The following is a 144179-nucleotide window of genomic DNA, read 5'->3' as shown; positions in this document are numbered from 1 at the left end:
AGACAGGGATGCGTTACCAGTTGATAAGCAGGAAGCAGCCTTGAAGAGATCAAAGCGGCTTTCCGAACATTGCCTTTGCTGAAATCCAAACCCAAAGAAAACAAAACCAATTCATTTCTTTTAGAATGGCTTCCTGAGTTCCATTACTTTCCTTGTCTGCTTCTTATTAGATAAACTACCTGTAGTCTATTGGATATAATTGGATTTATTTGGAGCTCTGGGCATTTATAGAAAATCTGCATTCAGTATGGTCCGATCAAATAGAGAAAGAGTCTTTATATGGTAAATAGGAGAAGAGGAATTTCTGTAATATAACCAAGAAATCTGGGATGCTGACTTCTGCTTGGTTACTCTGTGAAGCTGGTCACATGTGTACATGTTCTGCTGTTTTCAGAAAGCCATAACCAGGGAGCTGGCTGCACACTCAGGAGACAGGATGCTGTTAAAGAGCCAATCGCAGGAAAAGCACTGAATTTCAAGTGACCTCAAAATTCTCGCCTCTGTTACTACAGTGGCCAGGAGGCAATTTCTTCCCAATTTTCTATTTCCTCGGGAAACATGGGGTCGGATGATATGCTTTCTCTGTGACTCGTCTCTTTGTAAATATATGTGGATTGTTCCTCAACACTGGCAGGAAGTGGAATTGAGTCTGCACAGTGAGAGCAGATTCAATCATTTCAGGTGCCTAAAGACCAATGCTGCAGGCCTCTGGGAAAATATAGCACATCCGATTAGCCTCCGGGTTGAATTTATACTCCTGGTGGGTTCTCCTGCACTGCTCTGCTTAGTAGTGAACTCTCATTGCATTCCACGTGCTTGGCCAGAAATCACTCTTTGAAGAAATAAAGTATCATGACACTGGTAGGATGTATTGTTCAAATCATTCTAGAAGACTTAACTGTAGCTAATTAACAGAACTTCTGCAAGGGTGGTATAAAGTCTCTCTTCCTTAACTGTGGACATTTGTTTTCTTTAATTAAATGCCCATATTACATTACTTTTGTGGTAGTAATATTACATGATTGGTGTACGTGGGGGTGAGGCTCCTCTAAGACCTTAAACTGGAAGATCTCACTGCAGGATGTGACGGATTACCCAACTCTGAGTTTCCTTTTTATAGTGGGTCCATTTTTTTTTTTTTTTTAGGGATGTTGAAGTCTTAGGATTTCTGAATGACCTCTTCTAGCATTTTGCCACGTGCATGTCCAGTTTTGTTCTTAGTTCCAGACCACCCATTTATATCCTTCCCCTGTGGCATATGTGAGTTAACCTCTGATAGGCACTCCACCAGGGCTATAAATTTCCTTAAGTTAGCCAGAGCCAGTTTCTTCTGGCTTTCATCAGAGGACTCACTCTTGCTGTTCTGCTGCATTGATTCCTTCTAATGCTTCTTAGTTTGACGTCTCACTTTCCTGACCCTGTAATTCACCAGCACATTGTTGTCCCTTAACACAGAGCTGACTTCAGTTGATTTTTGATCAAGGTGCTGCCTTCCTGTTAGTAGATAGTAGCTATAAAAACCAAGTAATTCTGTTTGATCATCAGAATATTTTCAGGACTTAGAGACAATTTCTTTCATGGTCTGTGAACAAAAAGATGCTCGCAGGAGAAAATTTTGCAATAGAAAAACTGTCGGTTGTGACCAACTCTGCCAACCCTTCTGTGTGTGTCATTAGCAGGTCACGCAAACTCACCAAAGCTCAGTTTCTTCAGTCAAAAGAAAGTACATTAATGTCAGCATTTGATTAGGGGTGAGAGTAAGTGGTTTCTTTTCAACTGCTTCCCTCTCTGTTTCCTGCCTCTGTATCTTTCCCTTTATTTTTTTCTTTTTTATATTTTAAGTCTTCACTATTTATGCTTTGTCTTGGTCTTTTGTTTTCCACAGTGCTGTTTTTATTCTATCTCTGCATTATTTTTATTGAGTACAATATCTTCCACATAATGATCATAATATGTTCTCTGTTTATGCCTAGAGTCATTTCTTCCTTATTCTTGTGAAATACTCTGTGTATTGCTTGGGGAGTTATCTCTACACCACGGTACAATGGACAGATGGTCAATCCAGGTGCTCTGAATTCTTCCCCAAAAGGGATTGGGTGAGGGTCCGCGACAGGCCTGTCGAATGTTTTCTCCTTACTTGGAGAGGTGAAACACTGAAATCCTATCATAGGTTCTTCCCATCTGCAGCGCCCTCAAGGAACAATCCATTTGGTCTTTCATCTAGATGCCTAGAGCTTTCCTGGAGCTCTTCTCTCTTGATACTTGGTTCTTCAATTTTTCTTTTATTTCAGCAAACTACACAGATCTTCTCAATAAATCCTCCTTTTTATTTAAGTTAGATATATTTATATAGCTCCCTTCAAAAATCTCTAAATAATCCACTCATCTTTTCTCCTGAAAGATGTTTCACCTATTTCAGCTGCCCCTGCCCAACCCCAGTGCATATCAGAAAATGTATACACAGGGGCTTGATATGCAGAACAAAAGGTTGTAGCCAGTGGTGTCCAGCACTCAGTTGGTGTGAGATCCTAGATGCCTCACTTCTCCTCCAACAACAATGTGCTCTTGTTGTGTCTAGAGTAATGAAGAGAGTATATTTAGGGGGATCCTGTCACTGTTAAGTGCTCTTCCAGGAGGTAAGGTACCAGAGATGGGGTCCTCGGGGCTCTTAGTGTATGAACATCTCTTACCTGATTTCTCTATTACACAGATTTACTTTTTCACAAAAGTAGATAGTAATAATTTTAGGGTGCTTCCCAGATGTGTCACCCCATTTATCTTGTACTGAAGCTTCATTTGTGGACTCTATTCTTGTACTTTTTTCTCACCCTACCCCCATACCTCTAGCATTTATTTTCTTTCAACCCAGGAAAAATTCCAAGGATTCTGGGACCATGGAAGCCCTCACTGAAATGAAAACCCATGAGATCTTTGTCTTGACATCCACCTTTTCTTTTGGGTATCAGCACAAACTCCATTCAACTAGCTTCTCACTGGTAAGACTGGCTATCTCAGTGTATGGTGACATAGATTTTAGTTACTTTCACTTTCAATTTCACTGAAATGTATTATATATCTATACACCTGTAAGAATATGTATTTGTCACAGAGAATTTAAATGCATTACAGATCAAAAGATCAGGTTGATCTGGGAAACTTTTCCTCTACAAACTCAAGAATTCTTTATCTCTATTTTTCCCTTTCCCCATTTAAGGGAAATGATATTCTCTGGTGCAAAAGAATGAAATGGCATCTTTTTTTGGGTGACAAGCATCTAAAAAACTTATGTTAGCCTATTGCACATAAGCAATAATGTGACTGCTCTATAAGCTCATTGCCTGAAATGGTCTAAGAAAATTGAACAATAAATATATCATGGTGATGGCATTACCATCGCATCAGGATTTTATCTATCTGGGAAAACTGTTAACAGCACTGTGCTTAGGACGCAAGTTCAAAAGAATTTGCCTAGAAAAGACCCAGAGCTTTAAGTATTCTCTCCGAAATGTGTCCTGCTAAAACAGATTGCAACAGTCATTTGTCTGGCTATTAGTTTAGAGCATTGGTTGCACCATCATTGCAGCGAGAAAAAGCTTGCAATCCACAGGCTCCTTCTACCAGCCACTGGTGGGCATTAATACATTACTCTCCAGGAAACAAATCACTGTTTTGGGTTTTTTCCCCTCTCTTAAAAAGCTTACAGTGTGATGGGCTATAACCTCTAATAGATACAATACATCTTCTCTGAAGAACTTACAAGGAAATCAATGGTTTGTTTTATACCCACTGTCTTCTCAAATTCCTTCCTATGTTAGTTAGCCTTCCCTGGGTTGGGTAACTTAAGAACAACCACACTTCATAATAAAATGTTGTCACATAAACATGGACTTGGGCTAGAAACTTTGGTGGGGCTTTCTTATTTATAGCATTAATTGTAATCTTAGCTTAAAGTAAGCTGGAAGAACATCTAAAAAAGGAAAGAAAAAGAAACAATAAAAATGATAAAGTATGCATCCACAAATGATGTGGAGGCACAGTAATAATGAAGAACTTTGTAACTGTTCAAACAGCCTACCTTGTGGGAAGGGCTGCTTTTACAACATTCCGAGTAAGTTCTTTCTCAAAATAAAAAGTGTAGCAGAGGACAAACATTCCTGAACTTGAAGCTAGATGGCACAGATGTGAGCATGGAATCAATGTTTAGGGCAGTTGGACCTGAATACAGTACTTAGCCTCTTTGAGCCTGCATTGTCTTCTATGAATAATAGAAGTTACTATTAGAATAGAACTTTAGAAGTTACTATTTAGAAGTTACTATTAGAATAGAATTTCTATCAGAATAGAAATTATTGGATTTATTCATATAAATCCAGTAATTAACTACAGGATTTTGAAGATTGCATTTATGTGTGCAAAGTGGCTGATCTAATACCTGCAATGTACTTGATATTCAATAAATGTTAGTTTCATTTTTTCCCAGTGAGACTGAATGCTTAGTTACTTCTCAAGGTATCACCAACTGGCGCTTAGCATCCATTCCCGCCATTTCTGAGTACTCAGCCTAGATTGCTGAATATGGGAGGCTGGAATCTACTTTTTCTACAGTCTCCTGGAGCTCAGGGTCCAGAGGCAAGTTAAATCTCATTTATTCAATGCACTTATGTAAGTGCAGAAAGGCAAAACAGTAGGGAGGGGATATTCCTACAGCTTTGCAGTATTTATTTCTAGGAAGCGAAGGTGTGGAGGAATAAGTGTCCACCTTCCAGCTTCACGGTGTAGAGAAACGGGTGTGGTGGCTGCAGAAAAGGGCTGTGAGCTCCTCATCCATGTGGAGGTGCTGGCATTGGCAGTGGCTTCCTGATCATGGCTTCCTGGTCTTGATCTCAGCCATTGCAGTCTGTGCTGAATTCTGTTGCAGTGGGCTCCTGTCTACCCTCCTTACTCATTTGAGAAAAATACCTACCTTAGTGGCCAAGTTTATAAGCAGCTATTTTTCCATTTTAAATACCTTTCTCTGCAAAAACACCTGTGGAGATTTCTGTTTGCTAATCCCTGATAAAGACATAAAAAGAGTGGCCTTAAGTGCACAATTTTAAGAAGAATAAAATTGTCTAAAGTTTAAAAATAAGGGGAATTTAAGCTTAAGACATTGCCTCTTAAAGGTTTGGAAATTGTATAGATTAGCATGAAGAAAATCTTTTGAGGTAATTGCAAACTTGTGATTACATTGTGTTATAGACAAACTTACAAAGAATATTATAGAATGATTAATTTACAAAAATACTATAGGATGATTAATTTACAAAAATTATTTGTATGGTAAATAGTATTTGAAGAAGCTGGTTTCATGGCTGACTGCGAGCTGCAGCTTACACGAGAGTCTCCTAGAGCTTTCTACTGAGCCAATACCACAATTGCTAAGTTGAACCATCCTTGACTCTGGGATCATCTATATAAAACTTGTTCTTATTATTTAAATCTCTTTAATAGGTAATTGGATTTAGAATAAAAAGTATTGTGTTAAGACATTGATACTCTACTCTTAACAGATTTGACATGTACTCTTGCAATATGTATCATAGGTCAGGTCAAGTAAGTGAGGTGAGGGCTATGTTAACCAGTTCGATGTAAGCATTCCAAAATGTATATAAAACCAGCACATTGTATCCCATAAATGCATTAATGTACACAGTTATGATTTAATAAACAATTATCAAGAGAAAAAAAGAACATAGAGAAGTTTATGTTGGAATAAAGAATTAGGGAGAGCCCTTATATAAAATATGGAGAAAAAAAGTTATGTTATTCACAATAGAGAACCACAGTAAATGGGTAATGTTACAAAGAGACTAATTTGATTAAAGGTAAGAAAGACTTTCTAATGCCCTGTAGTGAAAAGGCTGCCTTTGGAAGAGATAAACATATTATTTAAATAGTGAAAAAACACCCATTTTCCAGGTATAAATTACAGGAGATTCTTAAAAAGCTGAATTAGGTCATGGTCTCTTTCCATTTTGATATCCTATGATTCTATGATCATTAATATTGTGACCATGTCTTTTTCTTTCCTTTTTTTTCTTTCTAATTAATTATTTTTTATTAAATCATAACTTTGTACATTGATGCATTTATGGGGTTCATGGTACTGCTTCAATGGTGCTGCTTCAATGTTTACATTGAACTAAGTAACACATCCATCATTTCTTAAGAGTTTTGAAATGTACCATTGCATCATGCACATTAGGTGAGGTCTCCCCAAATACCTTCCCTCCTCCCATGTTCCCCCTCCCCTCCCTTCTCTCTCCTCTTCCCTTCTACTTTCTGGACTATAGTTATGTTTTGCCATTTGTGAGTGTGTAGGTGATTATATATTGATTTCATAGTAGTACTGAGTACATTGGATACTTTTTTCCCATTCTTGAAGTACTTTACTAAGAAGAATATGTTCCAGCTCCATCCAGGTAAACATAAAAGATGTGAAATCTCTATCTTTTTTATGGCTGCATAGTTTATGTCCATGGTGTACATAAACCATAATTTGTTAATCCATTCATGGGTCGATGGGCACTTGGGCTGTTTCCATGTCTTGGCTATTATGAATTGGGCTGCTATAAACATCTGGTGTAAATGTTTTTGTTGTGAAATAATTTTTGATCATCTGGGTATATACCTAGTAGAGGAATTGCAGGATTGAATGGTAGATCTACTTTTAGTTCCTTGAGTGTTCCCCAAACTTCATTCCAAAAAGGTCGTATTAGCTTGCATTCCCACAAGCAGTGTTGAAGCGTTCCCGTCTCTCCGCATCCACACCAACATCTGTAGTTTTGGGATTTTGTGATGTGGGCTAATCTTACTGGAGATAGATAATATCTCAAAGTGGTTTTGATTTGCATTTCTCTGATGATTAAGGATAATGAGCATTATTTCATGTGTTTGTAGGCCAGGTGCCTGTCTTCATCAGAGAAGTTTCTGTTCAAGTCTCTTGCCCACATAGAAATGGGGTTATTTATTCTTTTCTTATTGATTAGTTTGAGTTCTCTGTAGAATCTAGTTATCAGACCTTTGTTAGAAGCATAACCTGCAAAAATCTTCTCCCATTTTGAAGGTTGTCTGTTTGCTTTACTTACTGTGCTCTTGGCTGTGCAAAAGCTTTTTAGTTCAATCAGGTCTCAGTAATGGATTTTCGATGTTGCTTCAATTGCTCGGGGGGTCCTCCCCATAAAATATTCTCCCAGGCCAATTTCTTCAAGTGTTTTCCCTGTACTTTCTTCTAGTATTTTTATAGTTTTATGTCTTCAGTTTAAATCTTTTATCCAGTGAGAATCAATTTTTGTTAATGGTGAAAGGTAGGGATCCAGTTTCAGTCTTCTATAGGTTGCCAGCCAGTTCACCCAGCACCATTTGTTAAATAGGGAGTTTCTCTCCCACTGAATATTTTTGATAGGTTTGTCGAAGATCAAATGATGATAAACAGCTGGGTTCATCTCTTTGTTCTCTATTCTGTTCCATAAATCTACCACTCTGTTTTTATACCAGTACCATGCTGTTTTGATCACTATAGATTTGTAGTATAGCCTGAAGCCTGGTAATGTGATATCTCCTGATTTGTTCTTATTTCTGAGTAATGTCTTTGCTATCTGGGTTTTTTTCTCATTCCATATAAAATGAAGTACTATTTTTTTAAGTTCTTTAAAGTATGACAGTGGTGCTTTAATAGGGATTGCATTAAATCTGTAGATTGCTTTGGGTAGTATGGACATTTTAACAATGTTGATTCTATCCAGCCATGAGCATGGTATGTTTTTCCATTTATTAACATCTTCAGCTATTTCTTTTCTCAGAGTTTCATAGTTCTCTTTATAGAGCTCTTTCACATCCTTTGTTAGGTAAATTCCCAGATATTTCATCTTCTTTGGCACTATTGTAACAGGAATAGAGTCCTTGATTGGTTTTTCAGCTTGACTATTGTTGGCGTATATAAAAGCTACCGACTTGTAAGTATTGATTCTGTATCATGAGATGCTGCTGTATTCCATGATCACTTCTAAGAGTTTTGAAGTTGAGTCCCTGGGATTTCCCAGGTATAGGATCATGTCATCAGTGAAGAGTGAGAATTTGATCTCCTCTGACCCTATTTGGATACACTTGATCACCTTCTCTTACCAGATTGTGATAGCTAAGACTTCCATTACTATGTTGAATAGCAGTGGAGACAGTGGGCATCCTTGCCTTGTTCCTGATCTGAGTGAAATATTTTCAATTTTACACCATTCAATATGATATGGGCTGTGGGTTTGCTATAAATGGCCTCTATCCGTTTAAGAAATGTGCTTTCTTTGGTAGTGCCCGTGGCTCAAAGGAGTAGGGTGACGGCCCCATATGCTGGAGGTGGCAGGTTAAAACCCAGCCCTGGCCAAAAACTGCAAAAAAAAAAAACAAAAAAAAGAAAGAAAAGAAAAAAGAAAGAAAGAAAGAAATGTCCCTTCTATGCCTATTTTCTTAAGAATTCTGATCATGAAAGGATGCTGGATATTATCAAAGGCTTTTTCTGCATCAATTGAGAGATCATATGGTGGTTGTTTTTTTATTTTATTGATGTGATATATTATATTTATAGATTTATGTATGTTGATTTATGTATGTATTCCCTGTAACCCTGGAATAAAACCAACTTGATCATAATGTATAATTTTTTTGATGTGTTGTTGAATCCTGTTTGCTAAGATCGTATTGAATATTTTTGCATCGATATTCATTAATGATATTGGTCTATGATTTTCTTTCTTTGTTGGATCCTTTCCTGGTTGGGGTATCAGGGTGATATTTGCTTGATAGAATGTGTTGGGAAGTATTCCTTCTTTTTCTCTGCTTTGGAAAACATTTTATAATATAGGTACTAATTCCTCTTGAAAGTTTTGATAGTATTCAGATGTGAAGCCATCTGGTCCTGGACTTTTCTTTTTAGGGATATTTCGTATTGATGATGCTATTTCAGTGGTTGATATAGGTCTATTCAAGATTTCTAATTCTTTCTGGTTGAGTCTAGAAAGTTGGCATGCTTCCAGGTGTTGGTCCAATTCCTTCAGATTTTCATATTTCTGGAAATAGAGATTTTTGTAGTAATCATTGAGGATTTTTTGAATTTCTGAAGTGTCTATTGTTATTTCTCCTTTACCATTTCTGACAGACAATATTAGAGATTTTACTTTTCTATTTCTGGTTAGGTTGGCCAAAAGTTTATCATTTTTGTTAATTTTTTCAAAAAGCCAACTTTTCGTTTCATTGATCTTCTGAATGATCCTTTTGTTTTCAATTCCATTTAATTCTGCCCTAATTTTGGTTATTTCTTTTCTTCTGCTGGGTTTGGAGTTGGAATGTTCTTCCTTTTCCAGTTGCTTGAGATGTTCCATTAAGTTTTTGGCTTCCTCTCTTTTTGTTTTCTTGATGAAGGCTTCCAATGCTATAAATTTCCCCCTTAGGACTGCCTTTGCAGTATCCCATAGGTTTTGATAATTTGTGTCTTCATTATCATTTAGTTCCAAAAAATTTGGGTATTTCCTTCTTAATCTCATCTTAGACCCAGCTATAAGTCAGCCTAAGATTATTTAGCTTCCATGACTGTTTGAGTATGGAGATTGCTCCCATTGCTGTTGAGTTCAATTTTTATTTCATTGGTCCAAGAAGATACAGGAATAATTTCTATACTTTTAAATTTGCTGAGGTTAGACTTATGTCCTAGGATATGATCTATTTCAGGGGATGACCCATGGGCTGATGAGAAGAATGTATATTTAGTTTTATTAGGGTGAAATGTTCTGTAGAAGTCTGTAAAGTCCATTTGTTCTAGGGTCAGGTTTAAGTCTAATATTTCTTTGTTTCTTCTTGGAGGATCTATCTAAAGTTTATTCTTGGAGGATCTATCCAAAACTGCCAAAGGGCTGTTAAAATCTCCAACTATTATAGTGTAGGAAGATATCAAGTTGTTCATATCAATTAGGATCTGCTTTATGAATTGAGGAGCATTCTGATAGGGTGCATAAATGTTAATTATCGAAATCTCTTCATGTTGGGGCTTCCCTTGACAAATATGTAGTCACCATCCTTATTTTTCTTTATCTTTGTTGGTTTAAAGCCAATTGTATCTGCCACTAAAATTGCAACTCTGGCTTTTTTCTGGTTTCCATTTGCCTGTATTATACAAGCCCATCCCTTCACCCTGAGTCTATTTTTATTCTTTAAAGTAAGATGGGATTCTTATATACAGCAGATGTCTGGTCTGAGTTTATGTATCCAGTCAGCCAGCCTGTGCCTCTTTAGAGGACAATTTAAACCGTTCACATTAATTGAGAAAATTGATAAGCCTCGTTTTGTTATGAGTGTCATGATTTTTGGATGTCCAGTGGACAATTTTAATCCATTCACCACTGTGGAAGTTGGATTTTGTTCAAAAAATTTCTAGGTGAGTTTACTTTGGAGATAGAGCATTGCGCTGGTTGTTGTGGAGAATGGGTCTGAGAATATCCAGGAGAGCTGGTTTAGTTATGGCAAATTTCTTCAACATGTCTATGTCATTAAAGTATTTGATTTCTCCATCGCAAATGAAGCTCAGCTTAGCTGGATAGAGAATCCTGGGCTGGAAGTTGTTTTGTTTTAAGAAATTGAAGGTTGATAACCATCTTCTTCTGGCTTGAAATGTTTTGGCTGGGAGGTCTGCAGTTATTCTGATATTTTCCCCTTTATAGGTGATGCTTTTCTTACGTCTGGTTGCTTGCAGAATTTTCTCATTCATCTTAACTTTGGCAAAGTTAATCACAATGTGTCTAGGAGATGCTTTATTTGGATTGAGTCTTGCTGGGGTTCTGAAACTGTCTGCTATCTGAAGTTCTGTATCTCTTGCAATGTTTGGGAAAATATCCTCCAAAATCTCTTGGAGTAGAGCATCTGTACCTTTAGGACCATCCTCTTCTCCTTCAGGAATTCCTATGAGATGAATGGTTGATCTTTTGGAGTGATCCCACAACTCTCTCAGGGAATGATCAGTTTTTACTCTCCATTTGTCTGCCTCTTTGAGTGGGAATGTTCAAAAGCTTTGTCCTCAGTTTCAGAGATCCTTTCTTCTGCCTGGTCAACTCTGCTACTGATGGATTCAACTGTATTTTGGAGCTCCTCAACTAACTTTCTGTTTCCTTGAGCTCTGCTATCTCTTTTCTCATTATGTCCATATTTTTGGTGACTTGGGATTTGAATTCATTAATTTCTTGAGACAACTTTAGAACTACTCTTTGGAATTCAATTCCCATATTTTCTTCCTATTTCTTTCTATTTGTCTTATTTGCAATCCATATTCTGAATTTAGTTTCTGAAATTGCTGTCATTTGTCTACGCATGGCATCTTCAGTTGTATCTCCTTTGTCATTTCTTGGGGGGGGTGGGGGTTGATCTACTCTGGTTATTCATGTTGCCAGAGTTCTTCTGTTGGGTCTGCACCATGTTTATTTTCCACTGTTTGGTTATTAGAACTGGTAGGGTGAGGTTGAATTGGTGTTCCCAAGTAGTAGAAATAGCCCCTTACAAAAGCATTAGGCTTTGTAATTGTGGCTTATCTCCTACAACCTTACAAAGGCCCCTTTCAGAGTTTAGGCTGGAGACTCTGAGGACCTACTTGGTAAGATAGTGCAGGCTAGCTCTGTTTTGATATCAGCCAACCTCTACTCTATCCCAAGAGACTACACTCTTAGATTTAAATCTCGACTGAGAAGAGATACAAACAGCTGCAGCCCAGCCCCCACCCTTCAGTTCTTTTCCACTACAGAAATTCAAAGGTTAACCTCAGAATGTCCCAGAGTGGACAGCCCCAAACACAGGTTCCAACCAAATTGTCTCTGGCAGTGCAAGCCCTGCCCAACAGAGAGGGATTCAAGGACAATTCAAAGCAAAGGGATTCAAAGCACATTCAGAGCCAGGGATCCACACTCCCATCTGCCAGATTCCAAACTAGTGTCTACTTCTCTGTTCACAGGCCCAGCTGAATCCAGGGGCAATGCCCCTGCCCACTGGTCTCAGTCCACACACAGCTGGCCTCTGGATTAGGGTCTGGAGTAGTGCTTGGAGACCAGTTGGAGTCAAGTGACCATGCCCCCACTTTGCCAGTCTCAGTCCACTGTCAGGCAAGCCTCCCTCTGTTTGCAGGCTCTGTTGGAGTTGGGGCACTGGGTCTGCCCTCTGGTCTCAGTCCACACACAGCTCTGCTTGCCAGACCAGTTGGAGTCAGGGGACCATGCTCCGCCTTCCAGTCTCAGTTCACTGCCTGGCAAGCCTCTGTTCACAAGTTCTGTTAGAGTCTGGGGACCTCACTTCTTCTGCAAGTCTTAGTCCTCACCTGGTAAACCTGTGCTCACCAGCCCTGTTGGAGGCAGTGGAGCATGCCCTAGCCCACAGGGCTTGGTTCACACCCAATAAGCCACTGCTTCAGGGTTCTGTTGGAATCAGGACACCACGCCCATGCTTTCAGGTCACACTCCACGCCTATCAAGCCTCTGCTCACAAACCCAGCAGGGACCAGCCCTGTCTGCCAAACTCAGTTCACATGGGGCAACCATTCTCCTGCTGTGGGTGCCATCAGAAATTGGGGTTCTGCACCCCATCCCACCAGACACAGCCCGAACCGAGGGTCAACACTACCACTGGCTGGGCATAGTCATAACCAGGGGACTGCTCCTCCTCCTGCTGAGTGTCCCTTTCTTCCCATACCCTCTTTCTTCCCCACTAGTCACAGATTCCATCCTGATGGTTGGCAGTCCACACTATGTCCAGGTCTCTCAGGACAAGACCAAACACTCTATGCTCTGTAGGGGGCAGAACTTCAGACCACCATGAGAGGGGGAAAGAGTGGACTAGGAGTTTGAACTTGTGGGGAAAAATATCTGTTTAATTATATGCCTGGTGGGGTGGTGTCTAGGTTCATAAGTGGGACCTCCCTGGAGAAAGAGATCTGTAGTTTAGCGACTCTCTCCAGTGAGGTAAAATGAGAGGTCTTTTGTTTCCTGCTCATTTGCAGATAGCCAGCAGTAGGCCTCCTGTTTGGGGGAGGGGTCTACCATCCTCTAGTCAATATTTGTACCTGTAATTTGTTTTCTTGAATGCACTTCCTTGGAGTTACAACATGCCGAACTTCTTTCTTGGCTTAGCTCCCCTTCTTTGGCTTCTTAGAGTTTGATTCTGTCCAGATTTTCTTCCTCTGCTCAGGAGCCTCTGACGAGGGTTGCTACCAATCAGCAATCTTTCCAGAATACCCCCATGCCTTTTTCATTTAAAACTGTTATGTGAAAGAAATGTAAGCTAAACTTTTCAGAAACATGATCATTACATAAATTGAAGCATAGAGTAGCTCAATGTTATTAATACAATTAACACATTGGTTTTGTATACTACTTTCAAGTGTATGGTTATATATAAATATAAATGCACATATATGAATAAACATATGTATATATGAATATATGTATTCACAATGAACAGAAATGATATGTACAAGCTTATTTAGTCATTCATCTAACCATTAATCAAAATATTATTCATGTTATCATCTGACTAATGAGTTAGAATCGTATTTCCTGGAAGACATAACAATATACTGGTGTACTCAGAATTGTTCATTATCTACAGAAATAAAGCAACACAGAAAATTTGATAAATGAGGGCAGAAATGTGTTCCATCTAGATGAATATTAGACCGTCTATAAAAAGATGATTCTAGAATGAACTTCTGAAACCCAAAGGTTTGTTTTTGTGATCTTTACCTTGATGCTTACATATTTCTCTGGTGGAAACTCTGGAATTAATATTATCTTAGTATTTCACTTTATATCAAAAGAAAGTATTTAAAAATATAATTTTCAATTGGATAAATTCTAACATTCTGACTTGCAAGCGGGTCACTCCAGAAACTTTCATTCAGCATCTTCTATGTGCATAACACAATGGTGGACAGACAGCAATGAAGTAATAGACATGGCTAACATATTTTTATTTCTTTCCTACTGATGTTGAGCTTACTGGTAAGCTCAACAATAAGTGGTTCAAAGATTCTAACTTGCTGCTTGACTGTAAGTCTCCCTTTATGTCATGTTTGAACTTATATTTTAATGATAGGAATATAAATTCTAATTCTGAAATAACTGTAATTTGAAGCAATCTTTTTGTGTTATGCTTTAGTTTCTTTAGCAAAAAAAAAAAAAAATGAAAGAAAAATAAGTATTATTAAGACCAACCTCACAAGACAATTGTAAAGATTAAATAACACGTGAAAGTCTTTGAAATCATGGTTTGTTATATGTTTGTGAATCTATTTGAATTATAAAAATAAAGTGGAGTATGAGAAAGAGGAGAAGCTAAAAAAGGTATGTCCATCACTGACTGGATTGATTCTAGAACAAAGATTTCCCTCCTTTGTAAACAAAAGAGCTAGTTTTGATTCTTTTGTCCTTTAGTTGTTGTTATACATTTTCAGTTCCACTCAAGTGTGAGTCCTTAATAACTTTGTAGACCAACTCCTGTCCACAGAATGAGTCAGTGTGCATCAAGCCTTGGTACATAGTAAGGATCCCTTACTGAGCAGATAGGTAGGGACCGAGAATCAGTCCTGCAGCATTGTGCCTCCTACCCAAGATGCCACCACATCAGTTCATTTGAAAAGTCCATTTTGTAGAGTCCATTTTTTAAACTGGACAGATTCTCATGGAAGCATCTACCCTTCCACCTGTCTGAAGATGACACTACTAGAGACCCCCAACTATCAATACCAGCCTAGAACAAGCCTGTTGAATGTCATGATTTGAATGACTGGCCATTTCCCTAAGGTACCAGAATTACATTAATTTTCTATCAAGTTTCTCACTATTTTGAGGGTCTTGAGATCTTAGTCATGCGTGCAGATATTTTATACATTATAAGAATGAGATTGCTTCAGAGCTACCAAGTATAATATAAAATTCTGTAAGTGGAATGCAGAAAGGAGCTTTAAAATTTTTAAGTTGTACAAATAGACCATTATTTTATCTGAATGTGTGTGGTGTGCTTTCTCTGTCTCATACAGAAAGCGGATTGTGGTCAAAATGGATATGGGGTACAGGTTCAGTCTGTGGTGCCATAAATCATGTTGAGAATTTCTGGGAGGCTCTGAGAAACTCCAGATCATTTACTCCCTGTAATTACATTTCATCATATTTGCTTTTGGGTTTGTCCATTAATAGAGTCTCTCGATCTGCTTAACTGCCTCCTTCATAATTAAACAGTCAAGAAAAGCATATGGATAATACTGTGCTGATGGTACACTTTTAAAATTTAGGATGATTTAAAAGGAAATTTTAATCTTCTACTGAGTTTGGCCTCAAATTTCTCTGGTCATAATGGTACTATTTTCACACATATCATGTGTATGGAGGCTGCACATTGCACAATCTTACTTTGCAGCCAAGGAGTCTTAATTAACATTTAAGATCTAGAAGATACATCTCAGTCTTACGTTTTTTCCTTATTCTTGTCCACAAGTAAATAGTTTAAATGAGAGTGCAGAATGGTGATGGGACTTTCTAAAGTCATATAACAAAGCAGTGTTTTAAAATATCTTTTGTTTCATATTCATAATGCAATTTAAATGTCTTCTGGGTCTATGAGAAGTAGACTAAAAGTAGACTGTATAAGTTAGTTTGGTGCTTAACAGCAATGCCAAAATATCAATTGCTTGTATGGTAACAACACACTGGTTTTTTGAGTCAGATTACATGTCAATAATTTCTCCAGCTTTCCTTGCTTTGCTCCATATGTCTTCATACTTTGGGCCCAGTGAGAGTGGACAGCCCACATCTAGCATATAAAGTCAAAAGCTGTGCAGTCACATTTGAAACTTGGACATGGTATATACAAAGTATTTTAACACCTTGACAGCCAAACCAAGTCAAACAGCCAAGCACAATATTAGGAGGGCAGAAAATATCTTCTTCCTACTAGAAGAAGGGAGTGAATATTTAAAAATGACAAAATAATCTATTACATCGGCTCAGATGATATTTGTATTTGTATATATGCTTAAGTGTTCTGCATAATCTTTTAAATCTCCTGTGACCTATGATCTGGCTCCATTGCTTATATTTGAGCAAAACTCTTCTCTTTGCCAGTTATGTAGCTTCTCAGTAATGAAGATCGCTCACTAGCACACAGCAGGGAGAACAACGGAAAGAAGTTGGAATTTCAAAATTCTGAGCTGAACATATGAGTCAGAGCCTCAGCTCTATGAGAATCCAGCTGTTTGACTGTACTTAAGTCACTTCACTTTCTTAGACCCTGGATTTCTGGTGTGTACAATGTGCTAAGAATAACAGAGCCTCCTACAAAAGTTGTTGTGTGACACTTCTGTGGTCCTGCTTAGGAGAGTAAACAAGAGTGTTACCTGCAAAGTACTGTACATGTGTAGGTACTAGTGAGAGCATCTTAATAAGAGGTAGGAAAAGGTAACAAGAGAGTCATGACTAGATCTTAGTGCTGCAAATGGGAAGGGGACATGAGGGGACAGGGAAGTGAACACTGCGCAGGAGAGGAGAATGAAAGTTGCAGATACAGCAAGACCCTGACCATGATCACAGCTCTTCTCTAACTCCACACACACTGAAAATGGAAATGTATGCCTTCATGTTTATGTTATTTAAAAATCTCCAGAGATTCCTCAATTTTCTTCTTCCCCTTGGGCATAAAAATGGCATAGATGACAGGAAACGCAGTAATTAATTATCTGTATGATCTTTGGTCCATCACAGAATACCTCTAAGCGTTACTTTTCTTCTCTGCTGAATGGAGATGATTGGTCTACCTAACAGGTTTTTCTAAGATGATGATTCCAAAAGTGCTTTGAAAAGCATGAGGTCTTACATATGTGAAGTTATTCAATCATCTTGAAGACAAGAGACTCAGGGGTCCATTAAGAACATTTACATCCCCAAAGTTTTGTGATTCAGGTATTATTGGTTTAGGCTTGGAATGGGTGTTACAGACCAAATAGCTCATGTCCTTTATTGCACAGATGAACACAATATTCTTATTTTCATGATCTCACTTCTTGTAATGCAGAGCAGAATATTTAGAATTCTTGCATTTTAGGCTTTTTGATTTTATTTTCATTTTGTCTTAGTGCTTATGAGAAATATTTTGTTGTAATGTTGACAATGGCTTGGTTCATTCTAAATTCAGATTACAACTCACTATAGTTTTCTTTAATCTTCAGTTCAAATCAATGAGTATGTATGAACTCCATGAATGTATGTACAGACCAATGTTTCTTTCTTTCTGTCTCTCTTTCTTTCTTTTTTCCTTCCCTTCCCTTCCCTTCTCCTTCCTTCCTTCCTTCCTTCTTTTTTTTATGAAAGTCTTCTTTTTTTCTCCCTCTGTAGAGTGCTATGGTGTCATAGCTCATAGTAACCTCAAACTCTTGGGCTTAAGTTATTCTCTTGCCTCAGCCTCTCAAGTAGCTTGGACTACCAGTGACTGCCACAGTGCCCAGCTAGTTTTTAGAGATGGAGTGATGTTTTACTGATTTTGTTTAGAAATGTTGTATCTGTAGCAACATCAGAAATGCAATTCAAATATGATTCAACTCCCCAAAACTTAATAAAATTAAAATTGATTTCCTCAATCATACTAGCCATGTTGCAAATGATAGCTAATGGCTATCATTGGTCAGTGTGGTCTAGAGAATAACTAGAAAAAGGAGGGAACTAAACAACCAATTATACTAAGTGTGATAGGGGAGTTAGAAGGCACTTAGGAAGCACAGGGGAAGAGCATATTCTGGGCCCAAATGGGTAATCATTGAAAATATGTTGAATGAATGAATGAAAAGTACATCATCCATCACATTCAAATTTCCACCAGTGCTGATCCACTCAAAACTCAAGGATCTAGAGTTTTGAACATCAGAGAGTGTGTCTGTTACAGTGATTCCTAGGACCTTCTATCTACTCCTGTCCCAATTCCCTCTCTCCTTTAACTGTAAACTTTCTATTCTATTCTTTTTCTCTGAACGTTTGGGATTAATGACTAAACTAAATGCTTGGCATCTGTCATACTCACCTCTGACTCCAGGCTATGTTGGATATAGTGTCTCAAATAATTTATTTCTGGATTCTGCAGGACTAAATTGTGACTCATTGAGAGTGAGGGGGAGAAAGAAAGAGAAGTAGAAGGAGGGGGACAGTGAGACAGAGGAAAATGACAAATGGAGGCCAAATGATAAATCTAGAATGTGAAAGAAAATGTAATGAGTAACTGTAATAATATCTTCTAGGAAATACAACTACATGAAAACATAGGTTTAGCTGTTTATGGTATAAGCAAATGAAGCAGGTGTTTCTTGAAAGCCCTGGCAGATGGGCTATATAGAACAGGAAAACGTCTTGCAATAAATGTGTAAACATCCCAGGAACATGTGAACTCAAAGTTTCAAAGGGACATCGAACTAGTTTAGTGCTGTTGTCATTCTGACAAAGTTTCTCCTTATTGATCAATTACGGTATTTCCTAGGTTTTCATTTCGGTATGCATAAACAGGGCACATATCTGAGTCAACAGAGTAAGCCTCCAAAGTAAGAACTTTCTCAGTTCTCACTCTTGGCAAAGCCCATGTAATGGTGTCAGCTATGTCAGAAACAAGACTGCCCTTCAGCTTCAGGACAGTGAGAAAGAGCTCAGAAATGATCCAAAGGATCCATTTTACAGATGTGATATCTGAAGACCAGAGACATGACAAAGTTAACTCTGTGATCCCTAAATTACCTTAACCTCTCTAATGGTTCTTTCAAATTCAAACTGGTTTCTCTCCTTGTAGCTATTGTAAACTGTATTGAGTTCTTGAATTGACTGTCAACTTGACTATTATTAATATATAGAAATGCTACTGATTTGTGTACATAGATTTTGTAACCCAAGGCTTTGCTAAATTTATTTATCAGTTCTAGGAGGTTTGTGACAGAGTCTTTAAGGTTTTCTAGATACAAAATCATGTCAGCAAACAGGGATATTTTGCCTTCTTTTTCCTGATTTGGATTCTCTTTATTTCTTTCTCTTGCCTGATTGCTCTGCCTAGGACTTTCAGTTGTACCCAGGAATATATTTAAGCAAGTAGGTAAAATATCTCTACATGAAGAATTAATAAATCAGTGATGAAAGAAACCATGGGTGACACAAACAAATGGAAAAAAATCCCACATTTATGGACTGGAAAAATCAGCATTGGTAAAATGTTCTTATTATCCAAAGTGAATACAGAAACAACATAATTCCCATCTGAATACAATGTCATTTTTCATAGATCTAGAAAAGATAATCCTAAACTTCATATGGAAATACAGAAGAGCCCAAATAGCCAAAGCAACTTAAGCAAAAAAACAAAACAAACAAACAAACAAACAAAAAAACCAATCTGAAGGCATCACATTACCTGATTTCAGATTATACCATAATGTTATAGTAACTAAAACAGCATGGTATTGGTATAAAAATCAAAACATAGACCAATGAAACACAATAGAGAACCCAGAAATATAACCACATAGCTAAAACAACTGATTGTCAACAAAACAAAACTGAAGGAGTAGGTTCTATTCAATAAATGGTTCTGGAAAAATTGGATCACACATGGAAAAGAATGAAATTATCTCTCACCATATACAAAAATTAGCTCAAGATAGATTAAAGACTTAAATGTAAGACCTGAAATCATAAAAATTCTAGAATAAAACCTAGAAAAACTCTTCTAGACATTGGTCTAGGCAAAGAATTTATGACAAAGATGTCAAATACAGCAACAAAAAAATAAATAAATGGGAGCTAATTAAATTTTAAAAGTTTCTGCTCAGCAAGGACAATAATCAACACAGTAAACAGACAACCTAAAAAATGGGAGAAAATATTTGCAAACTATACATCTAACAAAAGGATAATACGAAGAATCTACAAAAAACTCAAATAAATCAGCAAGAAAAAAAACAAATAAACCATTAAAATGTGGGCAAACTAAATGAATAGAATTTTTTTAAAAAAGGAAATAGACAAATGAAAACAACAAACACTTGAAAAAATGTTCAATGTCACTAATCATCAGGGAAATATAAATTAAAATTGCCAGTGAAATACCACCCTACATTTTCTAATGGGCATTGTTAACCGAAAAAAAAAATATATAGATGTCAACATAGATTCAGTGAAAAAATAACACATATCTTTGGTGAAGTTAATTTGCTCATACTAATTTTGAAAAGTAGCACAACCCTTGTGGAAAATAGCATGGAGATTCCTCATAGAACTAAAGCAGACCTATCATTCAATTTCACAATCCCACTATTGAGTAACTACAAAAGGAAAATAAGTAACTCTATCAAAAATACACCTATACCTGAATGTTTATCATAGCAAAATTCACAATTGTAAAGATATGGAATCAAGCTAAGTGCCCATCAATTCACGAATGGATAAACAAAATGTGGCACATATATATGCCACAGAGTACTACTCAGCCACAAAAAGAAGTGAAAATTTATCTTTTAAAGTAGAGAACACTATCCTGAGTGAAGTAGCTTAGGAAAACAAAACCAAAATCATTTCTTATAGCCTGCTACCACAAACTTACCAGTCATTCTTTAGGGTCTTGTTGACTTTGATGTTACATGATTATCTGTTAGAATGATAAATTGTTTCCAGGCAGAAAAGCACATCTTTGTTCATCTTCAGAGTGTGAAGATAGTAAGGTTCTAGAATAGGATAATGACCAGTAAGTGTTGATAATGAGAAGGGAGAACACCTAGCTTAACAGGGACTTGCCAGTGATGATTTTTAGTGCACATTTGTTGCACACTTTTGTTGTGTCAGAACAAAAAAACTAGTCAGAGCTAGTTTAATCCTCTCCCAAACCCATCCTTATAGGTCTCATCATTGGCATTTGCAGATACTGAGGTGGAGAAATAGTAAATAACTAGTTCAAGGCCCATGTACAAACAGTAACAGAGCTGCATACAAAACAAAGCAGTCCTCAGATTAAGAGAACACATCCACTGTACTCACCATCTTCTCCAGGAGAACACAGTCACACTGCAACTTACATCAGGAGGAAATCTAGAGATTCAGGAGTAGGGAGTTATGAACTATGAGTCAAAGATTACAAACCACATACCCTTAGAATCACAGGGTCTCATGATTGGAACTTACACTACCACCCAAATTTGCTCTACAATGTTTATTCTAGAGACCACTCAACCCCTTTAACTCCTGAAGGTAAGTCAATGACGAAGAACTCCCTAGCTCCCAAATGTACCTTCTTCATTTGTGCACTTTGACCAAACAGAACGTACATATATGTCATATAATGACCTAAAGTCTGACTCCTTAAGTCTTCTGTCCACTAGTCCCATTATTGCTAGTTTGGGAATATGGAGACTGGAGCTAAGTGTCTTACATTTGGCAACCCTTCATTTAAAAATAATGACTAACCTGCTCTGTCCCTATTTTATCTTATCCATAATCAGTATTTCTGTTTTCTCAAACTTCTTTTTAAAAAAATGATTTTAAGTTCCTTCCTTGGTAGTGAGAGTTTTGAAGACAGAAAGTGTTCCAAAGAAAAAACAAACAAAAAAGCAAAAACACAACACCATAATTCCCATCTGAACACCAATATCATTTTTCACGGATCTAGAAAAGATAATCCTAAACTTCATATGGAAATACAAAAGAGCCCAAATAGCTGAAGCAACTTAAGAAAAAAAAATACATATTTGGGGTTAGGAAGCATAAGAGAATGTGTATTACTCACCATAACTCAAAGATAAAAGCTATGACTAACATTAAACAGTGTCTTGACTGGGGGCTGTTACTGTTAGCATGCATTTTTCCTCTGTGCAATAATGCATGAACACAAGTTCCCCTCATATTGTGAGCTCTAAACCCTAGCACCATTTTCCAGTAGTATTCCACACATGGAATGAGAGAGAATTCCTGCAGGAGGCATGCCTTTTCTTTAGAACATTGATGTTAGTTCTACTTAAAATCCATTAGTAAGAAGGCACATGTGACTAAACCTAATCCCAAAAAAGGCAGGAAGCACTGCTTTGCTGTGGGCTCTGGAAGGTGCAGAAAAGGATTTTGGTGAACTAGCAATCTGCTGCAAGTGCCACATACGATGTTAAGAAATCAGATCTAGACTGGACTATTAGTCTTCCTTTTTTTTGCTGGGCATATGAATATTCATAAGCACTAAATTGTCCTAATCCTCAAGCTCCTTAGATGCATATTGATAATATGCATATGTATTTTCAGAGGTTATTGTAAATTAGTGAACATATCTATTGTTCTTGGTCTTGTCTAGCAAGTTGATTAAGTGCTACATAATATTAATCATTATCATCTCTTCTCGTACTATTACTGCCAGATCCTAGCTCAAATCCCAGCAGATAATGGATCTCAATAAATGTCTGTTGAACTAAACTGAATTAAACTCAACAGCCATTCCCAAGGTCAGTCATAGCCTTATAAGGAAGTACAAGGGAGTAAGTCTGGTCCATGTTCACACTGATGCTAACATGCTTGCAGGCTGCTTTCCTTGTGTTCCCACGCCTCTGTGCTGCATTCATCTGTGTGGCTTTTTATACCTTCTCCAGGGACACACTTTCACTAATTAAGGACTGAAAACAAAAATCAAGGGCTGGATTGAAGAAGTCAGCTGGTCAAATAGGTGCCACTGGTCTCACGTGTGTCCAGCCCCCAGTCACTGGTGGAAGCTGCAACACACATAATACTGGCCCCTTCTGTACTGAGCAGGCTGGTGCATAAGGAAATAAAAAGGGCTTTCCAGTAGCTCTTCTGTCTGATACACAGAAGCCCTATGCAGAATCCACCTGCTGTCTGACACAGAGACCCCCATAAGCTTTGCTGCTTCAAAAGCCACTGCTAAGCCAAATCAGAACAACTCAGCATACTTTGTGGGCAACTTGCTTTCTCTTAAACAAGACTATTAAATAAAAATTATTATTTCTAGGATTAGCAAGAGCCAGAGTGCACAGGCCTCCTGAGGGCTGTGAGGACAAAGGCTGGATTATTCATAACAATCTGTTTCTCTGACTAATATCTTCTCCGCTAATTCTTCTCCCATCTTTCATTGTTGTTCTTGCTAAATTACTCAAACAGTGAATTGGTGGCCAACTTGCCAGGTGAAATGAGGATATGTTAGATAAAGTATGTCTTTCTTCATCTTCAGTCTCTGTGGCACTTTGGTGTGCTGAAGCTGGGTGGCAGGGTGGTCATACCAAAGGACCAGACTGTCTCCGAATGCAGACTGAACATGAAGCTGAAGCTTCTCCAGTTTCAGTTCTTTAAATAACTGTCCACGAGTATTGAACTTCTGTTCAGATGTTCTCTGTGACCCCATCCTTTTTTCTCTTTAGTGCTGAAAAAAAAAATATTCCCTTGGAAAACTTATTAGAACTAATTGTTTAGTACTAGGGGAAATAGCTAAAGCATAAATAGTTATATCAACAGTTCTCTTTTTATCCCAAAGGTTACCAGGGTAAGAATATCAGAATTTCCCTTGGTATTCTCTTCATACATAACAGCCCTTAAAGCTGAGCAGCTCCTCCTCAATTTGGCCTTTGTTTCTACTTCCAGCAATTTTCTTTTATCCTGTCTTTGCTGAGGATGGGAAAGATCTGGACAGCCTGTGACTCTCTTGCGTAAATATTCAATCTGTGTAAGAGTTTTCTCATCTTCCTCTTGTAAGAAAAGAAAAAATGAAAGCTGAGTAGAATCCAGAATGAACAAAACCAAGAGGCCGACTAGAGACAGAGGGGTTGAAAATGCTTCAAAATATCTTTCTTAGCTTCAAGTTTCCTGTAATTTAAAATGTGTGCTCCTGATGGACAAAGGGCTCAGGGTTGGAAATGCACCTGTTTTGTGGGACCAGAACTGCCATTGGAATGTGTGTGTGTGATGATGGTTGTAGGTCCCTCGGGAGGTAGCTATATTCAAAGGGCCATCGTGTGTTCAAAAGAGCAATACTCTCAAGTTCAAGTCTTGAAGGTCTATTTGTGAACCCTTTATCTCAGGGAAAAGTATCACCTTTCTGAGGCTTCATGTTTCCAATTATAAAATGCAGCTCGCAATAATTACTTCCCAGGTTGCCTGTACATATGGAATGTGTTAGTGTATGAAGGGACTGTGTAAGCAGTAATAGAAGGATCTAAATAGTGTAAAATGGTATGTTCAAGGCAAACAATAGGAGAAGCCACCTCACATCAGTGACATCAAGTTTAAATGGGGAGAAACACCCTTGTTCAGAGAAGCCACTCTCTCCCCACCTCCCCACTGGCTGCAGGCTACACGTGGGGCTTGAGTCTACAGTTCAAACCTGTACTGGAAGGTGTGGAGGTAAGTCCTGGGTAGAATGAGTACACCAACAAGTGAAATAGAAACAATGAAGGAAAGGGGCACATTTTTCACCATCTTCCTCATCTTTTAAAGATGTTGATAGTAAAGGTAGTACCCTGAGTCAGAAGCTTCCTTAATCAGAGCTCTGCTGCAGTGTATCAAACAAAAGGAATCATTATTGCATTTGTAAAGGGGTGGGGCTGCTCAACATGCACACATTAGGATCACGGTGAATATTTTTGTCAATGAAGAAGAAACATATAGGTATATACGATGTCAAATGTCTGGACGTCGGGGAAAAAACAAATTCCCTGTCATTACTGATGTGAGGAACACAGGCTATGAGTAGTAACTGATTTTGTCTATTCAAGTGCTCCCACCCTATCTATATTTCATTTGTTGAAATTGATTTTGTATTCTAGTTACAGAATGCTACTACGTCACTTACCCTACAAGGGAGTATGTCTAAAATTTAGTTTCCTGAATTTCATAAAATAGACGTCATTCCTGTTTTATAGGATTTATTTCTAGTGTAAATTACCTGGCTCATTCCAGAGAAAGTTCATAATAAGTGATGGTTACCTATCCCATCTCACAATTCTCTCCCAAACAGTCAAGGATATAAGGTATTTTGTAAGGCAGAGCATGCACAATCATTAGCATGCTGACTTTATCAGCCAAGTTAAACATACAGTGATTTGCTCTATGTCTTTGTTTTCTTTTGGGTAATTTGTAACAACAATACTCCTGATGAAATCTCCTCCAACTCGAGGAATATCGTGCACCTCCTAGACTTTGTGAAGACCATTGACATCTGTAAAATAAATATTACCAGTATATTCAATGATGAAAGATTCTGTATACATCACGATTGTATATGCTGTACCTTGTTGGCGAACGTTCCACATATTCACATCTAAGGATTATTGACCATTTTAACCTTAGGAGTAAGAAAGTTAAAATAAATCTAATAGCACAAGAACTATACGTGAAGCAGAGAAGTCACTGTTTTAAAAGTAACTTGGCACATCACAAGGTCTCAAAGCTGCCGATGCTGGCGTGGATACAGAAAGAAGGGAACACTTTTACACTGCTGGTGGGACTGCAAACTCCTACAACCTTTTTGGAAGGAAGTATGGAGAATCCTCAAAGCACTCAAATTAGACCTACCATTTGACACTGCAAGACCATTCATAGGCATATACTCAAAAGAAAAAAAAAATTCTCTTATAAGAACATTTACACTAGACTATTTATCACAGCTCAATTTACAATCACCAAAATGTGGAAACAACCTAAATGCCCACCAACCCAGTAATGGATTAACAAGCTGTGATATATACATATATACCATGGAATACTATTCAGCCAGTAAAAAAGATGGAGACTTTACATCTTTTGTATTAACTTGGATGGAGGTGGAACCCATTGTTCTTAGTAAAGCATCACAAGAATGGAAAAGCAAGAATCCAATGTAGTCAATTCTGATATGAAGGCAGTAGGTGAGCTAATACAAGAGGTGTGATAGGGGAATGAGAGAGCAAGGAGGAATATGGGGGGTCATTGTGTACAGCACACCTCTTGGGGGTGGGACACAATTATAAGAGGGACTTTAACAAATGCAATCAGTGTAACCTAATTCTTTATACCCTCAATGAATCCTAAACAATGAAAAAAAAGTAACTTGGTGGACTCAGACTCGGGGTACTTATCAATCTGGAGGAATTGTCAAGGAATATGTAATCTGATAGGATCCCTTTAAAATAAATAGCTGGAAACATTTTGATGGAGGGAAAAGGGAGAATTGGCACTGACTGACGTTTGCTGCGTACCAGGGCTCCGCTACATGCTTTCTGCCTCCTCTGTTGCTCCCAGGGATGTGAAGGGGTAGGCAAGGAGATGCCCATTTTGTTAATGAGAAAACCAAGACTTTATGCAGTTAAACAATTTTTTAAAAATCATTGTTAGCAAATAACAGGACTAAGATAAAGACCCATGGTCTACAGCTAATTTATTAAATTAATGTATATTGAGTGAACACTTACACAGTGTGGGGACAATTAATTTTTTAGGTGTTAAAGATTTAGCAATAAATGAAACAAACATAAATTGTAATCCTGGACTTTAGATACAATCCCAAATGATATAAAATGTGTGCTCCTCATAAAAGCCACTAAATTGTTTATATTTTAATTAACCAAATTGACAATAGTCATTATTTATCTCAAGGGAGTTATACAGCAAGATATTTGGGAGGAGGTATTCATACCTTTAAAAAAATATTTGTTTTACTTTATTTTAAAATTTCTAACTTTAATCTTAAAATAATGTTAAACTTACAGAAATGTTGCAGAGTTCCATCTATCCTTCACCTGGATTCTTCAAATGTTATCGTTCTATAACCTGGTAAAATGATCAAAACCAGAAAGTTAATGCAGATATAATAGCATCATCTCATCTGCTGATCTATATAAATTTCACTAATTGTCCAACTAATGTCCTTCTTCTAGTCTAGGATCCAAGCCGTATTCCACATTATTCTTGGATGTCATTTCTTTTTATATTCCTCCAATCTGAAACTTTCTTTCTTGTTTGCACATGACTTGACAGTTTGAAGTCTGAGCTAGTTGTTTTGTAGAATATCCCTTTGGTTTAGGTTTGCATAATTTTCCCTATGTTCAAATTAGGGTTTGCGTTTTTTATTAAAAAAAAAAAAAATCACCACCAAAGCAATATGTGCACTTTGCAGAGCACCGTGGGAGATACATTATGAGGATGTCTATTACTAGAAATTTTATGAGAATGCTTGTGTAACATTGTATCTGATAGGTTTTTCCCCTTGAAAGGTACAAAGTCCTCCTTTGTAGTTAATAACTACTTTGTAAGGAGATATTTTGGGACTGTGCAAATAATCTGTTTCTCGTCATACTTTTACCCATTTATTTTATTATCCATTAAAGGTTCTTCCCTGCAACAATTATTATTGTAGTACTCCCCAAATGGCAATTTTCTATTGCTATTATTCTTTTACATTTATTAATTAGAATTCCACTGTAAGGAAGAGTTTCCCCTTCTCTCATATTTATTTCTTGATTAATTTTTTAAAATGTGTGTCATTATGAATTCATGGACATTTATTTTTATCTGAGAGTTATAAACCATTAAACTGGTTTAAACCCATTATAAACTGTCATATTTACTTTATCACACAGCGTTACCCTGATTAGGCTATTAGAAGTTGCTTCCTATGCTTCATATTGGATCTCCTGGATCCCTGTGATATAAGACCACATCTTTTAAAGCATGTTAGTACTCTGCCATCACATGACAGTGAAGCACTAGTAAGCTGGTTCTCAAAAGAAAAGAAAATTGGAATAGAAAATATGGGTGCCAAGTGTGCTAGTTGCTATTGGGATGGCATTCCATACAGGCTCTTCAGAGATCAAAGTTAGGGAAAAGTTATGTATATATCCTTCCTGTATACAAATTTGTATCCATTTCTGTTTCCATCTGCACATACAGAGGGTGCTGAAAATGTGCACACATGTTAAGAAAGGTAAACATGCATTAAAATTGTAATTCCCAATATATACCAATAACAGTTGTTATCTTTTATCTCGTATTTCTTGTAACAGCAGAAGTGAAACACAACTTGATTGTAATTTTAATACAGTTTTTTCTTTCTTAGAATGTGTATACATTTGGGGGCACCCTCTGTATATTAAAAACTATAATATCATACTGTTACCTATGATTCCAGAGTAGAAATCTAGGCCACTCCCTTTGGTCTCTTTTCTTAACTTCAAAATATTATGGGAGTATAAATGTTTTTTTTACAGGGAGAGTTTTTATAATGCTTAAGTCAGGGCTATTTCCTCAGCCTCTTTTATAAGGTCACCAATATCATTCATGAGGGTTCTGCCCTCCCAACTGAATCACATCCTAAAGGTCCTACCTCTGAATCCCATCACACTGCTGATTCAGTTTCAACACACAATTTTGGAAGGCATATTCAGACCATAACTTTCCACCCCTGGGCTCCAGCGTTCATTACCTCCCCACATGCAAAATACAGTTAGTTATTCATTCCTGCTCAATAGTCATCAAAGTCTTAATCCTTCCAGCAGCAATTCAAAAGTGTGAAGTCCAGAGTCTCATCTAAATCAAATATGTGTGAGACTCAAGGCACAATCCATCTGAAGGCAAATTGCTTTCCAGCATGCTTAACCAGTGAAATCAAGTAAGTTATGTGCTTCTAAAATACAATAGCCCTACAGGCATAAGATAGACATTCCCATTCTGAAGGAGAAAAATAGGAACGATTATAAATGACTTTCACTTTTTCTCCTAGTATTTAAAAAATGCCATGTGCTGGGGCGGCGCCTGTGGCTCAGTGAGTAGGGCGCCGGCCCCATATGCCGAGGGTGGCGGGTTCAGACCCAGCCCCGGCCAAACTGCAACAAAAAAATGGCCGGGCGTTGTGGCGGGTGCCTGTGGTCCCAGCTGCTCGGGAGGCTGAGGCAAGAGAATCGCGTAAGCCCAAGAGTTAGAGGTTGCTGTGAGCCGTGTGATGCCACGGCACTCTACCCAAGGGCAGTACAGTGAGACTCTGTCTCTACAAAAAAAAAAAAAAAAAATGCCATGTGCTTTACAATAAGCCCCGATCAAATCTTTTTTGGAGATGTACAGCAGGTGTTTTCAATCTACCTCAGGATAAACTCTGTAGGCGTCCCTTTGACTGGGAGCATCCTTGCACACCTCTAATACTGCAGTCTTTCATAGAAGGGTTGCTAAGATAGCCATTGTGCTTTTTAGCCTTGCTTCAAGTCAATCTGTTTTCACTGGAGCAGCCAAAGCACTTTGTCGGCACAAACATGTCACTGGCCACTCCTTGCTCAAATTGCTGCAGCCATTCTTGCTTTCCTTGAACTCATCAAGATGCTTCTGCCTTTGGGTCCTTGCATCGCATTCCCTCTGTGTTGTGTGATTTCTCTCCCAGGTGACTATGTTAGCTCTCTCTCTCTCATTTGCCTCTCCTATCTCTCATAAAGGGAAACCTATAGGTCTTGCATGACCATTTTATTTACAATAGTAATGCTACTTCCATGAGGCCACCTTCTCTCCCTTCGTTGTTTCAGTTTTCGTTATGTGGCATCAGTTTTATGTTACTTGTTTGCTTCCTTATACTTCCTAGTTGCTTGTTTGCTTCCTCTCTTTCTTAAGACCTCATAAGCACAGGGTGCTTGCATTTTTCATTGTTAGTTTCTGGGCCCCCCATAATAGCAATCATGCGTTTATATAGACGACATTCAAGAAAGACTTATGCAAAAAAAAAAAAGAATCATTTACTACATTACTTTGTCTGGCTACATTTTCAATAATGTAAGAATCTTCTAGAGAATAATCCACAAAACATTTTATGGAAGGACTACCAATACCAGCTATTTTTTTGCAGTATTTGGCCGGGGCTGGGATTGAACCCGCCACCTCTGGTATATGGGGCCGGTGCCCTACTCCTTCACAGGCACCACCCATCAGCTATTGTAATTCTTAATCAAAGAATACATGGGTTGAAAACAAGCCTTAGGCCGGCCTCCTGCAGGTTGTTACTGGCTTATTCCAAAGAAAGAACTGGAGTCCCTGGACATGAAGACTTGTCTAGTGACCAATAGCCAGTGCAGCCCCTAACAGCAAGTCCAGCTCTTCTCAGTCATGGGTGCACGGTCACATGTAAGTGTCTGTCTGCAAAGGAACTTGGGAGGCAGGGCGGGTCAGTGCCACGTGAAGAGGAGTTTTCAGTGCATTTGTTGGTTGAAAACCAGTATGGTCAAGAAAGGGTTTTAAGCCTATTTCATTAACTTGGCTTTGATCAAACCAGGATTAAAAATTATATCTTTTTTTACTTCACTTGGAAGGCTTAATTTACTTTTGTACAGTTCATAAAACTGTGGCATTAATTCAACAAACTCTTTGTTTTGTGTTTACTTCTGGACTTTGGTCATATAACTTAATTGAGTTGCCACATTTATAAAAAGAGGATAATAATATATCACAGAAAACGCAAAGGGAATTAAGTATTGTATAGTCCTTAGAGCGGTGCTTGGTATATAACATGGGTCATACACTAGAGCCATTATTACAATTATTATTTTTCTTAATGCTTTTATTTTGCTGCTATTTTTATTATTCATGATGAAGAAAAGACTATTTAAATTTCCTTTGCTATTTTTATTGGCTTCGTATCCTTTGGCATAGGGCTAATAAGATCTCCTGATATCTCTTCTGTACCTCTATACAATACAAATATCCCAAGCATTTCAGTACCTGAAGTTAACTTTCCTTCCCTCAAGGACAATTTCCAACCCCCTGGAAAAAGGAATATCTCCTTTCTGAAGTTGGAAGCAGTAGTTTGTCAAGGGACTCACAGGAGGTCCTTGTGGGGCAAAGGCTATTTTGTTCTTCAGGTGCAGAAACCTCACCTCCAGTTATGGGCAAAGAACTTTAATTTCCTCCCCGCTGAGCAGGAAGAAACTTCTTTTAAAGTGAGTGTCCTTGCTTTGTTTCCTATCATTAAAGACTTTTATTCAACTTGGTTCAACTTAAAGGGTTTTCTTGGGATTTTTAAAAACATTTTTATTTTGAGCCCTGTAGGGATATGGTGATGAAGTAGAGTAAGGTCTCTTCCCCCATGAGACTTATAGATCAGTGATTTGTAAAGTCTCTCCTCTTCTGTGATGTATTTCACTTATATAAGCAACACCATGAGAGTAGTTCCACATCCAGTTCCTATATTGAAATTTGAAGTTAAAAAGCTGCCTGAGTGTGGTGACATGTGCCCTTGATCCCAGTACTTTGGGAGGCCACAGACGGAGGATTGCTTGAGGCCAATAGTAGGAGACCAGCTCGGTAATAAAGCAAGACCCTGTCTTTTCAAAAAATAAAAATAAAAAAATTATTTGGCCATGGTGGCATACATCTATACTGCTAGCTACTCGGGAGGCTGAGGCAGGAGGATCATTGTAGCTTAAGACCTTGAGTCTACAGTAAGCTATGATCATGCCACTGTACTCCAGCCTGGGGAACAGAGTAGGGTCCTATTGCAGACAAACTAAAAAAAAGGCCAATATTTGTTGGAACATTATATTGAGAAAAGAAGTTCTGAATACATTCTGTAGAGGACATAGAACAAATGTTTTATTTTAAAATTAGTCAGAATGAGAAATAGGATTGCTTTATCTAATGTATACACAGTTATTTGTTTACTTTTCAGCTGTCTTTATTGGTCATATAAGCCAGGGAGCCAAGTACTTAGAGGGTCATAAAAGGTTTGCAATGATTCAATATGGTTTGTCCAACAGAGACACTTGGATGTCTGTTCTTAGTAACCTGTAAATCTAATACCTGATCAGGCTTGAAATATGTTGCCAAGGAAAAGTAGTGATATTGCCAGGGCTAGAGAAGATGTGGAAAATACAAGAACAAAATCATACACTTTCAAAGTTGTATTCTACCTATCCCAATGCAGTAATTACATCAACAATTTGGACCTCACTGACTCTAGAGCATGCTTGGCAGAGCTATTAGAGAAGAAAGTGTTGGGGACAAGGGAGGGCATTATATATGCTGCTGCCCAAGGTCCTGAAAATTGCTTTTGTTATGGTATGGCTCATTCTAATAATTCTGGTATAACAGTGGCTCATGTTCATTCTTGTCCTGGAAATCTTGATTCAAGCGACAAAAAGGCAAAGATGGTAAATGAAAAGGAAAATAAGGTGAAGAAAAAGAAGAGAGAAAATGGAGGGAAGGAAGAAGAGACATGGCCTTTAAAGAGTGCAGGGAAAAAAATAGAGTCCCCGATTTCTTAAGCATTTTCACTTAATAGAAGTTATCAACAAGGAAAATGTCTTTTACTTTGAGATGTTTGGTATCTTAGTTTTTTCAGGCTTTATAACAAAATGCTTTGGACTTAATGTCTTACAAACAACAGAAATTTATTTCTCACTGTTGTCAAACCTGAAAGTCTGAGACCTAGGGATTGGGACATTTTGCATCTGGTGGCAGCTCACTCCTTCTTAGATGGCAGTCTCCTTTTCACTATAAACTTGCATGGTAAAAGGGGAGGTGCAGGATCTCTCCAGGGTCTCTTTTATAAGGTTACTAATCACATTCCCTTATGAGCTAATCACTTGCCAAAGGTCCTACTTCCTAACACTATCACCTTGGGCATTAGGATTTTAACACATGAATTCTCAGAGAAAATAGATCCCATTTTATTGGATGATGCTAAGGGTTGTGCTTACTAGAAAGCAGGCTCCAAGACAAAGAGTAACATGCAGAATACTCTTAAGTCATGCCCTTGAAATCAACACCTGATAAGAAGGAAAAGATGCAGGGTAACAGAAGAAGGATTCAAACTGCAATGGTCTCTTAAAAGCCTTAGCTGCTCCCACAGGAAATGAAGGAGCCAGGATGACCTTCCAGATTTCTTTTAAATAAATTTGGGCGAAAACTAAATAAAGTTTAGAAAATAATCTCACATTTATCATCACTAAATCTAGGTTGTCCAGAAAAGTTGCATGGCCTTGAGCAAAGCTTTCTAGAACTAAATAAATTTGGGCTAAAATAAAGGTTAGAAAATAATCTCACATTTATCAGTCACTAAATTTAGGTTGTCCTGGAAAGTTGCATGGCCACGAGTAAGACTTTCTACAACTGAGATAATCCATGAAAAGGCCTATTGCTGGGGCTAAGAGTACTTTCCAGACGGAAGGTCTAATTGGTCTATCCAGTGTCCACATGGGGATCATGTGCCATGCTATTCCTCAAGCTATGCTTTTATATAAGCATAAGACCTCCTGACTCAACTGATGGCAGTGGTGTATATCTCTTTTTGTATTCATGTTCTACATCCCATTGAGTCAGTAGCTTTCTCCTCCTAATTCTCCACACTCTATCTTCATACAACTAATCCCTTATACACATTTGGCACTTCCACACCACCTCCAGATTTCCAAACCTTCTCTTTTCCTGATTCACTGTTCTTGACTTCTTCTTTTGGAGATGATAACAATTTTCCAGTCATCTTTAAACTATCTCCTTTCCTTTTTTTGCCAAACCCTCATAGAGCAACTTGGGATAGATCTTATGGACTAAACAAATATCTTTGTATTTATTTTAAATGAGCATAGGGAGAAGAGTACCAAAGAGCAATTTAGGAGAGAAAAGAAATGGGGGGATAAATGTAAAGATATCAAAAGAGGCAACGTAATAATGCCTAGTTTTACAATTTAAGAATAACTGTCTTGGCAGAATAAAAGACAAAGCAAAAAGGAGGTTTTTGCAGGTTGCCCACTGCTCTATCCAATAGAGTCCTTTAAAACAAAACAATCTGATTTGTATCCATCAGTTCACTCCACGGAAGTAGGCTCCAGCATCCTGGCATTCTCCCCCATCTTGTTCCAGAGCTTGGTTACGCCTCATGATAAGATTTCTACTTCTAATCACCTATCTCTTTGCCCCTTATGGTCTTACATCATAATTTGGACAAGTTCATTGGCACCACTTAGTCAGATATAAACTAAAAGAATTTCTCAGGTTTGATCTCCTGGATGTGTACTAGTAAGAGTGTTAGGGGTGCGTGCAGGGAATTTCTTCACTTGTGATTTAAATACTTTCTTGGGCTATGTTTACAAGACAGGTAAGTTACACGAGGGCAGGAACTATTGTTTTGCTCACCATTTTATTGCTGGTGTCTAGTACCAAGGAGATGCTGAGTGTGTCAGGTTGATGGGTGATGCTTCAGATACATGCTGATGAACATCTGCATAATCTGGTCTGTAGTGGGGACCCTGTGCCTCAACCCTTCCCATAAGCAATCACTTACCAAGCCCATATCATTCTGCCTGTAAATGCCAAGAGAAAGCAGCAAGCCCTTCTTCCTATGTTTACAGAGTAAGTGCCATCTGCCAGGACCCTGAGTCCTGGATAAGAAGCAGTTAATACTGAGGAAGGAAGAAAGGAGAAGACAATAGAGGTATGGTCTTCATTTCCAGAGGCATCTGCTTCCCCAGATGAAACATTTGGAAGTTTTTTGAGAGCTTGTGAAGGGAGCTCTGGGCTCTAAACTACAACATGTGAAGTGAGGTTATTTAAATTCTGATCTAACTGTGTGGCCTATCTTCATGCCTGCATTAAAATTGCTCAGGCTTTGACCATCCCACCCCCATCATTTTGTTTGGATTAGCTGAGGGCTCCACTTGTGTGGTACGTTTTGATTTTGTCTGACACAGTGTTCCCATCCCATCCTCCCTCAAGTAGGTCTGGAGGAAAAAATGTACTTAGCTGAGAAGTCACAATCTCTGCTTTTTTATGCTTCCAAGGAAACTTAACAGGAAATGGCTTGGCTTTGCCATATTTAGGATAAAATGGAGTGCAGATTTAGAAAGTTTTCCTCCAGTTTACACAGAAAACTCAATGACAGATGCAAAGAAAGAAGTGATCTCAGAATACAATTCTATGCTTCCAGGCTGTGATGAAAGCTTTCCTTTTGATAGATGAGAGAATTAATTCCTGGTGAGGGAAAAGGTTTTACTTGAAACTGCACAGTGAACTACTGATGATTTAAGAACCCAGACTGGAAACTAATTTCCTTGTTACTATTTGGCCTGAAATAGAAGTTAAGTTAAAACACAGTCTATGGATCCATGAAGTTGTAGGCTTTCATTTTTAAGTCTATGATTCCAGTGACCAAAAATATCATTTCTCAGGTTTGATCTCCTTGATGGATACTAGTGAGAGTATTAGGGGTGGGTGCAGGAAAAAAGGTGGGAAATGTGAGCTGGGACAATCATCACTGAGGAAGTCCTATGGGTTCCATAAAGAGGAAAGCAGTAAAGGTAAGATCATGTTGTTCTAGATTTACAAGATGCTCATAGGATGTTTCTTTCTGCAATCTGGAGGTTACCTTGTTTTCACTGTCTTTAGTGCAAGAAGACCTAGGGCAACAGAGAAATATTAAACACAAATTTATGCTTTTTGTTGTTTTCATTCTAGGGGAACAATGAAACACAGTCCAGAATGGCGAGTAGTGGAAGTATCTACAAGATGAACCAAACTTTATCTAGGACCTTTATGCAGGACACACAGGGCTTGTGCACCAGCTGTGCTGTAGGGAATCTTCTTTAAAGCTGATCAGAAGAAAGTCAGGAAAGTACATTAGCTTTCTCCTCCTTTGGGAGGCAATAGGAGGGGAAGAATAAAGGCAGGGATGAATACAAGGTGAGAGCATTAACTTGTAAGAGTGTTCTAGAAACATTTAAAGTCTGCCCTGATTCACTACCAATGGCCCATTGACAGACCACACATGCAGATTTTGATCCATCTCAGTCCCAGCAGAAATCCCATTATGAAGGAAGCTTCAGCACCTCTCACTGGGAGAGGGGAAAGGCTGGGAATTATGTGGCGCTTCCAAGCACAAGGAAGATCTAGATGGCCAGGGATGACAATATCGTCTGTGTGGTAAAATGGGAGTGTCCTCCCCCCACCCTTTTTGGTATGCTGAGCTACTCTCATTAAGCAGCAATATCCATAGTAACTACTACTTTAGTTCATCTAAACACCCTTCAACATACTAGAAATGAGAATGTGTGAGACATTTTATATGCATCGTGTCTGATCCTAGCAACAATCTTGAGATGCAGATATTATCAAATGGATATTCTATAGAAAAAGACAATGGAGCCTCAAAGAAGTGAAAAATATTTAGCTCAAGATCACATATTCACAAGGCTAAATAGCTGTATAGCTTGATGGTTAAGTACACAGACTCTGCAAACAGAATACCTGGAAACAGGTTCAAGTTATAGCTTTGCTGCTTAGTTGGGGGAAGGTGAGTTGAGATAGGTGTAAGGCCCCAATTGATCTTCAGCTGTGAATGTTCATGGACTTCTTTCACCTCCTCCCCTTGATTAATTTGCTTCTAACTTACAGGTTATGGCAACACAGTGGGACTGTCATTTTGCTGATGAGGTTACAAAAGATTGTGCCTTCCCTCTTACAACTAGGCTGTCTCTACTCTTTGATGAAATAAGTTGCCATGTGAGGGAGGTCCTTGTGGCAGAGAACTGAGGATGACTTCCAGCCAACAGCCAAGGAAAAACTGGGGCTTCAGTCCAATAGCCCATGAAGAACAGAACTCTGCAAACAGCTGTATGAGTTAACATGAAAACAGATGTCCGTCCAGCCTTCCTTCAGATGTAACCCAATTTTCAGAAGACACTTTGATCACTGCCTGTCATGGTTTATGTCTCTGTCCACTAAAATTCATGTTGAAATTTGATACTAAATTTGGGGAATGTGGGGTTTAGTGGGAGGTGTTTGGGTCATGGGGGAAGACTCCTCGTGAATGGCTTTCTACTGTTCTCAAGTAGTGGGTTTTCACTCTTGTAAGAGTAGATTTTATAAAGCCAAGATGGCCCTTGGGTTCTGTCACTTTGCACATGTCCACTTTTCCTTTAACCTCCTTTACCATTTGACACAGCACAGAGTTTTCACCAAAAGCCAGGGCCGTGCCCTGGAACTTCCCAGCCTGCAGAATCATAAGCTGCTATACCTCTTTTTTCTATAAATTATTTTATATCACATATTCTGTTATAGCAATGCAAAATGGTATAAGATACACTTGAGAGAAACTGTGTGAGGCAGAAGACCCAGAGAAGCCATGGTCTGATTCCTGACCCACAGAAAATGTAAGAGAAATAAATATGCATTGTTTTAAACTTTAAATTTTAGGGTAATATTTTATACAACAATTAGATAACCAATACAGGAAACTTGGAAAAATTATTTAACTTCTATTTGCCCAGTTTCTTTACTATTAAAATGGACATAAATAATCACAATCATTTATAGCATTTCTAGGAGGATTGTGTAAGAATACACACACACACACACACACACACACACACACATAGCTTGACACTTGGCAAATCCCATCTAAGTTTAAAAGCAGCCAAGCTGAGATTCAAGAGTCACACCTGAGTCTGGCGGCTACCCAAGCTCTGTGGTAGGCTCTCTTTCACCATGCCTGTCCATGAGAAACCTGCCTTTATCATCGACTTTACAGCTTATTATCTTGTCATATTTTTGTCTCTTGCAGCATTGCTAAATTTACCTTGTTCCTGACTCAGTGTTGTCGTCAATTCCTAAACCCATTCTTGACCTTTGAACCATACAGGAATTGGCTTTTCCATTCTACAGATTGATACCTTTTCTTGGTCTTTGCTTTGTTCTTGGATTCTGGTATCTCGTGCCCACATTAATTCATATTCATTTTCACTGAGCTTAGAACTATAGATATATCCCACTTAATGACATTTTGGTCAATGACAGGCCATGCATAAGATGGTGATCCTGTTTAATTATAATACTGCGTTTTTACTGTACCCTTTTCTGTGTTTAGATATGTTTTAATACATATTTTCTTACTATTGAGCTAAAGTTGCCTGCAGTATTCAGTATAGTGACACACTGTCCAGGTTTGTAGCTTAGCACAGGTGAGGAGGAGGGCAACTCCCTGAGGCTTGCATCAGTACACTCTATGATGTTTGCACAAGGATGAAATCACCTTGCAGTTCTCAGAAGGTATTTCCATAATTTTCCATTACATGGCTATGTATAAGGACCTGGAAGTCATATCTGGAATAGCTGGAAAGAACAATTACTAAAGACAGGGAGATGTGTCTCCTCATTCTAGTTCTTCCTGAAATGAAGTTATTTTACCAGTTTCTACATCTCAGTTTATCATGTGTGGCCTGGGAATTATAACTCTTATCTCATAGAGATACCATAAGCATTAAATAAGAGAATGATAGAATAGTTGTCATTAAGTAGGCACCTGGTAAATGCTAATCTTTCCCTTCTATGCCTCAGCCCTAATGTTCCACATCTTTTGCTGTAAATGCTTTAGGCAGTGGCCATGGGAAGGATTAGAGCATCACTCGCTCTTGGTCATGAACTTGTTTCCCATTCTTCCTGGACCTCTCTCCCAATGGAATTACTATTTCTACTTGGGAAAAAATTAGCCCAGCTTCACAAAATCAGTCTTTTAAACTTCCTGAATATGCATGAGGCTTGTAGAGCAAAATGTCAATCCTGTTTTACAATCCCCACTGCCCTCTCTCCTATTCTCATTTCATCCCTAATGCATGGGGTCCCTCCCCTTCACTTTCATCTTTATTCCAAGTACTTGCTTGTTAAGTTCTTCAAGACATATAAACATATAACTACCAGTGTCCCCGATTTTCTGGTGTAATCAATCCTGTTACCATGTAATTTTTCCCCCATTGCTTCCATGAGTCTCTCTAAGCCTTAGTTGCTTCATCCATAAAATGAGGTTAGAATTCCTATTTTTGGAGCATAATGGTAATGTCTATAATGTCTATAAAATACACACAGGACTCGATTTAGGATTATTATTATCTTAAGTAAAGGTCTATATAAAGCTAAATTATTATTTATCTTTGTAAAGGTTTCACTATGCATACATTGGTAAATTTTTAAAAATCCTATTACTTATTCCCCCTAAATCAGATATTCTTCAGGATGTCAATGATGTTAAGAGGGCAGGTGTGGCCCCTTGAGGGTAGACTAGTGTGAAACTGTGCATGTCAGACCAATCCAGTCTTCAAAGTCAATGGACATTGTAGTAGCTTAGTTCCTTGACCTTGCTGAGTCAATTTCCCCATCTGTACAATTGTGGCAATGCAGACCACCTCGCAAGAATTTTGTGTGCATAAACTATCTGTCATATCCAAGGGAGTCATTATGTTAGCTCTCTTTTCCCAGAAACATGATCTTTTTGACATAATTCATTCTTAATTATTGAAGATAGTACTTGTCTTATTTTGGCTGATGTGGGATTTTATAATGTTAATATTCTTCTCTCGATGAAAGCTGCCTTAGGTCAGCACAATACATGACCTAAAACATGGATAACCCAACCTCCTCACCACCCTGCCTCCTCTTGTCACCCCAGATTTGTTTCACATTGAGAAAAAAAATCTTTCTTCAATATTTAAAAGGCCAAGGCCAAAGGGTCTTCAAAGGAAAGTCAAATCCCTTTATACTTTGCCAGAGAACTTTCCCACAAAGAGGAAATTCTACCAATACTTAGATGACATCATCAAGAAAAGGCCCTTGTTCCCTTAGGGCCCAGCCTCCCTGGAAGATGATAAGGGTTAGCAACAGAGAAACTCTGGGCCACTTGTCGGATTTGGCAAGTGGCAGTCAACAGCTGGTCTGGCCAGTTAATTAGCTCTGCACTCTGCTCCTATCCAGCCTTTACTGGCAAAGGCAGAAGCAAGCGGCTCTGGCCTGCTTTTCTCTTTCTATTAACAAAGCCCAGTGCCATCGGATTACCTTGGCCTCCAGCCAGGCCTGCACGCCCTTTGCCTGCCTGTGAGTTGCCATGGCGATGGTGATGTGCCTTTTGCCAAGACAGCAGCTGGTGGATGGAGAGTTCATTACCTGCCAAGCAGATTCACTACCTTGAAAGTGCAAATCTTTCTTGGAGAAGTAAGAGGGACGAGTATTGGGGTGGGTTTCAGAGTCAGGAAACAAGGAGGGGGAGTTCTTCACACTTTTTGCTCCACATCCCCCCTTTTTAATTTTTGAACAATAGATGATTATCTGCCTTCACTGGTTCAGATTCCCATCTGCTGAGCACATAGGCCCATCTCATGTCTTTTTGCAAAGAGAAGCAACAAACAATTTAGTCTTTGTCTGTGGTGCAAGAAACATGCTGTGTGTCCCCAGCATCCTGAGGCTGGACACAGTGCCATCTATACCACACAGCAGGGCATCAGTGGTTAAAGGTGTCTTAGTTTGTCCTGTGTTGCTATAACGGAGCATCAGAGACTGGGCAATTTATAAAGAAAATAAAAACTTATTTCTTACAAGAGATTACAAAGAGACAAGAGACTGAATCTTGGGTGGTCCTTATGGCCGCATCGTAACACGGCAGAGGATAAAGCATGATGAGAGGACAGGAGTGTGCCACCCCAGGTCCCTCATCCTGGGGACCCTAGTTACCTTATCCTAATTACCTCCCAAAGGCTCTACCTCCAAATACCATCACTATATAAATATAGGGATTAATTTTCCAATACATGAAATTTTGGGAACGTATTCAAGCCATAGCAAAAGGGTTTCTGGCAGAGAAAACAATTTCTGGAAAGACAGAAAGGCAGCCCCCACAGTGGGACCATTGTGAAAACTTAGTAGAAAGCGCAGGATGGATGATAGGTACCTATTATCACCCAGGAGGAGGTACTCAGCCAGGGATTCTGGCTTCTTGACTTTTAGGATACCCCTTTTTAGTCTTAAATTTTATTCAGAAGGCATTTATTAAACACCTACTGTATGCAGACTTGGTATTTATTGCATTTTAAGCATCATTCCCTTTCTATGCTCCACGTGTAGCAATTACTGAGACCATCTAGAGTGGGTGACAAGGGGAATTGAGAAATTGACAAGGGGTATTTCAGGGAGAAAAGGTGGGTTAATCCAGGAACAGAAGAAGAATGGAAGTGGGGAATAATGAGCATTTTGTATATTGTGAGTGAGGGGCCGTGTATGGAAGAGAGGGGAGGAGAGGAAGAGAGTTAAGGAGCAGGCTGTTTCCATAGATTAGAGGAGGACATATCAGAGAAATATGTGCTGAGGAATTTACATGCTGTTCTTCAGGAAGTAGAGAGCTAACAGAGGTTCTCAAGCCCTCCCTAAAGTAACCAGTTATACTTAAAGATTGAAACTCACTGTGTCTGGCAGAATGAAAATGGGGTAGAGATGAGAAGGACCTGAAGCAGGACAATGTGGTGATAATGAAGGGGAAGCAGGTTCAAGACAGGTTTTGGCAATGATTCTACTTTACCGTAATTATAGGTAACACAATGGGAGCCCTCTGTGCCTTTATGATCTCTGTTCTCTCTGTACATCCTTTAGCTTGCACACGAGCCCTGCCACTGTCATCATCATTCCCATGCTGTCTCCATCCTCAAGGCCCACTTTCCAGATGCAAACAATTGACTCTAAGACATTACTGTGATTGCATAGTGGATAGTACTGTGAGGGTTGTATTTTTGTTTCAATTCAGAGCAATCTGATTCCAGATCTTTGGGTCTTAACCATTATATGAAGAATGCTGCCTCCCAAATTCTATTTAGAATGAGCTGAAAGATATTTCTGGAACAGCAAATCTCATGATCTAAGGCAAAGGTTTGTTAGCAAACTTTCTCTGTAAAGGGCCTGAGAGTAAATGTTTTAGACTTTGTGGCCATGCAGTCTATGTTGCAAATACTCTGCCAATGTAGCATGAGAGCACCTGTAGAAATCACTAAAGGATATTTTTCAATAATCTTTTATACATGGGTTCCTACCAATGTTTTGAGACAGACTGTGTTATCATCCATTATTTCACTTTTAAGAGAGACATTTTTTAGGGTCTTTTCTGATTCCCCCATGCAAATTTCAACTTGTTTAGATTATCAGGGTAGCTGGGAGGAGCTCATTTCTTTCCATCTGCGTGTATTGTGTTTCTTGATTTTTGTGTATCTCAAAACTTTAATAGTCAGTAGGCCAATCTGTGATCAAGATCAAAAATGTAGGAAGGAGTTCTCCTTTGGATATAAAAATTGTACACCTAATGTGGTGAATTACAAATTTACTATGTGATAGGGAGGACCCCTATAATCTGAGAGGTAGAAATTCATATCTAGAAAAAAAAAAAACTTTAGAATCCATATAGTCCCAGGGTTCTAAACCTGGGTAGACTGACTGAAAACAGCAATATTAGGGAAGAACTAGGGATGATGGGCTACGGGCCTTATTGCTTAGAGAAAATGGGGTGACCTTTGAAGGAGTCATTATCAGTATACCTTTTGATTTTCTTGTAAAATCAGTAAACTTAACAAATTTTCTTGGTTGAAGTTATATAAAATTGGAATGAAAGCACATGGTGGGGGCCTCTGTGGTAATACAACTGGGTCTATGAATGGCTTTGGAAGACTTGGCCATCTCCTGAGATTATGTGCAGAATTGCTTGGAAATGTACATGTTTGTGATCACACCCCCACCTCACTCCCTACCTGCAGATAAATATAATAGTGTAACTCAGTGGATAAAGATACCCATCCACTCATGCTGAATGCAGGTAAAACTAAGGGCAAATATAGTATTCCCCATACCATGATATCCCCCGTGGTACACAGAGTGTGTTCACTTCTCTTAGGTTGCATGTCTATAAAATGAGGCTAAAATAATGCCAGTGATGTTTTGGGGAAAAGGATGTTGTTCTGAGGATTGAATTAGGTAAATCATTATGATGTAAATTAAATATAAATCATTGTTACAGAACCCTCCCCCGCAACAGGGTAAGAATAAAGGCAGAGTGTAGCCCTGTCAGAGAGAGGATAATGAGGAAAGACTAATGTGAATGCAAAGGTGTGCCACTTCTCCACAGATTGGAGAATGCAGGGACGGGCCCCCAAACTCCTAATCAGAAGTCCTGAGTATGAGATGTGTCTAACTCACTCATTCAGCATCCGCCTACTGGCCACCTCTTCAGTGAAGGCTTAAGTGTACCCCTCTTCATCTTCAGGGAATTGCTCTCTCCTGCTTATGTGTTTCCCTTGCTCCCTTCACCAGACTTCTGTTTTGACTTGTAATCACACATTAGTAAGTGCTTTGGATTACTTCTCTCTGTGTTATTTGAATGTCTTTTAAGGTACAGTCTCTGTCTTACCCATCATTGCATTCTCCTGACCTAGTGCAATATAAACACCTGATTCGTCTTTACCAGTTAAATAAATAAATCCACAAATAAAATTTATGAGAGAGAGGAAGGGCTGTGTTTCAAGGTCAGGGTGAGACCTGAGGAAAAATCAGGACTGTGCTGTCATGAACTCCTCGGCAGTATAATGAAACTACCCCGTGACTCCTACCCCAGCTAGATGTTGAAATGAAGGCTGATGTGAACTCGCGTTCTGCTAAGAATAATACCTACAAGATAGCAATGTTTGGAATAAGCCTGTCTCTGGAAAGGTTCTTAAGCCTTGTAATTTTACTTTTATAGTCAGGGCCCCAGCATGTTTGACTTTTCCAATCCCCTTACTGAGATCCAAGGATGTGTTTATAAAAGCTGTATCTTAAACTCGTTCCTCTGTGAGGTGCAAGTGGGATGTGTACTCCTCTATATAAACTGGCCCCATACAGTGACACTGTGTGCTGCTCCTTGCAGGGTGTCTCTATTTGATACACTGGAAGGGAAAGAAAACAGCATCATATAGGGTTAGTCAGAAATGTTTCGCAGGAACCAAAGCCCTCTAACAACATAAATAATAATAACAATAGTTATTATAATAGTTCAAAGCCTCTGTCATTCAAGAGGCAAGATGCAACAGGAACTTAGCAGGAGAAACTAGATCAGTACTTGAAGAGCAAGAATACAGTTAAGTTGACAAGAGCCAGGGATATTGGAGACAGGGCTGAAAAACCAAAACTAGGTTGAAACATAAAGGTAAAGGAATCAGAACCTATTTCAGATTCAGAAAGGGCTACCAAGGTGTCAAATTTATTGGATTCCAATGTGGTCTGGTTAAGACTATTTAGGCCCAGACAGAGCCCTGTTACCACACATACATAAGGTGATTTTATAATGTGTTGACTTGGCTAAGCTGAACTACATTTCCCAGAATTCTTTTCTAGCATTTTTATGGATAGTGTGAGCCAAAACAGATTCTTGCACAATACTTTAAGGGCATTGGCATGCCTTTGTAGATGACACAGATTGTCACTTATCTGCTGGTTCACTTTCTCAGCACAGGGAAATGGTGGAGATGGCAGCTGCCCCAGCTTCCCCTGGTTTCTTCTTCAGGCTTCTCCATCTCCTGCTCTTGCGTTTCAATTTGTACTTGCTTTTCCTACTTCAATCTATTTTTTAACCCTGACATCTGCCTTATGGGCTTGAAAGATCAAGCATTAGATGCAAAGACAATAGCCTTACAGAAACTGCTTCCCCCAAATTGGGCAAAGTCAAATCCCTTAATAATTCACATATATATTTACATATAAGGGTATGTACATATATGGATAAGGCCAATATACACTTCTTTGACACAATGGAAAATGAAAAGCTCATGCATCTGAAACCAGAAAAATAGATCTGAATTCAAATCTCACTCTTGTCACTCCTTGCTTTTAACTTTCTATACAGTTTTTATCTTGATGACCCTGGAGTTTCTTATCTGTGATATGGGGATAATGCCTAGTTCATATGTTGTAGTAAAGATTAAATAAAAGAAATATTCAAAGCACCTCACTTACATTAGGAGATCTATTATGATTGGTGGGGTACTTCATTCCTTATCAGTGTAGGGTAGCTTCTCTTTCCTCCAGTCCACAGAAACCAGCTTTATTAGAACAAATGTGCAGTCCCTGGTGTGTGCTCCTCAGTTCATTCATGATGAGTGGTCACTGGAAGCTTCCCACTTCCAGAAAGTAATGAAGATGAGGCTGGTTTGACTCATGCTTACTTCCTCCGAAGTGAGTCACTGCAGACCATTTCCTATTCACTGCAGAGGGATAAATGCCTCATTCCGAATGAGCTGAGCACTTGTGGCACAAGTCCTAATCCCCAAACATTTCCATATGATACACTGGCTCTGGATTCCCCAGTTCTGACTCTCCCATCCCTTCTTGCCTGTCATGGTTTTCAGAGAGTTCATGGGCTAAAGTTGCCAAAAAGGAAGATGAAGACTGTGCAAGTCATCTTCATGAGTCTTTGATGAGCCCTTAGATGAGTCTGCCAGTGTCTTCTCAGCATTTAGACCAGCCAACCTCATCAGTGTCCTGACACAGACATATTTTCTTGGCTTAGTGATGGATATCATCTGAGCTAGATTTCTGATGACAAGTCTTTTGATCAATAATTTCTCATTTATTTAACCAGGCAGAAGGTATATAGAATGAGTTCAGGGAATAGTGAGTATCCAACCTTCATGGCATAATTCACTGCAGAGGTGATAAGAAATAAAAGAAAAGCCATTGGGTTGGGAATGAGAATGGAGAAATTCCAGACCACATCTGTGTCATCTACGTGGCTAACAGAGTTGTGGAAAGCCAGGAGGGCTCAGTGTTCTTTCTTTTTTTTTTTTTTTGTAGAGACAGAGTTTCACTGTACCGCCCTCGGGTAGAGTGCCGTGGCCTCACACGGCTCACAGCAACCTCTAACTCTTGGGTTTACGCGATTCTCTTGCCTCAGCCTCCCGAGCAGCTGGGACTACAGGCACCCGCCACAACGCCCGGCTATTTTTTTGTTGCCGTTTGGCCGGGGCTGGGTTTGAACCCGCCACCCTCGGCATATGGGGCCGGCGCCCTACTCACTGAGCTACAGGCGCCATCCTCAGTGTTCTTTCTGTCACTGCCTCAATGATCATTCAGCATGAGTCAGTGAAAAGAGGACTAGATCACCAAGCAATACATATTTTTGAATATTTATTATGCATCAAATACTTCCTAAGATTCTATACAATAAACAAATTGAAAGATATGACCCCTATCTTCAGAGGAAAACTAAGAACTGGATATTTAAATATGATTATATAACATCAAGGCAATAACATAACAGGTGATGAGGCAGAATGTAATGAGTTGTCATGTGATTTATTCAGAAACTATGTGCCGAAAGAAGTAAAATAAATTAAAAGAAAAAGCAAAGAATCATTAACCAACTGGTCTATGAGTTAAGAAGTTATGTTTGTTCTTAATGAAGTATACGATTTGTACAAGCAAAGAAAATCCTGAGGACCGGACAAGGAACTAGGCTCTCTGCCGCAGACTAGACAAATGGATGTCGACAATACTCTAGAATGTCTCAAAACCTCAGTTTTCTTATCTACCATATGGAGTTAATCAGGTTAATCTCAGAGGGGATGAACCTGAGTCTCTAATTAGTTGATGTTCCATGCTGCTTTGAACCCTTCACAAACAAAAGTCACTATAAATCAGTTTTGTTAAACAACAGCAAAGTATCCAGGAGCCTTGACAAGCAGAGTGAGGGGAACCCAAATAAGCACAAACTATAGGGCTTTCTCTCAAAAAGGTTTAACAATTATGTTGAAAAGATGTGGTTTGCAGTTGAGGCACTATTTCAGCAACAGTACTTGAAACAGTGTTGTTTGGATGCATTGAACATATACTAAATTAAAGCAAAATGAAGGCAGATAATATAGCTCAAAGAACCAAGCCAATATAAAAATCAGAGCATTTCAACTCAAATCCTCCTCACTCACTCCTGGGAAGAGTGAAACACTGAAAATTTATGCAAGGAGAAAAAAATGTGTGAAAATTTTCACCACAATCTCTTTTCTCACAAAGGCAAGTACTCAATGTCTTTTTTGCAAGTTTGCAAAATGACAAAAAGACTTGTCGGGCTGTTGGGAACAGATTGTCCCTTTGGCCCGAGTAGAAGGGGCTGAGGAACTGACTGCTGAGTAAGAGACAAGTCTGAAGCACAGACATGATATTTTCATTTCGACTTTAGTGGTTTGAATCGGATGGCTAAGGCTTTTTATAGAATTATTGTTTTGGCTCTGAAATTTGAAAATCTGTTTTCAGTCAAGTGAGATCTTTGTCTATTGCAGGGTGATATTTCAAAAAGAAAAAATGGAACAGTTGACATAGATGCGGGCACATCAGCATCCTTCTCTTCGTGAAGTTTTAACTAAGTGCTCTATAAGGTGTTCAGTGACTAAGGACTCATCCAAAGGAACCAACTTTTGACATGCTGGAGCACTGGCAGGTGTTCCAGGCTCTATCCATGTCCTGGCCAGGTGGCACAAGCAAACCACTATGGACATAGTTGTTCCTGGACTTGGAAGAGTTTTTGTTTTAAAAAGGTCTCCAGACTCATTATCTTATTGATTGTTTTATATTTTTTTATTTGTTTGGTTTTTACTATTTCTTATTTCAGCTCATGCAATCTTCCAACATTTTCCAGGTGTGACTTTCCTACTAGATCACTGTCGAGGAGGTGCCTGGTGCTTGTTTTTCAAACAGTGAGCATGTTGTACCAAGTGTTTTCTAATATGATTTTTGACTTTCCAAAACAATGTTGTGTGTTAAATAAGGCAAGAAATATTGTTATTTAATCAATTGAGGCTGAGAGAGGCAGCAGGTCTTGTCCAAGGGGTATCCTCTGCTCCATCACTTTCTCCCCCTCTCCATGACAATTCACAGATGCCTTTTTAAAACCTAAAGTCCCTGCCTTTCCCTGTTTATCTCCTGATCATTCCAAGATTCATTTCAAGATACTTCTGATCAAAATTAACATCATGATATGAGACCTAGACATACTGTCCTCGATCTTCTCTCACAATCGTCCTGATGATATATAAGGAAAGCCTCTAGGACTGGGAAGCAGGACTCTCAAACTCTTGCAAGAAATTGAAAGGAAAGTTCACTTGTTACAAAACGTTAGCAATTAAACTAAGAATCACAACTTGTGGCTGGTGTATTCTTTTCTATCCCAAATGGGACAGGTCCCTGGTTAAAAGAAGGTGGGGAAATACTTTGCTGTCTCCCCCTCCTAGTGGTAGCTATTTCTTTGTTATGGACCCAGAGTTTTGGTCCATTAGAAAATCATGAGATTATTTCTCTGATGAACAGAACCATCTTATGAAATAGGCAAGACATTGTGTATTATTCAGAACTCTTTCCCAACAATAAAATATACATACACACAGAAACATAGACACATACCACACACTTCCCCATGCGAAGATATACACATTTTGTGTACATATTTTCCCAAATTCTTTCGAGTTCTTTTTCTCTATCATTTAGATTTTAAACTTACAAAACTTTTGGCATATATATTTTAATACATCGTGAGTTTTGGATTTATACTTTTCAGACATGGGATGCTCACTGTCCTTATGCTATTTTTGAAAAGCCCTTTTTCCACATTAATTTGTAATGTCACCTCACCAATTTCTTCATATGTGAGTGTCTATCCCTGGGCAGTGTATTGGTCAATCCTATGTTGTTTTAATTGATGTGTCTTTATTACATTTAATTACATAATTAATGTAATTAAAAATGTTTTGATATATTCTGTGGCTAGTATAGCATCCTTGCTTTTTGGCAGAATTCTCTTAGTAGAACATCTGGGCACTCGCTTCCCCATTCATGTAATATTTTAGCACCTCTCTCCACTACTACTTTTATCACCCATTTCAGTGATCTTCATATTCTTGGAGATGGATCTTATTCAGTAGCCCATCTTCCGTGTCTGATCTCATTCTCCTCACTATGTAAACTTAGCCAATCCCATGGTTATGACTTCAATATGACCATTACTTGCAATTATATCCTCACAAAAGAAAAGAAACTCAGGTTCCAGACTCTTCTTTTCTGACCAATACCTCTTATCTTTTCAGCTCTTTTTCACTTTCTAGTTCTCCCTTTCTGAAAATGTCATCAACTCTCTGGGAACTCTAATCCATGATGGTGGCCAGCAATCCTGCCTATCACTCTTTTCCTCTCTTCAATCTCTTCCAGATCTCTCATCCCTCCATACCCCATTTAGACCCATGTTCTTTCATAATCACATGCTTGCTTCTCTCTTCCTAGAGATCTTACATTAGTTTCTTGTTGGTGCTGTAACAAATAACCAAAAATTTAGTGGCTTAATACAGGCATAACGCAGATTTATTATTTGATGGTTCTGCAGGTCAGAAGTAAAACAAACAAACAACAACAAATGGATCTTATAAGCTAAAATGAGGTGTTAGCAGGACTGTGTTCATCTTTGGAGGTTTTATGGAAGAATTCATTTCCTTGCAATTTCCAGCTTCTAGAGACTTCTACCTATGTCCAGACAGTTATAAAAATAATATATAAGCTATTTTTAACATCATAAGTTAATAAAGGAAGCAAATATATTATCTCAGTATGATGGAGTCACGCTATGTTTGAAATTAAAAAAATTATTTGTTAAGCAGTCAGCTATGCAATATGTTTTATGTGACTACCCAAAAATATGAAACAAGGGAATGCTGGTGTTAACTTTTGTCCCTCCCACACAGGGAATTTGTAAAATATTTGACCAAGGAAGGTATCTTAATCTACTTTTCCATTACCATAACAAAATACAACTTGTTTTTCCATGAGTAACAACAAAAGCATCAAAAGGGATTACGTAGCAAAACTCAGAATGCCCCCTTGATAAAGGTCCCATCTTCAGCTTAGAGTTCCATTGAGCAAGGCAATGGTACATCTGGAGTCATGATATTCTTAAATGGAAGATATGCCTCCTACTTTTGTTTACCTGAAAGGTCTATATTACAAATGTGTGTGTTTTTTTGTTTTGGGGTTTTTTTTTTTGTAGAGACAGTCTCACTTTATTGCCCTTGGTAGAGAGCCATGGCATCACACAGCTCACAGCAACCTCTAACTCCTGGGCTTAGGCGATTCTCTTGCCTCAGCCTCCTGAGCAGCTGGGACTACAGGCACTTGCCACAACGCCCGGCTATATTTTTGCTGCAGTTTGACCAGGGCTGGGTTTGAACCCACCACTCTTGGTATATGGGACCAGTGCCCTACCCACTGAACAACAGGCACTGCCCTACAAATGTGTTTCAATATTTTATACCATCTTTTAAAAATTATTCTTGTCTATAACTACAACACTACAAGAATATATGCCTAAAATCTTTTATTGGAATCTTATCTATAAATGAAGAAAAACTAGCTATAAATGGCAAGAAATGGTGTATTCTTCTGTTGGTAATGTATCTGTAGTCATTTATTATATTTGATCCACCAGCATTTCATTTTTACTTACAATATTTCTTGTTTCAGTGTTTCTTTTTATATCTGCTACCAGGTACCCATTGCTTGAGCTTCTTCACCATTCCCTGTCACCTTAAGAAAGTATATATCCCCTGTTTCCCTTCCCGAAGGAAGATGGTATGACAAATCACTATGTAAAAAAAATCCTGATATGTAAAAAATGTAATCATTGAATATTTACCACATTTTTATAGTGAATGTGGTATACCATGGCTAATCAAGTATACTGGAATTTTAGAAATATGGGATTTAAAATTATATCCCAGTTATATTACTTCAGAGATGTCTCTTCTCTGAGACTCAGTTGTTGTCACTGAGTGAAAAGAAAGGAGAGTATTATCCAACTTTGTTGGTGTCCACTGGGTTTCTGGTTGATGATTCAGAGGCAGCACTGCAGATGAAATGACTGATTTTAAAAGGGATGGCTGGTGCTTGCTCAGGCACAACAGCAATCAGCCATCTTTATTCACTTTCTTATATATCCAAACTCATCAGATAAAAATAATCCAAGAATAAAGAAGACAAAAGGTAAACATTCCTTATCAGCATTAATACAGCAAAGTACGTACAAACCTTTCTAAACTAAGAATATCCTATTTGGAGGTAAATAACAATGGAGATAAACTACAAAGGGCTGGGTTGTCTGTTCTGTTTGCCTACTTCCCTATATGTGAAAGTTATTGTGTAAATAGAGGGGATTAAGTGCAAAGGTCCATTGCCCCAGGCTGTAGATCTGTCTCCAGGTAGGGCTTGGTGAGGGCCCTCCAGCACACTTTCCTTTAAGGCGTGACTGCCTGCATTTTTCAGCAAAACTGCTTATGCGAGATTGGGGAGAATATCCCCTCAAACTCACATCTAGCCCAAGTACTAAAAATGTTCTTTCTCAGGCCTCATACCTCAAGGAGCACAAATGAGACTGATTCACCTTACAAGGGTACAGGTGACTGTGCCCCTTCAAACTTTTAAAATTGTTATGAGGACTTCAGGTAATTAATACACTTGACGAATATTTATTGAACGTCTTTAGGTCTTAAGCACTGCATTATTTAGGGTCTGAATGTACAATAAAAGGACATGTATATTGTGCACATCGGACAGGGTTCTGGTTGGTCTCTGACCTCATGAAGCTCATAAGCTTTGTAAGGGGGAGCACAGGAACAAATAAGCAAACAGCCAATGAAATAATAAATTAAGGATACACTATCTGTATTAAAACTTGAGACATAGGTCTCCTTGACAAATTTTTCTTATAATTTCTGAAATGATTTATCTAAAATTATGTTGAAAGGTATAACAACTTTACCCCATTTATTTATGTCTAATGAATTACCTTAATTAAAACTGAGCATGTATCTATTGGGGTTTCTTTGGCATGATGTGTCAATCATCCAGGCTATAAAATAAGGCAATTCTTAGATCTGGGAGATGGAATGTTCTTTTTTGCTCTTGGGCTTTAAAGAAAGAAGTCAAAAATCATGACCAGATTTCATCACAGGTAGTGACTAACTTGGTCCACTGAGGTAGGGTTCCACAGAATGAAGTTTTAAGAAATTAAACACCATCATTATTTATTACACATATAGGTTCTTTGATCTTACAGAAAGAGAACTGAAGTAAATATTGGTGACAACAGAGGAAGTACTCAATATATATTGTAAGTTGCATGTATGAGGACTCCTTGCTATTCATAAAAATATAATTTTATAAAATAATTTTTGTTATTTTGCATTGCATTTTCCTGTTAGATACTTTGAACATGAACCTTCTCCACTACTCACTGGATTCATCAACCCACAATGACTGAGTTTGTATAATGCTTCAGAGACTTCAGGAGGCTGGAGTTATGGTAAAGAAGGGGTTTATCCTGCTCTCAAGGAGACCAGAGTATGAGGACAGGTAGACACTGAATGAATCATGGCAAGATGATTCGGTTCCCCAATGGGAGTAGAATGCAAGAGTCCTGAACACCTCAGTACATTTACTCCGAAGGGTGTGGCACATTGACATTAGTTTTCTTCTCTGGGATATAAGGATACAAAAACAGTCCTCATAGAACAACTTGCCCATATCTGAACTTTTGATACTGTTATTATGTTTTAACTAATTCCAAAGATCATTGTGATTTCCTTTAGGCTTGTAGTGGTTGGGCCTATTCTTAGTCTAAATCTGTAACAGAGTCTACCCTGCTGTGTTTTTAATATGATGTTGTGCTATAGGCAATTCTCAGTGAAGACTGTTTTTGTTTTCAACCTTTTTGCCAAACCTGGGGAGTAACAAGCAACCCAAGTCACTTTGAAGACATGATGAGCATTCTTGCCAAGTATGCTGTGGTTGTCTAACTACTACGTACCAGTCTGCTAAAGAGACCTTTACAATTAGGGGTCCAGGGATTTAAATACTTTATATATTTCAAAGACTCCTAAATGCATGTCTCTCACCCTCACTTCTCTCCAGAAGTCTAGGATCATATGTCCAGGAGCCTACTGCACATATCCACCTGCTAAGCTAACATACATGTCAAAAATCATATGTTACAAATAAAACTCTTGATTCCTGACCCTGCCAAGTTGTTCCTCCCACAGACTCCCATTACCTAGAGAGAGGTGTGAGCACCCATTCAGTATGTGAAGCCCAAAAACCTGACATAATGTTCGGTTCTTCTTTTTCTTTCTAGCCTTCATGCCATTCATCAGCAAATCTCTCAATTTGTCTCACAAGGTATTTCAAAACTATCTATTTTCATGCATGTCTAATGTAATCACCTTAGTTCAAGACATTGTCAAACCCTAGCCTGGACATCTGGGGGTAGCCTCCCACATGGACTCTCTCTTTCCACACTTGCCCCATTATAGTTCTCCATGCAGCTGCTTGAGTCACCCTTTTAAAACGTAACTAAGATTAATGGTGCTTCTTACATGGTGATTCAATTCTACCAACTTCCCCTAAACTAGGAGATATGAAAATTATCTATTTATGGCTGAGAAATGACTCACGTGGCCAGCAGTGGCTCACGTCTGCAATCCTAGCACTCTAGGAGGCTGAGGCAAGTAGATTGCTAGAGCTCAGGGGTCTGAGACCAGCCTGAGCAAGAGTGAGACCCCCATCTCTAAAAATAGCCAGGCATTGTGGTAGGTGCCTGTAGTCCTAGCTACTTGGGAGGCAAGAGAATCACTTGAGGCCAAGATTTTGAAGTTGCTGTGAGCTATGATGCTCTCTACCAAAGGCGACAAAATGAGACTGACTCTCTCTCTCTCTCTATATATATATATATAGGATACATATATGTGTGTGTATACAATATGTATATGTGTATACAATATATATACACACATATATACAAATAAATAATTATCTATTTGTTGAGAAAAGTCCCTAGCATAAGAGAGGGAATACATTTTAAAATCAAAGAGATCATTCATTATTAACTCCTAAAGTTTTCTACTCAGCAGCTATTTAATTTGAGCAAGTTACCTAACATGTTTAAACCTATTTTCTGAGTCTGGAAAGTAAAATGAAAAATATTACCTACTTTCATTCTTTCTAAAAATATTTGTTGCTGTATCAGGCACTATGGTAAGCATCATTATAAAAAGTAAATACAACACATTTGCATATAGTAAGTGACGAACGTATAATAAGTACTCCACAGCCATGAGTGCTTTGGTTTTCTTTCCCCGCCTAGGGATCCTCTTTCCAGCCATCCTTAAACATCTTCTTATTTTTAATTCAGGGCTATTTTTGCTTTACTATGGTACCTTATGCTGTCACCTATTGCAACAATATCTAGTTATTTTTTAAAGCTGACATTTTCCTTGTCCTACAAAAGATCACTTTGATAGTCTTCTTAATGAAATTTAGGGAAAGGACATAATTATTGTTTCTAAGGTACAACACAGCATTTTTGTAACTACGTTAGGCTATTATTCTCTGAAAAGCCATGTTACACAAAGTTGGCCACTGGTCAGGTCTAAAAAAGAAACAATTAACAGTCCTCATCCTTCTCCCCCTTATTTTGAGTTGCAGAGTGTGAAAGGAAAGAAAGGAGATATCGGAGAGGACAACTGAGATCCACAATAGGGAAGAACTGCCAGGGTCCTGAATAAAATTAGCTGTGACAAGTTTCACTGGTGATCTGTGATCCATTCAGAGCCCAAGATCACGATCACAAAGGAGAGTTTCAGTAGAATCTGGTGCTGGTTCGACAAGCTACCTTTCCACCCAGCCTGTCCAATACATGTGCTACATTTGAGGAACCATGTTTGAGTTCTGTTAAAATGCTGGCTGGAATCCAGGTGACCAGCATAGCAGTGACTTTCAAGGTGTGATTATTAGGTGCTCCATGGCCTGTCTACAGTGGTGATACCAAATGGATTGTGAGAAACCATCCAGCACATGATATAAACTGATCAACTTTGTATTCCCTTCCATATCTCATTAAAATAGAAATGGTAGCTAAGCAAATTCCATAAGATCAAAGATAAAAGGAAAGAATGGCCAGAAATTTCAGCAGGATATACACACCTTCCTGCTAATGTGACATAAAGGGACATGAGAAATATTTTTTTAAAAAAATTCAGATGTGATTGAATTTTAACAAAGTTTCTAGAGCAGGTAATCTTGCTTACTCTATTGAAATAAACAGGTCTGTGGCAAGGGGAGAGTAGGGCTTTGGCCCCACATATCACACACTAGATGTGTTAAGATGCATGAGGAAGTCTCACATTGAGAGGAAAAGTATTCTAAGTATACTTTGAAACTTATAAATAAATGTGTGGTATTTTAGCAAAATACAAGAATTAGGTTTTAATTACAGCAACAGATTATAAACAGCCAGATTACACCTATGACCACAAACAACCAGAATGCAGTCCTGTAACTGGAGTGGACTGAGATTGTAAAAACCACAGCTTCAGCTTGTGCCAACCTAAAGTTAGCTCAGACCAATTCAGTCTTGGCTCCAGAGCACCAGGAAACACCACCTTTGATGAGCAAAATGTCACTGCAATAACTCAAGAAAAGCTAGTTGAAATTCCCTGAAGCATAGAACCAATGGTTTCTTTTTATATTTAGCCCCAGGAACTTATGCCCTCATTCTTCAAAGGGAGCCAAAATTCAGTTCACAGCAGGATAACTCAAAAGAACAGGATTTCCATCATAAACTGAGCCTATTTTCAGAGGCTGTTCATCTCATTCTGAAATGGTTTGATTTCTGTAGTGCACTGAATAAGCAAATACCATTAACTCTCAAACAACATGGGCTGGAACTGCACAAGCATACCTATAAGGGAACTTTCTGCTACTTCTGGCACACCTGAGACAAGTAAGGCCAATCTCTCCTCCCCCTCTATCCCTTCAACATGAAGTCAAGGATAATGAAGACCTTCATGATAATCCACTTCAACTTAATGAATAGCAAATCCACTCTTCATTCCTTATAATTTTCTTAATAAGATTTTCTTTTCTCTAGAAATCTTCATTGATAAATAGATATAACATAAAAAATATGTGTTAATTGACTGTTTATATTACTGGGAAGGCCTTCAGTCAATGGTAGGCTCTTAGCAGTTATGTTCTTGGAGAGTCAAATACTATACAAGGATTTTTGACTGCACAAGATTTCAGGGCTCCTAACCCCACAGGCTGTTCAACAATTAACTGTGCATACAACCATACAGATTGGTAAGAAAAACCTGTATTCACTGATTTAATTTGGAAGGCCTTTTTCTTGAGTTCTTTGGGCATGAAAGAAAGTGAAAATTTGGGCAGCCTGGGGACAATTCTGACTCGATGCCCATAGTCCCATTGGTAAGTAGCTTTCTTTCTTTGGACATTCAAACCTTCACTTGTGAAACAGAGTTGTTATTTTCCATTTTTTTTTTGTTTGTTTGTTTCTGATTGAGATTATTAGAAATTTTACTTTCCTGTTTCTAGCTAATCTGGCCAAAGGTTTATCAATTTTGTTTATCTTTCCAAAGTATGAAATTTTATTTGGTTCATCTTCTGGATGGTTCTTTTGTTCTTGATATTATTTTATTTAATTCTGATCTAATTTTTGTTATTACTTTTCTTCTGCTAGATTTGAGATTGGATTGCTCTTCTTTTTTCCAGTTCCTTGAGATGATTCATTATATTGTTGATTTGCACTCTCTAATATTTTTGGATGTGGACATTTAATGCAATAAATTTCCCTCTTAGGACTGCTTTTGCAGTATCCTACAAGTTTTGATAGCTTGTAGCTTCATTGTCATTTTGTTAAGGAATCTAATGATTTCCTTTTTTATTTCCTCCTTGACCCGGCTATTATTTAGCAAAATGTTGTTTAGTTCCCATAACTTCATGTGAAGATGTGTTTCTGTTAGAATTGACTTATATAATATAAATTAACAAGAAGTCAGTGTTGAAGTGGGCATAAAGGGAAATAGAGACTCTGAATAACCTCACAGGAAATTGAATCCCACAGAGAGAAGTGACCAACAAGAAATTCAAGATGGCAAAGCAAAATAAAGACACTTTTATAAAAGAAAAATAAAGATTTCTAATTACTAAATTTATATTTTTAATTATTTTCATGTAAACCTTTCACTCCCCCAAATCTCTAGTAAAGATGCATATTTATTTAGTTTGAAAGAAATTGATAAATAAATACAAGGGAGTTAAGATGAAAAGGAGAGGAGTAAGAAGCCAGAACTCAGAGCTAATACTACTGAGAGAATGTAAATATGCCACTACCAATAAGTTGCAAGAAGTCTGGGCAGGATACAGGACTCCCTATTGGTCATGAGATATGTAATATGAACCAAGTTACTTAATATTTCTCATTGGAGAGCTGCTATATAACAAATTACCATAAACATGGAGACTAAAACAACTCATAAACCTGTATTTATTGTCTTATCATTTATAGGGGTCAGGAATATAGGCATAACTTAGTTGGATCCTCTGCTTCAAAATGTCTCACATTGAGAGGAAAAGATGAGGCTAAGGGCATTGTTTTCAAGAAATTGTCTCATGTGTTTTGGGAGGCTGGCAGATCTGAAATTTGTAGGGAATAATAGCAGTATGGAAATTCTGCAAGAGTTAAGGTGGCAGTCCTGTGTCCAAATGCAAACAAATAGATTCAAAGGAAACAGATAGAAAATTTAAGCATCTTTTGATGATATAATTAATTTTGAGGCGAATTCCTTCTTTGCTGGGGTGGGAACTTCAGTCTTGCCTCTTAAGATCTTTGACTGACTGGATAAACCCTGTCCACATTATGGAGTATGATCTGATTTACTCTAAGTTTAGCTACTTGAATGTTAATCTTTACTTAAAGACTAATGGATAAAATTACAATCCTATACAATAATAGCTTCACATCAGTATTCTAGGTTTATGTTCAACCAAACAACTGAGCACCATTACCAAGCCAAGTTGATATATAATATTAACCATCATTGGCTGAAATCAAGATATTGGCTAGGACTGGAGTCTCATCTTAATGCTCAAACAGGGAAAGATTTCCTTCTAAGCCCATCAGGTTATTGGCAGGATTCAGTTCTTTGCATGCAGTTGTATTCATGGCTTAAATTCCTTGCTGGCTATTGGCAGGATGTTGTCCTTGGTTCTTTGCTATATGGGCCTGTCCATGCAATATCTTCCTGCAGCAATTTATCAAGGAAGAATCTGTTATCAGGACAGAAATCAAAATCTTAGGTGTCATGCTTAAAAAACAGATATTCTATTGATTAGCAACAAGTGATTACCAAAAGAAGTAAATACACAATAGCAAGAACACCATCAGGTAGGTATTATCTTAGACTTTGCCTATCACGGACCACTTATTACTGTTTCAGGTAAATTATTTTATGGGGAGTTTCATAACCTGTTCATGAGATAGTCAATTCTATTACAATTTTGCACACATACAAACAAAAGTTCAGACAGCTTTCCTATCTAGATTGACATAATGCATTAAGTAAAAAGCAAAACTGATAATCAGGTTGCATCTGTTTGCTACAAAGAGCAGTAACCCTTACTATAATGAAAGAGAGTGGGAAATTTTAAAAAGCATTTCATTAAGTGATTTTGATAATATGCTTTCTTCTATTTCAAAGTTTTCTTGACCCCCTTACTCTAAAACATATTATGGCTTCTTTTTTTGGTTTCACTAGTAATTTCTATTGGAAAGACAATACTCTTTTGGGGGCCAATACCATACTATTTTAAACACTATATCATTGTAATACAGCCTAAGGTCTGGTAGACTGATGTTCCCAGCTTTTATTACTAAGAATTGCCTTGACTATATGGGTTTTTTTCTGGTTCCATACAAAATGAAGAATTATTTTTTCCAAATCTTGAAAGAATGATGATGGTATCTTAATGGGGATTGCATTGAAACTGTAGATTGCTTTGGGAAGTATAGACATTTAACAATGTTGATTCTTTCCAGCTATGAGCATGGTATGTTCTTCCATTTGTTAATATCTTCTGCTATCTATTTTCTGAGGGTTTTGTACACTAACATTGGCCCCAGCTGGGAATTGATTTTTTTTTCCTATCAGTGTTATAAAACAAAATGAAAAAAAACTGTCCTATGGGAGGATCTGCTGTATTTGTTCAACAAGGATTTGGAGACTCTTATTATGTGTTAGACACAAAACTCTGAAATGGAGACATAAAAATGTATAAACTAATTTCTGCTGTATCAGGAGCTCTCAATCTGGTTGGACGCTCAGAATAATGATAATTCGAAGAACTAAATGCAGTAGAACTTGTGTAAGTTGACCACTGAAGAGAGTGTAAAAAAACTAGTCAATATACAGAGGTGGTCAGCATAAGGAACTTCCATTGAGTACATATGATGCACGACCTAATGAAAATTAAGTCAACTTAAGAATTGCTTAATATAGGGAGAGATCAACTGTGGAGGTTCTACTGTATCATGGTAATGGTCAACACTACCAGATTTATGAGTCATCCGTATGGCTTAGGAGTTTTGAAAAGACTTAGAAAGACACAAATTTGAAGCAATATCTAAAACAGTGGTTTTCAAGCTATGGGTCATAGCCCCTTTGGGGGTCAAATGACCCTTTCACAGGGGCCACCTAAATACATCCTACATATCAGATATTTACATTATGATTCATAACAGTAGCAAAATTACAGTTATGAAGTAGCAATGAAAATAATTTTATGGTTGGGGGTCACCACAACATGAGGAACTGTATTAAAGGGTCACAGCATTAGGAAGGTTGAGAACCACTGATCTAAAAGATGAGTAAGAATTTGCCAAGTGAAAAAGTTGTGAGAATAGTTCAACAGAAAGATGAGAAGGGAAGATGGCGGTGAAATAGAGGCATTTCATTAAATGAGTAAATGAGGCATTTCCCTCACTAAAGGCAGAAGAAAAAATACATGCAAAGGCACAGAGAAATGAGAAAGTTTAATATTTTAAAATAACTTGAGATGGTTATAGTAGGGGTATTTTATAGAAAATCAACAGAGGAGAGTAGCCATGCAGACTGGAATAAGATTGTAAAGACCCCTACTACCCACATGCCAAGCAGTTAGAACTTCATCCCTTGAGCAACACATGTGTTATTGATCTTCTTTTAAAAAAGTGTAGTGAGATAACCAAATTTTTGTCTTAGAAAGACAACTCTGGCTGTGTTAGGGAATATTGTGTGGGGAGCAAGGAAGGAAGAAAGGCAACATTTATTAAGTGAGATCTAGGTGCCAGAATATTTATTAAGGGCTTTCACAGATGTATTGAAGTTTTGCCTCATTAAATCTTTACAATAACCACCAGAAACAACCACTAGTGTGGTCATTTAACAGATTAAAAATCTGATGCTTAAAATTGGAAGAAGAAAGCCTCAAATTTGAGAAACTAGTTACAACTCCAGGTGAGATTAAAAGAAAAATAGGCCTAAAAAATAGAAGAGGATGAGAGGAAGAAAGAGAGGGCAGGAATACAGCATCCTGGGGGAGTATTCAGAAGGCATACTTAATAGTATGGCCATTGGTTGAATGAGACATGAGGAAGAAAAATAGTGGTAGTGAAAGAGTGAATTCAAAGTCCCTAGACAGTTGAAAACCTGGGACTCCTATAAACATTTTTCCTGCAATGGTTTTAAAATACCTCTATTTCGTCTACTACCACTGTCTTGAAATTCATAAAGGTATATATACATTTCCTGTAAGATGCAAAATGAAGTTTTAGAGACTTCTGTCTTTAGTGTATACCCTAGGAAGTTGGCTGCTATACCAAAAAGAACCCAGATACTCAGTTTCAATCAGTTGCACGCCTTTCTATTCAGTTGTATTGGGGATATTTCTGATGTAAAGTGCTCAGAGGAATTTGGAAGCTGATATGTAAGTGCAAAGAACTATATCATGTGGGAGACACCACCCAGACTCTTGGCAAGCCAAAATTCACTTGGAACCAATTAGTGGCTCAAGAGACTGATATCATAGAGGATCAAAGTGTTCATTGGGAAGTGACTTGGGGAGTAGGGGCCACCAGTGACTTCATAGCAACTACATGGTGATTGTGAAACTCTCAGTGCATTTTGCAACATTATACGCAGCAGAGGAACTATTCCGATTCCAGAAAAATCCTGCTGACATCCTCCAAAGCCTCTTTCTTATGTTTCCAAGAACTTCCAGTATCACATATTCTCCTTTCTCTCCCAGGCTTAATTTTTGGTGGTTTGCTCCCTATTTTGAAAGGTTTCTCTACAAACTAACACAACTGGTGAATTTAGCCATGTGCATGTCCAGCCTTCTGTTTCACAAAAAAATGAACGGGATTAAGGTTATGAAGATAGAGACAAAACTTTAATGCACCCTCACGACCCTTTTGGAACAGTTATGACCACTTCCTCTGACCAAAGTCATGAAAGAGAAAATAAGAATAGAGGATGTGAGTGACACAGGAAGCCAGAGGGGGAGGAGAAGGGTGAAGATACCTCATAGAAGCTTTTATTTTGTTAATCTAATGAAGCTCTCTCCTAGAAGACTGCTCTTTTATTTTACAGTTTTTATGAAAGATTCTGGCCATATTTTTATAACTGGTTACCACATACAATCCCTGACATCCTCAATAACTCCTAAACTAATGATATTCTGGAGACTATGTACTAAAGAATGGAGGTTAAGTATGTGTCTGTATTAGAATAATAGTGCTTTCCAAGGTAAAAAGAAAACCTAAAATTTTCAATTAAAGTTTTACCTAGGTAGGGGGATGAGATTTGTCATGTCCAAATACGACACTCAAGGAAAGAATAGACCAATGAGCCAATGGAAAGGTAACTTCTATACACGGTTCATGCTTACAGTATCACTTTCTCTGAAGATTAAAATTCAGGCAACTTATTTTAGTACATATTATCACATTCTTTCACAATAGACCCCAAACTTTTTTTGCTCTGCCCTCATCTCCCACTTTCTTTTCCAAATTCACACTCATACAGTCATACACACTAGATTTCAGCCATTCTCTTATTCCACTGTTAGCTTCCCACTGCTGTTATAACAAATCACCACAAATTTAGTGGCTTAAAACACACGAATTATCTTATCATGCTAACATGAGTCATAAGTCCAACATGAGTCTCACTGGACTAAAACCAAAGTGCTACCAAAGGAAACAGGGCTGACTTTCTGAGTCAGTAGGCGTACTAAGTGAGACTGCATATTCTTCACTTTTCTAGATTCTGGAGTTGGCCTAAGTTCTTTGAATCATGACCCCATTTCTTCTTCTTCAAAGCCAGCAGTAGGGCATTTTCAAATCTCTTTCTAACTATGAATTTATCCCATTTTCTTCCTTCTTTTATAAGAATGCTCGTAATCGCACTGGGCCCACTGGGAAAATCCAAAGCAATCCTCCCATTTTAAGATCTTTATCAGAATATAGCTACAGAGCCTCTTTGCCATATATGATAACATACTCAATTTGAAAATTAGGTCACGATTATCTTTGTAGGGGGATTTTTATTTTGCCTATTATCCATAAAGAACACCTAACATATTCTCACTTTCATACATTCTCTCAGGGTGAATTCTCTGCCTTTCCTTATTTGTCTAAAGAGACACTTGTCTTGGCTACGACCTCTTCTCTGTATCTCTCCCTAGCTTCATGTCTTTTCCTTGGAGGAATTACTATTGTATCTTTGTCTCCCTGACAACATGTTAAATACTGAGTTTATATAGCATTTATCACATAGTGTTGTTTTGCTTCATTATTATTTATTATTTATCTGCTTCCTGAAATAGACTGGGAGGTTGTTGAGGTCAGATTGTATGTCTTACTCATTTATTTTTAATTACTAGAGTTTACAGAGGTGTCATTAGTAAACATGGCTTATCTTGTATTTAAAGGTAGACTATTTTTCATCATTAACAACAAAAGACTTTATTGTGTTCCTTCAATGCTAGTTTCAAAACAACTACCTTCAGTGGTATCCACAAAGGCAATACTTGTACCATAATACCTGAGTTCAGGATTTGGAAGGAGTCTTTAGAAAGACTTTTTTGTGGGTTTTTTTTTTTTTATGTGATGCTAAGACAAAGAGCTGGGACTGAAGCATCAACAGTATTGAAGGCCTAGCTTTATTCATCATAACCAAGAATTTTCTTGTGAAAAGTGCTATAAATAAGGAATTAGATCTTTTAAAAGAGAGGGCATGTTACTGCACTGGGTATAATTAATAGAGAATGGAAGTACATGCACCTGAAAGGCTGGAAGTGATCATTAGTGGAATATGGCTAAACCAGTTAAGAACAGACCCTTTCTTATGGTAAAGGAAAATTCAGAAAAAATTAAAATATTCATAACCCACATTTTAAAAATCCATGCCAAAATTAATATATTGAGAATAATAACAAGGAGTTGTGAAATAAGGTGATCAAAGAATTTGTCCCTCTAGTGAAATAGTCACAAGCTAACAAAAATGGAAAGAACTAGAAAAGCTGAAGGTAGTAATAGACAGTTCAATCATAACCCCACAATAAAAAAAAAAGATTAGATAGGCAGATCATCTATATAGAAGTTCAATAGGGAAATAGGAGACTTGGAAAACACTGTGGCCATTTAGATCTAATAGACGTGTAGAATACTGCACACAATAGCAGAACACACATTACTCTCAAGTGCGTGTAGAACTTTTTCTAGGATAGAACATATAATATTAGGTCTCAAGAAATTTACAAAGGTTAGCATCATACCTAGTATCTTCTCTAATTACAATGGAATGAAGCTAGGTATCAGCAATACAGGGAAAACTGGAAAAATCACAAATATGTAGAAATTAACAGACTCAAACAGCCACTATTTGGCAATGTTTCAAATAAAAAATTGAAAAGAAAATTAAAATTACTTTGACATAAATGAAAAATAAAACACAGCATACCAAAATTTATGAAATATTTGCATATATTAGAGGAGCAAAATCCCAAATCAATAAACTAATTTCACACTTCAAGGGCTAGTAAGCCAAGAGCAAACTAAACTTAAGATAGAAGAAGCAAGGAAATAATGAGTCAAGCAGATATAAACAAAGTACAGTAGAAAAAATAGGGAGAACCAAGAAACCTAAAACTGAACTATTTGAAATTTTCAAGAAAATCTGCTGGTGGGAATGCAAAGTAATACATTCCTTTTGGAAAGAGATATGGAGAACACTTAGAGATCTAAAAATAGATCTGCCATTCAATCCTGTAATCCCTCTACTGGGCGTATACCCAGAAGACCAAAAATCACATCATAACAAAGATATTTGTACCAGAATGTTTATTGCAGCCCAATTCATAATTGCTAAGTCATGGAAAAAGCCTAAGTGCCCATCGATCCACAAATGGATTAATAAATTGTGGTATATGTACACCATGGAATATTATGCAGCCTTAAAGAAAGATGGAGACTTTATCTCTTTCATGTTTACATGGATAGAGCTGGAACATATTCTTCTTAGTAAAGAATCTCAGGAATGGAAGAAAAAGTACCCAATGTACTCAGCCCTATTATGAAACTAATTTAGGGTTTTTCACATGAAAGCTATATATAACCCAGTTACAACCTAAGAATAGGGGGAAAGGGGATAGGGAGGGGAGGGTGGGGGGAGGTGAGTAGAAGGAAGGGCATGGTGGGATTACACCAGCGGTGCATCTTACAAGGGTATATGTGAAACTTGGTAAATGTGGAATGTAAGTGTCTTGGCACAGTAACAGAGAATGCCAGGAAGGCTATGTTAGCCAGTGTGATGAAAGTGTGTCAAAAGGTCTGTGAAGCTAGTGAATGATGCCCCATGATCATATCAATGTACACAGCTATGATTTAATAAGAAATAAATAATTAATTAATTAAAATAAAATAAAATAAAAATAAAAAAGAAAGGATGAGAATGTGTGAGAGAAGACACAAATAACTAAAAACAGAAACAAAAACAATCTTTATAGAAATATAAAGGATTATAGTACTACTATGGTAATTGTACACTATTATTATAATTTAGATAACCTAGTAAAATGGTCAAATTCCTACAAAGATACCAATTATAAAAATTGGCAAAACAAGAAATAACAAATCTATGCAGATATATAACAGGTAAAGACATTGAATAAGTAATCAAAAACTTCTCAAAAGAGAAAAGTCTAGGAACAGATGGCTTCATTCAGGAAATCTAGTAAATATTGAAAAAGAACTAACACAAATACTTCGCAAATTCTGGGGGGGAAAAAAAGGAAACACTTTTTAACTCATTGTGTGAACCTAATAATACCTTAATACCAAAGCCAGACAGAGACATTTCAAGAAAATAAAACTAGAGACCAAAATACTTTGAAAATATTGATGCAAACATTTTCAACAAAATACAGTGGAACCTCCCTAGTTGACCACCTTCCTATATTGACCACCTCCTTAAGTTGACCTAATTTTCATAGACCAGACATGCACCACATGTACATATCAGTACAGTAGTCCTAGTTCCTTATGTTGATCACCTCTGTTTGTTGACCAGTTTGTTACAGTTCCTTGGGTGGTCAACTTACAGAAATTCTACTGTACTAGCAAATGAAATGTAAACACATGTTTTTTTTTGTTTGTTTGTTTTTATTAGTTTTTTTATATTTCAGATTAATATGAGGGCACAAATGATTAGGTTATAATATTTGCATTTGTTAGGTACAGTCCCTGTTGTAGTTGTGTCCTGCACCCAGGAGGTATGCCATATACCTTTACATTGTGCCCATTAGGTGGGATGTAAACACATGCTGAAAAAATTATATGCCATGAGAAGAAGGGATTTATCCCAAGAATGTAAGAGTGATTCAATATAAGAAAATTAATCAAATTTAATGCACCATATTGATAGAACAAATTTTAAAAAAGACTACATTAACTGACACAGGAAAAGTATTTGACAAACTCAACCACTTCCATGATCAAAAAAAAAGAACTCAGAAAACTAGGAAAAGAAGTAACATTTTTTCAACATGATGAAGAGGACTTATGAAAATGTCACAGTCACTATCATACTTGGTTGTGGAAACCTGCAAACTTTCTCTCTAACATGAGAAATGGCCAACTTCTATTACTGCTATTCAACACCATGTTGAAAATGTTAGCTAAAGCAATTAGGTAAGAAAAAGAAATAAGGACTATCCAAATTACAAAAAAATAAGCAAAATTATCTCTATTTGCAGATGACATGATCAACTTAAACATGTATAAAATTCCAAAGAAAACTCTCATACAATTAGAGCTAATAAATTAATTCAGAAAAGTTGTAGGGTGTAAGATTAATACAAATACCAATTGTGTTTCTAGCAACCACTATTGTATAATACAATGCATGCAAAAATAATTCCACTTAAAATAATATAAAAAATGCATAGGAATAAATTTAACTAAGAAGGTGAAGGACTTATACACTGAGAACTATTAAACATCACTGAAAGAAATTAAAGAATCCCTAAATAAATGGCAAGATATACCATATTTATGAGCTGGAAGACATAATGTTGTTAAGATGGCAAAGCCATCAAAAGTTATTTGCAGATTCAGTATAATCCTTACAAAATATTCCAATAACCTTTTGAAATAGAAATAGAAAAATTGATTTCCAAATGTATTCAGTTGTGGATGACCTCAAATAACAAAACAATCTTAGAAAAGAGGAAAAAATGGAAGGCTGTACCCATTGATTTTAAAAGTACTATGAGCAACAATTGTCAAAACAGTGTGTGACTGGCATAAAGGTAGATATAGAGATGAATGAAATAGAAATGGAGTCTTTAAAATTAAACCCATATACCTATTGCCAATGGTTTCTAGACCATTCAGTGGATAAAGAATTGATTGGTGGGATTACACCTGCGGTGCATCTTACAAGGGCACGTGTGAAACTTAGTAAATGTAGAATATAAATGTCTTGACACAATAACTAAGAAAATGCCAGGAAGGCTATGTTAACCAGTGTGATGACAATATGTCAAACGGTCTATAAAACCAGTGTATGGTGCCCCATATCGCATTAATGTACACAGCTATGATTTAATAATAATAAAAAAAGAATAATCTCTTTAACAAGTGATATTGTGACAACTAAAAAAGAATAAAATTAGTGTCTTATCTCACACCTTATGCAAAAATTAATAAAAACATATCAATAATCTGAATATATGAATTAAAAGTATAGAACACTTAGAAGAAAGCATAGGATAATTCTACATCATTTTAGACTTGACAATGAATTTTTAGATATCACTCCAAAAATATGAACAACAAAAAAAAATAATAAACTGAACTTCATCAAAAGTTACTTATTTATTGTTTGGGATTCACTGAGGGTAGAAAGAATTAGGTTACACTGATTGCATTTATTAGATAAATTACCTCTTACCCCCCAACTTCCTCCCTCCTCCCCTCTTCCCACTTTCTGATTCCCCTGCCCCACCCCCCTTTTATTAGCTCACCTACTGCCTTCATATTAAAATAGAGTACATTGGATTCTTGCTTCTCCATTCTTGTGATACTGTACTAAGAAGAATGTGTTCCACCTCCATCCAGGTTAATACAAAAGATGTAAACTCTCCATCCTTTTTAGTGGCTGAATAGGATTCCATGGTATACACTTACACAGCTTGTTAATCCAATCCTGGGTTGGTGGGCATTTAGGTTGTTTCCACATTTTGGTGATTATAAATTGAGCTGCATAGTGTAAGACCAATTTACAATCTAGTGCAATAAGGACAGTCTAGTGCAAATGTTCTTATGATAAAATGACTCTTTTTTTTCTGGGTAGATGCAAGATCAAATGGGAGGTCTAATTTGAGTTCTTAGAGGATTCTCCACACTTCCTTCCAAAATGGCTGTATTAGTTTGAAGTCTGATAAACAGTATAAAAGTGCCCCCTTCTTTACATCCATGCCAGCATCTGCAGCTTTGAGATTTTGTGACACGGGCCATTCTCACTAGGGTTAGTTGATATCTTAAGATAGTTTTGATTTGCATTTCTCTGATGATTAGGGACGATGAGCATTTTTTTTATAAGTTTGTGAGTCATTTGTCTGTCTTCTTTAGAGAAGGCTCCATCTATGTGTCTTGCCCCGTGATATATGGGATTGTTGGGTCTCTTTTCTTTGATTAATTTGAATTCTCTATAGTCCTAATTATCAAGCTTTTGTCCAATTAATAATATGCAGATATCTTTTCCCATTCTGAGGGTCGTCTGTTTGCTTTGGTTGTTGTTTCCCTAGCTGTACTGAAGCTTTTCAGTTTAATTAAGTCCCATTTGTTTATTTTTGTTGTTATTGCAATAGCCACAGAAGTGTTCTACATAAAATTTTTCCCCAGACCAATGACTTTAAGTGTTTTTCCCCCTCACTTTCTTCGAGGATTTTTCTTGTTCCATGCCCTAGACTGAAATCTTTTGTCCATCTTGAATCAATTTTTGGTTAAGTGGTGAGAGACGTGGGTCCAGTTTTAATCTTTTACATGTGGTTATCCAGTTTTTTCAGCACCATTCATTGAATAGGGATTCTTTTGCCCAGTGTATGTTCTTATTTAGGTTATCAAAGATTAGGCGGTTGTAAGAGATAGTTTCATCTCATGGTGTTTCTATTTGGTTCCAAATGTCAATGACTGTATTTTCATGCCAATACTATGCTTTTTTGATCACTATGGCCTTATAGTATAGCTGAAAGTCTGGTAGAGTGATACCCTCAGCTGTGTTTTTATTACTATGAATTGCCTTGGCTATACAGGGTTTCTTCTGGTTCCAAAAAAAATGAAGAATTATTTTTTCCAAATCTTGAAAGTATGATGTTGTTATTTTAATGGGCATTGCACTGAATCTATAGATTGCTTTGGGAATTACAGACATTTTAGCAAAGTTGATTCTTCCCAGTCATGAGCATGGTATGTTCTTCCATTTGTTAATATCTTCTGCTATTTCTTTACTTAGGATTTCATAATTTTATTTGTAGAGGTTCTTCACCTCTTTTATTATTTCTATTTCTAGGTATTTCATTTTTTTTTTGAAGCTACTGTGAAGGGATTTGTGTCCTTGATTAGCTTGTCATCTTGACTGTTATTGTCATATACAAAGACTACTGATTTGTGGACATTCATTTTCTATCCTGAGACATTGCCATATTTTTTGATCTCTTCTTGGAATCTTGTGGTTGAATCTTTGGGGTTAAGAACCCCAAAGATCATATCGTCAGCAAAGAGCAAGAGTTTGACTTCCTCTGCCCCCATTTGGATGCCCTTTATTTCCTAGAACTTCCAGCACTATGGTGAATAGTAGTGGTGATAGAGTACAACTTTGTCTGGTTCCAGTTCTAAGTGGAAAAGCTTTCAGTTTTACTCCATTCAGTATATTAGCTGTAGGTTTGTTGTAGATTGCTTTGATCAGATTCAGAAATGTGCCACTTCTGCTTATATTCTTCAGGTTGTAATCAGAAAAGGATGCTGAATTTTATCAAATGCTTTTTGTGCATTTATTGAGAGGATTATATGGTCTTTGTTTTTGCTTCTGCTGATATAGTGAATTATGTTTATGGACTTGTGTATGTTAAACCAGCCATTCATCCCTGGGATAAAACTTATTTGATCATGATTTTTTTAACGAGTAGCTATAATCTATTGGCTAGGATTTTATTGAGAATTTTTACATCTATATTCATTAGTGGAAATTGGTCTGAAACTCTCCTTTTTAGGGGGTCTTTTCCTGTTTTAGTTATCAGTGTGATTTTCTTTGTAGAACATATGGGGCAATTCATTTGTTCTCTATTTTTTGGAATAATTTCTGCAGTATGGGTTTAAGCTTTTTCTTGAAGAAAAGGAACAGGTTTGATAAAACCTTGAAGGTTTTTTAGGTTTGATAAAACCTAAAAGCTTGAAGAAAAGGAAAGGTTTGATAAAATTCTGGTTTGAAGCCATCTGGACCAGGCCTTTATTGGTTGGGAGATTTTTTTATTGTTTCTTCAATCTCAGTTCTTGAAATTGGTGTGTTCAAGAGATCAGTTCCTTCCCTAAATACAGGGAGAGAGTGTGATTACAGGTATTGATCCATTTCCACATTGTCAAATTTCTGGGCATAGGGTTTCTTGTAGTACTCAGAGATGATCTCTTATATTTCTGGGGCATCTGTTGTTATTTATCATTTCTGATTAAGGTTATTAGAGATTTTACTTTTCTGTTTCTGGTTAATCTGGTGAAAGATTTATCAATTTTATTTATTTTTTGAAAAATTAACTTTTTGTTTCATTAATTTTCTTAATGATTCTTTTGTTTTCAATTTCATTAATCTCTGATTTAATTTTGGTTATTTCTGTTCTTCTACTGTGTTTGGAAATAGTTTTTTCTTCTTTTTCCAATTCCATAAGATGAATTTGTTGATTCATTCTGTTTCTGTTTTTCAAATCAAGGCATCTAAACAAATTTCCCTCTAAAGACTGCTTTTTCTGTGTCCCACAGGTTTTGGTAACTTGTGTCTTCATTGTTGTTATGTTGGAGTAATTTAATGGTTTCCTATTTTATGTTTTCCTGAACCCAACTATTATTCAGTATGAGGTTGTTTAACTTCCAAGTCTTTGTGTAGAGATGAATGCTTTTGTTGGAGTTAAGTTCTACCTTTTTTATCTAGTGGTCTGAGAAGATACAAGATATAATTTCTATTCTTTTAATTTTGCTGAAGTTTGATTTGTAGCCTAGGATATGGTCAATTTTGGAGTGCGTACAATGGGATGACCAGAAAAATGTATGTTCCTTAGTTTTAGGATGGTGTGTGCCATATTTGTCTATTAATCTCATTTGCTCTAGGGTCACATTTAAGTCCTTTGTATCTTTGTTTAGTTTCTGTTTAGCAGATCTGTCCAGTTCTGTCAGAGGGATGTTAAAGTCCCTGACTATTATGGTATTATGGGATACCATATTGCTCAGACCCATCAAGGTCTGTTTCATAAATCTGGGAGCATCTAAGTTGGATGCATAAAGATTTAAAATTGAAATGTCTTCTTGTTGTATTGTTCCTTTGACCAGTACAAAGTATCCCTCTTTGTCTTTCTTAACTTTAGTTGCTTTAAATCCACTTTTATCTGAAAATAAGATTGCAATTTCTCCTTTGTTCTGATTTCCATTTGCTTGAAATACAGTTCTCTATTCCTTAACCCTGAGTATGCTTTGTCCTTGCAGGCCAGGTGTGTCTTCTGGAGACAGCATATGGATGGCTTGTGCTTTTTTATCCAATCAGCCAGCCTATGCCTCTTCAATGGTGAATTCAGTCCATTGACTTTTATTGAGAGAATTGATAAATGTGGTGGAGTTCTTTTCATCTTATTTTGTGAAAGTCTGTTGTGTAGTTTTATTCTTTGCACCATTGCAGAAGCTAAGTTTTGACTTTTAGCTTCTGAGTGTTTATTTTGCTGGTGGTCTATTGTGGTGGTCAGTGTTGAGAACATGTCTAGGTATATCCTCTATAGCTGGTCTTATTGTGACAACTTTCCTCAGTGCTTGTATATCAGCAAAAGATTTAATTTCTCCATCAATTCTGAAGCTTAGTGTAGCAGGACACAGAATTCTGGGATGAAAACTATACACCATGACCAAGTCGGATTTATCCCAGGGTCTCAAGGCTGGTTCAATATACGTAAATCTATAAATGTAATTCAACACATAAACAAACTAAAAAATAAAGACCATATGATTCTTTCAATTGATGAAGAAAAAGCTTTTGATAATATCCAGCATCCCTTCATGATCAGAGCACTTAAGAAAATTGGTATAGAAGGGACATTTCTTAAACTAATAGAGGCCATCTACAGCAAACCCACAGACAATATCATATTGAATGGAGTTAAATTGAAATCATTTCCACTTAGATCAGGAACCAGGCAAGGTTACCCATTGTCTCCATTGCTCTTTAACATTGTAATGGAAGTTTTAGCCATTGCAATTAGGGAAGAAAAGGTGATCAAGGGTATCCACATAGGGTCAGAAGAGATCAAACTTTCACTCTTCGCAGATGATACGATCGTATATCTGGAAAACACTAGGGATTCTACTACAAAACTTTTAGAAGTGATCAAGGAATATAGCAATGTCTCAGGCTACAAAATCAACACCCATAAATCTGTAGCCTTTATATATACCAACAATAACCAAGCCAAACAAATAGTCAAGGACTCTATTCCTTTCACAGTAGTGCCAAAGAAGATGAAATATTTGGGAGTATACCTAACAAAAGACGTGAAAGATCTCTACAAAGAGAACTATGAAACTCTAAGAAAAGAAATAGCCGAAGATGTTAACAGATGGAAAAACATACCATGCTCATGGCTGGGAAGAATCAACATTGTTAAAATGTCCATACTGCGCAAAGCAATATATAATTTTAATGCAATTCCTATTAAAGCTCCATTGTCATACTTTAAAGATCTTGAAAAAATAATACTTCATTTTATATGGAATCAGAAAAAACCTCGAATAGCCAAAAGTTTACTGAGCAATAAAAACAAAGCAGGAGGAATCACGCTACCAGACCTGAGACTGTACTATAAATCCATAGTGATCAAAACAGCATGGTACTGGCACAAAAACAGAGAAGTAGATGTCTGGAACAGAATAGAGAACCAAGAGATGAATCCAGCTACTTACCATTATTTGATCTTCGACAAGCCAATTCAAAACATTCAGTTGGGAAAAGATTCCCTATTTAACAAATGGTGCTGGGGTAAACTGGCTGGCAACCTGTAGAAGATTGAAACTGGAACCACACTGTTCACTATTAACTAAGATAGACTCTCACTGGATAAAGACATGAAACTATAAAAATACTTGAAGAAAGTGCAGGGAAAACTCTTGAAGGAATAGGCCTGGGTGAATATTTTATGAGGAGGACTCCTCAGGCAATTGAAGCAGTATCCAAAATACACTACTTGGACCTGATCAAATTAAAAAGCTTTTGTACAGACAAGAACATAGTGAGTAAAGCAAGCAGACAGCCTTCAGAATGGGAGAAAATATTTGCAGGTTATACCTCCGATAAAGGTCTAATAACCAGAATCCACAGAGAAGTCAAACATATTAACAAGAAAAGAACACATGACCCCATCTCAGGGTGGGCAAGGGACTTGAAGAGAAACTTCTCTAAAGAAGACCGACGCAAAATCATGAAAAAAAGCTCATCATCCTTAATCATCAGAGAAATGCAAATCAAAACTACTTTGAGATATCACCTAACCCCAGTAAGAGTAGCCCACATAACAAAATCCCAAAACCAGAAATGTTGGCATGGATGTGAAGGAAAGGGCACACTTCTACACTGCCGGTGGGAATGCCCTCTAATACATTCCTTCTGGAAGGATGTTTGGAGAATACTTAGAGACCTAAAAATAGACACGCCATTCGATCCTATAATTCCTTTACTAGGTTTATACCCAGAAGACCAAAAGTCACAATATAACAAAGACATTTGTACCAGAATGTTTATTGCAGCCCAATTCATAATTGCTAAGTCATGGAAGAAGCCCAAGTGCCCATCGACCCATGAATGGACTAGCAAATTGTGGTACATGTATACCATGGAATATTATGCAGCCTTAAAGAAAGATGGAGACTTTACCTCTTTCATGTTTACATAGATGGAGCTGGAACATATTCTTCTTAGCAAAGTATCTCAGGAATGGAAGAAAAAGTATCCAATGTACTCAGCCCTACTATGAAGCTAAATTATAGCTTTCACATGAAGACTATAACCCAACTATAGCACAAGACTATGGAGAAAGGGCCAAGGAAGGGGAAGGGAGGGGGGAGGTTTTGGTGGAGGGAGGGTAATGGGTGGGGCCACATCTGTGGTGCATCTTAGAATGGGTACAGGCAATTGCACTAATGTACACAGCTATGATTTAACAATAAAAAAAAGAGGAAAAAAAGAATGTTAAAGGTGAATGACTATGCTCTTCTGGCTTGGAAGATTTCAGTTGAAAAGTCTGCTGTCATCCTAATGTGTCTGCCTCTGTAGGTCATTTGATGCTTACTCGTGGCTGCTTGCAGAAAATTTTCTTTCTTCAGACAGGTTCATTGCAATGTGTCTTGGGGAGGTTCTGTTTGAGATGACATGACTGGGGTTCGATATCCATCTGAAAGGAATATTTGGGGGTCTTTAGTAAAGCTTGGGAAGTTTTTATTTATGATAGTCTCTAGTAGGGCTTCCTTTCCTTTGGGATGACCTTCTTTCGATTTAGGAATCTCTATTATTCTTGTGTTTGAATCTTTCCTGGAATCTCATAGTTCTCTAAACACCTGTTCTACTTTCTCTCTCTTCTTTTTGGCCTCTTTAACTACCTGAGTTAACTTGAAAATTTTATCCTCTAGTTCTAAGGTTCTTTCTTCTCCATGTTCTAACCTATTTTTGATACTTTCTACTGCATCTTTACTTTCCCTGATTGTTTCCTTCATTTCCTTAAGTTCTGCCATGTCCTTTTTATATTCTTCATATCTCTTTTCTGACTTTTGGTTCTGTCTGTCCATATTCTCATCCATTCCTTTTATTGTCTTTATCATCCATATTTTAAATTTCCTTTCTGTCAAGTCCATTAATTCTTTATAGGTGGAGTCTTCTGTAGTAGTTGCCTCATGATCCCTTGCAGAGTTCCTCTGTTTTAGTTTTTCATGTTGCCTGAAGTTTTTGCTTTCTCCTTATGTGTTCCTTCTTCTTGTCCACCCCCTTGTCCTCCTTTTTACTTCTCACTGCCTCCTTTGTTCAAACAGAAGTCCTTGCTCTTGATGATAGTATGTTGCAATATATCACCAGGACACCAGGTGACACTGTGGTTATTTTAGGAAACAGAGAGCACAGCCAGTAACCTTTATGATCCTTATTCCAAACTTAGTTGTCTTTAGTGTCCACCTAATTGTTTCCTCAGCATTCTAACCCTGCCAGGTTGGGATCTTAAAGCTCACAAGAATCCTTTGGGGGAAGGTCTCATAGTGTCCCCTGACTCTAGTTTCTGTGTGGTGTGGAGTCCCTCAGTCTATCCCAAGAGTGGAGTTCTGATCCTGACTGGCAGAATTAAGATGGCTGTGCTTTAGGCCCCTGCTAAGACCTTCTCACAAACTTCCCACAATAGCAGCACCCTAGCTGCTGAGACCTTCTCAATATGGCTGCATTTTTAGCACCAAACATATGGCAAATCCACTCCAACCAGTATTCAAATCTGGTTGCTGTATACTGTTATAGTCTGCCCACTCTTCCAAGTATTCCACTCAATGTGCAGCTTCCCCCACAAACTGAAAACTCCAGGAAGGCTTCCTCCCATCCCAGACCTCTGTGGGCAGCCAGCTGATCCCAGCCAGTTGCAATCACTTGCCTAATTTATCAGATTTCCACCACTCCAGATCATATGCTGTATCCAGTTCACCATCTCCTTGCTGTGTTCCCATAGCTATGACCCTGGGTAAGACTCTCGGGCCAGGTATGGCTGGGTTTTCTCTTTTTCCCTAGTCCTTCTAGAAGAGCTGTGCTGAATGATCCTTCTGGTCCACCATCTTGCTTTGCCCCCTAATCATCAAAAATTAAAAAAAAATTTAGCATCAGAGAATATTATGTGAATGTGAAAAGAACCATTTACAAAATGTGGAAATTTATTTGCAAATATTATATCTGATAATGCTCTAATATCTAGAATCTATGAAGAACTCTTAAAACTCAACAAGAAAAAGACAATTAAAAAATGGGCATAGGGTTTAAATAGATTTTTTTTTGAAAAGATATACCTATGACCAAAAGTCATATGAAGATATTCTCAACATCTGTAGTTACTAAGGAAATGGAAACCAAGCCACAAGGTGATACTACGTCACACCCAGAAAAACAAAAATCAAGAAGTGTTAATAAGGATGTAGAAAAATTAGAACCTTTACACATTGCTGTTGGGAATGTAAAATGGTTCAGCCACTCTGTGAAACAGTTTGATGGCACCTTAGAAAAAGAAACATAGAATTACTATATGATCCAACAATTTAATTTCTAGGTAGATAGCCAAAAAATTGAAAACAGATACTTGAAGAATACTTTTGCATGCATGTTAATAACACTACTCACAATAGCCAAAAGGTGGAGTCAACCCAAGTGTCAATTAATAGATGAATGAATAGACAAATTATACATACACAAACACACATGAATATTATTCACCCGTAATAAGTGGTGAAGTATGCTTGCTACAAAATGAGTACACTTTGAAACATGTTAAATCAAAGCAGTCAAACGCAAATTCACTTATTGTATGAATCTATTTACATGAAATAGCCAGAGTAGGCAAATATACATAAACAGAAAGTGAACTGGGGGAAGAAAAAAAAATGGTATCTAAGTGTGTGATGGTTTTAGCATTTTATTTTGGAGAGATGAAAATGTTTAGAACTAGATAGAAGTGTTGGTTGCACAACATTGTGAGTGTACTAAATGTCCTTGAATTATTAGCTTTATTCTTTTAATTTTGTTTAATTTTTATTTTATTTATTTATTTGTTTGTTTGTTTGTTTGTTTTGAGACAGAGTCTCATTATGTCGTCTTGGTAGAGTGCCATGACAGACATCACAGCTCACATCAACCTCAAACTCTTGGGCTTAAGCGTTTTGCCTCAGCCTCCCAAGTAGCTGGGACTACAGGTGCCTGCCACAGTGCCCAGCTATTTTTTGGTTGCAGTTGTCATTGTTGTTTAGCTGGCCTGGGCTGGATTTGAACCCACCAGCCTTGGTGTATGTGGCTGGTGCTATGGGCGCCAAGCCAAATTATTCACTTTAAAATGGTAAATTTTATGCCATATGAATTAAATCTTAATTTAAAGATAATTTTTAAAAATACTGGATTTGAACAGTGTTGCAGGAACTTGAATTATAATTAAATGTAGCTAACCATAATTTGTAAAAGTATATTGAGTTCCAGAGAATAAAGATATAATCATACCACTGATATTATTATCCATTTTTTTGCATGGAAAAGTTTAAATATATAGTGGGTTACTATTATTTTGCCAGCATAGGAGAAGCCTTCTTCTTCTTCTGGTAATGGTTCGTTCACTGGCAATATTGGTATTTTGGTCACAGTATCAGCAGTTTCAAATTATCCCAAGCCCTGGCTATAGCTGATGTGTTGAGAAGTCTGCATTTGTTCCAAACTAAATCAATAAATCGTAATTTAATTAAATTTTAAAATTAAAATGTATAAATCTTAGATTATGTGATATAAAATCTAAGACTGAAAGCCCCCAGCTGTGTTTCCCATGATATGGACCAGAGGAACAGAGAAAAGGACTTTACAGAGAAAGTGAAAGAGAAATGATGCAGGAACACAAAGAAATGAGGAGGAAAGGCGATCATGAGGACAGCCATGTTTCTGGTTCCAAATGGATCTCTGAGCTTTAGTTCCATAATTGCTCCACATCCTTTTAGGATGTTGTCTCTTTAACTTAAATTAATAGGTTTCTTGTCTCTGAAAATGAAATGAATCACAACCATATGGAATAAAAAAATGAATACTGCTTTGTAGACACAAAAATCTTAATACCTTGGCATATTTTAAAGGCAGAAATATACCGTGCCTTTAAAAATATATATACATGTATATAGGATGTTAGAGTTTTAAAGTGTATTATATTTTATTTTTATATATTTATTTATTTATTTTTATTAAATCATAGCTGTGTACATTTAAAGCATTATTTAATTTCATCCTTATGCCACCTGGAAATAAATGTTATTATCACCCCCATTTTAAGGATTGGAAGAAAGGCAAAATAATTCACCCAAGCCAGCAGGAGTAATTTAAAAACTACTTTCTTTATTTAAACGCAATTATTTCTGAGTGGTTATTCTGTTAGTATCTTTTCCATGGGGAATAGTAAAGCAATAAGCAATACTCCTGCCTTTCCTTAATTTGGATTTCCTCTCTCATGGGCATAATCTACTTTGTAGGGCCATGTCCAGTGAACAGTTCTATGGGAAAATAACAAATTGTGTTTCTCCCACTATACTCTCACAATATGCTTCTGACACCACATGTGTAGGGGATTTTTGCTCACTAAGAAGCAAGTAATCAATTTTGCACTGTATATCCGTTTTGTCTAGAGCTCTATGGTATCAGGATTCAGGATTTGTCTACTTTGTAGCCTTAACATACTCAGCACATGGTATACAACTCCTGGCTTAAGACGGCTGCTTAAATCCAACCATTGTGTTTGCATTCCAACCACAGGAAGAAAGTAGAGGATATTCCTTGAAGAACATTTCTATTTGCCAAAAAATGAACCATAGCTTAGGCATGTAATCATAGTAATCATAGTTAGCTGCAAAGAGGCTGAGAGAGGTAATCTTTACTCTGAATATCCATGCACACTGCTAAATTTGGGAGTTACATTAATAAGAAATAAAGGGAGAGCAGATAGAAGGGTACAAGTAGCAAACCTGGCCACAAGTGTGAAAGCTGCTAGTTAACCCATCATATGGGTGTGCACATATGACCTTTATGAAAATGCCAAGATAGAAAATTCTGTTTCTTTAGGTCAATCTTCTAATGTTTTCTCTAAAAAGGGCATCCAGGCATACCAGCATGCTGGGGAAGTCAGGAAGAGAGAAATCTACACAGCAATAGACTACTCAAGATGTAGCAATTATGAATAAAAACAACATTGTCATGTAATTATGATAAAAATGACTCGCATTTGCATAATGCTTCAGATTTCCAATATTTAATTTATCCTAATTGAAGACCATACTATGTTACAAAGATTTTAGTAATAACCCAGTTTCATAGAGGAGAAAATTGAGTATTGAGGAGGTTAAATTGCTTAAGTTTATTACACAGCAAATAAATCCTAGTCTGGGCCCTGAATACTGTCTTCAACTCTGATTCTAGTATTTTTGTAGCAATGCAGTGCAAAGTAAGGATATAATTTGAGTTTATACATTCTCTTTTGTTTATTCAGCAACACACATTTGTTGAGGAGCGATCACATATCATGCTCAAAGAAAATAAAGGGAACAAAACAACAACAAAAAAAGCTCCCGCTTTCAAAGACCTGAGAGGCTAGCAGAGAAGAGCAGTCAAGTTATATATATACACATAATGTGTGTATACATATGAGACAAAATATATTTATGCTTTTAAAAGGTGAAAGATTTATATGATCTGAGGAGAAACCAGAGCATATATATTCGTACTTTAAAAAATAATATATATAAAATTCAGGCTGGACACAATGGCCCAGCCTATAATCCTGCACTGTGGAAGGCCAAAGCAGGTGGATTGCCTGAGCTCAGGAGTTAGAGACCAGCCTGAGTAAGGGTGAGACCCTCTCTCTTCTAATAACAGAAAAACTAGCGGGACATTGTGGCCAGCATGTGTAGTCCCAGTTACACGGGAGGTTGAGACAAGAGGATCACTTAAGCCCAGGAGTTTGAGGTTGCTGCGAACTATGAAGCCATGGCATTCTAACCAGGGCAATGAAGGGAGACTCTGTCAAAAAAAAAAAAAATTCAGGCACAAAGAAGAGGGGTCACACCAATTTTTCTTTCCAAGCCTAGAATTCTATGCCAACAAAATTCTTAGGCCATTCTGTATCTAGAGTCTTTTCCTCCCACAGTGGGACTTTCTCTCTCTCTCAGAACCTCATCTTCTCATCTTTTCCAGCCCTTGATGTTGCGCTTCTCAGATGTAAGTTCTCAATGAAGTATTAATAACTATCATTATTTCCATTTTAGAGAAAGAACAAAATCAACATGGATCCAAATTCCAGGAGAAACCACAATTTGCACTTTTATAGTAAGCTACTTACCCAAACTACAGGAACCTAATAATAAAAATCATATTTATTCATTATATAGTAATAGCTGTCATTTTGTTTGTCTCTAGCAGAATATAGTAAATTGCTCCACCTGCCAGCTGGCAGATTAAGAACTCTCTATGTACAGTATTAGGTAATAATTACAATACTAGGTAAGATAGATAACCTTTATTGACTATTCTTTAGAACAAAGTCATACGTGGATAGTATTATTGCCTTTCAGTGTATGAAGTCAAAAGACCTAGCAATGTGCCCATGTTCACACAGTTCCTAAGAGTCATGTTTGTTGGGTCTTAAAATGTAAGTTCTTGGGTGGTGCCTGTGCTTCAAAGGAGTAGGGCCCCGGTCCCATATGCTGGAGATGGTGAGTTCAAACCCAGCCCCAGCCAAAAATACTGCAAAAAAATGTAAGTTCTTAAAATCACTGCATTCTTTTTCCATAGTTAGCCCTCACAGAACTATGCAAGGTAAATCTTAGCATTTACAGATAAGGAAACTATTGATATTACTTACAATTTTTTTTTTTTTTTTTTTTTTTTTAGAGACAGTCTCAATTTGTCATCCTTGGTAGGGTGCTGTGGCATCACAGCTCACAGCAACCTCAAAGTCTTGGGCTTAAGCAATTCTCTTGCCTCAACCTCCCAAGTAGCTGGGTTTGACAGGCACCCTCCACAATGCCCAGCTATTTTTAGAGATGAGCTCTCACTCTGGATCAGGCTGGTCTTGAACCTGTGAGCTCAGGCAATCCACCCACCTCAGCCTCCCAAGTGCTGGGATTACAGGTGTGAGCCACTGTACCCTACCCCTATTGGTTTGTTTTATGTGAAATTAATTTTCAGTAATTCCTAGAAGACAGTCAGGTTCATGGTAGCATTTTTACCTTCACCCCCTTTTTCTGCTTCTCAAGGTACTATTCACAGATATGGCAGCTTGACTTCACGGAGTCCATGGCTCCTTCTCCCCTCCACTCTGTTTCTCTCTCTCTCTTCTCTCTCTCTTCCTCAGTTCTATTTTCGTTCAACTTCTAGAAGTCTTTCCTTAGTATGAACCCTGTCGTGGAAAAGATTACTGGCTGGTAAATTTTGAGAATGCATTAAAAAGTCTAGAGTTGTAATCTATCTCTTTAATATATTTTACAATCACTCACAATCAGCGTGGTAAAGAACATTTTGTTTTACTCTGTGTTTTCAGAACAGGCTACTGTACTTTACAGTGTTCTCTGTGCTCTGTCAGGCCATGTTTCCCTCTCCTTCTTCTAGTTAGGCACTGATTCCTTACAGGACTTTAGATCTTTTTTGTTTGTTTGTTTGTTTTGAGACAGAGCCTCAAGCTGTGGCCCGGGGTAGAATGCTATGGCATCACAGCTCACAGCAACCTCCAGCAGCTCCTGGGCTTAAGCGATTCTCATGCCTCAGCCTCCCAAGTAGCTGGTTCTACAGGCACCTGCTACAACACCTGGCTAATTTTTTTTTTTTTTTTTGGTTGTAGTTGTCATTGTTGTTTTGCAGGGTTCGAATCCAGCCCTGGATTCGAATCCACCAGCTCTGGTGTAGGTGGCTGGTGCCTTAGCGGCTTGAGCTACAGGTGCTGAGCCAGGTCTTTAGATCTTTAGGCTATTACAAATTGTTCTCACTTGCTTATATTTTGGAATTCTTGAGGGTACTTCTTAATCTGGTGTTGTAAATGTTGATCATGGGTTTTTGGTTTTGCTGTCTCATTATTCTATCCTTTCACATGGAGATGCTGAGAGATTCAAAATTTATAGTGTGGCTGTCACCATCTTCTAGAATAGCCAAATAATTTTATAGTTATCTTTTTCTAATTTCTAACTTAATTCAACTGGGATTCAAGAAACAGTTTTGTATAATTTAAATCTTTTGATACATATTTAGACTTGCTCTGTGACCCAAAATATAATTAATTTTAGTAAATATGCAATTTATGTTTAAAAAAATAGGTATCTGTTGCTCGATCAACTGACTGACCTACATTTTTGTACTTTCATCTGGGACTATTCTCTTTTTCCCTGAAGATTCGCTATAGCTTTTCTTTTAGTACATATCTCTTAGAGCCTAAATTTCTCACTGAGTATAGATTTCTAGGCAATAGTATTTTATTCCAGTGCTTTTAAGGTGTTATTCCATTGTCAAGTGGTTTACATTGTTCCTGTTGAGAAATCAGTACTCAGCACTCAGCATTATGGTTACTCTCTTTTGATGGTTTATTTTTTCCCCACTTACTACCTTTAAACTGTTCTTTCATTTTCTTTTTATCAATTTCACTTTTTACTAAGTTCTCAGGGTCTGTGGTTGCCTCTTGTATCTGTGGTTTGGTAACTTTCATTAGTTTTGAAAATCAGCCTATATTTTACATATATGTCTTTTGACAAATTATTTCTATTCTCTTTCTGGGTCTCTAATTATAAATATATCAGATCTTTACACATTTCTCATGTGTTCTTAGGCTGTTTTCTTTTTTTTCCTCACTTTTATTTTTTATTTAATTTTTATTTTCATTTACTTTCATTTTCAGTTTTTAAATTTTATTTTCATTTTTACTTTCAATTTTTTATTTTCTTTTTTTATTTTGTTTTTTAATGTATAAAAGTTCAACAGACCTGACTTTTCATTCACTGTATTAACATAAATTAAGTTCAAATTTCAGTTTTAGATTTAATTTTTTATGGCCTTTAACAATTATGCAAAATTCTTGATCTTATTATCTCCAACATAATTATTTTATTGTCTTTAAAGTCTGTTTTTAACAATTTCAAAAACTGACCATCTGCAGATCTGCTACTATTATCTTTTTTCCTCTTGATTTTCAACATTTAGTCCATCTATTTGTACCTCTGGTATATTCTTTATTAAATGCCAAATACTATAATATAAAATAGTAGGATCTCTGAGAAATGCTATTTTCTTCCATAGAATGTTTAGTTTTCTTTCTAATTAGTTGATAAAATGGAAAGGACAACTTTATGACTCTCAGGATTGAGCAATTTAAGGCTGGTTTTAGTCATCATAAAGACTAGTCCATTTACAATTTATCTTCACTCATAGAATGTAATCTTTCAAGGATCTTAACTGAAAATCTTGTTTACTAACCTTCTTTATTGGAGAGTGAACTCAGTTTTTGCCTATTAAGCACCATAAAATAGCTGTATTTTTTTCTTTTATGTGTATCTTAGTATTGCCACATTCTGCTTAACTTTGGGGCTCAAGCATGCTAGGAATTGACAAAAGTCTTGGTATAGAAACATTAGGGAAAGTTCAACTCACTTCTGAACACAAATTGTATTCTCTCTCACCTGGTGAGACAGTTGAAAATTCTGATTCACCTTTACTCTTGTTTTCCTCTTGGCCCAGCATAATGTAAAAATTGAGAAATGCCTTAAGGGGAACTTTCATATGGAATCTTGACACTCTAAGTGCTGGTTTTCTTGGTTGCTTTGTAAATTACTTCAAACTTCTCTATTTTGTTAAAACACACTTTTATAGTCATGTTTTTATAAGAATCACAGCCATGTTTTAACAAGTCATTCACCATTTATACTCCTGTTTTGTTGAGAGTGTTGGTCAGAAAAAGGTACTCTGTGATAGCCATAACTCCACTTAGTTCTGCTTTTAAATTATGAACTTCTGAGATTATTTAGCAAAGATTTGAGTCAAGGTAAGCTCCATGTGGAGAGGAAACATCTTCCTATATTTGTAAAACCTAACCAGTGCTTGCCATGCATTGGCACTCAGTAAACATAAATTGACTGTTACTGAATGGAAAAAATCTCTATTTTTGTCTGACTTTGTTTTGCTCATCTTCAAAGTACTTTGAACAGTTATTATGCAACCAGCAGTAACCCGTGCACTTTGGAGATACAAAGAAATGTAAGACATACTTTTTGCCCTATGTAGTTTTTGCCCTGAAATAATTTACATACTTAAATCAGAGGTTCCTATGATTGAGAATATTGTTAAGGTCACTCAGGTATGTCAAACTTTTTAAATAATCGAAATTATAAAGCTTAAATAGATACTGGAGTTCACTAAGCTAGACTTAAGTATATTTTCACTCCCAATACAATAGCAATATTTTGGTAGTATGTTCCTGGGCAAAAATTGTATGGAGAAGTATTCTGTGGTTACCTATAAAGCTAAAAGAAAGAATACCAAGATTGACTAATGTTTCCTGTCACGTATGTGGATCATGAGATGGGAAAACTCTTTTCCTATATTATCATTCTCTGCTAAAATTCACTTATATCATACCAAGATAAGACAATCGTGTATAAAAAATAAAATTTGAATGTAAGCACTGAGTTCAGGGCAAGTTTGAAACTTATGACTGGTTACTTATACCATAGACAAAATAGTATTTGCAGAAAATCTGAGCTCCAGTTTCTGAATTTTCACTGTATACCTAATATTTAATATTAACCACATTACTGGCCCAATGTTTATAGAGTGTTGACTCCTTTACCCTTCATAGCTTTATCAATAGTTGTTACTCATTTCACGATCATGGCAAATTACTTGAATACTTTGAGCCTTTCTTCCTTACTTGTACAACTTGGATCACCAGAGCTTCTTTTCAGGGCTAACTCAAGGCTTCTGTGATCTAATGTATGTGAAAACCATCTGTAATATAAAATTGTTATATGGTATTATTTCTAGTCCATCACACTGTGATTGCCATTAACTGAAGGGACAAGCCAACATAAAAAAGCAATTGGCAGAGGAATTAAATTGTATACTAGGCTGAAAGTTCTGTGCAGAAGATGTCAGTGAGGGCTGAGATTTTGATGAAGGAAATATATTCATGGAGAGCAGTGACTTTAGTTATCAATCAAAACATGAGGAGGAGGAAAAAGGTAAAGACAAAGGAGCAATAATAATAATAAATTTCCTCAAATATCTGAGGAATACAAAAGTAAAATGAAAAAATGTATATTGAAAAAACTATGAGAGAATAATATAATATAATGAACATTTTATTTATACTTAAGATAAGCTTTATTTTAATCACTACATATTTTCTAGGTATTATAATTATTTCTGTGCATTTTTGGCTATCCTATTTGCCTGTGAGCTTTCTGAGGACAAAGGCAAGCCCTTCATTCTTTATTATATCTCTTATGTAGTGAAAGAATATATGAATTGGAGGAAGAGATGCAAGTTGAAATATTTACTCAGTTCTTGTGTGACTAAAAAAGTTTTCTTGCTGGGCACATTGGCACATTTCTATAATCCATATGCTTGGGAGGCTGAGAGTTGAAGGCCCCTTGAACCTAGGAGTCCAAGTCCAGCTTACACAGCATAGCCAGATACCATCTCTAAAATAAATAGATAAATAAAAAATTTTCTCCCTATCTATGAAATGGAGAGGAAGAGCTTGAACAATGAAAATGACACGACTTGGTGGAAATTAAATTAAAGTATGTAAAGTACACTATTGATACAGACACGATGTAACATGCTTATTACTAATCTTCTTTAGACCTAACACTGTACCTTGAAAGGTGGACCCCTGAATATTTTTTGAATGAAAGGATGATGGAACAAATGGATAAATAAATGAATAGGATAAGATAGACAGGTAACAAAACAGAATCCTAGAATATTCAGGACTTTGAAATGTCATCTTTAATAAGTAGCTCAAACAAAAGATGTGTTGACATGCTTAATTTTGAAATCCTGTTTTTTGTGTTCTTTTCTTTTTTTTATTTTCACATATACATGTGTTCATTAGGCTTCCACTTTTTGCCTTCACAAAATTAAAAAGGCTTATAATTTAACAATAATAACAATGTTGAAGATAGGGACCAGAAACAAAACCTCGTAAAGAACAAATGAAGACAAGTATATTCAGAAAAGAAATCAGATGATTGCTGCATGGCAGTATTAAGCAATAATAATAATAGTAATGCAAAGAAAGTAACATTCACGTTGTCAAAAGAGTATGTCTATTATAGAATGCTTTGACTCTGAGGTTCAGTATGGAGTCATCAATTAACTTCTTATTTTTTTCTCAAAGTATCAAAGAATAGACAACTAATATTTATAAATAAAAATAAAAGATAATTTCAAAAAACATATCATGCCAAATCTTATAGACAATAGAAAAAGAAGAAATACTTCAAAATCATTCTACTTAATCTGGATACTAGATTTTCTAAAACTAAAATATAAAATTACCTTTAACATAGACCAAGTAAAGGACAGAGGCCATGGATGGGATAGAGGAAAAAGGACTTACTCATCTAAAAGGAACCTTTCAATACTTTGGTGCTAAAGGAAAAACTAATTTTTCAGTGAGTGGGAGCCAGCAAATGACCTTCCAGCAGAGGAGAGGAAGGAGTTCAACACCCTCCTTACTAAGTCCATTGTGAAAAGACCCTACGACCAGAGGTACCTTCTTTCAGAATCTCAGCAGCTATATCCAAATCGGACATGCAAATTTTTACCACTGAAGTTTAAAGTGTTACTTCACAGTGGAAATCATATCAGCCAATTTTGGGAGAATTTAAAACTCATGATATTTCCTGTATTCTTTTGGAAAACTTGGGTATGCTAAATATTTTGTAAGAATCAGAATCACTTTTGTCCCAAAATAACATCACCTTTTTCTGCCTTCTCTTCATAACTTCTAATGTTACAGTCACTTATGCTTGAGGATAAAGACATCTGTCTGTAGGGGAAAAAAGCAGATGTGGAAAAAAATTGTAAGCTTTGAAAAAACATCCTGTTTTATGTGTCTGGTTCTGTTATACAGGGTCTTCTCATGATGAGTGAAAGGAAGGGAAGGAAAACCCACCTCTTGGGTGGGTGGAGGATAAGAATGAAAGAAAGAGTTTAAAAAAATGTCTTTGTTCAAAGTGGAATCACTTGCTTAAGACAAAAGCAAAACAAAACAAAAAGAATTATAAATTACCAATACGTAATATTATCAACAGCTCAGTGTTATTTACAAATTAATTTCCATTAAGCAATTTTTATGTATCTAAGAGTATTTGAATTTATATAGACTTCATACAAATTTATTGGTTTTGTAAAAAACATTCTAATCACAAGAATGTGCTATCATTTATAATAAAGATATACATAATAAAAGTCTCAAAAATAGACAGCATTGAGTTGGTGAGAAAGTAGAAAGAAATTGAAAATTGTTGCAGTCTCTGTTCTTTTGATTTTTTTAAAACTTAGTTTCATCTTTTTGCCTAAAGAACTGTGAATTCTCAAAACTCATTTCAGCCCTTTCCTTAAGGTAATGAGTAAGTATGAAAATGTCTTCCCATGCTAAATATAAAGTAGGGGGATTATTGTTTCTGGTTATATTCATTTGTATGAATAGTGAATATGGTTGTAAGAATGACAGGAAATTGAGAAGACATTTGATGTTAGAAGCACTGAATCTTAATTGAGCCTTCCCCAGACAAAATATTTTAAAAATACATCTAGTATATAGGTCAGCTACTTTCGAAGTCAGGGGACAAGAAATATCAAGTGAGGTATTCTGTTTTAAAAGTCACCCCTATTTTTAAGAAGCAGGGCAGGTCATCCTGATTCAATCGATTGGTTAGATGACTCTAATTAAAGAAACATTGATCTAATGGGGAAAAGAACAAATATTTTATAATGAACATTGGTTACCTACCAAACACTCATGCTTTATCCACATTATTGCCATTCTTCAGAATAACCTATAAATACTGTTATCAACGTTTGCAGATAAAAGTGGAGAGCAAGAAATAATTTTTCATAGCTAAGTGGAGTATCAAGGTATCAAATCCAGGTTCTTCTGGCTATTTCTTTCTCTACATTAAAGCTTTCTCCTTTTGTTTAAATATCTGTCAATTCTGAACATCAGGAAATTATTCCTTCTTGGGAAAAAAGATGTTGTTTTCTTTGGCTCATAAATTCATATTTGTATTGAACAATGCCTAGTCAACAGTATGCAGGTCAGTGCCTCCTCATTCAAAGTATGGAGGCTATTGTCTGGCAGGTCCAACTTGGCTCAGAAATCTTTCAACAACAGTGGACCTGTCAGATTGGGCTTCTCAGAATTATTCATCAACTATTTTATATTTTGGTCTGAAAACTGAATATGTCTCACAAAAGAAAAATTGAGAGGGATATTGTAATCAGATTTGTAGAGAGTGATTTGTTTTTTCATAACTGAATCCTGTAATTTCTTATGGTTCAATTGTCTTTGGAAAGTGGAAAGTTGCATTTTGCTCTCTCTCTTTATATTGGGTTTCCATTCTTTCTTATACCCAGATGCTAAAATTAGATTCAGGGCATCATAATTATGCCATAATTACCATGATCGTATTTTTCTACCATTGAAAATTAGTACCAGTTTTGATTTTCCCCAAAACTTCAACAGATGCTCTCTTTCTATAAGCATCGTAAATTAATGTAAGAATGTGTATAAATGTACACATCATTGTCCGGAACTCATGAGGGGTGTGACAAGCCCACTGTTTTACTGAAGTTAATTGTTTCTAAGAATTATCAGTTTTGTTGATAATTTCATTGCAGAGGGCTTAATTGTCTTCTAATTATACTGCAAAATGTCTCATATTCACTGTTCATAAAAAAACCTGTTATGTCTGCATAAAAAGCCCTTCATTTTACAAATGAAACGTAAAAAACTAGAGAAGAGAAGTGACTTCTTCAAGGTCATTCATCAAGTGAGAAACAGAGTTGAAGTTAGATATTTTTATCCCCAAATTCTTTTTGGTATCTCACACTGACTTAATCAAACTTAAGTCTGAAGACCTAAGACTGCAAACTTAATTCTAGTTAACCATATTTCCGTTGTTGATTTTGAGCAATAGAAGATTATAAACAAATAGTAAAAAGAAAAAAAACCCGAAACTAAAACTCACCAATCTGGAAAAGAAGAGCAAATAACTTAACAACTCAGTAAAGCTTTAAAAGATAGAACATTGCTGTTTGACTACAATTAAGGGGGCTACTATCCTCTTTCCTAAATTATCCTTGACTAATATCTAAGAATAATGAGTCTTTAGCAATAACTCACTTGTTCAACAAATATTTATTGTCAGCATTTTGTGTATAGTCCCAGGCCATACAAGATAACTATTCCCCCTTCAACACCACTACTAATGAAAAGGAGTTCCTATTCCAGTGGCAGGTGGAGATATATCAAAATTGATTGCAAGGTTTATTTCTGATACTTTTTGTAGTTTGATTTCAAAGGAACTGGAATCACTTTATTCAAACATTCTAATTTCTAGCTTAATTGGGTGTTTTCTGTGCCCTATAATCAATAAAAAGTTGAATCAAGAAAGGTTCCTATATTCAAAAATGTTTATTCAAATAAGGTAGACAAAATAAATAAGTAAAATTAAAATTAAAGAATGGATACCTCTTTTTAGAACTAATACAGTAAGTGGTTAAGATAAAGGTGATTCTTCGGAATTGGTAGAATTTAACAAGTGAAGCGTGAGCCCAGTAGTCTGAATAGCAGAGAATTTGTGCTTAGAGATCGGGAGCTTCCACTTTTACAAGGCAATTGGATTTTCAGAGGGTGGTGGTGAAATTTTCAGTTCAAAAGGATATAAAGGGTATGTTAGAGTTATCTACCAAGAAACATGAATGAAAACTTGGACATTTTAGAACTAATATGGAGACTGACAAGTCAAAACTAAGCCATTTACTGAAATAGCATTTTTAAGATTGAAGCATTTTTAAGATGAAAATAGCTTAAGCATTGGTAGAAAAGTCAGTCTCAGCACTTAATTTGTTTTACTTCCATGAAAAACTCAGCTACTGGCCACAGATTGCATAGCAATCTCTTACTATGGTCATGAATGAGGGGGTAAGCGTGTGTGTGCATGAGAAAGAGAGAGGCAGGGAGATAGGAACAGAGGCAGTCAGAGAACTATCTAAGTATAGTTTGGGGGATGAAATATGAAGAAGAAGCAACGGGAGTGTAAGTCAAGCACATTCGCTCAACAGGATTTTATATGAAGGCAATAGTTTTCAAGGGACCGAAGAAGAGGGCCGAGGGATGGGAAATCTCTATCCTTGCCTTCTCGCATTACCCCTCACACAACCCCAAATCCTTACATGAAGACAAAGAAAAGTTTCACCTTTTCTACTTACACTAAGAGAGAGAGAGTGTGTATGTGTGTGTGTGTGTGAGAGAGAGAGAGAGAGAGAGAGAGAGAGAAAGTGCATTTTGTTTCATCTCAATCAACCCTTTGTCTCTGTATCTTTACTGACCTTCTCAGGAGATGAGCACATCTCAGACTTCACTGCACCTTAATTATTATTAACTGTTCCATTGATAATTGAGTGTGGTAGTGTTCATAATTTAGTATTGATTATAAATTAGAAGGGACCTCTCACTCCTTTCAGCTGTCACCCACTCACATCTTCCTATCATGTCTTTACTATACATGTATTTTGAGGTCATATTTGAAAGGGGCACTTCTTGGGTAGATATAAGAAAATAATCCTTATAACTTTATAACAGCTAATAAGAGGCCCTTAGCTACCACCCTATAGGGAAACAATGCGACCAAGAAGATTTATGAAGGATGACCCAAATTACATTAAACTCACTTGATGCTGGAACATTTATTCCCAAATCTTATGCCAAACTCTAGTAATCAAAGATAGAGTTTCCATTTCAACTCCCATTTTCAATAAAACAGCAAACAATATTTCCTGTTTATTTATATTGCCTGGCTTTATAAATTGCTAAGTGGGGCAAGAAGGCAGTAATTCTTGTTCAAAATAAAGTTCAAATCTTAAACTGATAAATTTTAGAGGAATATTAGAGATTATTCAACTTCAATTACAAGCTTAATTAAATTCAGTTAAGCTCATTAATAGTTATCTGTTCTCCATTATATATCAGAAACTTTTTAGATGAATTCAGAAAAATAGTTCTGTCATCGATAAGCTGCGCAATCTCAAAGTAATTTATCTTCTGAAAGCTCTTTCACCGTGAATAAACAATGTGAACAATGTCATTTCAACCTCATGGTGGCATTATTAGGATGAAATGAGATGATATAGGTGTGAAAAGAACTTTGTGCAGTGGAAAGTGCCTTATACATGCTTGCTCACATTATTGTTAAAGTGTTAGTATCATTAAAACATTTCTCAAAGGGGGAAACTTACTGAAAACACACAGAATGATTTAAATCAACCTTTGCTTTACTCAACCAAACCCTTAAGCAAACCAACAGGCCAGCAATTACATAAACTTGTAGCTATATGAGAAACACAAAGTGGGCCTATCATAGTCAGAATTTACTAATGTTGAAAACTCAATATTGTAAGATAAGACAAGGTGGGACCTATGCCTCCCTTCATAAAAGGACAGAGATGTTCACTAATTTGAAATAGGGTCATAATGATAATATTTAAATATTAGACAGACAAAAAATTGTGGAAACAATGATTGATCTTAATGGGTTGAGATTTTTCTCTTTTTCTCTCCCTCTCTTTTCTTTATCTTTTAAATTTATGTTGTGAGTCCAGCAGTCATCCTCCTAACCTCTTCCTTGGTGGGACAAGGAGGTCTTACCACTAGAAAGAGTGGCCCCTTCCTTTAACAGAAATAGGAGAAAGATCAATGGAGGTAGATCATCCTGGGAAGTAAAAGAAAATATGTACAGACCAGTAGTTAATTATTTGAAGGACATGAGCATTGATATCTTGTAAGATGGGACAAAGGATAAAGTCAAAGTTTCAGTAAGAGATCGTAGACAATGGCAATGTTAGAGAAAGTGGCATTTTTACCTGCACCATCCCAAAAACTACAGAGGACATCTGAGGATCAACAGAAGCCTTACCTCTTTGCTGAGAGAAATCCAAGAAGGAAGACCAAGGGAACTATGCTCTGTCCCATATTTCTTCTTATTTCCACAAGCAGAGAGAGAGAGAAATAATGCATATTTTCTAGAACTTTAATCGTCTAAGTTGTTTAGTGCAGAGTCCTTAAAACCATCTCTAAATTCATAGATATTCTCTTCTGGAAAAGGAGAGAGGAAAGATGTTCGCCATAGCAAAAAAGTATGCTGTCCCCTCCTCCAAGACCGTTGTTGTTCCTGTCATTGTGGACTCCCTGTGAACACCAGTTATCAACCTCCAGACAGTAGTCCCCCCAGAGGGAAGTTGGAGAGAGACCCTGAATGTCAACAAAGTGGGAACTTAATCTTGGATTAGGATACATAGTTTTAAAATAAATCTGTATAAATCATTTCATGGCAAACTCACAGCAGAAGAGTAATATTTATCAAGCAGATTTTACATTTCACATACTTTAACATACTATCACCTTTGCAGATACAAAAAGTAAGTGGAGTAAGAGAAGTTTCATCATTCTTAAAAACCAAGTGATGTTGAATGAAAGCTCATCAACCTCAGTCATCAGAGAAATGCAAATCAAAACTACTTTGAGATATCACCTAACCCCAGTAAGAGTAGCCCACATAACAAAATCCCAAAACCAGAGATGTTGGCGTGGATGTGGAGAAAAGGGCACACTTCTACACTGCTAATGGAAATGTACACTAATACTTTCCTTCTGGAAGGCTGTTTGGAGAATACTTAGAGACCTAAAAATAGACCTGCCATTCGATCCTATAATTCCTCTATTAGGTTTATACCCAGAAGACCAAAAATCACAATATAACAAAGACATCTGTACCAGAATGTTCATTGCAGCCCAATTCATAACACTAAGTCATGGAAGAAGCCCAAGTGCCCATCGACCCATGAATGGACTAGCCAATTGTGGTACATGTATACCATGGAATATTATGCAGCCTTAAAGAAAGATGGAGATTTTACCTCTTTCATGTTTACATGGATGGAGCTGGAACATATTCTTCTTAGCAAAGTATCTCAGGAATGGAAGAAAAAGTATCAAATGTACTCAGCACTATTATGAAGCTAATTTATAGCTTTCACACGAAGGCTATAACCCAATTATAGCACAAGAATATGGGGAAAGGGCCAAGGAAGGTGAAGGAAGGGGAGAGGTTTTGGTGGAGGGAAGGTAATAGGTGGGGCCACACCTACAGTGCATCTTAGAATGGGTACAGGCGAAACTTACTAAATGCAGAATACAAATCTCTACATACAATAACTAAGAAAATGCCATGAAGGCTACGTTGAACAGTTTGATGAGATTATTTCAGATTGTATATGAAATTAGCACATTGTACCCCTTGATTGCACTAATGTGCATAGCTATGATTTAACAATAAAAAAAAAATGTTGAATGCAGCCAGGCATGGTGGCCACACCTGTAATCCTAGCACTCTGGGAGGCTGAGGTGGTTGTATCATTTGAGCTCTGGAGTTTAAGACCACCCTGAGAAAGAGTGAGACCTCATCTCTAATAAAAACAGAAAAACTAGCCAGGGATCATGGCTGGTATCTGTAGTCTCAGCTACTTGGGAGGGTAAAAGCAAGAATATTGAGCTTCTATATTCTAAAATAAAACCAAACAACTCTAAAAAAAAAAAAAAAAGATTTGAGATTCTTTTTTTTTTTTTTTATTGTTGGGGATTCATTGAGGGTATAATAAGCCAGGTTACACTGATTGCAATTGTTAGGTAAAGTCCCTCTTGCAATCATGTCTTGCCACCATAAAGTGTGACATTCTAATGTGTGTCCACCTAACTCCAAAACTCTTTTCAACACTGTGTTGAAATATTGGTAACTATTATCATTTATTGCATGCTTAGTATTTCCCTGTCACTACGTATATTTAATCTTCACAAAAAGACAAATTTAGTACTATTGTGTTCATTTTATAGATAAATAAACATGAGAAAGAAAGGTGACAATGAATTTCAGCCATCTGAAAAGTAGATTTTAGATTAAAGGTCAAGTGCGTCTAACTAAAAGCTTGTCTTCCTTCCACTAAATATAATGTGCCATTGCCCTTTGAGAGTCACTTATGAAAACAATTTAGTTTCCTGTTCATGTGGCCTTTGGGGGGTCTCCGTCAGATCAGAGTTACATGATTCATCTGTTTCTTCTTGTTGCTCAGCTCCTTATGGCCTTAGGTCTTCCACCTCGTATGGTCTATGTTTATATGTATCTTCCCATCTAGAATATATGCTGAGGTCTACCTTGTTGAGGCCAACTCTGAGTTTCTGTCCATTTCCAGGGCTTAACATGTTGCCTTGCACAGAGAAAAAACTCAAAAATACTTTTGAATACCTATTTGGATGAAAACATTTTTCATAAGCAACTGCTGAAATGGAGTGCTAAGGTCATGCTAAAGTTCTTCAGCTGGCTCTAGGTTTTGAATACACTCAAGGCAACTATAAATGGATCAGAAATCATGGTGTCCAGTACCAACTGCTGCTCCCAGACATTTGGTAAATGCTTGTGAACCACAGCATTTTCCCTTTTACTTCAGAAGAGTTATCTAAAATGGATTTCCAGGAGAAATCACAAAGAAATGATCGTGCTAGTCTCTTTACAATAGACCTGCTCTTTTGTTGCAGTGAACAGGCTGGTCAAGAACTAATGATCAGAACAGTCTGACCCAGAGGCCAAGCCATGGATGGTGCTTTCTTTAATAACAAATCTTTAGCCATATGTTTCCAATGGTAGCCAAAGATCACAATCACCAAATATGAATGCCAGTTAATTTTTTTTTCTTATAGTCACAGACAAAATGAGGGGCAAGAAAAACAGGTAGGTTCACGTTTCCTGAAACATTGCTTAATATCAGACACTGGACCTGACCTATTGCATAGGGTGACACATTTAAAACTACAATGCCCTGGGTGGTGGTTTACAAAGGTTGTAGTTGTTGTCTTTACCTAGTAGCTGCTTAAAACATGTGTTGGATTAATGAATGAGAAGCATTTATTTACATAGAAAACAGAACCTGAAACCAAAGCTGACTGTGGCCTGTGATTCTGAAGAAGCAGGACCAAAGCAAAAAGAAAAGGAAGGAAGAAGAGGAGGGAAGGAAGGAAAACAAATTCAAAGGGAATGCCACCACACTGGTGATTGTTGTAACCAGTATAGCCCATTCCTTGGTCTTATAAGTTGTTTTCAAAGAAGCTGCACAAAATAATGCATTTCAGAACAGTCCATATAATAAAGAAAGAAGACTATGCCTTTAGGTCCTTCGTGTCCCATTAGTCAGAATCCACCTCACGGGGCATTAACAGCACTTCTCAACTGCTCCTGACAGGCACTGTGAAGACTGGAGCCCTGTGGGATCCTTTGGTCCTGTGCAGGCACTGTAGTGTCTGTAATTCAGAGCTGTGTATGAGCCACTCAGTTTGTAGAAGCAGCAGCAGCAACTTGGATCCATGACCCTTGTTCAGTCCTCTCCAGTCCGGAGGCATGATAATTTGCTTCTGCTGGGTCAGGATGGGGCGGGGTGCAGGGAAGTATCATTACTTGTATTTAGAAGGGCATAAACTCAGCCCAATATACAGTCCTAAATGGTTTTCTCCTTCCTAGGTCTGCGTTTCAGACCCAGAAACTTAGCTCCATTATGCTAACATTATGTCCTTTGTCAGAGACTCTAGACACTCTGATTTGCCCTCCTTTGGCAGCTTCTACTATGTATTCTAACCTACAGGAATTTTTCCCCCTTGTTTCTGACTGGCAGAGTAAAGCTATACTGCTACTCCAGATTCCTTCCTGAACTGACCACTTCCTCCTCCTGATTACTGCTGTCAAATTCAAGCTTTTCAGACAGAAATGCCTCACCTACTTTAGCTCAAACTATTAGTGATGGGCAGCCTGAATACTGTGTGAGATTATCCTGAAGTCATGTTCAGTGTAAACTCTGCTGTGATTGATTTGGAGTTTCTTCCCTCAGCTTGGATGGAAAATAATGGTAGCACATGGAACAATAATTTTTTAATCCCTCATTTTAAAGTCATTATGTTTTGAGTTTTCTCTCTGATTACTTGCAGAAAAATAGGTGGAAAGGACAATTCTCTGTAGTTTAAAAACACTAGGAAATCACAACATTTATAAAGTTCGTAATGCCCTGAGTACTGATCTATGGTCTACTTCTTTTAAAGTACTGAGTTGGAATCCCACTGGATCTATAATCCTGTATGTCTATAAGGACCTACTGACAGCTCTTCCACAAGTAACATCATTATTTTACTTTTTATGGAGTCTTTATCAAAATGTCTTGCCACGTATTCCTCCAAGGGAACTTCCCTATCAACTGGGAAAATGAAATAAAATTGAAACTAAGAATCCTTAGTCCTAACTGAATAGTTTGTAACTTGAAGACCTCCATTCTGATGTATCCTTACAATGATTTGGAGCATGGCCTCACCATCCATGACTGCAGTAGACTGAGAAATATTGATACTAGCTGAACACCAGAAGTGAAAATTAATGACAGTGAAAGTAATAGGTTTGGAATACCTTTTAAATATATATTTAAAATATCACCCAGGCTCATTTGCATTGCCTGTGAACATTCTTTGTAATGGATTTAGAAAAAATGCAGGGCATGTGGGGTCAGCTATGGTGAATCAAGTTTATGACCAAATCTGGAAATCTGTTTAGAATCTAGATCTATGCATAACTAAAAGGTATATTACAACTGACATTCTGGCTTGGATCATACATGCATCTATGGCATCAAATGAAGAGTTGTAAAAACATTCTCCACAATGATGATGGCCATCATAGCTGGGTTGCCCCCAAATGGATGCACAGACTGCTTACAGTCTGCTGCTGTTCTAGAGAGTGGGCAGCCATTTTTAATGGTTGACTATCTCATCTGATTTGTTGGTATTGCTGCTATGCCAATATTTGCATTACTGGATTTAATATATAATTTTTCCCCTGAAGGACAAAACTGTGAATATTTGATTGGGACTGTTTTTTAAAAATCCAACTTTGTGTCAATCTTTGTAAATGACATAAGTCTGTGGCTCATATTCCAAATGAAAGCCTATACTAAGCCAGGTTAAAAAAAAAAGAAAGCCCATGGAACTTGCTGCTTGATCAAATATATATTAAGAAAGTTAAGGTTTTGACCTAAGCAATCACAGAATGAATAAAATTTAAGAAACTAGTACAGAAAAAAATCTTGAACCAAAACACCTAACAGAACTAATTTTTCTTCCTCAAAAGGCAAGATTTTGACCAGTTAAAATAAAGCAAGAAAGGACCAGACAACTATTCCTAATAAAGGAATTATGTCTACAGTATTTAGTCGTTTTCTTATTGCTATTTAAAATGTTCAGTAAAGAAAAAAAATAAAAAGAAGATTGTTTTCCCAAAAATAATACTTCTAAGGAAAGTGTTCTCCATGGAAAGTGAACAATTTGTGTGGGGAGGATTCCCAGAATGGGTACTGAGACCTGAAAAAGAAGTAGGTCAGTGTTTAAAACATCTAAATGTCTACAAATTACAAAGATGAAAAGAAAAAATAAATACAAAACAGATCTGTTTTGAAAAGAATTTCCTTAAAATGCTCCATCCCCAGAGAAGAGCTTATTATTTTAATAATTCTAATATCTCATGACATGTTTGCCTACTTGATGGCTTTGTCTAAAATTAAACATGCCTAGTGACAAATTCCATCCACTTAGAATTTAGTCAGATCTTCCAGTTAAAGAAGGAAACTGCAAGGGAAAGAAACCTTCACAACTGCAAAGGAAATGTATGCAAGCTAATTATACTTATAGAAAGATTCTCTAGAAATGTGAAGGGAAATTAAGAGCAGAAAAGTCAAGAACCAACATGAAACTGACCCTGGAAGAGAAAGAGAAAAATGATAAGATTATGAGAGTAAGGACATTCAATGTGATAGTGTACTCAGAAAATGGTGGGGGAAACTCATTCTTGGACATTAACTATTTGATTGGCAAATGTTAAGTTTAGCTTAAAGTTTTTTTCATAAAATATATGTGATCAAAATTGTGTTAAAAAAAAAAAAAAGAAAACCAAAAAGTAGAAAATATCCCAAAAAGTAGGATAAAAAAAAATCAAAGAAACATAAAATATGATCAAAGAAGTTAAAAGTCCTTGGGGATATACTTGACAAGCAAAATCCAGCTAAATAAAATTTTAAAATACAAACAAATGTAATGGAAGGAGACGATGCATGATATTTGATATTTGCATAACTATATTATTATGAATTAATGTTATTGATTTCCACATTTTATATCCAGCTTACAGACAAGGGAAAAATAGCATTTTAATATCTTGATGTTTCTTTTTATTGCTGGCAAACATTGGAAACTTCACAGTAAAGCAGATGATAATGTTTTATTTATTGCAAGTATATGTAGGGGTAAAACAATTTTAATTTATGTGGCTATCTTTGTAAAATATGTGTCTATGAGTATGGATATTTAGTATAACTTTAATAATGGAAACTTAAAGACAAACTGAAAGAGCTTATTCAAAGAATCTGAAATAAATTATAGTAATCCCATATCATATTCTACAATGTAAGCATTTCTTTTTGAAGAAATATGTAATCAAGTCTATATTTCTTGGGATATTTTTAGAGCAAGAGGAGGAATATATACAGTTTTATGTGATTTGATGTCATTTTTATAAATACAATCTTATTTCTTAAAATAAAAATATAGAGCATCATAACTTAAAATTATAGTAAAGTGTATGCATGTAGAGAAATATCTAGAATTGTGCATAGGAAACGTGTAGACATTAGTTATTCCTGGATAACTAATCAGAAAGAAACATTTTTTCCTAATCATTGGGATTCAGGAGGAGAAATTCTCCCCAAAGATGCTACCATTTTTTCCCATTGTTTTATTTACTCTGCCCTGGGAAGATGGAGTCAGTCATATGATTGGCAAATTAAAAATTACTTGGTCTTGCCTCCCTGCCCCTTTATGAGGCTTTTCAATGGCCAAGTAGATGAATATGCCCAATTCTCGGGTCTACTAAATAGACACATTAGGTTCTCAGACGAAGCTAAAAGGTAGCCTCCATCTGCCTAAATTATTCAGAGGCCAGATGGAATGGAGAAGTGCTAGTTAATAAATCTCTTCCAAGGTATCACATCTTGTTCATTGACTGAGAACATTGAGGAAAAAAGGGGAGTAGGAATTGAATGAGCGAAGTTTCACAGAGAAGAACTTTTGTATTATGTAAGAACAGTCAAAATTTGGGCTTAAGTTCATGCTGGCAGGGCGTTATGGCCCTGACTGTGTAATTTGGGGGCTTACACCAGGCCAGGTTTTTAAATGCTGCAGCTGGACAAAAAAGCTTTAAGCCAACATGCTTTATTTATAGTTTAGAAGGTAACTGCATTTTGTGATCGGTTTTCTTCCAGAGGCAAGAGGATTCTTATAGAAAGATGGAGATCTAAGAAAAGGGAAAGCCTCAAGCAAAGGGTTCTGAAAATTTAGAAAAGCCTATGAGCAAACTGTCCACGTGCAGGAAAGATTACTGATGCAGCTGGGGGAGAGGGCAGCAGGTATTCACTGCCTCAACCCATGTTGGCCTTATAAAAGGTCAGTATCTATGGGCCTAAGCCAAGGTGACGACCTCATGGTGCAGGCCACTGTGGCTGAATATGCAGGGATATTTCTTCCTAAAAAGCAATGGTAGGGCCAAGATTCAAAAATAGGGGAAAAATTCTTTTAAAATGTTGCAAGCGATGGCAATCAAAAATATATTCACAGCTTTTCAACTGCAAGGCAGCTAATGTGTACCCCAGAATACTAGTGAAGTTGTGGTTTTAATTCCTGCCGAGGTATGCAGCACTGTGTCCACAAGTGCACCTGGTACCTTGGAAGATCGATGGTAAAGGAGGGCTCTGTGGAGATAGAGCTCCCTGCGTATTGTTTGCACATTCAACAAATGTTCTTTTTCCACCATGTGTCCTCTAGTTGGCTCTAATTGATTAAGAACATATGAGAAAGATAATTTCCTGGAAAGAAAGAAGATATCTTAAGCCAAAATAACTTCATATCTCATTGTAACAAAAGTTACTGAGGCACAAGACTAAAATTTTCTGTCCACAAGTGAATATTGATGCTGTTATACACTCAGTTCAGGAACATAAGGGATTAATATAAGGTTTAGAGAAATAGAAGTTAAGTTTGTCTTATATTCTCCTACATAAAAAAGTAGTTTAATACCAAGAATGCACACAAGAAGTTTGTCAGACGATACAATGATCAAGAAGTGTGGAAGACAGAATTGAACACTGGGAGAAACTGACCTGTGATGTTGTGTCCACTGGATCCTCAGTGGGTCCTACCAGTAGGGTTCAGTGTGGCCTTTAGTGAAGTAGATTCCTATAGCCAAGATATAGATCGTAAACAGCTGTAGATAGGGGTATGTTGATACTATAGAGAGGATCTAGGATGAACACCACAGTGTACCTCTAGAAAGAAATTATGTATAGGTGAATTTTCTGCTAAAATAGGTGCATGTATAGTGCCAAAGTATTGCTAAGAGACTTTTCTCAACCAAGTTTAAGCTCATAAGACATTAATTCAAGAAAGCTGGCATCGATCTTACAATTCTTCTACTAGGTATATATCCAGAAGACCAAAAATCACATTATAACAAAGATATTTGTACCAGGATATTTATTGCAGCCCAATTCATAATTTCTAAGTCATGGAAGAAGCCCAAATGCCCATTAACCCACAATGGATTAATAAATTGTGGTATATGTACATCATGGAATATTATGCAGCCTTAAAGAAAGATGGAGACTTTACCTCTTTCATGTTTACATAGATGATGCTGGAACATATTCTTCTTAGCAAAGTATCTCAAGAATGGAAGAAAAAATATCCAATGTACTCAAGCCCTACTATGAAACCAATTTATAGATTTCATATGAAAGCTATAACCCAATTATAGCCCAAGAATATAAGAAAAGGGGAGAGTGAGGTGAGGGGATAGGAGAGGGTGGGTGGAGGGTGGGTAATTGGTGGGACCACACTTAAGGTGCATTTTACAAGGGTGCATGTGAAATTTACTAAATGTAGAATATAAATGTCTTAACACAATAACTAAGAAAATGCCATGAAGGCTATATTAACCAGTTTGATGAAAATATTTCAAATTGTATATAAAACCAGCACACTGTAGCCCATGATTGCATTAATGTACACAGCTATGATTTAATTAAAAAAAAAAAGAAAGAAAGCTGGCATCAATTGACTAGCGTTACGGCCAGACCATACCAAGAAATTCTCTTTCACTCACGTATCACTGGGTTCATGCTATGATATTTGGTCATGGAATATGCTGTCTTCTGGGAACATGATTTTTCCAGGGATAATTGCTTTAAGGAGCTACAGATTAGATTGTTTTCCAAATTTTCTGTGTGTGGGCGATGGAACATCTGCATGTATGATGCAGAAGGTTATCTACAGTGTTTTGCTGAGTAAAAATTTGTGTGTCCCATTAACTCTTTAGACTCATTAAAAATCAGTCAGGAGAATTTTGTTTCCAGGAAGAAATGAAATATATATAAGACAAACATAAGAAGATTTTGGAAAGAGAAAGAAGACCAGCTAGAGACCTTGGACGTGAACAATGAGAAAATGGTACATTCTCTGGGTTTTCTTTTTGTCTCATATATGCACATAATAAAATTGGAAATTAAGAATTCATCAAACTAGAAACACTGGTGAACACAGGTTTTTCTTTTAAAGAGGCTCTTTAAAAAAGATACTGTTCTCTCTAGCAAAAAGATAAGGAAAGGAATACCTTAGCAAGATAGAAACTTTTACACAATAATTACTGTACTCAAGACAAAGATAACAGAAAATCTGCCTCCACTCCAACTTATATCAGCAAAGGCAGAGAGGCGAGCTTCATGGGGATGTAACAAAATGTCACATACCAAAAGTGGTGTCAGAGAAGGTCAAGTAGGGAGCCTGGACTCTAAGATCACTGTTCACCAGCACTGTCATTGGAGACCATGTGGAAAAACTGACTTCTACCTCCATCTGGCAGTAATAACGTACCCCATCCCTCTTCAATGAGGTGTTACCATACTCATTAACATAGAGTACAAATTCCGATAATCGTTTATTAGTAATGAAGCCATTCTCATTTCAGTGTCATTGTGATTCCATTGCGAACCAATATCTCCATCACATCCCAGCTTACAAGAAGCTTACACAGTGGATATCAAGAGAGACTAACTGGGAAATTTGGTTTTCTGCCTTTCCCTAAGAATAAAGCAGTAGCCCCTCTTCTTCCCCTGCCAGAGCAATACTTTTTAAAAAATCGGTTAAAACAGAAGATTTAAGATATCCAGAGTATCTCATAATGCAAACCAAAAATGTCAAACTTTTAATTGAAAATGAATTATCAACACTAAGAACCAGAAAGATATGAACTTTTTAAAAAGGACAATAGATGCCATCATAGAGATGAAAGATATGTTAGAAATATTTGGCAAAGATTTTAAAGCAATAGTAAGGAAAAAAAGTTTCAGTAAGAAATTACAAACAAGTTGAAACAGAGAAAAATAATGGAAAACCTCAGCAAACAATTTAAAGCTTTCAACAGAGAAAGGAAATACAAATAAGGTACATATTTAAAAATTCATATTCAAAATTATAACAACAAATAAAAAGTTCAGTGGATGGGCACATCATCAGACTAAAGGGGTCAGGGAAAGAATAAATAAGCAAATGGTGAGAAAAGAACCACAGAAGGTAACATATCTGATTAGAGAGAAAATAGACTACAAAACAGAAAACAAACAGAGACTCAGGGACCTGTAGGAACACAAAAAAAGATGTAACATTTGTATTATCAGAGTTGTGGGAAAAAAAGAAAAGTCTGTAGAAGCTGAAAAGTCCTTAAATCAATCATTGTTGAGAACATTTTAAATTTGAGAAGGAACATAAGCCAAGAGATTCAGAAAGTTGTATGGACCTCAAATAAAACTATCTCAAGAAAATACAAGACAATGTACATGACAATAAAATTTGGAAACTAAATACAAAGGAAACCTGGAGGTGGCCAGAGAGAAATAATAGGGAAAGACCAATTAGTATGATCATTGATTTCTTGTCAGAAAACACTAAGGCAACAGTGAGGTGGCAGTGATATTTCAAGTGCTGAGTGGAAAAAAAAAAAAAAAGGAAGGGAAAATTAAGATATTTTGAGATGAATAGAAACGAAGAGAATTTGTCACCAGGAGACTTACACTACAAGCATGCTAAGGAAATTTTCTAAATAGAAAAGGAATAATACTGGAAGGAACATCAGGACATTGGAAGAAAAAAAAGAACACAATAAGCCAAGTCTCCTAAATCATATTTGAGTTTGGTAATTGAAATAAAATATAACATTACCTGAAATGATTCATTTATGTAGAAAAATATTTAAGACAATTGTATTATAAATACAGGTAATGGGAAATAAAGGGTGGTAAACTTTCTATGTTTCACTCAACCTTGTAAAATAATGATACCAGTGAATTGTGATCAATTATGTACATATAATTTAGAAGCCAGAACAATCACTAAATATGCAACACAGAGAGATTATACTAAAAAATACTATAGATAAATCAAACTGGCATTCCAAAACAATGTTCAAGGAATAAAAAGAAGGGGAGGAAAAAAATAGAAAGAAAAACCAGAAAAACAAAAAGAAAGCAAATATAAAAAGGCAGACTCAATAAGGACATTAAATGTATTTTTGTCTAAACATATCAATAAAAATTAAGTGGATAAAAAAATCATGACCCAATTTTATGCCGTATACAAGATGCTCATTTGACATACAGGCAATCTCCACGTCACAAACATGTGACTTATATACAACTCTCATTTATGAGTTATAACCATCTGACTGACATACAACTGGCATTTTTGAATGGAGATTATTACGAGTGGTTGGTAAATATACCTATTCCAATTTACATACAAATTCACCTTAAGAACAAACCTACAGAGCCTATATCATTTGTAACCTAACAACTGCTTATATAACAATATAGAAAGGTTAAAAGTAAAAGGAAAAAAATAATATACTTGCAATATTAATCTAAGTAGAGCAGAATTGGCTATATTAATATTTAATAAAGTATACATAATAGAAAATAAATTATCACAGAGAGAAACATTAAAGGTTGAAAACAGTGTATCATCAAAAAGACATAGCAATCTGAAAAGTGCATGTGCCAATCAACAGAGCTGAAAAATATTGGAAGAAAAAGTCCATAGAACTCAAATTAAGAAATTGATAAATGTACTATTTATCTATTTAAATTATATCAGGAGATTTCAACATATTCTCTGAACAACTGATAAAGCAACTAGATAGAGATTCAGCAAGGATATAGAAAAACTCAACATCCCCATAAATCCATAGGATTTAATCAATATTTATAAAATACTCCACCAATGAGTACTGAGTACACTTCCTTTTCAAGGTCCACAATAGGCACCTTGATCATAGCCTGGGCTATAAAAAAACCTGAAAACATTTTTTAAAAAATACATTTTATGCAGAGTATGTTCTCTATGGCAATGAAAATTAGAGATCTAAAGACGGGACTACCAAGACTAGGAAGACAATCAAGGGATATCATGATAGCCCCGGCAAAAATAACAACAATAAGGAAATATTAGTGATAAATTACATTTATAAAACTGAAAACACACATGAAGAGGATAAATATCATGAGAGACACAAATGACCACTTAATCATTTTGAAATAGATAATTGCAATAGTCCTGTAACTAATAAGGAAATTGAATTCATAATTTAATACCCCCAACCTCCATTATCTCTGGACAAGATGGAGAACTCATCCAAATGTTTAAAATGTGTTTAACACCAATTAAACATACTTTTCCAGAAAAGAGAAGCTAACATTTCCCAATTCATTTCATGTGGTTAGTGTTACTCTGACAATAAAACCAGCCAAAGACAGAACAAAAGAGAAAACTACCCACAAATATCTTAAATTTATAAGTAAAAATACTAAACATTACCAGATATAATTCAGCAATATATAGAAATAATTATACACCATGACCATGTAAATTTTATTTCAAGATATAAAGCAGATTTGATATTTGAAAACTTATTAACATAATCTACCTTTTAAAGCTAAGTAATACAAAGCACTGATTATATTTCCCAATGAATAAAAACCTTTTGACCATATCCAACACCTCTTCACAATGAAAATTCCAAGAAAAAGTAGAAATAAAGGGGAACTTTCTCATATTGATAAAAACCATAGAAGATAAACAATAGCTAAAATTATAATGATGAAAGACTTAAGGTCAGGAACAAAACAAGGTTGCTCATTGTCACCACTCTGACTCAAAATAGTTCTAGACAGTACAACAGTCAACTAAAGGAAATAAAATGCACACAGAGCCAATGACAAAATAAAACTGTTACTGTTTGCAGAAGACAAAATTATCAATGTAGATTATGCCCCCCCAGATTATTTAAAAACTCAAACAAAACCTAGTAAAAGTAATACATGACTGGGGACTTAAGTGAAATAGTTTTACAAAATAAAAATACAAAATTAATTGTGTTTCTATATGCTAGCAATGAGCATGTAGACACAAACAATATATAATAACATTTATAATGGCTATGAAATAAAATAGTTTGGTGTAAATCTAACAAAACAAAGGCTGTATATGCAGAAAATTATAAAATGTTGGTAAAAAAAATTTTAGAAGGGTTTAAACAAATGAAGAGATGTCCTGTGTTCTGGATTGGAAATCAGGGAAGATGGCAATATTCTCCAAATTGATATTCATGCTTCATGCAATTTCTATTAAAATCCTAGCGAGAGTTTCTATAGACATAGATGAAAGTATCCAATAGTTTCTATGGAAAGACAAAGGAACAAAAATAGCCAAAGCAATCTTTAAATAAGAATAAAATAGGCGGTTTGATACCAAGACTTGTTATATAGCAACAGTAATTAAGAAGGTGTGATATTGGCAGAAAAAGAGACTCACAAAGGGAAAAGAACAGACAACACTGAAATAAAACAATACAAATGTACATAAATTTTGACAAAAGTACTAAAGCAATTTAATGTGGAAAAGATCGCCTTGTCAATAAAAGATACAGGAGCAATTGCACAGTTATAGGTAAATAATGAACCTCTACCAGATTCTCACAACTTACAGAAAACTTAACTCAAATGGACCAAATATTTATATGTAAAACTTTTAACTAGGGTGGTGTCTGTGGCTCAGTGAGTAGGGCGCTGGCCCCATATACCAAGGGTGGCAGGTTCCAACCCAACCCTGGCCAAACTGCAACAAAAAATAGCCAGGTGTTGCGGTGGGTGCCTGTGGTCCCAGCTGCTCAGTGGGGCTGAGGCAGAGAATTGCCTAAGCCAGGCAGTTGGAGGTCGCTGTGAGCTGTGAGGCCATGGCATTCTACCAAGGGCAACAACAACAAAAAAAACTTTTGACTATGACATTTCTAGAAGAAAATACAGAAGAAGGGCGGCGCCTGTGGCTCAGTCGGTAAGGCGCCGGCCCCATATACCGAGGGTGGCGGGTTCAAGCCCGGCCCCGGCCAGACTGCAACCAAAAAAATAGCCGGGCGTTGTGGCGGGCGCCTGTAGTTCCAGCCACTCGGGAGGCTGAGGCAAGAGAATCGCTTAAGCCCAGGAGTTGGAGGTTGCTGTGAGCTGTGTGAGGCCACGGCACTCTACCGAGGGCCATAAAGTGAGACTCTGTCTCTACAAAAAAAAAAAAAAAAAGAAAATACAGAAGAAAATCTTCAAAATTTTCAAAATTTCAAAATTTTCAAAAATCTTCAAAATTTCAAAATTTTCAAAAGTGCTAGAAGGAATCCTTAGATTTGATCCCCCAAACAGTATTCATTAAAAGACAGACAAATTGAACTTCAATTTTTTTTTTTTTTTTTTTGAGACAGAGTCTCACTCCGTCACCCTGCTTAGAGTGCCATGGGATCATCATAGCTCAAAGTAACCTCAAACTCTTGGGCTCAACAAACTCTCTTTCCTCAGCCTCCCAAGTAGCTGGAAATACAGGCATCTCCCATTTTTAGTACAGATGGAAAAGAAACTAGACGTTCAAATCCTGTTTGACTCAAAAACTATGTATCAAAACATTTATCTCAGAAACACGGATACTTATATTCATACAAAATCCTCCATACAAATGATTATTACCTTTATCCAAAATAATTCCCAAACTACAGGCAACCCAGATGTTCTTTAATGTATGATGAATGGTGATAAAAACTATGGTACATTTAAATATTACTCAGCAATAGAAAGGAATAAATTATTGATACACACAACCCAGATAAATCTCAAATTGTGTTCAGCAAAAAAAAAAAAAAATGCCAATTCTAAAAGGTTACATGCAGTATAATTGTATTTCCATAAAACTCTATTTTTTATTTTAAAGATTAAGAGGTACTAGCATCTTCTGTTAAGTGGTTGCTTTGTATCATGCTGGGATCTGGGCTTTCAATATGCCTGTCACCAGACTATCTTCAAATGCTCCCAATAGGTAGATTCTTATCCTTTGTCCCCTTCCCATCCTGCTCCTTCTTATTTCCAATGTGCATTACTCCTCTTTATGAACATATATAGCTTTCATTTAGCTCTTACTCATAAGTGAGAACATGTGGTATCTGTTTTTCCATTCCTGAGATACTTCACTTAGGATATGGTCTTCAGTTCCATCCACATTTCTCAAATTACATTATTCCCTTCCTTTTTATGGTTGGGTAGCCCTCCATGGGTGGGTAGTACTCCAATGCTATATGACATTTTATTTATCCACTCACGAATTGATGGGAACTTAGGATGATTCCACATTTTTGCAATGGTGCATTGTGCTGTGATAAACATTTGGGTACAGATGTATTTTTTATAACATAACTTCTGTTGCTTACAGTGGATATCCAGTAGTAGGATTGCAAATGTTAGCCCTATTTTAGTCCTTTGAGGCATCTCTGATTTCCGTAGCAGTTGTACAAATTTATAATCCCTTGAATGGTGTATAAGTATTAGCTTTTCATAGCAACTATACTAATGCCTATTATAATTTTATTTTTTACTTTTTAATGGAGGTATTATGAAAGGTGTAAGGTGATATCTTATCGTTTTAATCTGGGTTTTCCTGATGATTATTGATGTTGCATATTTTTTTTTTTTTTTGTAGAGACAGAGTCTCACTTTTATGGCCCTTGGTAGAGTGCTGTGGCATCACACAGCTCACAGCAACCTTCAGTTCCTGGGCTTAAGCGATTCTCTTGCCTCAGCCTCCGGAGTAGCTGTGACTACAGGTGCCCGCCACAACACCCGGCTATTTTTTTGTTGCAGTTTGGCCGGGTCTGGGTTTGAACCCACCACCCTCGGCATATGGGGCCGGCGCCCTACTCACTGAGCCACAGGCGCCGCCCCCTATGTTGCATATTTTTTGTTGTTCATTGGCCATTTGTCTATCTTCTTTTGAAAACACTCTGTTCGTGTCTTTTGCCCTGTTTTGATTTTTTTCTTGCCAGTTGTATATTTTGTGAATATTTTCTGGGTGGAGCAGATTGTTACCATGGAGTGCACTAGTGGATTACAGCTCATGTGTGGCACAGAGTGAGACCTCTGAATAGGCATGAAGGTACAGCAGGGCACACACAAGTTGCAGCACCCAGGGCAATTATATGGGACAGTATGGGTCCATGGTGTATATTCTGCCCAGATCTAAAGTCCTTGACTATGCTGGGTTTTGTTTCATTTGGGACCTTTCAGAAATGACAGTAACAGCAATCCAGCTGCCTCAGCCATATGCAATGGGCACCAGGGGCTATAGGCGCATGACCTGACCTAGGTTCCAAGAGATGCAGTTAAGCAGAATTGTCCAGGCCGCAGTAGCAGGTGCTGGACCTATGTTCTCTCCTGCTCTGCCCAGGGCTCCCACTAGTGGTGGCTGCTGCAGGGATACCTGTCACCTACCCATAGAGCATATGTGAATGCTGGGATTCCTGTCAGAGGCAAGAAGGAGAAAGCAAAGATCTCATACCTGGGCAAAAGTTCTGGGGTTGATATGTCTGAAGGCCGCGTGCCTGTCTTCTTCAGAGAAGTTTCTCTTCAAATCCCTTGCCCAGCCTGTGATGGGATCCCTTGTTCTATTCTTGCTAATGCGTTTGAGTTCTCTGTGGATTCTGGTTATTAAACCTTTGTCAGAGACATAACCTGCAAATATCTTCTCCCATTCTGAGGGCTGTTTGCTTGCTTTACTTACTGTGTTCTTAGCTGTGCAGAAACTTTTTAGTTTGATCAAGTACCCCATGAAGATATCAATGTACACAGCTATGATTTAATAAAAAAAAAAAAGTTCTGGGGTTGAGATGATGGAGTACAATGGTGCCAACTGCAGTACCTAGGGCTTATAAACCAGCTGTCCTCTACTTCATGAGTAATGCAGCCACATGGCCTCCAGGTAAGTCTCCATATCAGTCCAAAGACTTTCTGCAGTGGAAGGGCACTCCCATCACTTCAGCTGCAGTATCCTAGGGGAAACATGGATCCTGGGATTTTCTCCTTTGCCCATTTCCCTGGTGTGTTCAGATTTCCTAGTTCCCTCTATTTCTTCTCAGTAGATTGCCCCACTTCTGTCTTCTTTGCTCCACTCTCTCCTCCTCTGTGTAGATTCCCAGAGCTCTTGCTCAGATGGTCAATCCAAAGGCTGATTATCCATTAGTCTCTTCTGATCTTCTATGCCAGTGTGGAATTGTGCAGAATGTTTCTAGTCCACTATCTTGCTTTAGTGCTCATTTCCATACAATTCTTGGAATGACAAAATTATACAAATGAAAGACAGTAGTGATTGCCAATCATTAGGGAAGTTGTAAATAGAAAGTGGCTGTGGCTTTCAAAGGGCAACATGAGAAATCCTTGTGGAATATTCTATATCATGTCTCTCCTTAGGTAAATATTCATGTTGTAATATTATACCATAATTTTATAAGAGTCTGTCTTGGGGGAAATTGAGCAAAATATACAAAGAGTGTCTCTGATGCCTTATAATTACTTATCAATTTGTATTTATCTCATAGTAAGAGGTTTAATTAAAGAAAAATCAGGCACATTAGAAACTTGGCATGAAATTATTTCTACTTCTGAGACTTTGAAAAATCTATTCATCTTCCTATAGTTTAGTTGCAACTGGTGAAAAAATACATACCCCACTAAGTGTCAAAAAACCCTCTAGTTGAGAACAAATAAAATAGAAATCAGATAAGAACACATTGGGGGCTTCAAATTCTTTGCAAGGACAAGTGAATTTTAATTTTAATCCTTATTAGCATTTAGTATATAAAATTTTTACTTTGAATTTTAATCTCTTCCAGGAAGATGGTCATAGTTGGAGGTTAGGGAGCTATCTTATATATTTAAATTTGAAGATGTTTATTTAATATTTTATTATTGGAATGTATTTAACAATTTTATGTTAACATTGACATGAATCTCACTGAAAGCCCTCTGATATACCAGTGTGATAAATATGGATGGACTTAGTATATGTTGAGATATATAATATGAAATAACTTTTCACATCAGTGTAAAAGCGAGCATAGGTTAATAAACGTACACCAGCAGTGGTTCCTGAAGAATCCTCAGTGCAGACGTGGTTGTTATAGCTGGAATAGTCTCACAAGAACAGGGACTGGATTACAGCTCCCTTGACAGCCTCACGTTTATACAATAAAGGATTCATGGTTAATCACAAAGAACTAAGAAAACAAAAAGTTGGAGAAAGTTATAAGGGAAATGTCTTCTTTATTCCTGAGACTTTAAAACAGAAGTAATTTTCTTTACATGTATTATTTCTCTGTTTTTCCTTTTATTCTACCTTTCCTGATATAAGGTTATGCATCTCACTGCAAAGTTTAGAAAGATTAACCAGATATTCTGGGCTCAGGAATGGGACCATTCTTTCTTTTGCTATCCATTTAAAGCATATTCTAGGGCTCCCCTTTCCCTGTGAGTCCCTCAGGCAGGGAAGACTGCTCTAGTCTATGTAGTGGGACTTGGTGAGGGAATTTACCTAATTATAGCATTTCATATTAACAAGCTCACTTGCCCTTTTTTCTCAAAACAGATTATCCACTCCGATCATTGTAAAAGATGTTTTTTTAATCTCATCTGCCATTCATTTGCTATATTTCTCAATTTCCTCAGAACACAAAGAAAGGTATTGTTTATTGGGATTTTTTAGGCCTCCCAATAAGTAAAATAGTTTTAAAACACTACATTTACTTGCTAGGGTGGCATTGACAAGATATTATAGGTTGGGTGACTTAAATAACAGAAATTTGTTTTCCTTCAGTTCTGGAAGCAAGAATGCCAAGAGCAAGGTGTTGGCAGGTTGGTTTCCTGTGAGGCTTGAGTCCTTGGCTTGGCCATGATGGTCATTTTGCTCACATGCTCACATGGAGACTGAGCACCAGGCTTATAGAAGCAGCCCCTAGCACTTAAAGAAGGTTCTGGGAGCAAGACAATCTCCTAGCCAGCATTGAGATGCTTTGCAACCTGGAGACAAGCCCTCAAGCAGTTGCTTACGTTAACCAGATAAGATTAGTAGCTTGTGAGCAAGCTAGTGTTATACTTTGTAACATTCATAGGGCACAGGATGGGAATTGGAATTGGAATTGAGCCCAGGCAAAAAAAGCACTTAGCAATCATTAAACATGTGATCCTAGCACGTGGGCCCCCACTCCCGTTGTATGAGGCTTCTATAAAAGGCCAAGGGAGAGGTTTCTCAGGGCTATCAGAGGACAGACAGGAAGGCCACCTTTTGCAGGCACATACCTTCAATCAGTGTCCTGGCTGTTTTTATTCTTGTAGTGACGAGGTGCCACGGTGGGCACCGTTAAAGGTCTTTCCTCTGTGTGTGTGCATCTTCCTTCTTTTTATAAGGACAAGAGTCATATTGGATAGGGCCCCACACTTATGATCTAATTTAATCTTAATTATCTCTTTAAAGGTCTTATTTCCAAATATAGTTACTTTAGGTGTTAGGCCTTCACCATATGAATTTGGGGGCAACATGATTCAGCCCATAGCAAAAATATGTAATATCAGATTAGATATTTTTTAAATAAAAATCACTTTTGAGTTGTTAATAGAGGATACTTAAGAGCAAGAAAGTTGAACAATAAAAAGCATGGGAACCAGGTAAATCAAACAGTGTTCAAATGTCCAATGAACATGAAAATAAGCTTTACATTTCTAGCCATTGGATGAATGAACATTGAAACAACAAAATGTTCACCATCAATTAGGGAAGAATAAAAACAAACACTGATAAAAAGACATAGAGGGCAAAGATTTTATGCTGATGATGGTAATGTTCATAAGTATAACCACTTTGGAGAATAATTTCTCAGTACTTGAAAAACAATGTTATGCTCAAATCAGATTTACATATTTGTTCTACGTATGTCTAGATACCTGTTCTTACAAAATTCTTGTATGTAGACCAGCCAATAATTCAGAAACAGTTATTTATGGATCTCTTAGATTTCTACACATTTGCAAGCAAAGACTTTAATTGTCCTTTTGTTTCTGGTTATCTTTTCAAAAATGTTGTAAGATAAACAGTCTTAGAAAAAAGAGATATTGTCTACAGAGGCAGGTCTGCTTATTGACCAGTGCAATTAAAGTAGTGTCTACTTTTGGAACAAAAGCCAAGCAAATTTGCTTCTGGCATAACATAAAAACTCCAGGACCCCTAAATTCAGGTTTTCCTATTTTGATGCAAACTCACTGTGTACATAGTAAACAGTTGGAAACTGGGGAGCAAGGGGAGTTGGTGCAAGTATGAGAATTTTCCTGCTGCTTGCGAGCCATGAATGATAAAGTCCTTTGCCTCTGACTCAGGTGTCCTTTATCTTTTGCTAGAAATTATGAAACTATGGACATCTAACTTATCTTATAAATAGAGTAAAATTTCAGATTCTTAGCAGCTCTTGACACAGACCTGTACAAATTAATAACCGCGCAGTTCAGGATAATAATAAAAAAAAGGATCAACTTAAATGTACAGCAATGGGGGAATGTATTTTGAAAGTTGTAGCATGTAATGGGGTAATTAAACTGAGTGATATTGATGTACCATGCTTAATCATACAACTGCCGTTTTTATTAGTTAAAATTAGTGGGTTGTTGACAATTTTAAGTGGTTAAACCTAATATTTATAGATAGATATTGAAAATGGAAAATAGAATTTTAAAATCTGCTTTGTTGATTAAAAAATAATGTACGCAAATGTTTAAAATAAAACCATACTCTTTCCTTTGTCACTGATCAAGGGCTATCTATTCTACCCCATTGCAAAAGGAGTGACACTGATTCAGGAAAATACTTATCCCTGGACTGAATAGGAGGAGGATGAAAATAGAGGAATAGGTTTGAGATTTCAACTGTATCTAAAATTATAGTTTTAAAATCAGTAAAGATTAGAAGTAAATATCATAATATACTAAGTAATTTTTATTACATGTGTGTATGATTGTGTGGTTACTGTAAAACTCCCTAAGCTCTGCTTTACACACAAAGTGGCCATTCTTTCCTAATTAACAGAACTATAAAGTATAGTGAAGATACAGAAGCTCATAAGGGTGACCACAGCTTGGAAAACAATCATCTCAAACAGGCTTTCCAAATCTCCAGAAGCAGTACCAGCTCTCTGTCCTCTCATTTTCTCAGAAGACCTATGTTGGTTTATAGGGCGCTGTCTTTTTCTTCTAGAAAATGCATTATGAGTCACTCAGAAGGGCTTAAGCCTACTCTAAAAATTTCACCATGTGTCATTAAATGTCATATAGTTCAACACTAGGAAATTTTTTCTCATAATGAGAAATGCAAAGTCTGGGCTGGTTTCAAGTTTTTATTTCTTTTAATCTTGAGAAAACATTAATGAGTACATATTCTTGAAAAAAACATCTTAAGAGTGCAATGACTATGTCCTCTCTAAGCTCTCTTCCTATCTACCATCTTAATGTATTTTTGGATGATTTCTTTGTGTTTTGTTTTCTGTTTTTTATCACTGCCAGCCTCTGTATCAGTGGGGTCCCCATCTGTGTATTATTCAGACAATCATGGATTGAAAATGTTTGGGGAGAAAATGGATGGTTGTGTCTCTGCAAACATATTCAGACTTTTTTTTCTTTCCTTTATTCCCTAAACAATACAGTATAACAACTCATTTCACATCATTCACACTGCATTAGGTATTACAAATAAAATAAAAATGATTTAAAGTCTAAGGGAAGACGTGCATAGGTTATGTGAAAATCCTACACCATTAGGAATAAGACTTGAGTCTCCATGGGTTTCCATATCCAGGGGAGGTCCTGGAAACCATTCACCGTGGATGCCAAGGGGTGATTTAACATATTTCTGGAAATGATTGGAAGTGCCTAAATAAAATAAAAGCAGAGAATTACAACTGTTTAGATAAAATCTGAAGAGATAATTTTTGTATTTGTATTTTCATTTTATAGATTAAAATATGGAGACGTCTCTTAATAATGGCTGTGTTCACATATAAACTCATATCTTCTGACTCATTAACAATATGAATTTCAACATGCTAAGTTAAATTAAAATTCTAACTGATATTTATTGAGTGCTTACTGTATGCCAGGGCACTGTTTTATGTCTTTACCATGCATTACCTCATTTGATCCCCACATGAATCTGAGTTAAGCACAGATTTTTTTTTTCTTTTTTTCCCCATTTATAGATGAGGGTACCAGAAAGGTGAATACGTTTCACACCGGCACACATGTAGAAACTGGTAGAGCTGCCCAAGCACTTTTGTTTACCCCCACTCTATCACTCTTCTAGATTAATTAAGGGCAACAAAAGCTTCAAGAAGTTTTTGTCTTATTAACTTTCAAAGTTGAACATTAATTTTTCTAATCTTATTAAGCAATCAAAGAGGTAGGTATTCTTTTCATTTTATCAATATAAAACATGAAGACAAAAAGAATAAATGAAATCTTGATCCTTGGGCAAGAAGAATTATAATGTTAGAAACAACATGCTCTGATTTTTGGAATCTTGATGCATTAGGAAGTTGCTCTTGGTACCTTTCTCAGGGAATGGTAACAGAAGACAGGCAAAAGTCTGTCATTTGAGAGACTTAGGGGCACCTCTTGATTAAGAAGTTATGGCCTTGGCAGTGGCTTGGTTGTTTTAATGAGACAGAGAGAGTTTTTCCTTTTCATTTTATTACAGAATGTCATCACAAAATAGGACTTGCCAACATCAAGGCTGGCATTTACAGTAGCTGCTGCTGTGTGACAGAAACTGAGCTAAGAGCTCCATGTACCTTGTTTGTGTTTGTTACAGTATTTAGCCAGCACACGTGGTCCCTGTGTTTTGTTGGGTACTTTTCCAAGAGGCTTATACATGTGAATGCATTTTAGTCCCACAAAAACCATATGAAGCTGTTATTATTGTTGCTCTCATTTTGTAGGTGAAGCAATAAATCGCTGGAGCCATGCTCCTAACCCTTCGAAGTCTGGATCCAGTGTTAATCTTAACCATTACTGAGCTGTCTGTCGCGTCAGGGTAGCATTGTAAATGATGTGCTCTTCTTTATTCCATGAGGAAACTAAAGACCAGAGAACCTAAGTATTGTTTTGCATAGCTAGGACAGGAGCAAAATTGTTTAACCTTATGTTTGACCACTATGATTTTACTTAGCACATTTTATGCTGTTTTCTCTCTCTCTCTCTCTCATAGAAGACACTGAGCATATAATAGCATTTGCCTTTCTTTCTTTTTTTTTATTTTTATCTTTATTAAACCATAGCTGTGTACATTAGTATGATCATGGAGCACCATACACTTGGTTCATAGATCGTTTGACACATTTTCATCACATTAGTTAACATAGCTTTTGTAGCATTTTCTTAGTTATTTTGCTAAGACCTTTACATTCCACATTTACTAGGATTCACATTTGCCTTTCTTTCTACAATTTAAAGTCGTATTACCAGATGAATTGTTTTACATCCAGCTGGAATGCCAACCTCCCACTTTACTTATACATTTGTGCTCTGTCACCTAATATTTCGTTATCAGTTACCAATCAATACCCATGAGTTGGTCACTCTCTAAAAGCAGCTTAGCACACTATGTGTGTCTATGAAGAGAAAGAGCAAGCTTTGCCAGGGAGAGGGCTGAGAGAAGGTCATGCTGTGTTCCGTCGACCATTCCTGCAGACTCTTCCACAACGCCATTCATAGGAAATTGGAACAGAGTCTAACTCTAACATTGGAGATTTTTATTAAAAAGTGATATGGGTCTTATTCTTTTTTATTATTAAATCATAGCTGTGTACATTAATGCAATCATGGGGTACAATCTGCTGGTTTTATATACAATTTGAAATATTTTCATCGAACTGGTTAACATAGCCTTCATGGCATTTTCTTAGTTATTCTGTTCAGACATTTGTATTCTGCATTTAGTAAGTTTCACCTAAAAAAAAAAAGAAAGAAAGAAAGAAAGAAAAAGAAAAGAATAAGACCCTCAATCTGACTGGGCTGCCTAACCGTTAAGATGATGGACCTAAAGAGAGGGTAATTGGTGGGACCACACCTACAGTGCATCTTACAAGGGTACATGTGAAACTTACTAAATGTAGAATATAAATGTCTTAACACAATAACTAAGAGGATTCCAGGAAGGCTATGTTAACCAGTTCGATGGAGGTATTTCAAATTGTATATAAAACCAGTGCATGGTGCCCCATGATTGCATTAATGTACACAGCTACGATTTGATTTAAAAAAAAAAAATAGTGATATGGTTTAGAGATTCCCCCCAGTTCTGAGTTCTGGTTAAACAGTGCATTTTGCTTACCATGTTAGTGACTTCCACTGACAATTAACTCTCTATTTTCTCATCTTCAAAATGGGGATGGGGTGGGTGGGTGATGCCTTATAAGAATTGGAGATAACATTTAAGTGTCTGGTAAATAGTAGGAGTATGTCTCATGTAAGTGCCTATTATCAGGTGGAAATTAAAAACTGATAGTTATTTTTACCTTTTTTAAAAATGTTATAGAACCAACATTGCTGACTTTCAAGGCGTAGATCTCAGGTAATACCTAATGAGGCATTTAGTACATTTTAAATGCACTTCAATCATTGACACACTGGATATTAATTCTCCATCAACTTGAGAAAATTTTATTTTCTTATTAAAAATTTTTATTTTCAACTAATAATTGCATATATTTATGAGGTATAAGGCGATGCTTCAAGAAAATTTTAGTAATAAAATATTTCTGCTTGACAAATACTTTTGGGTATCAACTTTTAAAAAGGTAACAACATGTATCTCCATTTATAGAACCATAAATCAACTAATTGACAAGGCACATGTACAATGCACACAAAAAGGGCATCTCTACTGATGGTTTCCAATTAGTTGTGAATTGCAAATCATAATATCTTCTCTGGAAAGGAATCACACATAGGAAGAAATCACAAGATGAAAGACTATAGAATTTTTTGGCTGGGTGCAGTGACTCACATCTGTAGTCCCAGCACATGGGAGGCCGAGGCGGGTAGATTACCTAAGCTCACAGGTTCGAGACCAGCCTCAGCCAAAGCAAGACCTCATCTCTAAAAAAAATAGCTGGGTGTTGTGGCCGGTGCCTATAGTCCCAGCTACTTGGGAGGCCGAGGCAAGAGAATTGCTTAAGCCCAGGAGTTTGAGGTTGCTGTAAGCTGTGACACCACAGCACTCTACCAAGGGTGACAAAGTCAGACTGTCTCAAAAAAAAGACTACAGAAGTTTCTCCAGTGATTATTCTTATTGTTTGGTGCTAGGTCTCTCTTCTCTAGTCTTGAATTTACGACTTCCTGCCAGGAATTCTGAGTGTGATGTTTGAGAACAGTGTATTTAGAATCCTGATACTACATATTTCACAGCAGACTCTGAGCCTCTGGACCTTCCTAATGATGCCTGCTTTAAATGCTGTTCTTATTTCTGTTTTCTTTCTTCCTCTTGCCTGTGGTTGTGTACTTCTGTTTTATCGGGAAGAAATGCGTTTCTCCTACGAAAGCTTTATGTTACCTCTTAGTGCAAGCCACCAGGCTAAACTATAGAAAGAGTTATTCATTTTCTTTTAAATTAATGCAATTTTTTGATTCCAGAGAAATAGTAGAACGTTTTCACTACCTCTCTTTTTGCTAACTACAAATTCTGGAAACAAGGACCTAACCAAGTTGATATGAGTTTGAGAGGGCATTAAACTCTGGGAAAGGAAGGATATGATCGCTCAGTGAAACCAATGGCCTGAAATGTGTGAACCTTTTGTGGCTTCATTATTTGGTTATTAAGAAGTGGTTTTAACATCAAAAGGTTGCTTTTTACTCACATCTGGCTACACTACCAGTATTGGTGGAATTAGAAGTGATTAGTAGTTAGAACTAATTTCAAATTCTTCCCTATGGAATGGCTTCCAGGAAAGGAAAAAAATACTTTATTACAGTATGCTTAATTTACTTATTTAACACATATTTAATATATCCCTCCCCTATGTTAAGTACTTGGGTTAAAAATATACATACTGTGATGTAGCCCCTTCTTGAAGAACTTATAAAGTAATGAGGGCATGGATATATAACCCAATAACTGCAAAACAGAATAAAAAGAGATAATTTATTCCATTTACCTATGGAGAACTGTGAACCTCAGTTTCTTCAGAGGCAAAATGATGACTACTAAAATAATTCTTACATTCCTTTTGGAAAGAGATATGGAGAACACTTAGAGATCTAAAAATAGATCTGCCATTCAATCCTGTAATCTCTCTACTGGGCATATACCCCGAAGACCAAAAATCACATCATAACAAAGATATTTGTATCAGAATCTTTATTGCAGCCCTATTCATAATTGCTAAGTCATGGAAGAAGCCCAAGTGCCCATCAATCCATGAATGGATTAATAAATTGTGGTATATGTACACCATGGAATATTATACAGCCTTAAAAAAAAGATGGAGACTTTACCTCTTTCATGTTTACATGGATGGAGCTGGAACATATTCTTCTTAGTAAAGTGTCTCAAGAATGGAAGAAAAAGTACCCAATGTACTCACCCTTATTATGAAACTAATGTAGGACCTTCACATGAAAGCCATAACCCAGTTACAACCTAAGAATAGGGAGAAGGGGGAAATGGAGGGGAGGGAGGAGGGAGGTAGGTGGAGGGAGGGGGATTAATGGGATTACACCTGCGGTGCATCTTACAAGGGTATATGTGAATCCTAGTAAATGTGGAATGTAAAGGTCTTAGCAAAATAACTAAGAAAATGCCAGGAAAGCTATGTTAATTAGTGTGATGAAAATGTGTCAAATGGTCTATGAACCAAGTGTATGGTGCCCCATGATCATACTAATGTACACAGCTATGATTTAATAAAAAAAAAAGAGAGAGAGAGAGATTCACCTGGAGAGGTAGGCAGGACCCTTCACAAAGAGTCTTGAATGTCAGGCTAAGAGTTTATACTGTATCCTATTGAAGTGGGAAGTCACTAATAGCTGTTAATATTTTAGGGACATGATCAATTTTGCACTTCAAAATTGTCACTTAGGTAGGGATACAGAAGTGTTGGTGAGTGGTAAGAGGCAGGGTAAGTTCAGAGACATCTCATAAAGTTTAAATAACTAAGGGCGGCGCCTGTGGCTCAGTCGGTAAGGCGCCAGCCCCATATACCGAGGGTGGCGGGTTCAAACCCGGCCCTGGCTGAACTGTAACCAAAAAATAGCTGGGTGTTGTGGCGGGCACCTGTAGTCCCAGCTGCTCGGGAGGCTGAGGCAAGAGAATCACTTAAGCCTGGGAGTTGGAGGTTGCTGTGAGCTGTGTGAGGCCACGGCACTCTACCGAGGGCCATAAAGTGAGACTCTGTCTCTACAAAAAAAAAAAAAAAAAAAAGTTTAAATAACTAAGAACCTACAAATTCTGTCCCCAGGTTTATATCCTGGGGGGGGGATACAGCACAACCTTTGTTCCAAGAGTATTTACAATACAAAAAAATAATTGGAGCACAATCCAAATATCTAGTGATAGGGAGAACATCATATAAACTACATTGTCTAGTAAAGGAATTAAAAGAATATTATGACTTTGATAAGTTAAATTTAAGCGTATAAGCAAGAGTTGATCTCTAATACATGTGAGAAAAAAACTGAATAATGTTAAATGTAATCTTTTGCAATTCATAAGCATTTGAGAAATAATACTGTTTAGGGACACATGTAGATGCAGCAAATATATAAAACAAGTCACCAGATTGGTTGTGGTTGTTATGTCAGGGGAAAGAGGAAGGGCCATGAGATTGGAGAAGGAAATAAAGAAGTTTCAAGTTTATTGTGGATGTTCTATTTTTTGATAAGTCGAATTTTAAGGAAAAGTAGACAACATATTTGTGATCTACAGGGTATAGGGAAATGGATTTTATTCTTTAATAGTTTCAGTACTTATAGAATTTTTTGTTTTCTTTTAGACAGAGTCTCACTCTGTCACCCTGAGTAGAGTGCTACGGCTTCATAGCTCACAGCAACCTCACACTCTGGGGGTCAAGGGATCCTCTTGCTTCAGCTTCCTGAGGAGCTGAGACTATAGGCATCTGCAGCAATGCCTGGCTAGTTTTCCTATTTTTACCAGAGCCGAGGTCTTGTTCTTGCTCATGCTGGTCTCGAACTCTTGAGCTCAAGGGATCCACCCACAGTGCTAGGATTACAAGCTTGAGCCACCATGCCTGGCCACTATAAGGCTTTTTAAAAAAAAAAAAAATGGAATGTGTGTTTCATTTTGTTCAGTGTGTGTGAATGTGTGTGTATGCACGTACACATGAGCGCAAGTTCCAAACGCAGCAACTTCTCTTTCCAACTGTTTCAGAGAGTGTTTGAGTATTTTGAGACTCACCCTTTATCAACTCCTAAAGATAGGAAATGGCCAAGACTAAGAGAAATAATATCCTCTCCAACCCCAGAAGAGGGCACGAATGAAGTTAGGAGGGACGGTTTCGCACTAATAGCCACCAAATCTTTCAAATAATACTGAGGCTCTTCGCAGCTTTCAGATAATGAAATCAATGAGGACCAAGCACTGCTAATAGTTCATGAGGGGAATTGACTTTTGGGGGTGGGAGGGTTAATGACTGGAAGTAGACATGGAGTGGGTATGACGGCCCAAAACCTAGAGCAGGAATGAGTCAGTTTGCAGTGCCTGGGAAAGGGGACCACACTTGTCATTCAGGGCAAACCATTTTATTTCACCTCCCACCCTCTTTCGCAAATTGCCTTAAAACTCTGTTTTTGAGGGAGTGATGGAAAATTCTTTCTTTGTAGTCATATTTTTTATTGTTATTGAAAATATAGTCAAAGACTCTTATGGGGAGAGGGAGAGTAAATAAGATCAGTTTCAAAAAGATGAAGGAAGTACTCTCTTAGGTAATTCGAGTTTTCAATTCAGTTTAAGTCACCAAACATTTTATGTTCCAAAATTAATACCTCCCAAAAGCCTACGCCACCAAAGTGGGAGAGTTTGTTTTCATATTTCTGAGTTTTTGTAAGAAAATTGAAATATCTAGTTAAATGTTGCATTACAGCATTTGTATATGGTATCCAATCTGCAAAATCGAGGCAAGAATTAAACCTGGCAATGTATACTAGCAAGTAGGGTGGTTACCTCCAAGGAGGTTTCAACCAAAGAGGAGAGAGAGATCAGTCACACATAACAGCGCAAGAGGAAATCTTTTTTTTTTTTTAATTAAATCACAGCTGTGTGCATTAATGCAATCTTGGAGTACCATAAACTGGTTTTATATACAATTGGAAATATCTTCATCACACTGGTTAACATAGCCTTTCTGGCTTTTCTTAGATATTGTGTTAAAACATTTATATTGTACATTTAGTAAGTTTCACATGTACCCTTGTAAGATGCACCACAGGGTGTGATCCCACCAAATACCCTCCCTCCACCCATACTCCTCCCCCTTTCCCCTTTCCCATATTCTTAGGCTATAATTCATAGTAGGGCTGAGTACTTTTTCTTCCATTCTTGAGATACTTTGCTAAGAAGAATATGTTCCATCTCCATCCATGTAAACATGAAAGAGGTAAAGTCTCCATCTTTCTTTAAGGCTGCATAATATTCCATGGTGTACATATACCACAATTTATTAATCCATTCGTGGGTTGATGGGCACTTGGGCTTCTTCCATGATTTCGCAATTATGAATTGGGCTTCAATAAACATTCTGGTACAAGTATCTTTGTTATAATGTGATTTTTGGTCTTCTGGGTATATACCTAGTAGAGGAATTGTAGGATTGAATGGCAGGTCTATTTTTAGATCTCTAAGTGTTCTCCAAACATCTTTCCACAAGGAATGTATTAGTTTGCATTCCCACCAGCAGTGTAGAAGTGTTCCCTTTTCTTCACATCCACGCCAACATCTCTGGTCTTGGGATTTTGTGATGTGGGCTAATCTTACCTGAGTTAGATGATATCTCAAAGTAGTTTTGATTTGCATTTCTCCAATGATTAAGGATGATGAGCATTTTTTTTCATGTGTCTGTAGGCCATGCCTCTGTCTTCTTCAGAGAAGTTTCTCTTCAAGTCCCTTGCCCAGCCTGAGATGGGATCACTTGTTCTTTTTTTGCTAATATGTTTGAGTTCTCTGTGGATTCTGGTTATTAAACCTCTGTCAGAGACATAACTGCAAATATCTTCTCCCATTCTGAGGTCTGTCTGCTTGCTTTAGTTACTGTGCTCTTGGCTGTGCAGAAGCTTTTTAGTTTGATCAGGTCCCAGTAGTGTATTTTTGATGCTGCTTCAATCGCCCGGGGGGCTCCTCCTCATAAAATATTTGCCCAGGCCAATTTTTTCAAGATTTTTCCCTGCACTTTCTTCTTGCATTTTTATAGTTTCATGTCTTAAGTTTAAATCTGTAATCCAGTGAGAGTCTATCTTAGTTAATGGTGAAAGGTGAAATCTTGTTCTTCGAATTATCCAACAACTGCTTGTCTAACACTGATTCATGCTACTCAATGCTGACTCTACTGTCTGGATGAGAAAACTCTTTTTTTCAGCCTGAATGGCAACAAATCCAGTCTTAAAACATAAAGATTTTCTTCCGTGCCTGAATATCATTCATAGAGAGAAAAATGAGTGCCATAAAAGGAAAATGGACAAATTCTGAAGGAAAATTAAAAGATAAACAAATCACATTTAGTTATAAGAAGCAAGAAAGTCCTGGAATATTTCTTAAAAGTCTGTACTCTTTTTCCATTCTGTCTTTCTTAATATGAGTTTTTTTCTTCTTAGAACGAGAGTTTTAGATTATATAATTTTGTGCGTCCCATGGAGCTCCTACATTTTATGCTCACAGCAGAGGCCCCTAATTGGCACAATTTCCAAAACTAGTAAGTCAAAACTATTCCCCACAATCTCTCACATACAATCTACTGTTTTCTGAAAAATAGTTACTGAATTACAATATATTTTCATCTTATCTATTCCTTAGTAATAATACCACCTCCATCCCAACAAAGTTGATAAGGAAGTACTTAACCTTACATTTGAGATCTTTGTGCACAATAGCAAAAACAAACCTTACTCAAAAATAAAAAATATGTGTATGTATATATATGTATATACACCATTCATAAAATATTAGCAGAACAAAAGACAAGTTGAATTCAAACAAGTCCAACATTTGCTACTTAATATTGTACTGTGATTTGTAAGTTTCTGTATACGGCAATAAATCCTCTAACCCACTCTAAGGTTTTGTAATTTCATCCACATGCTCTACATTTCCTTCAAATATCACTCAGATAATTGTTCTAATTTGTTAGGTACCTAAAATCCTTCTGTGTTTATATTTTATTGCACTTAACTTTCAAATATTATCTTATCAAGCAAAACAATGAAGGGTTTTTTAGTGAATAATGCAACTGAGCTCTTAGAATCCAAGTTAACTAGCCTCTATTTCCAGAGCAAGCAAGTCAATGGCAAATCAAGAGGGAAACCAAGACACCTCACCCTGAAACCAGTTTCTTTCTACTACTACCTAATATGGGGCAGGGGGAATTTTTGATAATTGTATGGCTCTGCCTCTATTTTTAGAGACTACACCACTTAACATTTTTATTCCTCTAATATTCAAATATCATAGAAAGAAGCAGAAATATTTGGTGCCAGCTCAGCCACATTGCTACTCATCTCTCTGTTGGAGACCTGGACAAGACAACAGCTGCAGTCAAATTTGTTTTGCCTTACATGCTCAGACCTATTGCGCACACAAAGCCATTTACCAGCTGGTGCCTGATCTTGCTGAATAGACATTGTTGGGGTAGGATAAGACACCTGTTGTTATGTAATGCAGTTGTGAATCTCAGTATCCTTTATGACATACAAGTTAATAACAGTGCTAGAAGTTTGAAAAAAGTAGTTTACTTTCAGTTTATAGAGACAGGACCTGGCTTCTTGTCAGATAGATCAAGGCACAAAATCCCACATTTGACAATTCTCTTCTGTGTAAAGTTCAAACAAAGCACTTTGCTTCACCAGCTTCCGGGTCCTTTCTCTGCTGGCAAGAGTAACCACCTTGCAGACACACTCTGAGGATGAAGTGAGTGCCTAAGAAAGGATTTGGTATGCTTTTTGTACTTTCATTAGACTCAGTTCTGAGTCTAATGCAATTTCCAGAACAGAAGTTTCTGGAGTCAGTTAGTATCAATTTTCAACCTTAGTATCTGAAGGACTGAAAAGTGATATTCTGTGTTAACTCTAGAAAGGAGAACGGAGACACACATTTCAGAAGTTGCAGGAAAATAAATTTTAGTTCAAAATGAGAAGCAGTTTTCCAACAGCCAGAGCATTTAAGAGACAGAAATAATGGGAGTCACACGCCACATCACAGACTCCTGGGACTGGGCTGAGTCCCCACTCCTATGAATCTTATAACAAGAAGCCGTCTTTTCCTCAATGTTAAAAATAATTCAGATAATATATCATGGAAGTTAGTAAGCATGAAATGGAATGAAATCTGCAACTAGCCATCTAGAAAGAAATAAGTGCTAAGTCTCTGAGGAAGTATGAAGTGTGTATCCCTTACTAGGCTTGTCTGCTTGAACAAGGGAAAATAACTCCATGACATTTATTTCACATGCAACATTTCTGACTTGTAATACACTTGACCTGCATTAGTTTGTTCAGACTGCCATAACAAAGTACCACAAACTAAATAGCATAAACAAAAAAATTTATTATCTCATAGTTTTGTGAGCTGGAAGTGCAAGATCTGGGTGTCCTCAGGGCTGGTTTCTTCTGAGGATTGTGAGAGAAAATTTGTGCCTTGCCCTGTGAAAACATCGGTCTCTGTCTTCATCTTCAAATGGTCTTCGGCCAGCGTGCACGTCTGTTTATCTAAATTTCCCTTTGAATAAGGACACTAGTCATATCACTGTAGGACCCCCATGAATGACTTCCACTGAACTAATTACACGTGCGATGACTCCATCACCAAATAAGGCCACAGTCTGAGGTGATAGGAGTTAGGATTTTAACATGCGAATTTGGAGTGGGAGGGAACTAAGTTCATCCCATAACAAGATCTTATATACGGTAAAGTGTCCAATAATGTCTTCTGCATGAACACAGCTACAGAGTGATGAGACCTCAGAATTAGAAATGCATGGATGAAACAAGCTTTCCCTCCCAGGTCTGGGTCCCAGCTGTAATTCGGGCTTTCCCTGTATCCAGGGATACCAAGTAGTCTTGCCTATTTGCCTCCTTCTCCAGGGTTTTATGGCTCCGTGCGCAGGCAGGGGAAAAAAGCTGAAGAGAGAAGACCCTAGAATAATAAATAACTGTTTGCAGAACTTAAATCTCTTTGCTTGCTGTAACACTCTTATTAATGGCTACTAACAAGCTACAAAAAGCAAATTAATTAGAAAAAAATAGTTAATAATTATTGAGCATTTATATGTCAGATACTATACTAAGTGCTTTATGTAATTAGAAGGAAAGCATCTCACAGCAATAGACATATTACCAGTTAGAGCCATTGCATCAAGGAGGAACCAGGGCCTAAATAGATCATGTAACTTGATCAAGGTTGTAATGTGTCTCAAGATTCATGTGATCTCATTTCCTCACAGGCCTCACCTCATATGTCTTGTAATATACTGACTCTTACTTTTTTCACAACAAAATTCAAATAGAATAATCTGCTTATCTGGTCAGCCTGAAAATGGAGAATGGTGTGGATTATTTTTTGGTAGCCATGCATAAAATCAATATATTTTTAAGAAAGAGAACATGAGGGAAGCAGAGAGAGAATTGGTAAAAGGAAGGGGGAAGTCTTACTAATTTATGCTTTAGGAAGTTAAGAGGTAGGTGGATGGTTATTTATAACCCAGATTCTTCAAATCAACGTGGCTATTATCACTATTTAGTAATACATGGCAGGGGAATGATTCAGAAAACTCTATTTCCTAGAAAGACACCTGGCCCTCTTTTCTGTGGTGGTGTGAGGAAGAGCACCAGATGTGCTGGACTTTGCATAATCTAGCATTGTTCTGTAGATCTTCACCGCAGTCCCTGAAAAAGAAAAGTATTTTACATGAATTAATTAAGTGAATGTGGAATTGAAGATACGTTTTGGCTCTCTAGATTAGTGCTGTGACAGTGAACAGAAGTGCAGAGTACCCTGGGGTGGTTCCTTGTGGACTCAATAATCCATTCTATTTCTGAAACTCAGAATACACCCTTGTGAACTTGATTCATTCAACCAGGGAAGAGAGTCTAGAAATCTAGCCGTGTTCCTTCCTAAGGCAGAGGGATGTCCATTTTCAAGTGACGTGGTATTCTTAAAGTTGGTATATGTTGAAATTAGTCTGTAAATACTCTCCAGTATTAGTGTGGAGATTGCCTACTCTGTTACACTGGTTTTCCCTTTGGAAAATGACATATAGAAGATTCTAAAGTGGCAGATCTAATCCCTATGTTCATTCTCACAGTTCCATCCATTTATTGGACATTCTCTGAACATGTGTTCCTAGAAAATTTCACATGTTAATTAATGCAAAATTTATTTATCATTACAATAAAACTACTAGATAAACAGCATCCACCCACATTACAGAGGGATCCACAGGAAAGTAACAGGAGAAAAAAAATGTCAAGTTTCTTAGTAGAAGCTGAAAGCATTTAAACAGAAACTTTATGGTTAATTCATTCTATTGTTCAATATATATCTTTGGACCATGCTAGTGATGAAGAAAGAAGAATTAGTAATGCAGAGAAGGCCGTGTTTCATGGAACTTACAATACATTAAGGAAACAGAATATGAACATATTTTGTACAAAGATTATAATTGCAATGAATTTATTGTAAAATGAGAATGCATAAAAGAGAAAAGCCTAACCTGATCTGAATGTTACAAGAAGCAACACTGGGGAAATGATATTTAGAACAAGACATCATAGATGAGTAAGAGTTAGCTGGAAAGGAGTAACAGCAGATAAAATAGCAAGAGAAAAGGAGCTTTTAGTACTCACATGGCTGAGAGGACACGAGGGAGGAGAAAGGTGGCATAAGATGAGGCTGGGGCCTTAAGAACAGACCAGATCATACAAAATTTCTCAAGCCATAGCAAAGCCAGTCCATATTTTAAGAATAATGGGAAGTTGTTGAAGGGCAGTAGAGTTACGGAGTCAAAAGTGCATTTGAAAGATCATGCTTTCCAGGAAAATAGGAAGAAAACAGGCAAGACAACATGGCGACAACTGGTTAGAAGATTCTGTAGATTCTGTGGAAAACACGTGGCAGTTTGTATTAGGGTATGACAACTAAGATGTAAATATGGAATTGGATAAAAACATATAAAAGGGATCTTGTCAAGAGTTAAATATGAATTGTGTATGCATCTGACGATAAGGGAGAGAGTGTCCAAGATCAACGGGGTAACAGCTGTGAGGAAATGGGAAGTAGGAGGTGCCACTTACTGAGATAATCACTAGAGATGCAGCATATCTTTGGGGAAAAGGTATGAGGTCAGTTTTGGATATAGTGGGCTGCATTCACCTATCAAACAATGAGACATAAATGTCAAGTCAGTTATCATATTTTCAGGTGATTATATTTATTAGATTTTCCTAGGCTTTCAGTCTAAAGCCTAGGGAAAAAAGATGTCAGTTGGAAATTTTGATCTGGAAATCATAGACATTGAAGTGTTAATGAAAACTTGGATGCAGAAAATATGACCTACAAAGAAGCCCAGACTGAGATGGCAAGATAGTCACGAAGAACCCTAAGTTCTTAGAGATTTATTTATAGAGTAACAACGGCTGAGAAGGGCTCTGATAAAGAGCAACCCAAGGTGTATGTGCACACAGGACACATCAAAGAAGAATGGTCTTAAGAGCTCGGAGCTCAACATTGCTCATAGGTCAAGTAAAGGTTGTATGGAATTGATAACTTGGTAATCACTAAGATCTTTTGGACAATCATTGCCAAGAAGAAACAGAAATCTCCTTAAATGTGGTGAGAAATAAAGAAACATAGGACAACAGCTGGAAGAGAATAATTAGCACAGAAAGCACTAATTTCCACCATCACTTGAACCAAATGGCCTCCAAGAACACTTTCAACTCCTAAACTCCAGCACCATAACTGTCCATGCCCCCATAGTCAAGATGAACCTTGTAGCTGTGTTTCCCAGTATACACATTCCTAATCCATGATACAAGGCCCATCTGTGATGTGAACTCTACTAAATGTTTGTTGAAAGATTAAACTTAATATTGGTGTGGTATCTGCTGGGTTCATGAAATATTCACAGGAAACAGAAGAACTGCTTGAGTGGAAGTCTAATCAGAGTCAAAGCTGAGATCTTTCAAAATCAAATAAGTGATATCCTTGTGAACAGAATGACTAAGTGAGCCAAAGGGCTACAGAGCCCTGGTCAGGGAATATACGCTTATTGGCCATTGAAACCAGCGCCAATGTATAAACATTAGAAATGATTAATTTAGAAAGTACAATGGCCTAACAGCCAGAAGCCCCCGTAGGGTTTCTTTTAACAGTCAGTATTGGAATGATCTTTTCTCACACTCAAATGCTGTGAAATTAATGTCAGGCCTCAATATCTGCAAGGAAATGATTGAAAGCCAGACAGAGTAAAGATGAAAGAGCCTTCCTTCTTGAGTTTCTCAAAAAATATATTGGCTTGATTTCTTATCAATAACTGTGTGGTTACTTATTTTAAAGCCTGAGGTTAGAAAAGCTTGAGATGTATACTAGGCAGATAATCTTCTCATATGCTCAATATCTGGAGATACCCCAAATCCACACAAAATCATGCAGCCTAGTGTGTTTGAGCTCAATCTTGAGGCTAGTAGACCTCGATTCTAAACTAGAATTAATAATAGTAGCTCTCAATCATTGTGCCTCTAAATTGGTTTGTTCTCCCAAATGTGCAATTTTAATAACAATAATAGCAGTTAGCAATTATTTACTGCTTAATACATGCCAGGCAGTGAATATGCATTATTACATTGAACTCTCCAAGCGATATCCATTTTTCAGAAGAAAAAAACTGAGGTCAGGACAAATAACTTGACTGAGACATCATGGCTAGCAAGTCGTTCAGCTGGAATGCTGACCAAGAGTAATGAAATTTACCAGAACACTGTTCTGCAGTGAATGCAATCTATTTGGGAAAGAGGCATTATTGCCACCAAAGCCAGCAAGAACTAGAGAGTGAAATAAAAAACCACACATGCATCCAAAGCTTTTTCCCTCTTGCAGAAGGCCAGAGAAAGCCTTCTGATACTCCTAGGTGCCATCTTGGATAGAAGAAAAGGAAATGGATGCAAACGTAAAATACTGCTAATTTACCCTCAAAATATTCTCTTAAACTATTTAGAATCCTGTTTGTATTATAAAATAACTGATATGTCAAAAGACAGCAAGGTTGTTTTTTCCTTTTACCTAGATTGGGGGCTCAGAAACAAAATTAGATGGGCTCCACATAAATAAGAAGATTTTCATATCTTTGCATGCTTAGGGTAAGGTGTGAAATTGCTGATATCGTTACAATGTGGGCAGCAGGCTTTGTTTCCTTGTCCTAAGACAGCATTGATTGGTATTATCTATTTAGCATACTTTCTTTGATACAATCCTAGAACTTTTTCTGTGGTTCCCCTTCCGCTTGAATACCAGATATAAAGGAGAACTCCTCCAACAGCTTAAGGTCACAGTGGTCACTGAGTGTGAACATTTTCATGTGGCTCTTTGAACCTCTCAGAATAGAAAATACAAGTGCACATGTCAAGGTGGAGACATTTTGGGGTGGCTCATCAGAAGGGGCTAATGTCTGAGATCACCAAATGTTCCTCCATGGTCCTTGAGGGTCTGTGCTAGGGGAAATCCATGAAGTTTTCATGTGGAGGGTTTTAGGAAGTACAGATTTATAGTGATTACTTAAATCATTTACGAGAAAATCTTTTTTTTTTTTGGCCAGGGCTGGGTTTGAACCCACCACCTCCAGCATATGGGACCGGCGCCCTACTCCTTGAGCCACAGGCGCCACCCTCGAGAAAATCTTTAATAGGTCCAGTTTCAGAACAAACTTAGTCATAGCTTCACGGAACATCAGCATTGGGAGCAAATTTAGAGATGGCGTGGTTAATCCCTCTTTGGACTGAGATTTACAAATGGACACCCAAGCTGATGAGTGGCATTATGGTAGGAATGGGACTCCCGGTCCAGCAATCTTTAAGCCTATGACAGTGCTAGAAGACTTTAACCCTCCATTATCCAGTGGCTAGGTTTATTTCCCATATTTTCCAGATAAGCCTCCTCTTTCATGTATTCATTTGACAATCTGTATAAGCTCAGCACCACTCATTGTGTATTCATTTATTGAAAAATTTCAGGCCATTGTCAATTGCTAATTATAGTATTAGGCAGTGGGGAGGAAAAGAAGATTAAGATATAAATGCTTTTCTTGCATGACTCAAGTGTAATAATGGAGACAAGGGAGAAAGTACAGAGTTAGTCACACAACTAAACACATTCAATCTCTATGACGAATTTCATCATCAGTGCATAGAGTTGAGATGACTGAGCCTGTATCTCTGTTTACATGATTTGCTTAGCATATAAATAACAACAAAAAATGCAATAAGAATACTTGATCATTAACTAGAACACTTTTTTTTTTTTTGGTAAATCCAATGCATTAATGCATATACAAAAAATGCTCAGATTAACTTGTCTGCAGAATCACAGATTTTTTGGAGTGGAAGAAGGCAACTAGGTAAACAATCCTGCACTCATCAGCAGTTTTGCCAAGGACTCAGCTCTAAAGAGGGGCTTCTAGAGCTATTGCTGGGGGTGAAATGAAATTCCAGTGGTCCCTCACTTCTATCATGTCAATTTCACTCCCATTAGTTTGATTTTTCTGGTTTGCACTAGAGACTTCATTTCATCAAAGAGTTAGAAGTATAAAAACTACATCAATTAGCCTCTTAATTTTTAAAATGGGAAAATTTAGGAATAAGGCGTTAATAACTTTCACGAAATCCCCATAGAGGTTAGTAGCCAAACAGAAGTGAGGTTGCACCATACTTGTTCCCTGGCACGCTTTCTACCACATTTCCCTGCTTCTTTCTTTCATTATGAGAACCCACCATCACCATGGTGGAATGTGCAAAGCATTAACTGTCAACCCCACACACACCAAGTTAGCAGACCTGCATTGCTTTTAAAAACCTCTTGATTTCTCAGTCATTTTACAGGAGTTGACCTGCTTTCCACTGAGGGGTTACTGAAATAGAGAACTTTCCCCATCCTTGGAAGAATTGTGTGACATTTGACAAAGCTGTTATCTAAGCAAATAGGACCACACAAGTGTACATACATGTATCAAATAATCTGTTAAAGGTAATACAGAAATGAAATTGTTTTTACTTCTCTCAGCGTAACAAAGCCAACAACATAAAAATAAGAGTCACGTATGAGGTCACACTTAAGAGGCAATCAGTCCATACCTTTGTTATTTAATTTAACAATTATTGAGAAAATGAGCATGCAATAGCAGGTACAAAAAATACATGAACATCTGATTATCTATTTAAAAACAAAATGATTGTAATAATTTAATTTTTCATCTTATATTTATTAATTTTGTCCAAGCTTGATCATCAATAAATATAATTACTTATGCACATTTGAAATGGTAGAATTTTGCATTTTTTTCATTAGTCATGATCCATCTACAAATGTAGAGTCCTATATGTGACATATATATGCACATATACACAAATAAGTGTACTTTATGATTGTGAAGATATATTTACATACAGGCATAAATTTTCTTTAGAATTTAAGAGACCCAAAGAAAGGTTCAAAAACCACAAGTCAAAATATCATGAGAGTTCTGCAGATCATGTAATATCTTTAAATTAACAATGAATCGTGCAAGCTGGATTCAAAGAAGGTAATTCTCCTCAGTTCTACATTCTCCACAGCCATGGTGTATATATATTTTTTTCTGTACAGGGCCAAATAGCACCTTTCTGGGGGCCGTGTGGCCTCTACTGCAACTTGGGCATTGTAGAGAAAGCAGCCAGGCATGATGTGTAAACCAACAAATGTGGCTGTGTCCCAGTAAAAATTTATGAAGACTAACATTCAAATTATATTATAATTTTCACATGCAATGGAATATTATTTTTCTTTTGATTTTTAAAAACACAGCTTAAGATAAACTGGCAGGAAGTGGGCTGGATTTGTCCTTTGGGCCAAAGTGTGACAACCCTACTCTACAACATCCGGTATGTTCTTATCTGATCAACAATAATGATTTAATTGTTCTCTGAAAGGTAGTGTAATTTGCTCTTTTGCCTAGGGATGGAATGGACTTCTTGGGAAGTATTAATACCCAGCTATTAAGCCATTCACCAGATCTCAGTTATGAGCTTGTCCACTTTCAGGTTTTCCAAACTGAAAAAACTTAACTTCGAGAATATATATCCCCTAGCTTGAAGATCACATATTTTACTTAAGGCATTCAATGTAGTTGCTAAAGACAACAAACCTGTATATGTAAATTATCCTTTAAGTACTTATTCACATGGGCACTGTCTTCACAAAACCCATACATAAACTTTAATATTCAGAATAATTTAAATTTATTTGTTATAAAACTGAAGGTTCAATTTTCTCATAGGCCAGAATAATTAATGCCTTTCAGTAAAAATCCCTCAATAAGTTATCTATTGACTGGTGAGCACAGTTCTAAGTGTGGGAAGGTTCAGCAGTGAACACAGTAATCTCCTGGCTCTCAAGAAGCCTGCATTCTCCATTCTATAGTACACCATGGAAAGCCCATGAACAGATGAGTCAGCTCATTACACATCATATTTATGTAACGGAGTGAAAAGGGGATGATGGCTTGGGAGACTTAGAACCTAAATGAGATGAAGACTCAGTCATGAAAAACTCTGAGGTAAAGATTATTTCAGCTAGAGCTAACAGTTGTTCACAGGTTGTGAGATGGGAAAGAAATGGAAATGTTAGAAGCCAAAAAAGAGAGAGAGGCACAAAATGCAGCAAGAAAGGCAGGTAGAATCCAGAGCCTTGCATGTAGTGGTGAAGGGCTTGTGGCAGAAATCCATGTGAAGACAACAGTACTTTTGATGATGGGGGTGATAGTGAAGGCTGAAACCATTGGATATGGTAGTCTGACAATTAACTTCACAAACTCATCCTAGAAAAAGTGCTATGTACCTCATGATGAATATCACTATAGTCACCTTTGAAGTACTCCACACAGTGGTTCATCCTTCAAAGCAATTTTGGAACTCTTTTTCTGGTATAACCATTAGAACTGTCATCATATGAGGTGTGGCAATTAAATTTACAAACTTGTCACCTTGCATTTAGGTTGGTAGCACTGTACAAAAAACTTGGTAAGGTTTCATAACCTTGACATCAGTGTCTTACATCTGTGCTCCTGTCAATGTGTAGTGATGTCTTGCTGAGTGGTGTTCATTATTTTTGTTGCATATTTTTTTGTGCGCACCGTATAAAGATAGGTCTGATGGTCATTCTTGTAAAAGAGTTCCAAATTGCTTTGAAGACTAGAGGAGGTGCTGGTAACAGTGCATAGCTTCCCAGGGGAAATACTTCAAAGGCGACCATGTGATGTTCAGCAATGAGGTATGTAGCACGTTTTCTAGGATGAGTTGGAAGACTTGATTTTCAGAACTTGAAATTCAGAAATATTTAGGAACTGCATCTGATGATGCATCAATCTTATAGCATGAGGGAAATAGAAGAATCTGGGAGGAGTCCCAGTGATCTAGCTTGAGGAACTGGGTATCTGTTGCTATTTCCTCGGAAGACAACCTTTTGCAATGGTAAACTGCCATTAGATTGATCAGATCACTTCATGTTTGTGTTTTTGTTTCTATCATCTTAACTACTTACATCTCAAGTTCTCCAGCTATGAAATAAGGATAGATTATCCATAATACTGTAGAACCTTCATAGTTGACCTTCCTATATTGACTACCTCCTTAAATTGACCTAATTTTCACAGACCAAACAAGTACCACATGTATGTATACATACCACATGTATGTATCAGTACAGTATCACAGACCAAACAAGTACCACATGTATGTACTATGTACTAGTCCATATATTGACCACCTCTGCATAATGACAAATTTATTACAGTCCATCGGGGCTGCACTTTCTTATAACAAATAAAATAATGTATATTATTATACATTGTTACTATAATGACACAGTGTCTGATCTATCATTAGCTTGGTAGAAGTTGCTGTATTTATTATGCCCCTTGAAGCTAATTAGGTTTAATAGTACATTTTATCCAATATCTATTCTGCATTAAGCAGATATTTTAAAATTCATTATCTTCTATTCTTGCAATAATCACATAATGTAGAGACTTCTGCTCCGATTTTACAGGTGACAAACTGTGCCCCTGAATGGATGAATACTTTGCATGAAGTCAAACAACTCATTAGAGAAGCTCAGGGTAAAACTCAAACTTGTTTGGCTCCTATGCCCACACACTTCTTATAATAGCCCTTCTGTTCAGTAGAAAAAAAAATGAAGTGAAAATAAAAGTAATTACTCTTTTAATGAATATGAATTATTGCCATGTTTGCCTTCCATGGGGTAAAATAATGCACATTTAGGGGTAGATAAATCTATAATGCTTCCTACCTTAAAAACACATGTCAAGTTATACTCAGATGTTGAAAGACATTTTTAAAAAGAGATTGTAATTTCAAAGCTTCCACTAATTTTTTGGCTGTCCAAAGTTGAAAACCCCAAATAAATGGACTTTTTTTTTAAAAAGGAAAAGCCTTAATAACTTTTTATATATTTAGAGTTTGGCAGAGCAAAATGATTGGGTGAAAAATAATTTGTCCTGTGTATTGAGATAGGAAAACATTCAGAATTATTTTTTCTTTAGGTGAGGCCCAAAATAGAGGTAGAGAGTGATTAAAAAAATTGGGGGACAATTAGAGGAGTATATGAAGACAGTGAGCGCCTGAGCAATGTGGCAGACACAGGGCCCATGAGGAAGACTTCGGCGGGTGAGAGATTCTCTTTTAGAGGTGAATCTGTAGAATTCTGGGAAATTTAGAACTCATTAGCAATTTCCACTGATTTTTATGCCCAGTGCCTCCAAAAACAATAAGAACAACAGAAAAATAACTTCCTCTTTCCTCTCTGAAACTAGAATAAAAATATGCAAAAAGAATTATCTTCTCTCTTTGGATGACCCGAGTTGGGAGAGATGAGCCATAACTAGTAGGGCCAGAATCCAGAGGAGAAACTTGGAACAAGGGAAGGTGGGGGGGATTTGTGCCCTTCTTCAACAGAAATCCAGCAGAGTTAATAAGAGGATTATCATCCTTGGTCTGTCTAATGCACATAGGAAACCCCTTGATGCTCTTCACTTCTGCATTGAGAGAAAGCAGCAAATGAGGGCTGTCAGCGGGAGGACATGGGGGACAGTCAGATGTCTGGCACTGATAATAAAGAGAATACTGAAATCAGTTCAAACCTTCTATTGTGGAAGGAAAAAAAGCTTTTTGGAAAAAAGCTTTTCCTAGCCTTTTTTCTTTCACTCTGCTATACATTCTATATTCCATCAACACCAAGTGATTTGCCTTATGCAAATATACTGCGGGTGTTCAGACTGCCGTGTTTTTCTCTGTCTAAAAGGTCTTTTTCCACCTATGGTCCTTTCCCACAATTCCATGAAAACTTCTTTCATTCTCCAGTTTCTTCTTCCTCTATAATGTCTTATGTGTGTCTCTGCTATAGCTCCTGCCATTCTGGATGATCACTACTTAGGCCATGACTTTCTCCCCATCTGAACTGTAAACTCCTTAAGCGAGGAGACAAGACATCATTCAAGTCTATTCCAGAGCCTAGTGCAGAGAGCTGAAACATAACAGATGCTCAGTAAATCTTGGTTAGATACATGATTCTTGATGGTTGATATCTTGTTAAGCAATTTTGTTCAGATTTTTTGAGAGAGAGAACTCAAATAAGTACTTGAATTTTCTCTGGATCTCTACTGCACTTGAGTCACCATCTGTGATAGGGAAGCTATAATTATATATCTCCTTCAAGGATTATCATGATGATAAAGTTCACAATCTCAGCCAACAAAATTCATGGAAACAACATTTGATTCCCTTGAACTCTGAAGAAATGTAGCAATCTGATTATGCAGTTTAGTTGCTTTTTTCCTTAAGTATTGATTTCTAGTTTGATTATTTCATTTTATTAAATTTTGATTATGCTTATCATTCTTCCCCTTTCTCTCATGTGTATACTAATACATCTTTTTATTTTCTGAAACAGGTAATAGTAAGCTATAGACACCTTGTCCCTTTATTCTTGAATACTTCAGAGGGTATTTTCTAAAAGCAAGGGTTATCACTTTCATTTCAGAGTACAATTATGGAGACCAGTAAATTTCACATTGGCATAATATTTTAAATTATCAGACAATAATAAAATGTCATCAATTGTCCCAATAATATTTCTTAAAGCAACAGGATCACATATTACATTTTGCTTCTATGTCTCTGAGTATTCCTATTTGGGGACAAGGGGGCATTTCTTTAGACTCAGAGTTTGGGTTTTGTCTAATTATTACAGGGGTCCTCAAACTATGGCCCAGGGGCCACATGCGGCGTGCGATTGTATTTGTTCCTGTTTTGTTTTTTTTTTACTTCAAAATAAAATATGTGCAGTATGCATAGGAATTTGTTCATAGTTTTTTTTAAAAAAAAACTATAGTCCAGCCCTCCAATGGTCTGAGGGACAGTGAACTGGCCCCCTGTTTAAAAAGTTTGAGGACCCCTGGTCTAGTATTTCCTAATGATTAGGTTTACTCTATGAATTTTGGACAGAGACATGCCCTAAAGTGAAGTGCATTAGAAGTTATATGATGTCAGTTAATGCCATTTTTAGTGATGTATTTTCCACAAATTATTTAATAACTGCAAATAGACTTATAGTAGCTACAGTGAGGAAACATGGCAAACATACCTTAACCACATGATCAAAGTCAATGTTACCAATTGCTGATTGAAGAAAGCTACTTCTGTGAAGGGTTCAGTTATTTTAAGAACTTACTTACCTCCCATGCAAATTATGCATTCTAGAAAAATAAAGGAAAAACGTGACTATGTTGCTTGCAAAAATATTTGCTCAGCACTCAGCGTGTAAGATCTAGAATATATTTTATTATTATTATTTTTTGATGTTCAACTAACCCCAAAATCTTACAAAGAGAAGTGCCTTGCTGTTCTCACTTCCACATATCTTTTAAAATCTTCTTATGACCCGTGAACAGATCAGGAAACAAAGTTAACTTGGCTAAGGTGACAAAGCTTTAGTACAACGCCAGAAGGTGAGTGCTGTTTTCTCTCCTGTCAAGCCCAGCATGCTTTACTTCACATCTGATTATTCAAAATCAGTGAAATAAAATACTCAACTTTAGAACTCCACTCAATAAGAGCTATAGGAAAGGCCATGGCCTAATTCTGGTTCCATAATAAGCAATAACCCTCTGTAACTCTTTCGTAAGACTGTAGGAGAGGGAAGGAATTGAGAGCTAAGCAGGGAAGATGGGAGAAGGAAAAAGGATTCTATTTTGCCCACATGAGATTGGTCTTGCCAAAGGTTCTCTAAAAGGCATCAAATGCTCATTTGGCGACAGGTATTTCTGGGTAACTGGGCTTCTACTTGCAAGCCCAAACCCCTTTTCAGAGAAAGCAGGAAGCTGCATTTTGCTGTAGATAGGAACTTAAAAGCAGCTGCTATATATATCACTTCAGCTAAGAAAAACCCAGAAAAGCCTACAAAGAGCCCCAAACTCTCTGTTTCAATCATCTTCAAGTTCTAAATAACCTCCTTTTTTTTTTTTTTTTTTTGGCGGGAATCTCATTAAGCAAATTTTCAAGGCAGAGGTCATGAGATAGAGTTTATGACCATGTTTCCCATGAAATTTGCTGACATAAGATGTGGAGTGGGACCAGACTAAGAGAAGGAGGCTGTAGAGCTGTCTGCTTTTTTTGCTTAACCCAAGCAAGAGGGAGCCTCCTTCCACCTTGGGTCTGCAATGCAATTCACTATACTTGTGAGACCAGTGAGAAGGAATAGATGCTTTACAATTTTTAATATTGTAACAACTAAAAGTGACTAACTTAGGATCAACTTGTTGAGGTGTGAAAAAAATAAATAAATAAAAGTGACTTTTTTTTTTTTTTTTTTATCAAATAGCCATCTGAATTCTAAAGAATGTGAATGGGATTTGAAGAAACCTCTAACGGAGAAGTGGAGTCACACTGAGTAGATATTAGCATTCTTAAATAGTAGACTCAAATCACTAGCAGGAATTGTTCCAAAGTACACATTTTCTTCTCCTTCTTAGCCTTTCTGGGAGGTTGAGTAGGCCAATGCATGAGAATACACTACCCAGATCATTTTCTTTTTATTAGCAACTATCTTGTGCTCTGTCCAAGAGCAGTCAGACAAATTTTCTTTGCTCAGTTCTCTTAGTCACAGCTCCCTTCTCAAAGGATGCATCACTTTCTTCTTCCTAACTCCATAGAGTCTACCTTTTTTGTTGTCTTCCTCCCAGTCACCACTCCCAACTTATCCACTGGGATATCTCTTCATTGGAGTTGAGCTCAGCCTCACCATATACTCTTGTCTTGCTTCCCTTGAGGACCAGCATTCAGGACTGAAAAGTGTAAGACCTTGAACTCAAGAGCTCAGAGGCTGAAGCCAGGGTTCTTCCTGTTGTAAAATTCTATTAGCTTAGCCAAGTCTGTGTCTCAATTTTCCCATCTGCAAAGCAAGCACAGCAATGGAACTTATGTCTCAATAAAGTGCATACAAAGTTGTTGGCACATAGTAAGAGCCCCAGATTAATAAATCTTAGCTATTAGGATTAGCACCATTGATATCATTGTAGTCACTGCTGTTGTCATCATCACCATAATTGTCTTCTTTAGTCACTTGCTATGAGGTAGTAGACAAGAAATAAAAATCTCAGATTTGGAAATTTCTAGAAATTCTATAATCTTATGAAATTGTCACTGTGTTTTTTCTTTAAGAATACTGTGTTTTTATCTCCTTACTTAAATGTCATTTTTCTTCCTGGAAACTTTTATATCCTAAGAAAAGGTGTAAACTAACCAGGAGGAAGCAGGAAGGAGAAGGAGAAGGCCCATGCCCACCCCTACCTCCAACAATTGGCCCAGTGCTGCCTAGGGCTGAGGTGGGCAGAGCAGGACACAGCAGCCACCCATCTTCCCTCAGTCCCTCACTTCCCCTTTGCTCTGTGTCAAATGTATAGTGCTCAGCACTTTGGTTTCCTTCTGCCTTGGAATTCACCGCACTATGTCCACAGTATGGTGGTTCATTTTCTTAACTGTCTTCCTGTCTAGTCTACAGGAGTCTCTGCAACTGGGAGTGGGCTTTGTCCATCCAGCTTGATGTTCTTTGGCCCAAGCACAGTGCTGGCCCCCAGAAGGAAGAAACTCAGTCCCTGCCTCTTGTCTGTTTCTTTGCAATGATGAAAGAAGACAACAATGAGGAGGGAAGGGGAGGGGACTGCAATGGGAGTAGTGCAGTGGTGATAAAGATGGTAATGGCAATAACTATGTGCCTTGCTACTGCGTCTCACTGTCTTACTTTCAGTTCCCCTTTTGTCAGTGAAGAATCACACTGGAAACATAGATGCAAATGACCCCCACCACACACACACACACACACACACACACACACACACACTCATTCCACAGGACTCCAAGAGGGAATGAATACCAGGTATTGGGGAGCGCAAAGTAGAAGAGCAAGTGCAGCAGCAAAACCAGGACATGGAGGTCAGGGTTCCTGGTCCACAGGTCCACATTCCCACATAGCCTCTGTGTTCAAGAGCCCATAGATTCCCTTGGGTGTTTATGATTTGGGGGAACCCCAGACAGGTGACTCACCACAGAGAACTACCATGTTTCCACAGGAAGGATCACCTGCACACCTTCATCATGAAAATTGCTCTTGAAATCTAGTGACCACATCCCTTCTTTGTCATTTTCACCTTGATAGGGTCTTCCCCTTCCTCCTTCCCCACCTCCACTTTTAGCAAAACTGGTTCATTCTGGGCATCAGCCAATTTTGGGGGGGACTAATGAAAGGGCAGCTTCCAAAAATGGCAAGTCTATATGCATTTTTAGAGAGGCCCTATAGAGGTCAGCGTTTCTAAGCAAAGGAGTGATTGTAAATCCTGGGGTCAGGAGGGCAGATATGAATGGTGACATTTCTAGGTCATGTATGTGTATGGGGAGGAGGGAAGATTGTAATACCAGATGTGGTGCAAACACTCTGCAGTCTATCGCCTTGATGGTCCACATAACTTGTAAGTAAAACACGAATAGTTTGACCCAAAGACTATGAAATGTTCCACACTAGTACCAAAGTCTTGATCACATTACCTGCTCCTTGCTCAGAAGTAGAAGTAATAGTAACAGAAGGGATTGTTGTCAGAGCCGCCATTGGTTTTTTGACTGCTTTCTCGGCGCAGGTGAGATCTGTTTATTATATCATGTATATTATGTGATGTATATATAAACCTCGGCAACTCCTAAGTAGAAGTTATTATGAATAAACCTAAACTCAGAGAATCACATAACATCATATGGCTTAGAAGTGGCTCTGAATGTAGGCCCATCTTACTCCAAAGCCCATGCCTTGTATTTCTCTATGTGATGGAGCTGTTCGAAAGAGATAACAGTGGGCATGGATTACTGACAGGAACATAGACAGAATGCCCAGCAAGGAGTCGCTGATGGGAGGCCTACAGTCCCTTTTTTATTTGTCTATTTTCTTTAGGTCCCAAGATGTGTGGATAGAATGGATAATATTTAATAATTAAGTGGGCCAATGGCTACCAATCCAAGCAACTTGCTCTATTTTCTTACACTGCTGTGGCTTACAAATGTATGACATTTGTCAGTGACTGGAGGCATTTCGTGATTTAAGCCAAGTCCAGAACTAGAGTGTAGTACTGGTCCACTGCTTCATAGAACATGATGGGGCCTAGAAGGGCACTTAGAAAACTAGGACAGAATTGCCCTGTGCTGTCCTGTTTGTGTGCACAGCAGTTCATTGTCCACATGGCCTCTCCTAGCCCAGCCATCCTCTTACTTTGACATCTTAGGATCATCATGACCTTGCTCTGGAGATAGCCTGGCTGAGCTTACTACTCTCACTGCCCTTCCTTGGAGTATGTTGGGAGTTATCACAATAAAATTTGGCCACATTATTGACAGTATTGAGCAATAAATTAACCCTAGCTCTCCCGTAAGCTTGGTGCTTCCGAAGCCATAGACTTGCCATAGACCGAGTCCTCACATCCTTCTCTCTTTGTTGAGATGCTTTCCCACTCATTTTTGTGAGATGAATTTCTCTTTTATGCATGTCCAGTCACTCCTGACTGTCTGAAATACTCAGGTTGAGTCCAGGGCTCCCAGCTGAACTTTCATTCTATGGAGATGGTGCCATGTAAGACTGCATTTATTTAGTCTCTCCCCACAAACTACCTGAGGACAGGGATTCTTACTTACCTTTTGGTTTCTATACCTTGCATGCACATATAAGAAAATTAGCAAATTATTGTGGAATAAATAATGTGATCCTCTATCTTGTTGACACTGTCACTGAATAGCTCAGAACCCTTTAACATAGCAGGCCCAAGGAGTGTGAAAAGTAAGTTGTGTGGCTCAGCTCTTCCTTCTAACAAATGATAACTCTTTACAGAAAGAAAAAGCAGGGGGAAAAAAATACAAAGTGGTGACACATCTCTATGTCCACATCCAGGATTCCAAGGCTATGAAGTGAGAGGTAGAAGGAGCAGCATGGTCTTGGGTGGGGTGCACAGAAATCATAAAACTATGTGTATATTTGCCCTTGTTTGAGTTTCACTGTATGCAGCAGGAGAAGAGGGAGAGCTAAGGAAGTTTGAAACAAGGAGAAAATCATGATTCTTTCACTTGTTCTTCATTGCAAAGTATCATATGGGTCTCAGGGTTTACTAGTCTGAGTGTCAGTTGTCAAAATTCAAGATAGAAATGGATCTAGAAAGTTCAAGAGATGCCAATGAATCTATATTACCCCAGTGTATAAACAACATAGCTTTATTTTTTCCACAAACAATATTTCTTAACCAATAATGACACTTACAGTCATCAATACCATTAGACATTTACTCTAATTAATATTCTATATATTTCACATATATCAACTCACTTAATGTTCCTGTTGACCTTCTGAAACTGTTCATATATAAGGCTCAATCTTGTGGTGCAAATCACATCTGCACATCACTTCAAACATTCTGGGTCTTTTTGCTCAGTGTCCTGACAATTTGCCTTGTTCTCTGAAAGGCTGATTGCACCAAAGTGAGCTTTCCTGGAGAAAGGGTGGGGGGCTTTGCCATGTGTGGTATGAGAAAGACATTCCAGGTGATGGCTGCTCTATGTGTTAGACCCTGCAAGTAAAAACCAGTGGAGACTTAGCCAGACAATAAGACATGTGCCAAAGTCTATTTATCCAGAAATTGGAGCTGCCATGGATAACTCATTAATAACATCTCCCTCTCCCAGCCAATAAGCACCACCCAGGGGCACACAGTACAAATTCTCTCTCTTAGGCCACCTGTGGGAAGGACAGAACTAGCCTGAAATAAAAATGATCACATGCCGACATAAATAATTCATTTTCATTTCTACAAAGGCACATGAAAACCCTTTGCTAGTTTGTACTGTTCTTTTATGGTGGACATAATGTAGGAAGATGCTCTCTACAGGATTTTCAAAAGCAATTTCCCTTGAAAACCAAATGTGGGCACGTTTCCTGACTCTATCCATTTATTTGTCAAAGTACAGTTTTTCCCATACCATATGTCTGAAATCTTCCTTTCTCTAAAGGGAGATTGCTGGACTCTTGAATCCTAAAAAAAATGTATGAAATCCCAGACCTACCTGATCCTGGTCTCATACAAATAACTTCAACTGTAACATGAGAATGACTCAGTGATTACCTTATTTGCAATAATCCATTTAAAGCAATACACCAAATATCCAAAAATTATTAATATGTTGCTTTACTCTGTGCACAGATACCTGTTATTTCTTTTTATCAAATAAGGGTGATAATCTCTTGTCAGTTTATCTTTCTCTCTAAAAGTCAGTATTCAAGTTATATCCAAAAATTACTTAGGACACTTGATCAATCTGACAAGCCAGTAATATGGGCATTAACCACCTGGGTGAATTTAAGGAGAAAGTGATTAGAATTAGAAACCTACCTAGAACCACACCACAATAGTAATACTTAAAAGAACTGGGCTGTTTATCCTGTAGACAAGGACATTTGTATTATCTTTTTCAAAAATCTGAAGGATATTTTTGTAAAAAAATGAAAATATATATATATATATATTCTTTTTAATGAAGATAGTAGTAGTACACAGTCACTATTGCAAAATACAGGGCAGCAGATTTTTAGAACAACTAGAGAAACAACTATAGTAGTAAAATATTTGGTTGACCCAGGAAACAGTGAGGTCAGGTGGAGGTGTTCACCTGTAGACAGATCGGCCACATGGTGGAGATGTTGTAGAAGGTATTCAGGTATCACCATGGTGGGGTGGCTCTACAACCTTGATAGTCCTTTTGAACTCTCAGACTTATAAGCCTACAGATTCAAAGTTATTTGTATCTAGTTTTGTTGGCTAAGGACTGGTACAAGGCAGGTTGGAGCTTTCAGAAAAATTCATAAGAAATGGTCGTT

Source organism: Nycticebus coucang, chromosome 13, assembly GCF_027406575.1.
Source record: "Nycticebus coucang isolate mNycCou1 chromosome 13, mNycCou1.pri, whole genome shotgun sequence".
NCBI classification, from domain to species: Eukaryota; Metazoa; Chordata; class Mammalia; order Primates; family Lorisidae; genus Nycticebus; species Nycticebus coucang.
Note: the sequence above shows the minus strand (reverse complement) of the source record.